The sequence below is a fragment of the Pan paniscus genome, chromosome 10 (genome assembly GCF_029289425.2).
Source record: "Pan paniscus chromosome 10, NHGRI_mPanPan1-v2.0_pri, whole genome shotgun sequence".
NCBI lineage: Eukaryota > Metazoa > Chordata > Mammalia > Primates > Hominidae > Pan > Pan paniscus.
Genome location: NC_073259.2, coordinates 81,166,910 through 81,311,088, shown reverse-complemented (window position 1 = coordinate 81,311,088; position 144,179 = coordinate 81,166,910). Strand labels below are relative to the sequence as shown.

The 144,179-nt window shown below is 35.7% G+C and overlaps 1 long non-coding RNA gene across 1 annotated transcript; it reads right to left on the bottom strand.

Annotated features, from left to right (window-relative positions):
• Positions 1-65,063: 65,063 nt before the first annotated feature.
• Positions 65,064-121,018, bottom strand: LOC130540673 (uncharacterized). Its single transcript, XR_008954664.1, has 4 exons — positions 120,483-121,018; positions 116,413-116,452; positions 67,654-67,744; positions 65,064-66,629 (listed from the first exon to the last, which is right to left on the bottom strand). It is a non-coding gene; the product is annotated as an uncharacterized LOC130540673 (long non-coding RNA).
• Between the last annotated feature and the right edge of the window lie 23,161 nt (positions 121,019-144,179).

Below are 144,179 nucleotides of genomic sequence, written 5' to 3'. Positions count from 1 at the left end.
AGTTCATTAACAGACTAGGAGTTTGGGGCATAAAATCACCATAGATATCAATTAGTCCAAGAAACCTAAATTAGCAACCAAATTGTTAAATTTGAGACTTGTCCTTGTTGCCCATTTATTGATTATTCTAGGATAATATTTTAGCTGCTCTGAACATCATTTTGTTTACAAAAAATGGTATTTTTGTAAGAATAAAAAGGATATGTGTGTGTAAATATATATTATAGTAATTGTCTCATAGTGGACATTTGCTATGGTTTAAATGTTTGTTTCTTCTAAAACTCATGTTAAAATTTAATCCCCAATGTGGGCAGCATTGAGAAGTGGGGTCTTCAAGAGATAATTGGGTCATAAGAGTTCTGCCTTCATGAATAAATTAATTCATTTCTGAATTGCAGGATTAATGGGTTACTTGATTAATGAGTTATCATGGGAGTAGAACTGGTGGCTTTATAAGAAAAGGAAGAAAGACCTGAGCTAGTACAATCACCCCCCTCTTCATGTGAGGCCTTGTGCTGCTTTGAGAATCTGCAGAGAGTCCCCTCCAGCAAGAAGGCACTCACTGAATACAGCCCCTTGACCTTGGACTTCTCAGCCTCCATCACTGTAAGGAATAAATTGTTTTTCCTTATAAATTATCCAGTTTCAGATATTCTGTTTTGAGCAACAGAAAACAGATTAAGACAACCTTCCATTAAACAATGTAATAATAAATGGAATAAAACAAATTAAAATAAAAGACTTTCCCTACCAGTGAGTGGAGAAACTGAGGTTAGAGTTTTGTTTCTCCTCAGCTGTATCAGTGACCCTTCTTTGAAGTCTTAGGAGACTCAAGGATCTAAAAAGTTTATCACCTGAAAGAAGAATGAGGTGTTACACGTAGTGAGGTGCACCCAGATTCCCATTCAAAGGATTTATTGCCTCAGCTGTCAGTTCCTTCAAGGATAACCTCTTCCTCAATGTTACACTTTTCCCTGGGAATCTCACATACAAAGGGTAAAAGATATGGCCAGTTAGGCCCAATGCAGAAAAATATTGAGGGTTCAACTTAGTTTGGAGATCCAGGTGTGGGTAGCTAAAACTACCATTGACCTACCGTAGAACTCCACTTCTCCCTTTGCCCTATTTGCCCTATCCTGTTTCCTTCAATTTCTTTCATTGGCATTGATCCCAAGGGCACTCCCTAGTCATTCTACTCACAAAACTCCATTGTACAGCTGTCTTTTCAAAGGATTCATCCTCCACCACCAAAACAGGAGCCAAAGCAATAGCCTCAATAGGAGCATCAACAGTTTCATAAATTCTGTGTTGATTATCTACCATAGATCATCACCTATGCTAGATTATTTTATCTCACTTTCATCACAAAAATGTGCCAATTACATTACACTCACCTTGCCATTCACAACATGGAGGCCCAAAGGTATTAAGCCCAGTGGCAATATCCCATTAAATGAATTTAAGATGGGAAAAGAATGACAGGAGAGAAGAATAGTTGAGAAAGAATAAAGTATTAACTTAGTGGGCAAAGACTTTTCTTGGAAACCCAATTCTCTGTCTCCAGGATTGTGTTTTCTCTCACTCTATCTCAAAAAGAAAAAAAAAATGTGCTTCTTGATTGATTGATGAGCTTTCTTTTGCGCATGTTGTGTCCTATAACTTTTGCCACTGTAGTAATAGACAATGAAAATATTCTTCATTTTTTAATTTAATGAACTAACATTTATTCAGCATTTATGATATTCTGGTATTATCCTAGTTATCAGGGTTATGGCATAGAGAGAACAATAAACACAAGCTTTCTGCTTTTATGGAGCATGGGTTTTGATGGTGGAAAATTAAAAAAAAGAACAAAAAGTACATAAACAAGCAAATAGATCTTGTGTGATAATTAATAAATGCTGTAATGAAAATATATTAGAGGAGTAACGTGCAGAGTAATATGTGCAAAATCACATTCAGTGACCACTTAACCAGTTACATGGTCAAGATATTTTTTTCATCTCTATTGTCTAATCAATTCTGGCTTCTTTCAGTCTTTTGTGCTGAGCACGTTTTTCTTGCAACAGGAGGAAAAAAAAAAAAACAAGCTGTTTCCCTTGCTTGGGATGACCTCTTTTCCTTCTTACCCTTCAGATCACAGGTCAATCAATACTGCCACAGTAAAGTTTTGTTTACCTTAATGATCAGGTTAAACTCCTCTATTAAAGAAGACTGTGACTGTATAACATTGCTCATAAACACAGATTCCATTTGTTTGAATGTTTATTGTTGCATATTTCTTTGACTAAACTGTAAGCTACAAGAGTGAAGTAGTAATTTTGTTGTTTTTGCTTACTTGCATATTTCTAACACCTAAGAAAGTGCCTGAAACATAATAAGGACTCAATCCTTTATGCACTAAGTATTGTATTCAATACTTGGTATATAAAATAATAAACAAATAAATAAAACTGAGTCCCAGACCTCAATGATCTCACAGTATGATGTGAAAGATCAACATACAAGTTCAGCATAAATTAGATGCTCTGCTAGAGTTAAGTTTTTGTATTGAATACATTTTTGTATTCTGGACAATTAGATATTTGGCAGGCTCTCTATATACAAACATATATGCTCTCCTCTATGCATTATTGCATGATATAGTTAAACCATTAATTTTAAAAACATCTATATAACTATGATGTCAATTGAATAATGTAATTGCTCTGTAAAGTTTATGCTTACCTTCTCTTTAACTCATTTAGTCCATTGAGAAGGGACTATTTTAAATAGCAGTGATTCATGCAAAGATGTGTAAACTTAACCTTCAAATTTTAAGTGTCACTCTTATTGAGAGAAAAGTTAAATTATCCCTCTTTCTCTTCAATTGGACAAGAAAAAGCATCATAACTTCAGACTACAAAACAATAAAATAATTTCTGAAATATTAGTTTTATAATCATATAGAAAGCTTAACATACAGAGGCTACCAAATCCAGACACAAGAAACCAGTCCTACTGTAATCCATCTTGCTTCCTTTAAATTGTATAACAACTAGATCATCGTAGCAACTTAGGGATGATATATTTAAATTATTCAGGATGGTGCTTTTCCAGCCAAAATCAAAGTTGAATTCATTCTATACTCTACACACACAAACATCAAGAGATAAATACTTTTAATATTATTTCTTGAGATTTTCATTTTTTCACTGTGGTCATCAGAATTTCTCTCTAAATCATTATGACAGTAAATTGTCTTTCTGCAAGTGTCCAAAAAAAAATCAAGGAAGCTTACAAAAGACATGATTTACTGGCAGGTAGGCATAAAATAAAACTACAAAGGTTTTTTTTTAATGAAACTCAGATGAATATAATGTATCACAGAGTTATAGAATTTGAGAGCAGTAAGTTTCCTTCAGATAAATCTGGCGAGTGTATTGATTAATTGACTTAGTTAACTAAGTGGATCAGCAATTCGATGGCAGAACTCTATGTAAAAGTAATTTCTCTACACATGTAATACTTTTCAATTTTACTAACATGATGGTACTTCCACAAGTATTTATTTCATTGTACTGCAAAAGTCCTTGAAATATTAGGAAAAAAACATTTTCTATATTTCACATAAAATGAATAATTTGGGGATAAATTAATAGTTCCTTAGAGGCAATGTAAAACACTATTTGCACTTTTTTAAATCAAGAAGAGTTTACTTTCTTTTTCATCTTCTCTAACCTAGTAGCAAATGCACTGAGAATTTTTATGAGACCATCACTTCATCCTCTATGAACAAACATCTAAAATTATGTGATATTATGATGTTTCCTACCAGGCAACAAGACCATTCACAATTGTCACGATAGTTTCATGCAGAAATGCTGAAATCACAAAAACAAAGCAATGGATATATATCCAGTCATATTAATTTATTTTGTGTTCTTTATTTTTGCCAAAATCTTATTGTTTATTATCCTATTAACGCCTACATTAATAGAAAATATAGTTTTTATGATCCTTTACAACAAAATTAATGTACATGTTTGTACAAAGAGTTTTTGACTCTTTTGATTAGTTTTTGGAAATTTATGAGGATTGATGTCTTCATAACAAGGTAGTATAGTGTCCTAAACATTTAACCATTGAGAAGGGATCATTCAAAAACCTGTTATCCTCTCCACTGTTCTGAGAAACCCATTTACAGCACTAAATTACAAAGTGATGATGGATTAATAGATTAGATTTGTTGTTCATTTGGGAATGCAGTTTAAGTCCTATTTTCCAGATATTGAATCAGTTTAAAATAATTGGTGACTTTAGATGTTCACTGAATGATGTAATCAATTAAAAATGTGTCTAGATTCATTGTAAATATCTGATTTAAGATAGATTCAGGCCGGGCACAGTGGCTCACGCCTGTAATCCCAGCACTTTTGGAAGCCGAGGCGGGCAGATTGTCTGAGGTCAGGAGTTCCAGACCAGTCTGGCCAACATGGTGAAACCCCATCTCTACTAAAAATACAAAAAAAAAAAAAAAAAAAAAAAAAAAAAGCTGGGCATGGTGGCATGCGTCTGTAATCCCAGCTACTCGGGATGCTGAGGCAGGGGAATTGCTTGAACCAGGCAGGTGGATGTTGCAGTGAGCCAAGTTCATGCCACTGCAGTCCAGCCTGAGCAACAGAGTGAGACTCCATCTCAAAAAAATAAAAAAATAAAAAGATACATTCACAGCGTAATTTCAGAAAAAGTGGATCTCATCATAACTGCATTAAATCATTCTGTTACCTGAGTTGAGATCATTTTAATAATTGTATATATGTATGAGTTTAAGTTTTAAACTTGATTTTTAATTAAATATAGGATTGTATGTATTTATTGGGTATAGCATGATGTTTTAAAGTATATAGACATTGTTCAGTGGATAAATTGACAAATGCATTACCTCACATAGTCATTTTTATGATGAGAAACTTAACATCTACTCTCTTAGCATTTTTACAAATACAGTATATCATCATTAACTGTTGTAATCAAGTTATACAAGAGATCTCTTGAGTTGGTTCCACCTATCTGACTGTAAATATGTGTCCTTTGACCAACATCTCCCCAAACCTCCTGCCCCTATCCACCCCATCCTCTAGTAACCACCATTCTGCTCTCTACTTCTGTGAGATCAACTTTAAAATAATTGACATATGAGTGAGATCATGCAGCATTTGTCCTTCTGTGCCTGGCTCATTTCACTTAACATAATATCCTCCAGGTTCATGGGTGTTGCAAATGACAGGGTTTTGTTCCTTTTTATTGTTGAATAGTATTGCAGTATCTATAGACCACAGTTTCTTTATTCATTTATTTGTTGATGGGCACTTAGGTTGATTCCATATACTAAATATTGTGAATAGTACTGCAATATACATGGGGTGCAGATATTTCTGGACATACTAATTTTATTTCCTTTGCATATAAGTGAGATTGCTGAGTTATATCGTGGTTCTATTTTTAAATTTTAGAGATACTTTATACCGTTTTTCACAATGACTGTACTAATTTACATTTCAACCAACAGTGTGCAAGGGTTTCCACATTCTCTTCAACACTTAACTTTTGTATTTTTGATAATTATTTTAGCAGGTGTGAGGTGATGTCTCATTGTGATTTTGATGTATGTTTCTCTACTGAATAATAATATTGAGGATTTTCTCATATATCTGCTGGTCTTCTGTATGTCTTTTTTTGAGAAATGATTACTCAGGTCTTTTGTCCACTTTTTAATTGGACTATTTGTGTTTTTGTTATTGAATTCTCTGAGTGCTTTATATATTTTGAATATTAACCCCTTACAGGAGTAGAGTTTGCTAATATTTTCTCCCATTCTTTAGGTTGTCTCCTCACTTTCTTAAATCATTTTCTTTGCTGGGAAGAAACTATTTAAATTGATGTAATCATGTTTGTCCATTTTTGCTTTTATTGCCTGAACTTGTGAAGTAATCTGTGGAAAAATATTGTTTAGATCAATGTCATGGAGACTTTTTCCCTATGTTTTATTTGAGTAGTTTCATAGTTTCAAGTCTTACACTTAAGTCATTAATCCCTTTTGACTTGATTTTTATATATGGTGAGAAATGAGTGCTTCATTCCATTCTTCTGCATATGGATACCCAGTTTTCCTAACACTATTTATTGAAGATATTTTCCTTCTCCATTGTGTATTCTTGACAATTATGCTAAAAATTAGTTGGCTCTAAATGCATGAATTTACTTCTGAAATCTCTATTCTATTCCATTGTTCTGTGTGTCTGTTTTGATGCCAGTATCATTCTGTTTTGGTTACTATAGCTTTGTGATATACTTTGAAGTCAGGAATGATGCCTTCAGCTTTGTTATTTTTGCTCAAGAATGCTTTGGATATTCAGCGTCTTTTGTGGTTATATACAAACTTTGGGACTTTTTTTAAATTTCTGTGAAGAATGACATTGGTATTGTCATATGGATTGCATTGAATCTGTAGATCTCTTTGGGTAGTATCAACATTTTAACAACATTAATTTTTTCAATCCATGTCATCTTCAATTTCTTTCATTAATGTCTCATAGTTTTCGGTGAGAAGATATTTCACCTCTTTGATTACATTCATTTTTAAGTATTTTTATAGCCATTTTAAATGTGTTTGTTTTCTGGATTTCTTTTTCAGATAGTTCACAATTAGTGTATAGAATGCTACTGATTTTGGTATGTTGATGTGTATCCTGCAACTTTACTGTATTCATTTATTAGTTCTAAGAGGTTTTTTATGTGAAGTTTTTAGGGTTTTCTATAGATAAGATCATGTCATATCCAAACAGAGACAATTTAACTTCTTCTTTTCCAATTTGGATGCTCTTTTATTTTTTTCCCTTGCCTAACTGTTTTGGCTAGAATTTCTAGTACTGTGTTGAATAAAAGTCTTGAAGGCGAGCATCCTTATATTTCAACAGATCTTAGAGAAAAGGCTTTCAGCTTTTCCTGTTGACTGTGATGTTAGCTGTGGATTCATCATATGAGGCCTTTATTGTGTTGAAGTAAATTTCTTCTATCTATAATTTGATGAAAGTTTTTAAGGTGAAGGAATGTTGAATTTTGTTCAATGCTTTCTCTCTGCAGGTTAAAGCAATCATATGACATCTTGTTCCTCATTCTGTTAATACCATGTATCATGATTATTGATTTTCATATGTTGCACCATCTTTCCATTCCTAGAATAAATCCCTCTTGATCATAGTGAATTTTTTTTAAAGTGCTGTTGAATTTGGGTTAATAGTATTTTGTTGGGGATTTTTAAAAAAATCTATGTTTATCATGGATACTGGCCTGTAGTTGCCTTTTTTGTTGTTGTGTCTTTGGTTTTTGTGTCATGTGAATGCTGGCACGGAAAATGAGTTCAGAAACATAACTTTTGCTTTAATTTTTTGGAAGCATTTTAAAATAATTGGTGTTAGCTTTTTAAAAAAATGTTTGGTAGAACTCAGCAGTAAAGCAATCAGGTCCTGGACTTTTCTCTAATGGTAGACCTTTCATTACCTATTCAATCTCTTTACCTGTTGTTGGTCTGTTCAAATTTTCTATTTTTTCATAATTCAATTGTCATAGGTTGTACGTGTCCAGGAAGTTTTCCATTTTGTCCAATTTTTTGGTATTCAACTGTTTCTAATAGTTTTTTATAATTTTTTTATTTCTATGGTCACAGTTTTAATGTCTCATGTCTCATTTTTCAACCCTGATTTTATTTATGTGAATATTTTTTCTTATTTAACTAAAGATTTGTTAATTTTGTTTACTTTTACAAAAAACAGTTTATTTTGTTGATATTTTCTATTGCTTTTCTAGTCTCTATTTCATTTATTTCTACTCAGATATTTATTATTTCCATCCTTGTAATAATTTTTGGCTTAGTTTGTTATGGTTTTTCCAGTTCTTTGAAGTGCAGTGTTAGGTTGTTTATTTGAGATCTTTCTTCTTTTTATGATATAGGTATTTATTTGCATAAACTTTCTAGTTAGGATTGCTTCTGTTGTATCCCATAGGTTTAACTATGTTGTGTTTTGATTTTCATTTATCTTAATACATTTCTAAATTACCTTTTTAATTACTTTATTGACCCATTGATTATTCAAAAGCATGTGATTTAATTTTCATGTATTTGTGGATTTTCTAAGTTTCTCCTGTTTTACTTCTTTGTGGTTAGAAAATATATTTGATATAATTTCAATATTCTTAAATTTGTTAAGATTTGTTTTGTGCCTTAACATGTGTATTAGGGTTCTCTAGAGGGACAGAACTAATACGATAGTTATATACTTATATATGTAAAAGGGGGGTCATTAAGGAGTTATTAACTCACATGATCACAAGGTCCCACAATAGGCTGTCTGCAAGCTGAGGAGCAAAGAAGCCAGTCCAAGTCCCAAAACTGAAAAACTTGGAGTCCAGTGTTCGAGGACAGGAAGCATCCAGCACAGGAGAAAGATGTAGGCTGCGAGGATAAGCCAGTCTGCTATTTTCACATTCTTCTGCTTGCTTTTCATTCTGGCCATGCTGGAAGCTGATTAGATTTTGCTCACACAGATTAAGGGTGGGTCTACCTTCCTGAGCCCACGGACTCAACTGTTAATCTCCTTTGGCAACACTCTCACAGACACACCCAGGATGAATACTTTGCATCCTTCAATCCAATCAAGTTGACACTCAGTGCTAATCATCACAAGTCCACCCCTTGTCAACTTGAACCCATGCACATCTCCTGAGAGCATACATAATCTTCAAATAAATACAATGATAAGATCTTAATTATGACTAACATAATACAACTATCCTTTGTACAACTGGAACACAGCAATCCTCAATCCAAATGCTATTACATAGTTAACACTTAAATGCTAATATGAAGTCAATAAGTCTTATGTCACATGATAAGGATAAAGGCAATACAATGAAGGTATTTTCTTAGTACAAGTGTATACATTCACAAACATGTTTATAATAAAAGAAGGAGGAAATACTCATGACAATTATAGTCCTCGTTTGTACAGCTTGCCATGTGATCATAACTGGTATTGATGACTACATTCTTCTATTACCCATTTTGATTCCCTTTGCTTTCAGCAAGCACCTCAGCAAGTCGTGGTTTTTTTTCCTGGTGGAGTGACCCAAACATTCTTTCTTGAAGGGTCTGGGCTATTTGTAGTCCTGCCTGGATTAGGTTATTGTAATTTCCCATTGACCTTAATCACGGAATGGTAATACCAAGAGACTCCCCAAGGGATCTCCTGTATTCCACGCATACTCTTTCTTACCTCCCTTGTGAAGTAGTAGACTGATTTCACCTTGATAGTCCAGGTCAATCACCCCAGCCAATACTGTAACTCCCTTCTTAGCCTGTTGACTTAAAAGTAAGAGGAGCCCAAAGTGTCCAGGTGGCAATATTCACTTCTAGTTTAATGGAATCATTGTTGTGTTTCCTGGTGGCAGCATTCCTCCCTCTGGAACTAAAACCTCTAGGCCAGCAGAACATAATGTTGTGGGAATAAGAAGCAAAAGTTTTGCTAGTGGATCACTAGGGGTGATGGTGAGTGGTGCCACCTCCATTTCCATCCCTTGATTCCTGGACCCGTGAATCCTGGCTATGGGAGAAACAGTACCACATACTGTACATTGATTCAGAGCATATACAGACTTCTGGAGAACTTTCACCCAGACTTGCAAAGTATTGTCACCTAATTGGCATTTTAATTGTGACTTCAAAAGGCTATTCCACCGTTCTATCAATCCAGATGCTTCAGGATGATGGGGAACATGGTAAGACCAGGGAATTCCATGAGGATAAACCCACTGTTGCACTTCTTTAGCCATAAAGTGAGTACCTTGTTCAGAGGCAATGATGTGTGGAATACCCTGATGGTGGATAAGGCATTCCATGAGTCCTGGATTGTAGTCTTGGCAGAAGCATTGTGTGCAGGATAGGTAAACCCATATCCAGGGTAAATGTCTATTCCAGTGAGGATGAACCTCTGTCCTTTCCATGATGGAACAGATCCAAATATAATCAACCTACCACTAAGTGAGTAGCTGGTTGATCACCCCAAGGAATGGTGCCATATCAAGGGCTCAGTGTTGGACTTTGCTGCTGGCAAATTGGGCACTCAGCAGTGACTGTAGCATAGTCAGTCTTGCTGAATGGAAGTCCATGTTCCTGGGCCAATGAGTAACCTCCATTCCTGCCACTATGGCCACTTTGTTCATGGGCTCATTGGGCAATGACAGAGGTGGCTGGGGAAAGAGGCTGAGTGGTGTGCACAGAGTGAGTCCCTATCCACTTGATTATTACAGTCCTTCTCTGCTGAGGTCCCCCTTTGGTGAGCATTCACATGGGATACAAATCTTCACAGTTTTTGAGCACTCAAAGATGTCCATCTCAAACCTCTTCTCCAAATTTCTTTTTTTTAACAATTTTCCAATAATGCTTTTTCCAAGTCTGTGACTAATCAGCCAAACTATTGGCTAGCGCCCATGATTCAGTATATAATCTCACATCTGACCATTTCTCCTTCCATGCAAAGTGCACAACCAGGTGCACTACCTGAAGTTCTGCCCAGTGGGAAGATTTCCTTTCACCTCTGTTCTTCAAGGATGTCCTAGAAACGGGCTGTAGTGCTGCAGCTGTCCATTATCAAGGGCAGTGCCTGCATATTGTGCAGAACCATCTGTGAATCCAGTCCTAGTCGTCTCTTCCTCTGTCAATGGATCATAGAGAACACTCCATGAAGCCATCGTCACAGGGTAGAGGAGAGAAGTCAGAGTGGCAGGAGTGGAGACCATGGGCATTTGAGCCACTTCCTCATGTAACTTATTTGTGCCTTCAGGACCTGCTCAACCCTGGTCTCATATATACCACTTCCATTTGATGATGCAATGTTGCTGTGCACAACTCACTTTATGGCTAGATGGGTCAGAAAGTAATCAGTTCATGATAGACAGTTCAGGTCACATGGTGACTTGATGACCCATTGTCAAATGTTCAGTTTCAACCAAAGCCCAGTAACAGGCCAAGAGCTGTCTCTCAAAAGGAGAGTAGTTATCTGCAGAAGATGGCAGGGCCTTGCTCCAAAATCCTGGAGGCCTCCACTGTGATTCACCTATGGGGACTTGCCAAAGGGTCCAAACAGCTTCCCTATCTGCCACTGCCACCTCAAGCACCACTGGATTTGCTGGGTCACATGGCCCAAGTGGCAGAGCAGCTTGCACAGCAGCCTGGACCTGTTGCAGAACCTTCTTCTGTTCTGGATCCCATAAAAACTGGCAGCCCTGAAAGCGTCACTCAATAAATGGGCCAGAGTAACACACCCAGATGAGGAATGTGTTGCTTCCAAAATTCAAATAGTCCCATTAGGTGTTGTGCCTCTTTCTTGGTTGTAGTAGGGGCCAAATACAGCAACTTATCCTTCACCTTAGAAGAAATACCTCAATAGGCCCCACACCATGAGATAACCTAGAAATTTTACTGAGGTAGAAGGTCCCAGAATTTTAGTCGGATTTATTTCCCATCCTCTGGCATACAAATCTCTCACCAAAAAGTTCAGTGTGTTTCCAGTTTCTTGCTCACTGGATCCAATCAGCATAATGTCATCAATTTAGTGAACCAGTGTGATATCTTGTGGAAGTAAAAACAGATTAAGTTCTCTTCAAAGATTATGAAACAAAGCGGAGTGTTGATATACCCCGAGGTAGGACAGTAAAGGTATTTTGGTGACCTTGCCAGCTGAAGGCAAATTGCTTGTGGTGGGCCTTATGGGCAGGAATGGAGAAAAAGGCATTTCCAAGTCAATGGCTGCATACCAGGTATCAGGAGATGTGTTAATTTGCTCAAGCAATGAAACCACATCTGGTACAACAGCTGCAATTGGAGTCATCACTTGGATAAATGTATGATAATCCACTGTCATTCTCCAAGATCCATCTGTCTTCTTCATAGGCCAAATAGGAGAGTTGAATGGGAAGTTGCGGGAATCACCACCCCTGAATCTTTCAAGCATTTGATGGTGGCACTAATCTCTACAATCCCTTCAGGGATGTGATATTGTTTTTTATTTATTATTTTTCTAGGTAGAGGAAGCTCTAGTAACCTCCATTTGGCCTTTCCCACCATAATAGCCCTTGGCCTGCCAGTTAGAAAGCCAACTTGGGGGTTCTGCCAGTTGCTAAGTATGTCTATGCCAATTATGCTTTCTGGTACTGGGCAAATGACCACAGGATGAGTCTGGGGATGCACTGGACCCACTGTAAGTCGAACCTAAAACTCCATTAATTACCTGACCTCCATAATCCCTTCCTTTAATTGGAGGACCATAATGATGTTTTGGGTCCCTGGGAATCAAGTCAGCTCAGAGCCAGTATACAGTAGTCTCTGAAATGTCTGATCATTTTCCTTTTCCCACTGCATAGTTACCCTGGTAAAAGGCTGGAGGTCTCATTGGGGAAGGATGGGAGAAAGATTAACAGCATAATTTTTCGTATGGTAGTGGGGTCCTTCCTCAAGGGGTCTTGGCCTTCCCTTCAACCAAGAGGTTCTGGGTCTGTAAACTGACTCAAGTCTGGAAATTGATTGAGGGGCTGTGATTCTCTTTTCTTTTAATTCAAATTAGTCTTTCATCCACTCAACCTGGAAGTTTTCTGCTTATATAAATTAAGTAGGAATGCAGTAGGCTTCCATTCAATTTCACTTCTAGGAATACTGTGATTAATTAGCCAATGCCAGAGCCCTACACTATTATGTGATTGCTGCCTTGCCTTTGCTGTCCATTACAGTAGCTACACCCTCCTTGCCTTTGACAGTTGAGTACCACCACTTGGCCTCTGCCACCTTGGGATGCAATTATTCCCACTGCATTTAAATATTTTAGTTGAGTGACTGAAGTTCCTACTGTTAGATCTGACATACAGAGAAGAGCAATTACAGGGCTCTTCAAAGATGCAGGTCCTGCTCTTACAAATCTATTTAGCAAAGCATTGGTTAAGGGTATATCTTCTGGAACCTCCCAGCTGGGATGAGTAGGTCTAAGGGACTAATCCACTCCAGCATCCCAATTTCCCTAAGCTTTTGGATTCCTTCCTCTACATTAAACCAAGAGAGATCAGGCATTTCCAGCTCACTCACAGTGGGCCATCTTTTAATCCATGTTTTAGCTAACCAAGCAAATAAACTATTCGAATGTTTTTTAACTCCCTAAGCTGCAACATTAAATGCAGATTCCCTATTGAGTGGGTCCAAACCAATAAATTCAGCCTCATCCAATCAATGCCCTTACTTTAACAGTAGACACCTGGCAAAGCTGTACATGCACCTTTTGTTGCAGGTCAGCCACTCACATGATAAGTGCTTGTGTCTGCTTTTCCACAATTTCAGCTTTTTTTCTACAGGAGATAAGACTCTCACTCAAGGCGATTTTAGCAGATTTGAGGCTCAGTGTCTGCTTCTGAAGCTTGGAGTTAGTTAGAATCCCTGAGTTCATCATTTTATTTCATCACTTTGTCCAGTGAACTTAAGAGCAACCATCCAACTTCATTATGTTCCTTGGTTCTCTAATATAGTCAAAGATATTATATAGAGAGTCACTAAACTCCTTGCCTCTCTTAAGTGGTGAATCAGGAGTGCCAGATGCATTTATTTTGCATAAGTTTCTAAGCAGTTTACCCCAAGGACTATCGGTGTTCTCCATACTATTAGAGGTAGAGTCCTTAGCATTTTGGGGTCTAATCATATTAACCATCCAACTCCAGAAACTCCAAAACCAATCAAAGAACTTTATCTTTTATATTCTGTTCCTCTAGAACCACTCCTGGTACCAAAATCTGTATTAGTCAGGGTTCTCTAGAAGGATAAAACTAAAAGGAGATTATTATATATTTATATATATAGGGTATATACATATAAGATATATATTTTATATATAGAGAGGATATATATAGGATATATATTTTATATATAGAGAGGATATATATAAGGATATATATTTTATATAGAGAGAGGATATATATAGAGAAAGGATATATATATATATATATAAAATAAAGTGATATCAAGTTTATTAAGGAGTATTAGCTCACAGGGTCACAAGCTACAGCAATAGGCCATCTGCAATTTGAGGAGCAAAGAAGCCAGTCCCAATGTCAAAACTGAAGAACTTGGAGTCCGATATGTGAAGCAGGTAGCATCCAGAATGGGAGAAAGATGTAGGCTGGGAAGATAAGTCAATCTGGTCTTTTCATGTTCTTCTGCCTGCTTTGTACTCTGGCCACAATGGCAGCTGATTAGATTGTGCCCACCCAGATTAAGGATGGGTCTGTGTTTCCCAGCCCACCGGTTTAAATGTTAATCTCCTTTGGCAACACCCTCAGAGACACGGCCAGGATCAATACTTTGCAGCCTTCAAACCAATCAAGTTGACACTCAGTATTAACCATCATAACATGAGATCTATCCTGGAGAATGTTGCATGTGCAATTGAGAAGAATGTGTATTTTGTAGCTGCTAGATGGAATCTTCTGTATATGCCTGTCAGGTCTATTTGTTCTAGAATGTAGCTTATGTCTGGTGTTTTTTTGTCAATTTTCTGTCTGCATAATCCATTTATTGCTAAAACTGGAGTGTTGAAGTACCCTTCTATTATTGTAGTCAATCTCTCCTTTCAGAGCTATTAATATTTACTTTATATATTTAGGTGTTCTGATGTTGGGTGGATATATGATGTTGGGTGTTCTAATGTTGGGTGTTATATCCTCTTCTGTAGTGACCCCTTCATCATTATATAATAACTTTCTTTGTCTCTCTTTGCAGTTTTTGACTGAAAGGCTATTTTGTATGACATGAATATAGCTCCTCCTACACATATCTGGGTTGTTTTATTGCATGAAATATTTTTTTTCCATCCCTTTGCATTCAGTCTATGTGTTTTTACAGCTGTAGTGAATCTTTTGTAGGTAGCATATAGCTGGGTCTTGTTTTTTGTTTGTTTGTTTTAATCTATTTAGCCACTCTATGTCTTTTAATTGAAAAACTTAATTCATCTACATTCAAGGTAATTATTGCTAGGTAATTACTTAATTGCTGCCATTATGTTCATTGTTTTCCAGTTGTTTTGTAGATGCTTTCTTCCTATTTTCCTCTCTCACTGTCTTCCTTGTGGTTAAGTGATTTTTCTGTAGTTGTATGTTTTGACTCCTTGATTTTTTTTTTGTAGGTATCTATTATGGGTTTTTTACTTTGAGGTGCCATAAGGCTTACAAAAAATATCTTATAGTTATAACAGTTTATTTTCAGATCATAATGATGTGTCAATATAGGCTCAATGTACTGGTATTGTAACATATATATCACTCTGGATAGTGATAGTAGAGTGAGGCTGTGCATGTGTGGGAAGGTGAGTATATGGGAACTCTCTGTACCTACCACTCAATTTTACTGTGAATCTAAACCTGCTTTCAAAAATAAAGTAAAAAATAAGTCCATATATACTTTTAATTGACAGTATTTTTGAGAGACAGAGAATATCGACCCATTTTCAATAAATACACATTATGTAATTATCATAATATCAACTAATTTATTTAAATGAATTTCTTTTATTCTTGTACATATATATGCATTGTTGCAATGAACATGTTTATATCTAGGGTAAATTCCTAGAGGTAGAACTATTAAGCCAGAAAATTGCATATTCAAATCTTTTGATACATACTGCTCTATTTTTTCTACAGCATTTATTTATAAGACTCAATTCAAGCTTTATGCTTATCTTATTTTGTACTGTTATGATTATTTGTAAGAATTGTTTGTAAGATTGACAACATTCTAGACATTTTATTCATTTCTTTATTCCTTCAACTAAAATGTCTAGCCCTGGTGTATGACTAGTGGTGTCATGTAATCTATATCCAGCCACAAACAAAAGCAACATAAACCCCTGCCCTCATAGAACTTATACTGTAGTAAAGGAAAAAGCAATTTAAAAAATAAGCAAAATATAAAGTATGTTAATTGATATGGTTTGGCTGTGTCCCCACCCTAATATCATCTTGAATTGTAGCTCCCATAATTCCAAAGTGTTGTGGGAGGGAACTAGTGGGAGATAATTGAATCATGGAGGCAGTTTTCCCCATACTGTTCTCGAAGTAGTGAATAAGTCTCATGAGAGCTGATGGTTTTATAAGGGGAAACCCCTTTCACATGGTTCTCATTTTCCTTTGCCTGCCATGATGTAAGATGTGCCTTTTGCCTTCCGCCACGATTGTAAGGCCTCCCCAGTCACGTGGAACTGTGAGTCATTAAAGCTTTTTTTTTCTTTATAAATTACCCAGTCTTGGGTATGTCTTTATCAGCAGCATGAAAATGGACCAATACAGTAAACTGGTACCAGTAGAGTGGGGAACTGCTGAAAAGATACCTGAAAATGTGGAAGCGACTTTGGAACTCAGGAATAAGCTGAGGTTGGAACAGTTTGGAGGGCTCAGAAGAGGACAGGAAAATGTGGGAAAGTTTGGAACTGCCTAGAGACTTGTTGAATGGCTTTGACCAAAATGCTGATAATGATAGGGACAATGAAATCCAGGCTGAGGTGGTCTCTGATGGAGATGAGGAACTTGAGGAAGAGAGTAAAGGTGACTCTTGCTATATTTAAAAAAAGAGACTGGCAGCATTTTGCCTCTGCCCTGGAAATCTGTGTAACTTTGTACTTGTGGTCTATGATTTAAGGTATCTGGCAGAAGAAATTGCTAAACAGCAAAGCATTCAAGAGGTGGCTTGGGTGCTGTTAAAGGCATTCAGTTTTTAAAGGGAAGCAGAGCATAAACATTTGGAAAATTTGCAGCTTGATGATGGGATAGAAAAGAAAAACCTTTGCTGAGGAGAAATTCAAGTTGGTTGCAGAAATTTGCATAAGTAACAAGCAGCCAAATGTTAATTGCCAAGAAGATTTAAAAAAATGTCTCCAGGGCATGTCAGAGACCTTTGTGGCAGCCCCTCTAATCACAGGCCTGGAGGCCTAGGAGAAAAAAAATGGTTTCATGGGCTGGGTCCAGGGCCCCCCTGCTGTGTGCAACCTAGGTTGGTGTCCTGTGTCCCAGCCACTCTAGTCATGGATAAAATGAACCAAGGTACAGCTTGAGCCATGGCTTCAGAGGGTGCAAGCCAAAAGCCTTGGCAGCTTCCATGTGGTGTAGACCCTGCAGGTGCACAGAAGTCAAGAATTAAAGTTTGGAAACCTCTGCCTAAATTTCAGAGGATGTATGGAAATGCCTGGATATACAGGCAAAAGTTTGCTGCAGGGGCAGCATTCTCATCAAGAATATCTGCTAGAGCAGCATGGAAGGGAAATGTGGGGTTGAAGCCCCCACACAGAGTCACTACTGAGGCACTGCCCACTGGAGCTATGAGAAGAGGGCCACTGTCCTCCAGACCTCATAATGGGAGATCCACTGACATTTTGCATCGTGCACCTAGAAAAGCCACAGACACTCAATGCCAGCTGGTGAAAAAAGCTGGGAGGGAGCCTATACTCTGTAAAGCCACAGGAGTGGAACTGCTCAAGACCATGGGAACCCTCCTCTTGCATCAGCATGACCTGGATGTGAGACATGGAGTCAAAGGAGATAATTCTGGAGGTTTGAGATTTGACTGCCCCACTGGATATTAGACTTGCATGGGGCCTTTAGCCTCTTTCTTGTGGCCAATTTATCCCATTTGGAATGGGTGTATTTATCCAATGCCTGTACCCTCATTGTATCTAGGAATGAACTAACTTGCTTTTGATTTGACAGGCTTATAGGAGGAATGGACTTGCCTTGTCTCAGATGAGACTTTGGACTGTCAACTTTTGACTTAATGCTGAAATGAGTTAAGACTTTGGGGGATGGTTGGTAAGGCATGATTGGTTTTGAAATGTGAGGGCATGAGATTTGGGAGGGTCCAGGGGCAAAATGATATGGTTTGGCTGTGTCCCACCCAAATGTCATTTTGAATTTTAGTTCCCATGATTCCTACATGTTTTGGGAAGGAAACAATGGGAGATAATTAAATAATGGGGGCACTTTTCCCCATACTATTCTCATAGTAGTGAAATAAGTCTCATGAGACTTGATGGTTTTATAAGGGGAAACCCTTTCACTTGGTTCACATTCTCCCTTGTCTGCCGCCATGTAAGATGTGTTCTTCACCTTCTGGCGTGATTGCAAGGCCTCCCTAGCCATGTGGAATTGTGAGTCAGTTAAACCTTTTTTCCTTTATAAATTACCCCGTGTTTGGTATGTCTTTATCAGCAAACACTAGTGATTTTTAAATCAAAAAGATAATATATAGCATGGAAGGGAAATATTCAGATGTGATGATTGTTAAAGTTTTGCATTTGATGGTCAGTGAAGACTCACAGAGAATATGACATTTGAACATATGTTTGAGGCATCCGGTGCCATGATCCAAGAAGATAAAACAGAGTGGTGAGAAGTGTTCAGTTTGTAATATGATTAAAGGCAAAGTCAATGAGGTTTGTAGACAGGTGGATAGGGGTGTGAGGAATGAGAGAGAGAGGGATTAAAGATAACTCCAAAATTCTTTGGTTCAAAAAAGTAGAAGGATAAAGTTACCATTTATTTAATGATGAAAAAGATGCTAAGAGTAGGTATAGGAACAAAAATGTGGATTTAAGAGTGTTACATTCCAACGCCTATTAGACATCAGATAAAAATGGAATAAAATCAGTTAAGTGTATGAATTTAGTGGAAGGTAGTCTGGACTAAAAATATATAATTGGTGATCTCTAGTATATCAATTATAATTAAAAAACATAAAGTTGTAAAAAAGACAAAAACATGGAGGAAATGAGCACAAATAAAGTAAAGAAGAGTGGCAAAGACTGGGTCCTAGAACATCTTTAACATTTAGAGATTGGAGCTATACTAAATGTGATTAAAAAAATAGCAAAGTGAAGTAGGGCATGCAACAGATTGTGACAGTATGGAAGAATAGTGAAGATAGTGTTTTATGGCTGAGAGTGATCAACTTGATCAGATGTTGTCAAGGGGTCTAGAAAAATAAAATTTGAGAATTGACAAACAGATTTAGTGTCATTGTGCCATAGATAAGCAATTTCATTGAAGGAATGAGGGCCAAAACCTAACTAGAAAGGTCAAAGAGACAAAGGCTAAAAATGAATAAGAGAATAGTGGGTATAAAAAACTATTTCAGGAAGATTTTCTATAGAAAGAAACAGAATAATGGAGAAGTATGGTGACCTAAAGATGTAAAATTTAAATAAGTTATTTTTAATGAAAATGGCCATAGTCTATTTGTGTTGTGATGGGCATATTCAGTTGGGGAAGGTAAGTGGAGAACTGATGATATTGGAGATAAAGGGGAGAGCTAATGGAGCTGTTGAGTAAGAAAGCAAGATTAGTACCTAGTGTACAAATGCAGGTGTTCATCTTACATAGCAGTAAAAGCCATGTTTCCATGAAGACAAGAAAGAAGACAGAATATGTACTTATAGTGGCAGGAAGGTTGGTAGATGTGTTGATGAAAACAGATTTTTTTTTTTTTTGCTTATTGCTTTTCAATGAAACATGTGTTAGATTGGTGCAAAAGTAATTGCCGTTTTTACCATTAAAAGTAATGATAGGAGAAGAGGGTTTGAAGGTGTCAGGAGAGAGAAAATACAAAATTGTCTTTTAGGAAAGTAAAATTATGAATCAACAAAGGAATTTATTATAACTGGAAATAAACATGGGGCCCTTTTGTGATCATTAACATAAATTGACAAGCATCAGTATGCCTGTACATGCCTGTGTGTGTGTGTGTGTGTGTGTATTTTCAATCATGTTTATCTGGCTGTGTGTGTTTTAGAAAATGGTAGGGAGAGAAATCTATTAAATCAAAGTTCTTATTTTCACAGAGAAGTTCAGTGAAAGACATATTAGAGTCAAAGAGCTTGAGTGTATGAGCTAAGAAATGACTAAAATGATAAAACAAAGAAAAATAAGCTAGATTAAAAGGGAAGTGATAAAATGACAATGATGGGGACAGTAGAAAGTTGGTAAAATTGATATGTGGTAGTTGCCAGTGGAGTATAAAACGTGGAGTGAACTGAAAATATAGTGGTGGTTGTTCACAGTGGATGGCTAAAACTGAGAATTTGGGAGATAAATTGACTTAACTGTTTTATGACCATGAGAGTAAGTGTTTAACTTGAAGGAATACATAACATTCAGAGAAACAAAAGAGAGATCAAGTAAGTGAAAATGTATTAGAAGGATCATCAATATGGATATCAAAATATTTTAAAATTAGGGCACAAACAAGTAAAATTATCTATGAATATAAGTCTCTACAGACAAATGAAGGTAACATTTAAATAGAAAATGGCAACAAGAAAGGTGATGATTGATATAGTTTAATGGCAACAGTCAAAGCTGCAGTTTCAGAGAAGAGGCAGCAACAATTTGCAGAAAAGAGGTCAGTCACCCATCTCCTACTCTGTGACTAGAGATACAAAGAGAGAGGGTAAAAAAATAGTCACTACTTCAGAGGACAACAGTGTATACCATGTCTCAGTACTAAGGCAATTTTAATCAATGTAAGAATTAGGAAAGAATTTCAACAAAAAAGGAGTGTGAGGTTAAGACATTTGTTAATGGATTGCAGAGTACAGAAAAAAAGCTGTATGTTTTAAGAAGGGACCACAATATAAAATGGAAAAGGAAATGTACAGAGCCTATATAAGTATTAGAATCTGGAGGCTGAAGGATTGCTGGTGAATTCTAGATTTCTTGTGGTGACTATCAAGTTCAATTCAATTCAAAAAATATTTTTTGAGGCTCAACCACATGCTAGGCACTCTTCACATCCATAAGAAAAACCAACACAAATTATTACTTTAAGAATCTACAACCCAGGGCTAAAAGCTAAAATGAGATTAGACTTGATCTCAAGTGAAATGGTGATGAGGCTATGAGTTTAGCGGAAAGGAAGAGAGGAGGATGACTACATGAAAATCTAGATTTTGTATCCAGTGTTTTACTCTTTCTATTGTTGATGTGAATTCCAAGTGAGAGGTTTTCTTTACCAGAGTGCCTAGATATTTGAAGTTCTCTTCTAATTTCCAACTAGAGCTAATTCTGGCATTTCTTCAAAATTCCTTCTAATTGAGCTGTGAAGATATTTTGTTCTCTGGAACCTGAATTCTGGGGACTGTACACATAGTGTCTCAATTTTAAACAATGTTATTTTAGTTATCAAATTGATTTAAAAGAGTCCCTTTTACATTAAGAGAACTAAAATATAAGATATATACATTGCAAGTAACTTTCCCTCTTTATTTGCCATCAAAAGAATTATTTTACACAAAAGAATGCTGCAGAATTTTAAAAAATCTTTGGCTTTTTTTTAATGTTACTAATTTTTTTTAAGCTTTTATTTTAAGTTCAGGGGTACATGTGCAGATTTGTTACATAGGTAAGCTTGTGTCATGGTAGTCTGTTGTACTGATTATTTCATCACTCAGGTATCAGGCCTAATACCCATTAGTTATTTTTCTTGATCCTCTCTCTCCTCCCATCCTCTACCCTCCAATAAGCCCCAGTGTGTATTGTTTTTCTCTGTTTGTTCATGTGTTCTCGTTCTTAATTGATCTTTTACTCCGTGTTTTCTGCTTTGGTATTAAACATAGGATATTTTCTTTTTACTAAAATATATGTAAAACTTTTCTTCATACTTACATGTTTCTGTTTTAAATTTTAACACTGAAAGAGTTTATCTACTGGACTTCATTTTAATATTGGGGAGTGAGTCTCAAATCTCCCTAACAAAGAAACTTGACAGAAGGGCGTTGCATGTTACCTTCTGGGCATCTGAGGGTAAAGCCTGAAGCAGCTGATGACTTAATTAAAATGTCTTTTAAGTCTTATGTTTTATCTTCAAGAGTAAGGCAACATTTTTATCACAGTCTTGTAACACAGAAGTATCTTCAATGTAAAAGTAATTTTAAATAAATCAACATTAAATTTCAGGAAGATGTACCATATTTGTTCTTGACTTCAAGAATCAGATAATATATAAATTATAACCTGCAGTGTATTATCATTTATAAATTAAATTAAAATATCATTAGGTAAGGATATAACTTTACTTATTGTTTAAACTCTATGGAATTATAGTATATATGCAATAAAATCCATAGATCTTATTAGAGGTATATAATTTAATGAATTATTCATAGTGAACACACTATTGTAACCACTACCAAATTAAATATATGATAGTTTATGATAATTGCAAAAGTATCTTCCGTGCAAGTTTCCCGTTGTTATCAACCCTTAAGATAACTACTGTTCTCAATTCTTACACCATAAACTAGCTTTGCCTAAATAGATACTGTACATTAAAAGTTTTTTCACCACGTACTCTTTTGAATACATCTTTTTTCATTGCATTTCATGCCTATGAGAATTATTCATTATGGAGCCTCTTGATTTTCTCCATTACTGTGTAGTATTTCATGACTTCATTGCATAATGTATTGATTCATTTTACTCCTGATAGATAGTTGGATTATTCTAGTTTCAAGCTCTAACAACGAATACTCCTATAATCACTCTTGCATATATCTTTTGTTTCACTCATGTACATATTTCTGTTATACATGAGTGAGGGTAACTGCTGAGTTATAAAGCATGCTTTAGTAAATACTGCCAAAGGTCCAAAGAGGCTGAGTTCATTTATATTCCTACCAATAACATATCATTTAATTTGATGTGATGACTAACTTTATGTGTCAACTTTCCTAGGTAATGGCACCTAGTTCTTCAATCAAAAACTAATCTAAATGTTGCTGTTGAGGTATATTTTAGATGTGATTAATGTTTCCATAAGTAGGTTTTGAGTAAAGCAGATTATCTTCCACAATGTAGGTGTGCATTATCCTTTAAGTTAAAGGCCTTAACCGAAAAGACTGAGGTCCCCTGGACAAGAATACCCGCTCTCCAAATATTAGATTGCCAGGCCACACTGTAACATAAACCAATATCTTAAAATCTCTCTTTCTCTCTCTCCAACACCACACACGCACACACACACACATTCTATTTGTTCTTTTTCTAGAAGTGTATTAACTGATGAATACACTTCCCATTGTCATTTGGTTTTTGACTGTAGACATTTTCTGGGTGCTATGATCTGAATGTTTGTATCTTCCCCATATTCATATGTTGAAATATAAACCCCCCAAATTCATATGTTAATAGTATTAAGAGGAGGGGCCCTTGGTAGGTGAGTAGATTATAAAGCCAGCCCTCATGAAAAGGATTAATGCCCTTATAAAAGAAGCTTGAGAGAACTCCTTCAGCCCTTCCACCAAATGATTACACTAAGAACCAGAAATCTCAGGATACCAAATCTGTTGGTACCTTAATCTTGGACTTAAAAATGTCTATTCTTTATAAGCTACTCAGTTTATGGTATTTTGTTACAGCAGTCTGAAGGGACTAAAACAGTGGATATCCAGTGTTAGCCCATGATTTTATGTTTTTAACTTTCCTGATAATCACTGGTCATTAGAGAAATGCAAATCAAAACCACAGTGAGATACCATCTCACTCAGAATGGCAATCATTAAAAAGTCAGGAAACAACAGATGCTGGAGAGGATGTGGAGACATAGGAATTCTTTTGCACTGTTGGTGGGAGTGTAAATTAGTTCACCCATTTTGGAAAAACAGTGTGGCAATTCCTCAAGGATCTAGAACCAGAAATACCATTTAACCAAGCAATCCCATTACTAAGTATATACCCAAAGAATTATAAATCATTCTACTATAACGACATATGCACACATATGTTTATTGCAGCACTCTTCACAATAGCAAAGACTTGGAATCAATACAAATGCCTGTCAATGACAGACTAAAGTTGAGTACCTTTTTTTTTTTTAGAACACAAATTTTTTTTTTATTATGCTTTAAGTTCTGGGATACATGTGCAGAACCTGTAGGCTTGTTACATAGGTATACACGTGCCATGGTGGTTTGCTGCATGCATCAATCTGTCATCCACATTAGGAATTTCTCCTAATGCTCTCCCTCCCCTGGCTCTGCCACCCTCTGATAGACCCCGGTGTGTGATGTTCCCCTCCGTGTGTCCATGTGTTCTCATTGTTCAATTCCCACTTATGAGTGAGAACATGTGGTGTTTGGTTTTCTGTTCCTGTGTTAGCTTGCTGAGAATAATGGTTTCCAGCTTCATCCATGTCCCTGCAAAGGACATGAACTCATCCTTTTTTATGGCTGCATAGTATTCCATGGTGTATATGTGCCACATTTTCTTTAGCCAGTCTATCATTGATGGGCATCTGGGTTGCTTTCAAGTCTTTGCTGTTATGAATAGTGCTGCAATAAACATATGTGTGCACGTGTCTTTATAGTTGAATGATTTATATTCCTTTGGGTATATACCCAGTAGTGGGATTCCTCAAGGATCTAGAACCAGAAAATTGAGTATTTTAAAAATATATTTAGTGGTCACTTAAATAGCATCCTTTCTGAAGTGACTTTCAAGTCTTTTGACCACCACATGTAAAATTTGGCTGCTTTTGTTATATATCTGTAGAAATTCTTTATAATTTTGGAAACAAATACTTCATCAAACATATTGTGGAAATATATTCTCCTTTGATTTCCTCAATAGAGTCTTGTCATAATAGAAATTCTTAATTTTAATAAAATCCAATATTTCAATCTTTCCCTTAGGGATGGATACAGTTTGCTTCTTATTTAAGAAAAATTTTCTACCACAATTACATGAAGATATTATCTTACATGTTCTTCTAGAAGTTCTATTGTTTTGTCTTACACTTTTTTACCTGTGACCTAACTGGTTTATTTTTGCATCAGGTGTGAAGTAGGAGTCAAAGTTTATTTCAGCAGAAATATGCAGCTGATTCAGCAACATATACTGAAAATATTCTATTTGACCCACAGCATTTCAGTGAAATACTCTATAAATCAGGTAACCATATATTTATGGGTCGATTTCTGTTCTTAGACTTTTTTATTTATTTATATTTCTAATTTATTAGTATCAGCATATTTTTAATTACTTTAATAATAATAAGCATGCTTAATAATAAGCATTAATTTTAGGCAGAGAAAGTTTTCTCACCTTTTTGTTGTTCTCCTGGAGTGCATTAACTATTTCTGGTCCTTTCCATTTTCAGGTAAAATTTTGAAACAGCATTTACTTTCCACAAATAAGCCAAATAGAATTTGAATAGGACTGTAACTGAGTCCCACTTTGGAGGGTGGACACTATTTTTGCAATAATGAGTCTCCCAATGTATGAATATGGTAAATTCCACTACTTATTTTTTTCTTTAATTTCTCTCAATTTGTTTTCTTTGTATAGGTCTTACACATTTTTAATAGGTTTATATTTCAGTGTTTGAGGTTTTTGACATTATTATAAACATTTACTTTCTCTAACATTTTACTTCTGGGTTGCTCATGGCTGATTTATTTAAAAATAAATTAAATATTACATTTATATTTTTATATTTATTATTTTAATATTTATTTTTTATTTGTATAAATTTTAGAGGTACACATGCAGTTTTGTTACACAGATATGTTGTGTAGTGGTGAAGTCTGGGCTTTTAATGGAACTATCACCCAAATAATGTACATTGTACCCATTAAGTAATTTCTCATTCCTTACCTGTTCCACACTCTTACCCTTCCAAGTCTCCAGTGTCTAACATTCCACACTCTACATCCATGTGTACACATTGTTTACCTCCCACTTGTAAGTGAAAAAGTAAAAAAGATACTTAACTTTAATTTCTAATTTGTTTTACTTAAGATAATGTCCTCCAGTTCCATCCATGCTCCTGCAAAAGACATAATTTCATTCTTTTTTATGACGGAATAATATTCTATTGCATATGCACTAGATATAATATGCATATGCATATTGCAAATTATGCACTGATGGATAATTAGGTTGATTCCATATCTTTGCTATTGTGAACAGTGTTGTGATAAATGTACGATGTGGGTATTTTTTTAATCTAATTATTTCTTTTTCTTTGGATAGATACCCAATAGTGGGATAGCTGGATCGAATGGTAGCTCGATTCTTAGTCCTTTGTGAAATTCCATATTGCTTTACTTATATACTTCTAGTACATTTACACTTAACAATCATACTCAATTTAGTTGTTAATTCAAACAGTATGTTTATAGATGTTTTAAATTTTAGATGATAATCTTTGAATAATATCCAGTTTTATCTCTTCTGGCATAAGATCACTAAATAATGTATAACCAACATTTCTTAAGTCTCTCTCGACCCCTTTTCAGCCACTACTTTTCTTTGAGAATAATTTAATATCCTGAGTTTTAAATATACGTATTGCTATGCCTAATTTGAAATTCATATAAAAGGAACAACACAGGACACTGTGTTTTGTGTCCAACATCTTTCACCCAACATTATGGTTATGAGATTTTTAAAAATATTATTGAAGTTGTATTTCATTTATAATCATTACAGTATAATATTCCACTGTGTAAACATACCATAATTTTCTGTTCGGTTGGATTTTCCCCTATTATTTTTAGTTGACATGTAATAATTATACCTATTTATGGGATACAGGGTAATATTTCAATAAATATACACAATGTGCAATTACCATCAGGGCAATTAGCATATCCATCACTTCAAACATTTGTTATTATTTTGTGCTGTGAACATTCAAAATTTTTGCTTCTAGCTTTGTGAAAATATATACTAAATTATTGTTAACCATATTCACCCTACAGTGCTACAGAACACTAGTATTTATACCTCAAATCTAGCTGTAACTTCATATCTGTTAACCAACTTCTCTCCATCCTTTCATTTCCCCTACCTTCTCCAGTCTCTAATAACCACAATTCTACTCTACATCCATGAGCTCATTTTTTTAGCTTCCACATATCAGTGAAACATGTGGTATTTATTTTTCTGTACATGAGTCATTTCACTTAACATAATGTCCTCCAAGCTCATTTATGTTGCCATCAACAACAAGATTGCATTCTTTTTTGTAGCTAAATTATATTGTATTGTGTATATATACCACATTTTCTTTATTCATCTGTTGATTCCATATCTCAACTATTATAGGTAGAGCTGCAATAAACATGGGGCACAGGTATCTATTTCATATACTGATTTCCTTTCCCTTGGACAAATCCCCAGTACTGGGATTTCTGGGTAATATGGTAATTCTATTTTTAGTTTAATGGAAAACCTACATACTGTTTTCCATAATGGCTGTTCTAATTTACATCCGCACCAACAGTGTATAAGAGTTCCCTTTCCCTGAATCTATGCCAGCATTTGTTTTGTATTGTTTTTCTTTTTGATAATAGCCATTCTAACTGTGGTGAGATGGGGTCTCACTGTGGTATCATTTTGTGTTTACCTGATGATTAGTGATATTGAGCAGTGTTTCATGTACTTATTGGCTGTTTGTATGTCTTCTCTTGAGTAATGTCTATTCAGATCATCTGCCCACTTTTTAATCAGATTATTTACTTTCCTGCTCTTTTACATTTTGAGTGACTTGTTTATTTCTTTTTCCTAATTGCTCCAGCTTAGACTTTTAGTACTATGTAAAATAAAAGTGATGAAAGTGGGCATCCTTGTCTTGTTCCAGTTCTGAGAAGAAAGACTTTCAGCTTTTTCCCATTCAGTATGATTTTAGCTATGGGTTTTTCATATACAGCCTCTATTGTGTTGAGATATGTTCCTTCTAAACCTATTTTTTGAGCGTTTTTATCACGTACAGATGCCAAATTTCATCAAATGCTTTTCTATATCTATGAAAATAATCATATAGTATTTGTACTTTATTACTTCTATGTGAAGTACTACATTTATTGATGTGCAGGTGTTGAAAGTCTTTGTATTCCTGTGAAATGTTCCAATTGGTCATCATGTATTATCTTTTTGATGTGTTGCTGGATTTGGTTTTTCAGCGTTTTGCTGAGGATTTTTGCATCCATATTTATCAGGGATATTGGCCTGTAGTTTTCTTTTCTTGTTTTATCCATGTCTTGTTCAGGTATCAGGGAAATGCTAGCCTTGTAGAGTGATTTAGGAAGAATTTTCTCTTCTTCAATTTCTTGGAATACGTTGAGAGGAATTTGTGTTAGTTCTTCTTTAAAAGTTTGATAGAACTCAGCAGTGAAACCATCAAGTTCTGGGCTGTTCTTTGTCAGGAGACTATTACTGATTCAATCTTATTACTGGTTATTGATCTTTTCTAATTTTCTATTTCTTCCTTTTTCAATATTGGTAGATTATATGTGTCTAAAAATTTATCCACTTCCTCTGGGTTTTCCAATTTATTGGCATATAGATGCTCTAATTGTCTCAAATGATCATTTGCATTTCTGTGGTATCAGCTGTAATGTCTTTTTCATTTCTGATTTTATTTTGGTTTTCTATGTTTATTTCTTAGTGTAGCTAACAATTAGTTTATCTTTTCAAAAAGCATTTCTTGGTTTGTTGACCTTTTGTATTTTTTGTCTCCATTTTGTTTAGTTCTGCTTTGATTTTATTATTTCTTTTTTCTACTAATTTGGGATGTCGTTTATTCTTTCTAGTTTCTTGAGGTGTATCACTAGGTTTTTTGTTTGAAATCTTTCTACTTTTTTAAATGTAGACATTTATTGCTCTAAATGTGCATTTCAATACTGTTTATTTTTCTATATCCCATGGATTTTGGTATGTCATTTTTCTGTTTTTCTTTGTTTCAGGATTTTTTTTATTTCCTTCTTAATTTCTTTATTGAGCCAATGGTCATCCAGGTGCATGTTATTTAATTTCCATGTGTTTGTGCTATTTTCAGATTTTTCTCTTGTTATCAATCTTTTATTTTATTGTGGTCTGAGAAGATATTTGGTATTATTTTGATTTTTAATTATTTTTTGAGATGTGTTTTTGTACTAAGCTATAAGATATTCTATATAATGTTTCATGTATGGATAAGAAGAATGTGGATTCTGTATTTGTTGGGTGAAATGTTCTGAAAATGTTTGTTAGGTCCATTTGGTCTACAGTGCAGTTTAAGCCTAATGTTTCTTTGTTCATTTTTTTAATAGATGATCTGCCAATGCTGAAAGCGGGATGGTAAAATATCCAACTATTATTATACTGAAGTCTATCTCACTCTTTATCTCTGATAATATTTATGATGGGAGCAGCCGCCAGGAAGATGCTGGCTGCAGCTGGGGAGGCACGGCTGGGTTTGCAGGTTCCACAGGTCAACAGGAGCTGGGATCAGGCGGGAGCCCCTCCCGCTACTGAGATGGTGAAGTGGGAGCCCCATGCTCCCAGGCACAGCTACAGCCACCCAGCCACAGCTCCCTACCTGGGCATCCTTGTGCTCTCGGGGACCTGGGAAGCCCCTCTACCCACACAGGGTCAGAAGTGCCTGCTTCCTCTCACTGGCCTCTCCTTGCTCCTGGTGACCACTCCAATTTTGGAGCAAAGTTGTTGCCAAGCCCAGGCACTGTCACAACCTGGCCAGGTGTGCACACACTCAGGGCGGCACTGACACGCCAGCACCCTCCCACCCCCACCTCAGCCCCCTCCAGAACTTGGGTGCTGACAAGTGCAGGAGGGAGGCCTGTGGGGTGCTGAGTACAGCTCAGTGTGAGCCTGCAGGTGACCCTTAGCACAAACAGCCTGGGTGCCATGGATGACATGTTAATGGCAGCAAGAGTCAGACAGACTCCTGGACAGAAAGGGGCGGGTCCCCTGTGAAGCCCCACCTTCAAGTCAGTGTTCACCTAAAGCCTGGAGGCTAGGCTGTCACTTCTAGATGGAGTCCACCATCAGGAGTGAGAACTTATGGTGGTTTTTTGGACCCGCCTATGGCTGTCCACGGACCAATCAGCACACACTTCCTCCCTTCTGAGCCCGTGAAAATCCTGGACTCAGCTAGACTCAGACAGACATTGGGATTACCAGATGCAGGAGGGAGCTACGCACTTCAGGTCTCCTCTACTCTTCAGAACGACCTGCCTGTAGAAAGGAGCTGCCCACCACGGGTCTCCTCTCTGCTGAGAGCTGGACACTTGTTGGGATGAACTGATCCATTTGGGTCTCCTGAGAGCTGTTCTGTTGCTCAATGAAGCTCTTCTCCACCTTGCTCACTCTCCAGTTGTTCGCATACCTCATTCTTTCTGGATGGGGGACAAGAACTCAGGACCCGCCAAATGGTGGGACTGAAAGAGCTGTAATGCAAACAGGGCTGAAACACACTCCCCACTTGCCACTTGTGGGGAACAAGAAAGAGAGAAGAGCTACGGCTCTTAGGGAAGCCCAGACCTAGGGGCTTCCTAAGCCAGGACTGTGAAACCCTCTTTGGGGGTTTGTGGTTCCTAGCATCACGAAGCTTCCAGGTACCACCACGTTCCCCAGTGCCCAGAGTGGAAGCTGCTTGTGGTACGCCTGGTTCAACTGCAGCCTTGAATGAAGCCAGCACCTATGCTAGCGCCTGGAGCTACCCATCCTCCTGCAGCCCACGTGCCTAGCACAGTGACTGGACCCCATGGTTGCTCACATACCCCTTGCTGCACCGTGCCTGGCTCGCCCTTGACAAGTGTGGGATCTGAGCCAGTAACATGAGCTGAGCACAAGCTGCCAGGCTGAATGGGCAGAATAAACCCAGGGAATTGAGCAAAATTTGGGCAAAGGTGCCACCAGCCCCAGAGGTTTCTGGCTGGAAAAGCAACACACTACAGATCCTGTGACATTTGTTTGACATATCTGGGTTCTCTAGCTTTCGGTGCATATATATTAATAACGATTATATCTTCTTGCTGGATTAATCCATTGATCATTCTATAATGACCTGTAATAACCTTCTTTGTCTATTTTATGTGTTTTTTTTTACTTAAAGTCATTTTGTATGATTCCTATTCCTGCACACTTTTGCTTTCTGTTTATATGGAATATCTTTTTCATCCCATCACCTTTAGTCTGTGGGTATCTTTGCACTTGAAGTAAATCTCTTGTAGGCAGCATATAGTCTTGCTTTTTTGCTTTTGTTTTGGTTTTGGTTTTGGTTTGTTTGTTTTGATTTTTCCTTCAGGCACTCTATATTTTTTGAATTGGAGAATTTAAATTATTTACATCCAAGATTGCTATTGATAGGTGTGAACTTCTGTTATTTTAACTCATTTCTTATTATTTTGTGTATCCTTTGTTTCCTTCTTTTTCTCTTATTGTCTGTGTGGTTTTGTTGTTTTCTGTAATGTTGAAGTTTGATTTCTTTCTCTTTCTCATTTGTGTATCTGCTCCACCAGTGAGTTTTATACTTCTGTGTGTTTTCATCACGGTATGTATTGTTCTTTTACTTCAAGATGTAGTACCCCCTTAAGCATTTCTTGTAAGGCCAGTTTAGTGGTACTAAAGTATCTTGGTTTGTCCTTGTCTGGGAAAAACATTTTTTCTCCTTTATTTTTGAAGATTATCTTTGCTGGGTATGGTATTCTTGATTGGCATTTTTTTTTCTTCCAGTGCTTCCAATCTATCACTCCATTCTTTCCTAATCTGTAATATTTCCACTGCAAAATCTGCGGTTAGTCTGACAGATTTCCTTATATGTGATTTGACAGTTTGCTCTTGTTGTTTTTGGAATTTGCCCTTTGTCTTTGGCTTTTTCTATTTAACTTTAATAGCCCTCAGAGAAAACCATTTTGGTTGAAGTTATTGTGACATTTTGGAATTTCTTGTATCTGGATATTTATATATTTTCTGTGACTTAGGAAGTTTTCAAGTATTATCTTATTGAATAGTTTGTCTATGTCTTTTCCTATATCTTCTCCTTCTGGAAATCCAAAAATCCAAATATTTGTTCACTTGATGGTGTCCCATATGTCACATAGGTTTTCATTTATTAAAATATTATTTTTTGTCTAACTGAATTATTTCAGAAAACCTGTTTTCATGTTCAGATTTTTTTTCTTCTGCTTGATCTATTGTTGAAATACTTGATCGTATTTATTTTATTCATTGAATTATTCAGTTCCAGTGTTTTTCTCTGTGGCTGAGTGACCCAGGCTGGAGTGAAGTGGTGTGATCTTGGATCATTGCAACCTCTGCCTCCTGAGTTCAAGCAATTCTCATGCCTCAGCCACCTGAGTAGCTGAGACCACAGGTGCACACCACTACACTCAGACAATTTTTGTATTTTTAGTAAAGATGAGGTTTTGCCATGTTGTCTAAGCTGGTCTTGAACTCCAGACCTCAACACCTGCCTCAGCCTCACAAGGTACTGGGATTACAGGCATGTGCCACCATGCCTGGCCACTGTCTGGTTGTTTTTCATAATATATATCTTTTTATTAAATTTCTCATTTAGATCATGAATTCTTTTTCTGATTTCTTTGTATCATCTATCTAGGTTATCTTGAATGTTGCTATGTTTCCTTAATATGATTTTTTCTGAATTCTTTTTTAGGCATTTCATAAGTTTCTTTTTCTTTGGAGTCTGGTACTGGAGAATTGTATTCATTTAGAGGTATGTTTCCTTGTTTTTTCATGTTTCTTGAATCCTTATGCTGATATTTGTGCATCTGTTGTCACAGTTGCTTCTTCCACTTTTAGGAACAGCTTTTGTGGAAAACAACCTTTTCCTATGTATGTATCCATAATGTCATTTGGGTAGGGTATTTTGGCTTTGGTTCTGAGTGGCTACCATAGTGGAATCATCATGTAATTTCTTCAGCTGTAATCAATGCCAGCTGTATCTGCAAGTTTCTCAGGGGCTTAGGTGCCAGTTGTTTGTGGGGTCTATAGTGAGGCTTTGCTGGGTACTAGGGCACTAGGTGGGCCAGCCCTCAGGCCTCTGAGTGGTGTACATGGGCACCCTCAGTGGGGGCCAAGGGTACCAGGCAGACAGGCTCTTAGGCCCCTAAGTGGCTTATATGGGCCCTAGAAGTGATGGTGGTGGGCTAGGTAGGCCAGTCCTTGGGACCTCTGACACCATGCATGAGTGCCTGCAGAAGCAGCTGTAGCCCAATCAGGCAGTATTTTGGGTCCCTGGGTGGTGATCACAGGTGCACTGTGCCCCTGCTGCTAGAGCAGGTAGGACTGCTGGCAGCAGTGATGGCCCTGAGAAAGTTGGTTTCCAGACAATAGGAAGCAAAGGCTTTAGCTCCCTATGTCCTGTAAGCAGTCTCTGTCATGTGCTGGATCATCTGTTCCTTAGAGAATAGAGCACTGCATGAGCCAAGCTTAATGATGCTATTTTTATTTATTTATTTTATTATTTTTGCTGTGTGTTTCTTTTTGGATTGTTTTTATTGCTGTATCTTAAAGTTTACTTATCTTTTCTTCCATAATGTTTATTATATCCTGAATTGTATCTAGTTTATTATTGCAGGTGCATCTATAGGTGAAGATATGGCTGCACTACTAGGTCCAGCTGGTGCCACAACACTGCAGTACCCTGAGTGGATGTTGGGAAATGTCAGGCCCCCAGTGATGCAGGGGTTATTGAGCAAGATGTAGCCTGGTGTTGGCTCCACTCTCAAAATGTCTCCAGGTTGCAACACCCTGGCTCAAAGGGTGCGGGGTGGAGACCCAGTGTGAGTTCTCTCTTTGAGACAATGCAGTTACATGGATTCCATACAGCTAGTTGTTTTAGACTCAGGTACTATCAGAGGGCTGGGAGGCTGTCCAGTTGCTAGAATTTCAGTCTTCTATGGTGAGAATATTTACTATAGGGATCTTTAATTTACCTTTTCTCACAGGAGGGAGCCTTCCTGCCTGCTTCACTTCCTTCTGTATACTGCCATCTTTGGTGTCCATGACTGAGAGGGGCCCTGTCATTTCCCTGCTGAATACCAATGTTCTCCTTTAGACACGGTATTTGATGTGTAGTTATCTACTCACTGCTTTGGTTCTTCTTTGTGGATGAGATAAGCTCTGTGTGACTCTCGTCAGCCACAGTGGTGACATCTTCTATCTGCTTGACTGCTGATGGAGATTTGTTTATATTTCAGTTTGAGGCTATTTTGAAAAGTGGTGTTATGCATATTCTAGTATATATATTTTAAGCTATCTTATTATAATGTGCCTTGGTATAGCTATATTTTAGTTTCTTGTTCTTGAGTTTTCTTAAGTTTCTTGAATCTGTGGGTTCATAATTTTTGTCAAGATTGGAAAATTTCAGGTTATTATTTCTTCAAATAATTTTCTGTATCCTCTTCTTACTCTTCTCCTTAAAGAACTCAAATTATGAGTATATTAAGCAACTTGGATTTGTTCCATAGCTCAAAGATGTTATTTTTATTTTTTTAAACATATTTTTTCTGTGTTTCTTTTTGGATTAATTTTATTGCTATACCTTAAAGTTTACTTATCTTTTCTTCCATAATGTTTATTGTACCCTGAATTCTATCTAGTGTATCTTTTATCTCAGACATTGTGGTTTTCATGTCCATAAAATTGATTTATATATATTTTACATGTCTTGTCTTTCCCTAATATTAATGAACATAGGGAATGGTTATGATAACTATTTTGTTGTTCTTTTCTCTTAATTTTAACTTTTATGTTAATTCTGTTTTATTATTTTTTCACCTTATATTTTGTGTTTTTCTGCTTTTCTGTATGCTTGTTAATCTTATTGGATGCTAGACATTGTAAACTTTACCTTGTTAGGTGCTAGATATTTTTGTTCCTCTATATTTTAAACCTTTGTCCCAAGGTCCAGTTAAGTTATTTGGAAACAGTTTATCCTTTTGGGTCATGTTCTTATGATTTGTTAGGTAAGTCTAAAGTATTGCTCTGTCTAGTAGGTCTAAAGTATTGCTCAGTCTAGGGCTGATTGTTTCTTATTATTAAGATAAGGTCTTTATTTGAATTACAAGTCTGGTAGGTTGGGACCTGGCCCTGTGATAACCCTGGAGACTGTTTTGTTTAGTCTTTTTGGATGGTTTTCTCCACTATCAAGCAGTTTCTTTATCACCCTGTACTTATAAGTACTCAAGAGATAAAGTCCAAAGATCTCTGGAGTGGTCTTTATATGCTTCACTCTTCTCTTTTTAATTTTGATGGATTTAAATGATATTTTAATTGTCATAATGAACTGCATAGGATATCCAATACAATTTTGAATGAAAGCAATGAGAACATTCAAGCATGTTTTACCTTTTTAGGTGGGTAGCTTCTAAAATTTCACTATTAAAAATTACAGGGTTTTCTGCATTTTTTAAAAATTGTACTAAGGATGTTTCTTTATAAACTTAACTTTCCAAGAGCTTCTATAATAAATTGGGAAAGAACTTTGTCAAGTACTTTATTTGAATTTATTGGGACAGCCAAATTTTCTTTTTTGTAGTGTGATAAAAAGCATTGATATATATTAAAATGTTAATCATTTTTATAGTCTAAGACTAAAACCCAATTTGATATTTTTCCTTTTTTATAAATTGCTGAATGCCATATGTGAACATATTATTTGTGATAGCTGCATCTTTTATTTATGATATCTAACTTATTTAATAGATGCCAAATTATTCAGAATTTTTATTTACTTTTTTGTCATTTTTGGTAAACTGATTTACAAAAGATTTTTTTAATTGTATTTCAACTGTCAAATGTATTATTATAACATAGTTTGTACAAACATTATTTTAATGTCAACAATACTTGAAGAGTCATATAATTATTTTTATTGGGAATTTTTGAAATCTTAAATAATTTTGAGGCACTTAATTTTATTCAAAGAATCAATATTTGGTTCTTCCATTTTTTAAAAATGTTTCTTTGCTATTCTCTATCAATCATTCACTTCTGCATTTTTACAAATTAACTTTCTTGTCCTTTTGGGGAATTAATTTGCTATTCTTTTTCTAGATTTTGAGCTAAAAGTTGAGCCTTTTGATTTCCAATGTTACTTATTTTTATACACGAATTTTAAGACTACAAATTTTCCTGTAAGCACTTTTTTTAACTTTTATCCTACAGCTTTTGATAAGACCCATATATGTGACTTGATTAAGAATAGCTATCTGTCTGATATGGTTTGGCTGTGTCCCCACCCAAAATCTCATCTTGAATTTAATCCCCATAATCTCCATTATCCTCATGTGTCATGGGGGAGACAAGGTGGAGGTAATTTGATCATGGGGGCAGTTTCTCCCATGCTGTTCTCATGACAGTGAGTGAGTCTCACAGGATTTGATGTTTTTATAAGCATCTGGGGGGGAGAAGCCAAGATAGCCAAATAGGAACAGCTCCGGTCTACAGCTCCCAGCGTGAGCGACGCAGAAGACGGGTGATTTCTGCATTTCCATCTGAGGTACCGGGTTCATCTCACTAGGGAGTGCCAGACAGTGGGCGCAGGCCAGTGGGTGCACGCACCCTGCGCGAGCCGAAGCAGGGCGAGGCATTGCCTCACCTGGGAAGTGCAAGGGGTCAGGGAGTTCCCTTTCCGAGTCAAAGAAAGGGGTGACGGACGCACCTGGAAAATCGGGTCACTCCCACCCGAATATTGCGCTTTTCAGACCGGCTTAAAAAACGGCGCACCACGAGACTATATCCCACACCTGGCTCGGAGGGTCCTACGCCCAGGGAATCTCGCTGATTGCTAGCACAGCAGTCTGAGATCAAACTGCAAGGCGGCAGCGAGGCTGGGGGAGGGGCGCCCGCCATTGCCCAGGCTTGCTTAGGTAAACAAAGCAGCCTGGAAGCTCCAACTGGGTGGAGCCCACCACAGCTCAAGGAGGCCTGCCTGCCTCTGCAGGCTCCACCTCTGAGGGCAGGGCACAGACAAACAAAAAGACAGCAGTAACCTCTGCAGACTTAAATGTCCCTGTCTGACAGCTTTGAAGAGAGCAGTGGTTCTCCCAGCACGCAGCTGGAGATCTGAGAACGGGCAGACTGCCTCCTCAAGTGGGTCCCTGACCCCTGACCCCCGAGCAGCCTAACTGGGAGGCACCCCCCAGCAGGGGCACACTGACACCTCACACAGCAGGGTATTCCAACAGACCTGCAGCTGAGGGTCCTGTCTGTTAGAAGGAAAACTAACAAACAGAAAGGACATCCACACCGAAAACCCATCTGTACATCACCATCATCAAAGACCAAAAGTAGATACAACCACAAAGATGGGGAAAAAACAGAACAGAAAAACTGGAAACTCTAAAACGCAGAGCGCCTCTCCTCCTCCAAAGGAACGCAGTTCCTCACCAGCAACGGAACAAAGCTGGATGGAGAATGATTTTGATGAGCTGAGAGAAGAAGGCTTCAGACGATCAAATTACTCTGAGTTACGGGAGGATATTCAAACCAAAGGCAAAGAAGTTGAAAACTTTGAAAAAAATTTAGACGAATGTATAGCTAGAATAACCAATACAGAGAAGTGCTTAAAGGAGCTGATGGAGCTGAAAACCAAGGCTCAAGAACTACGTGAAGAATGCAGAAGCCTCAGGAGCCGATGCGATCAACTGGAAGAAAGGGTATCAGCAATGGAAGATGAAATGAATGAAATGAAGCGAGAAGGGAAGTTTAGAGAAAAAAGAATGAAAAGAAAAGAGCAAAGCCTCCAAGAAATATGGGACTATGTGAAAAGACCAAATCTACGTCTGATTGTTGTACCTGAAAGTGATGGGGAGAATGGAACCAAGTTGGAAAACACTCTGCAGGATATTATCCAGGAGAACTTCCCCAATCTAGCAAGGCAGGCCAACGTTCAGATTCAGGAAATACAGAGAACGCCACAAAGATACTCCTCGAGAAGAGCAACTCCAAGACACATAATTGTCAGATTCACCAAAGTTGAAATGAAGGAAAAAATGTTAAGGGCAGCCAGAGAGAAAGGTTGGGTTACCCTCAAAGGGAAGCCCATCAGACTAACAGCGGATCTCTTGGCAGAAAACCTACAAGCCAGAAGAGAGTGGGGGATGATATTCAACATTCTTAAAGAAAAGAATTTTCAACCCAGAATTTCATATCCAGCCAAACTAAGCTTCATAAGTGAAGGAGAAATAAAATACTTTACAGACAAGCAAATGCTGACCGATTTTGTCACCACCAGGCCTGCCCTAAAAGGGCTCCTGAAGGAAGCGCTAAACATGGAAAGGAACAACTGGTACCAGCCGCTGCAAAATCATGACAAAATGTAAAGACCATCGAGACTAGGAAGAAACTGCATCAACTAACGAGCAAAATCACCACCTAACATCATAATGACAGGATCAAATTCACACATAACAATATTAACTTTAAATGTAAATGGACTAAATTCTCCAATTAAAAGACACAGACTGGCAAGTTGGATAAAGAGTCAAGACCCATCAGTGTGCTGTATTCAGGAAACCCATCTCACGTGCAGAGACACACATAGGCTCAAAATAAAAGGATGGAGGAAGATCTACCAAGCAAATGGAAAACAAAAAAAGGCAGGGGTTGCAATCCTAGTCTCTGATAAAACAGACTTTAAACCAACAAAGATCAAAAGAGACAAAGAAGGCCATTACATAATGGTAAAGGGATCAATTCAACAAGAGGAGCTAACTATCCTAAATATATATGCACCCAATACAGGAGCATCCAGATTGATAAAGCAAGTCCTGAGTGACCTACAAAGAGACTTAGACTCCCACACATTAATAATGGGAGACTTTAATACCCCACTGTCAACATTAGACAGATCAATGAGACAGAAAGTCAACAAGGATACCCAGGAATTGAACTCAGCTCTGCACCAAGCGGACCTAATAGACATCTACAGAACTCTCCCCCCCAAATCAACAGAATATACATTTTTTTCAGCACCACACCACACCTATTCCAAAATTGACCACATACTTGGAAGTAAAGCTCTCCTCAGCAAATGTAAAAGAACAGAAATTATAACAAACTATCTCTCAGACCACAGTGCAATTAAACTAGAACTCAGGATTAAGAATCTCACTCAAAGCCGCTCAACTACATGGAAACTGAACAACCTGCTCCTGAATGACTACTGGGTACATAACACAATGAAGGCAGAAATAAAAATGTTCTTTGAAACCAATGAGAACAAAGACACAACATACCAGAATCTCTGGGACGCATTCAAAGCAGTGTGTAGAGGGAAATTTATAGCACTAAATGCCCACAAGAGAAAGCAGGAAAGATCCAAAATTGACACCCTAACATCACAATTAAAAGAACTAGAAAAGCAAGAGCAAACACATTCAAAAGCTAGCAGAAGGCAAGAAATAACTAAAATCAGAGCAGAACTGAAGGAAATAGAGACACAAAAAACCCTTCAAAAAATCAATGAATCCAGGAGCTGGTTTTTTGAAAGGATCAACAAAATTGATAGACCGCTAGCAAGACTAATAAAGAAAAAAAGAGAGAAGAATCAAATAGACACAATAAAAAATGATAAAGGGGATATCACCACCGATCCCACAGAAATACAAACTACCATCAGAGAATACTACAAACACCTCTACGCAAATAAACTAGAAAATCTAGAAGAAATGGATACATTCCTCGACACATACAGCCTCCCAAGACTAAACCAGGAAGAAGTTGAATCTCTGAATAGACCAATAACAGGAGCTGAAATTGTGGCAGTAATCAATAGTTTACCCACCAAAAAGAGTCCAGGACCAGATGGATTCACAGCCGAATTCTACCAGAGGTACAAGGAGGAACTGGTACCATTCCTTCTGAAACTATTCCAATCAATAGAAACAGAGGGAATCCTCCCTAACTCATTTTATGAGGCCAGCATCATTCTGATAGCAAAGCTGGGCAGAGACACAACCAAAAAAGAGAATTTTAGACCAATATCCTTGATGAACATTGATGCAAAAATCCTCAATAAAATACTGGCAAACTGAATCCAGCAGCACATCAAAAAGCTTATCCACCATGATCAAGTGGGCTTCATCCCTGGGATGCAAGGCTGGTTCAATATACGCAAATCAATAAATGTAATCCAGCATATAAACAGAGCCAAAGACAAAAACCACATGATTATCTCAATAGATGCAGAAAAAGCCTTTGACAAAATTCAACAACCCTTCATGCTAAAAACTCTCAATAAATTAGGTATTGATGGGACGTATTTCAAAATAATAAGAGCTATCTATGACAAACCCACAGCCAATATCATACTGAATGGGCAAAAACTGGAAGCATTCCCTTTGAAAACTGGCACAAGACAGGGATGCCCTCTCTCACCCCTCCTATTCAACATAGTGTTGGAAGTTCTGGCCAGGGCAATCAGGCAGGAGAAGGAAATAAAGGGTATTCAATTAGGAAAAGAGGAAGTCAAATTGTCCCTGTTTGCAGACGACATGATTGTTTATCTGGAAAACCCCATCGTCTCAGCCCAAAATCTCCTTAAGCTGATAAGCAACTTCAGCAAAGTCTCAGGATACAAAATCAATGTGCAAAAATCACAAGCATTCCTATACACCAACAACAGACAAACAGAGAGCCAAATCATGAGTGAACTCCCATTCACAATTGCTTCAAAGAGAATAAAATACCTAGGAATCCAACCTACAAGGGATGTGAAGGACCTCTTCAAGGAGAACTACAAAACACTGCTCAAGGAAATAAAAGAGGATACAAACAAATGGAAGAACATTCCATGCTCATGGGTAGGAAGAATCAATATCGTGAAAATGGCCATACTGCCCAAGGTAATTTACAGATTCAATGCCATCCCCATCAAGCTACCAATGACTTTCTTCACAGAATTGGAAAAAACTACTTTAAAGTTCATATGGAACCAAAAAAGAGCCCGCATTGCCAAGTCAATCCTAAGTCAAAAGAACAAAGCTGGAGGCATCACACTACCTGACTTCAAACTATACTACAAGGCTACAGTAACCAAAACAGCATGGTACTGGTACCAAAACAGAGATATAGATCAATGGAACAGAACAGAGCCCTCAGAAATAACGCCACTTACCTACAACTATCTGATCTTTGACAAACCTGAGAAAAACAAGCAATGGGGAAAGGATTCCCTATTTAATAAATGGTGCTGGGAAAACTGGCTAGCCATATGTAGAAAGCTGAAACTGGATCCCTTCCTTACACCTTATACAAAAATCAATTCAAGATGGATTAAAGATTTAAACGTTAGACCTCAAACCATAAAAACCCTAGAAGAAAACCTAGGCATTACCATTCAGGACATAGGCATGGGCAAGGACTTCATGTCCAAAACACCAAAAGCAATGGCAACAAAAGACAAAATTGACAAATGGGATCTAATTAAACTAAAGAGCTTCTGCACAGCAAAAGAAACTACCATCAGAGTGAACAGGCAACCTACAACATGGGAGAAAATTTTCGCAACCTACTCATCTGACAAAGGGCTAATATCCAGAATCTACAATGAACTCAAACAAATTTACAAGAAAAAAACAAACAACCCCATCAAAAAGTGGGCGAGGGACATGAACAGACACTTCTCAAAAGAAGACATTTATGCAGCCAAAAAACACATGAAAAAATGCTCATCATCACTGGCCATCAGAGAAATGCAAATCAAAACCACAATGAGATACCATCTCACACCAGTTAGAATGGCAATCATTAAAAAGTCAGGAAACAACAGGTGCTGGAGAGGATGTGGAGAAATAGGAACACTTTTACACTGTTGGTGGGACTGTAAACTAGTTCAACCATTGTGGAAGTCAGTGTGGCGATTCCTCAGGGATCTAGAACTAGAAATACCATTTGACCCAGCCATCCCATTACTGGTATATACCCAAAGGACTATAAATCATGCTGCTATAAAGACACATGCACACGTATGTTTATTGCAGCATTATTCACAATAGCAAAGACTTGGAACCAACCCAAATGTCCAACAATGATAGAGTGGATTAAGAAAATGTGGCACATATACACCATGGAATACTATGCAGCCATAAAAAATGATGAGTTCATGTCCTTTGTAGGGACATGGATGAAACTGGAAACCATCATTCTCAGTAAGCTATCGCAAGAACAAAAAACCAAACATCGCATATTCTCACTCATAGGTGGGAATTGAACAATGAGATCACATGGACACAGGAAGGGGAATATCACACTCTGGGGACTGTGGTGGGGAGGGGGGAGGGGAGAGGGATAGCATTGGGAGATATACCTAATGCTAGATGACGAGTTAGTGGGTGCAGCGCACCAGCATGGCACATGTATACATATGTAACTAACCTGCACAATGTGCACATGTACCCTAAAACTTAAAGTATAATAATTTAAAAAAAAAAAAAACCAAAAAAAAAAAAAGAAAAAAAAAAAAAAAAGGAAATACAAGGCAAACTCTTTTTTTTTTTTTGAAAAAGGATCAACATTCTATTTCCTAACCTGGGAAGTAGGTTCATGACTATTTTAGTTTTTGTTTGTTTTATATTAAGTATTCCTATGCATTTTAAACACCCTCTTGTATGCATATTTCACAATAAAAAATTTAAAACAGAAAAAAAAAATAATAAGCATCTGGCATTTCCCCTGCTTGCACTCACTCCTCCTGCTTCCCTATGAAGAAGGTGCCTGCTTCTCCTTTGCCTTCTGCCATGATTGTAAGTAAGTTTCCTGAGGCCTCCCCAGGAATGCAGAACTGTGAGTCAATTAAACATCTGTCCTTCATAAATTATCCAGCCATAGGTATTTCTTCATAGTAGTGTGTGAACAGACTAATCAGATTTATAATTGGAAATCTGATCTTTTTAAGAAATGCAAAGCTGAATATAATTCCATTAGCTAACGCCCAAAGAAATGTCTTTTACAGAGCACCTTGATTTTAATAAAGACAGGTGCTCTCATACTACCAAGGATAAATACACATTTAAGAAAAAGTTATAATGTAATAAAAACAAAATAAAACAATAACATATCAACTATGCAAAGTCAAAAAATAATTTAAAGGAGAGAATATGAGAGAAAGGTAATTATTTTCCTCAGAAAAATAAGAAATAATATTGTAATCTTGAAACAAAAATAGAATTAAATGGTTTTAAAAACTTAAAATATAACAGAACTAATTAAGAGTTGGAAAATAAAGGAGATTTTCTTGAAGGTATAGCCAAAGAGAAAGCAATAGAAATTAAGAAATCAAAGACTTAAAAATAAACAACAACCTAGGTACAATCTATTTCAGGAGGTTAAATCCCAGAAAATGAAAATACTAGAAAGTCAAAGAGAGAAGATGGAAGAGCTAATTCAAAGCTAATTCAAAAAAATCCTTGAACTAAATGAAGTTTTCAGACAGAAATGAATTAGTGAGGCCATCTCACCTTGTATGAAAATAGACCTATAACAAGACAGACACATTTTCATATTTCAAAATACCAAACAGGGAGATGTTTCTGCAATTATGCAGAGAGAAAGACAAGAAGAGAGGAAAGTTTTATTCAGAGTAAAAAATCAAAATGGCACTAGTTTTCTTTATAGCAATATTGAAAATTGGAAGACAGTAGAGCTTCACTTTTTAAATTCTGAAGGAAAATTATTTCCAACCTGAAATTTCATCGAGTTTTCACCTAAGCATTTCAGGTAGAATTGACATATTTGCGGACATGCAAGAAGTATAATTTTACCTTCCTTAGAGAATGTGCTTTGTAATAACAAGAGATTAAAATAACAAATAAGTTAATATGTGATTCAAGTAACAGTGAATCTAATCTAAGAAAAAAAGAAGAGAATATTTAGGAAAATTGTGAAGGAATATGTCCACACACCAGGCCTAAAGAATGGCCGGATAAGACTAAACTCAATCAGAATAATCTGGGAGAGGGTTCTTAGATGATTATATTGATGGACAATCTAAAGTTTTCTAGTGTAGTGAGACAATAAATTTTGGGTTAATTTAGTGAACAGAACATAGAAAATAAAACAAAGGAAATATAAGACAATTATTGGTTTAGCTATAAATAGCCATGTCACCATAAATACTGAATTTCTATATAATCAAAATTAGAATATAACTTTTGGGATGGTGGGAGGTGTAAATAAAATAGGAGTCTGGGAGTGTATGAAAGAGGGTTAAATCCTGATCTTCCATAGCAAGAAGTCAATAAACAATATCTCAAACTGAAAAACTAGGAAAAATGATAAAAGAATATTATTTAGAGATATGGAAGTAAACACTTTTGAAAGTAGGTTGAAAATTGTCATTGCCCTGCTGTTTTCCTAGCAGCATGTGTGAATCCAGTTGCTTCTTTAAATCATGGTACCTGTATAAGTTTGATGAAAATAAAAACTAGATGAAAATTTAAAACAATGCACTTATGACTATAGGCAACATTATAAGTAAATGTTATAAAAATCACATTGAGTAAAAGAAGTTCAAAGTAGTAGACTGTATATATATATACATATATATATACACACACAAATATATATATATACCCTTTATATAAAGTACAAAAAGACGCAATTAATGTCTAATGTTAGAAGTCATGACAGGCTAGTGTTTTCTGCTGAAACATAATTCGAGCATTTTTACTACCCATTATAAAATACTTAGGTTCTCTAAGTTCAGTTTTTGTCTCTTCTACTATAACTCACTAAATGTTTAAGTGTCACCTGGCTTTCCTCATGTCATCTTTTAGGAATTTAGGCTTAGAAAACTGTTGCTAAACAATGATGATACTGTGGCTACTGCTGTTGAAATCATTATCTCTGACCCAAAAGTCTGATGTTTTCTGCCAAAATCCATGAAATTATGGCAGGGTAACTTGTTTATTCAGAGGTAAGGTAAAATGTCAAACCCTTTACAGTCCCTAACAATAATACAGTTATAAATATAAGTTAAACAAATATTTGACCCAGGAATTCTAATGCTAGTTATATATACCCCAAACTCTATCTATTCAGGAACACTGGGATAAATGCACATAAATCTTTATAACAAAATTATTTATAATAGCCTCAATCTGCAAAAATATTGTTTGTTTCATAATAGAATAGACAAATAAATTGTGATATATTCAAACAATGAATCATCTCTTATCAAAGAGAAAAAAACTACAGCTACCTATTTTTAAAAAGTATAAGTAAATTTTTAAAACATAATGTTGAATGAAATTAGCCAAATACAAAATAATACATTCCAAATATATGATTAAAATCAAACAAAATTATGTATCTTTAAAGATGATTATTTAAATATTCAAATGTCAAAAGCAAAGAAGTAAAAATCATTAAATTAGTAAATTGTTTAAGTTTGTGAATGAGAGGGTTTGTGATTGACAGGTAGGAATTCCGAGGTGCTGGCATGTTGTTTTTCTAACATGGTATGATGGTAAATTGTAGACGTCAACTTGATTGGATTAAAAATTACCTAGAGAACTGGTAAAGCATCGTTTCTGGTGCATCTGTAAGGGTGTTTCCAGAGGACATTGGCATGTGAGTCAGAGGACTGAGTGAGGAAGATTCATCCTCAGTGTGGGCAGGTATTATCTAATCTTTTTATTCTAATTGGGTTGTAATAGAACAAAAAAGGCAAGGAAAAGGCAATCTTCCCCCCCAACACTCCCCCCACACATAGACACCCCCTGACCCCTGTGTCCTGGCCTCCTGGAGCTGGGACATTCTTCTTCCTTTGCACATCAGAACTCCAGGTTTGCCTGCCTTTGGACTCCAGGACTTACACCAACATCACCCACTACCTGGGATTCTCAGGCCTTTGGCCTCAGACTGAGAATTACACCATCAGCTTCCCCAGTCCTGAGGCTTTTGGCCTTGGACTAAGCCGTGATACAGCATATCCCAGGGCCTCTAGCTTACAGATGGCCTGTCATGGGACCTCTCAGCCTCTATAATTGTATGACCCAATTTCCGTAATAAATCACCTCCTATCTATCTATCTATCTATCTCCTCTTAGTTCTGCCTCTTAGAAGAACCTAATACATGTGGGTTTAATTACACATGTCTATGCTTTATGCAATATTATTAAGTTGTTTACTTTTCATTTTGTGTGTTTTGCTTTTTGTGTTTTATACTTTATAATTGAGATGGTTAAATTTAATAACTATAATTAGTATCTTAATGAAGGGACTATGCATCAGATATGCTAGGCATAATTCATTTTCAATAAACCAGAAAATGAATCTGATATGAAATTACCTAGAATGCCAAATAGACTCCACAACCAATAAAAAATATTTAAAATAATTTAATTTAAAAATCATGGAGAGTAAGTAATAAGTTCTAACATATATCTAATTTGTTTACCTGTGGTAAGAAACAGAACGAAATGATGAACAAAGAAAATAGTAAACTTTAGCACATTTAAACCAATATTGTGTTTTTAAAATAAAAATAATGATGATAATGGTGTGTGGTTCATGACTAAAAAGAATGAGAAACTAAATAGTGAACATCAATAGGACAGATTCTAAATAGTGAACATCAATAGGACAGATTCAAATATGGGGTAATACAAGTTTGAACATTAGTATAGTCACCGTATCTACAATAAGGACATATTGATGAAATGTATGGTTTTTGAAGTTATATAAACATTTAAAAATCTCTAGGTAACCACTAAGTGAATAGAGTGTAATTAAAATTTAAATAGAATGAGATGGGAAAAACAGATGTAAAAAAACAAAAGGGAAGCATATAACAAGCTGGAAGAAATGATTCTAAATAATACAATAGGCACAATTATGTAAATGAACTAAATTTCTAGTTAAAATACATTTGTCAAACAGGATAAAAAACACAATTTAGCTATTTACAAGATATGTGCTTGAACAATAAAGACATAGAAAACTTGAAAGTAAATATTTGCAAAACTATATATCTTATATTGTTAACCCAAAGTAAAATCTAACAAAAGAAAATTTAAGGGAAAATGTGCTTTATTAGCATTGAAAAGCTACTAAATATTGGCAAAATGGTTAGATAACCAGGAAAATATAACAATTCTAAGCCTGTGTGTACCTAAAAATGTAACTTCAATAGATGTAAAGTAAAAATTAATAAAACTATAAGCAGAATGACAAGCTTATTTTAGAAAATGTCTACCATCTTTTTTAGAAATGTTATATCAATAATTTTTTTAAAAAAGAATATAGAATATGTGAACAACATAATTAATAAGCCTGAACTTAATATACATAAATAGAATACTGCACCTAAAAATTAAAGTCTCTTCGAGTATGTTTGAATTATTAATGGAAAAAAATTCCCAAGTTTCAAATAAACATTGCTATACATAACACATGTTCTGACCTCAGTACAAATAAGGTAAAAGGTAATAACAAAAAACATTAAAACTCACAACATTTGTATATATTTAAAACTACTTCTAAATAAACTGTGATGACAGTTGCACAATTATAAATTTCATATACATCATAATTAGTTCATCCTATCTCTCGTGTGAAATGCATGTCTTTTATCATATGTAAATTATATCTCAGTAAAGCTATTAACAAAGTAGTTCCCATCATATTATCAAGAAATGATCAATCCAATGCAAAAATAACCCAAAGATATAATGATTTTACAGAATAGAAATCGCCAATAAATATGTGAAAAGTGGCGCACCCTCATTAGAAATCAGAGAAAGGCAAAATATAAACAAACTAGGAAATCATTTTATGTCCGAAACTTCACAAAATGTGAGAAGTCTGGCAATACTCTTTAAAGAATAGGACAGAAGGTAACAGGAACCATCATACACTGCTGCTAGGAATCTAAATAGACAAAATTATCCCAGGCAAAATGGTATTATCTAGTGAATTATAAATTTTTCCTTTCACCCAGTAATTTCAAGTGAGTGTTTGTATATGTGTGCATGTGTGTGGTGCATAAATATTAGCAGGAACAACAAAAAGAAACCTAGAAACATTTAAAATTTCCAACAACAGAAGTAAGGATGAATAAACTATGATGTGTTTATACAATGAAACACGTAAAGGAGTGAAAACTGAACAAATTACTGCCACACATATCAACATAAGCAAATTTCAAGATCACAAGATTGAGTAAAGAAATGTCATTGAAATATATAGAGAGTATAATTTCATTTATATCAATATAAAAAAGAAAATGAAATCATAGATGGTTCTCAATATATATGTGTGTGTGTGTGTGTGTGTGTGTGTATACATACATATGGTAAAATAGTTTAAAGGGATGGAGAAACTTTCACAATATTTAGAATAATGATAACCTCTGGCAAGGAGGCAGATACAGCCAGGGAAGGATTAATGAGCACTCTTGAAGTCTCTGATTATTTTGTATTTATTTTCCATGTGGGAACATATGCATGCCCCATTTATTCTTCTTCAAATTGGACCAAAAATTATTGTATAATCTTCTCTATTTTATTTCTTAAAATGTTTGTTATAAATATATGTCTATTCTATGAAAATCTTCTTTTTCCCTTTACATAAAGACTCTTTATAGAGCCATGTCATTTGATAACATGGTCAGAGTTTTTTTTGTTTTTGTTTTTTTTTTAGTTTACCTTAACTCAGGAAGTTGCTTTTGGCTTTATCTCATCTTTTAAAAGCTTATCCACCATGATCAAGTGTGCTTCATCCCTGGGATGCAAGGCTGGTTCGATATACGCAAATCAATAAATGTAATCCAGCATATAAACAGAGCCAAAGACAAAAACCACATGATTATCTCAATAGATGCAGGAAAAGCCTTTGACAAAATTCAACAACCCTTCATGCTAAAAACTCTCAATAAATTAGGTATTGATGGGACGTATTTCAAAATAATAAGAGCTATCTATGACAAACCCACAGCCAATATCATACTGAATGGGCAAAAACTGGAAGCATTCCCTTTGAAAACTGGCACAAGACAGGGATGCCCTCTCTCACCACTCCTATTCAACATAGTGTTGGAAGTTCTGGCCAGGGCAATTAGGCAGGAGAAGGAAATAAAATGTATTCAATTAGGAAAAGAGGAAGTCAAATTGTCCCTGTTTGCAGATGACATGATTGTATATCGGGAAAACCCCATTGTCTCAGCCCAAAATCTCCTTAAGCTCATAAGCAACTTCAGCAAAGTCTCAGGATACAAAATCAATGTGCAAAAATCACAAGCATTCCTATACACCAACAACAGACAAACAGAGAGCCAAATCGTGAGTGAACTCCCATTCACAATTGCTTCAAAGAGAATAAAATACCTAGGAATCCAACTTACAAGGGATGTGAAGGACCTCTTCAAGGAGAACTACAAACCACTGCTCAATGAAATAAAAAAGGATACAAACAAATGGAAGAACATTCCATGCTCATGGGTAGGAAGAATCAATATCGTGAAAATGGCCATACTGCCCAAGGTAATTTACAGATTCAATGCCATCCCCATCAAGCTACCAATGACTTTCTTCACAGAATTGGAAAAAACTACTTTAAAGTTCATATGGAACCAAAAAAGAGCCCACATCGCCAAGTCAATCCTAAGCCAAAAGAACAAAGCTGGAGGCATCACGCTACCTGACTTCAAACTATACTACAAGGCTACAGTAACCAAAACAGCATGGTACTGGTACCAAAACAGCAATATAGATCAATGGAACAGAACAGAGCCCTCAGAAATAACGCTGCATATCTACAACTATCTGATCTTTGACAAACCTGAGAAAAACAAGCAATGGGGAAAGGATTCCCTATTTAATAAATGGTGCTGGGAAAACTGGCTAGCCATATGTAGAAAGCTGAAACTGGATCCCTTCCTTACACCTTATACAAAAATCAATTCAAGATGGATTAAAGATTTAAACGTTAGACCTCAAACCATAAAAACCCTAGAAGAAAACCTAGGCATTACCATTCAGGACATAGGCACGGGCAAGGACTTCATGTCCAAAACACCAAAAGCAATGGCAACAAAAGACAAAATTGACAAATGGGATCTAATTAAACTAAAGAGCTTCTGCACAGCAAAAGAAACTACCATCAGAGTGAACAGGCAACCTACAGAATGGGAGAAAATTTTCACAACCTACTCATCTGACAAAGGGCTAATATCCAGAATCTACAATGAACTCAAACAAATTTACAAGAAAAAAACAAACAACTCCATCAAAAAGTGGGCGAAGATCATGAACAGACACTTCTCAAAAGAAGACATTTATGCAGCCAAAAAACACATGAAAAAATGCTCATGATCACTGGCCATCAGAGAAATGCAAATCAAAACCACAATGAGATACCATCTCACACCAGTTAGAATGGCAATCATTAAAAAGTCAGGAAACAACAGGTGCTGGAGAGGATGTGGAGAAATAGGAACACTTTTACACTGTTGGTGGGACTGTAAACTAGTTCAACCATTGTGGAAGTCAGTGTGGCGATTCCTCAGGGATCTAGAACTAGAAATACCATTTGACCCAGCCATCCCATTACTGGTATATACCCAAAGGACTATAAATCATGCTGCTAGAAAGACACATGCACACATATGTTTATTGCAGCATTATTCACCATAGCAAAGACTTGGAACCAACCCAAATGTCCAACAATGATAGACTGGATTAAGAAAATGTGGCACATATACACCATGGAATACTATGCAGCCATAAAAAATGATGAGTTCATGTCCTTTGTAGGGACATGGATGAAATTGGAAATCATCATTCTCAGTAAACTATCACAAGAACAAAAAACCAAACGCCGCATATTCTCACTCATAGGTGGGAATTGAACAATGAGATCACATGGACACAGGAAGGGGAATATCACACTCTGGGGACTGTGGTGGGGTGGGGGGAGGGATAGCATTGGGAGATATACCTAATGCTAGATGACGAGTTAGTGGGTGCAGCGCACCAGCATGGCACATGTATACATATGTAACTAACCTGCACAATGTGCACATGTACCCTAAAACTTAAAGTAGAATAAAAAAAAAAAAAAACAAATACTATGGGACTATTTGATTAAACGTAGGTTAAATGCATGTTAGGTGCAATTATAGGTGATTTTAAGTTGCTTCTTTATACCTCTTTATATTTTTCATATTTCTTACAAAAGAATTACTTTTTATATCAAAAAATAAAATATTTTAAAAAATTATTACTTTTCTAATTTCTTTGAAAACATTAAATAGATGATATTTAAAATAGCTTCAGTTTTCAAAAGAAAAATGTTAAGTATGCATTCTTCCCAAATTGCTTTGTTTACTAAGTTTTTCCACTTTGGAGATTATTTTTGGTATTCTGTGTTTTGTGTTGATTGGTTACTGCTGCTATTGTCTTTATTTACTGTAGATTGAAAAGGCATAGACCCTGGTCTAAAGTCATGCTAACTTATTATAAATGAATAACGATTATTTCTCTTTATTACTCACTAATTAGAATTTCTCTCTATTCTCTCAGAGCTCTAAAATCAATTATAAATTCATAATTAAATTCTCATTATAATGAAAAAATAAGCAATACACATACAGCAAAATTCTTCCGAGGCCACCTACTTCTCCGATAGTTGCTTTCTCCCTAGATGCTGTTAATATGTTTTCTCAAAATTATTCTATTAATATATTATAAATCTAATCAATTTAAACATGAAATTATTTTTTAAATTTGATGACTGAATTTTAAAAACTAATACATAGAAATGTGGACTTTTATATATTTACTTTAGATACAGCTACTTTATTAAACTATCTCTTTCCTTTTGATTAGTTATTTCTAGGTATATAATTCTATTCTCCATTAATAATGATACTTTTTGTTCTCTTTGTAATGACTAACATTTTTATTTTTGTCTCATGCTTCAAGTTCTGGGAATGACAATGCAGATAGAACCCATTATTGGTCTAGCTACAGTTATAGTAATTTGTCATTAAATGATGATGTTGGTGTTTGAAATCTAAAATGATTAATTTTATTCATTTTAATACTTTATGTTATAATACAGTCATGATGATGATCACAGCTAACAGTTATTGAGAAGCCCAAGCAATGTGTCATATATCAGTGTAACTACCTTACATTCATTATCTCACTTCCTCTAAGAACCCATGACATAATGCAAAAACTCAGTTTTGAGGACTGATCAGCTAGTTAGCAGTAGAAGTAGAACTCAAACTTAGTCTATAGTAATGCAAACTATTCATTATTTTAGTTACTATTCTATTTATTTAATAATATTTTTAAACAGTCTAAAGCCTATTAAAAAATCAATTCCTAAAGCAGGTAAATTTAAGTATACTAAAATGTTAATGATTCAAATGACAGGTAATAAAAGGTAAATTCATTATTCCTTTAAAACAAAAGCAAGATTTGTGGAACTTTTCTTCCCTTCTTCACTATTTCTTTTTTTTTCCCCTGTGTTTCTCTGTTTCATCTCTGTTCTTAAATTACACTTCAAAAAAATAGAATTGTAAACCTCTGGGCACATGAAGTATGTACCCTTTGAGCTGAGTTCATTCCCTTGCCTCTGGGCCATTGCTCATTTGACCATCACGTGTATTTTCACTACACTACATGGTCATTTAAAGTTCTGGGCTTGTTTTAATTTGTTTAAAAGTTGTTCTAGGGTTTAATTTTGCAAATATTCAAGCCTGAACCTTCTCTTTTACCCTACTTATTTAACATATTTTTGTCAGACCAAAATTATATTGATTTTTCCCAGTATTTTCTGATTAAAAAGCAAAGTGAAGAGTAAAACCCAAACATTTTTCCTAGAAATCTAGGGGGCAATTAAAAGAAATCACTAGGGCATTGTATAACATCACGAACACATACTCCTTTGGATGCCCGTTGCTTACTTTTTGAACAAGTTTTTTCCTGAATACTGGCATGCGGGAGGCAAATAATATCATCCATAATAGATTGAGCAGTAGATCCAAGCAAGGCTGGCAAAAAACCAAAGCAAACACAGCATTCATCTTTAGTTGTAGTACAAAAAGACCAGTAATGCCAATTTGCTTCCCAAACAAAATAAAAATAAATGAGGAAATATAGCCTGTGGTGGAGAAGGAGGGATGACCTGTCCTGAATTTAGAAGTCTGACAAAAGTGGAGTGCAAATACAACTACACAGATATCAGTTACGTGATTTTTCCGCAAATTACTTAAATTCTGAGTCAAGCTTCTTCATGTTCAAAATGAGGATAATTCCATTTTGCTAATAGTATTTAGGTTAGGTAGAAACAAAAAAGCTACCAAGTATCTGGCACAAAGTGCATAGTAAGCCATGATTAAGTTGTATATTTTATTACATGAGGTATTTCTGTAAGGTATTAACAATGTAATGGGATTATGAGACAAAGAAAGTGAATATAAGAAAGGTTGAGTTTGCAGTGGCAGCAGTACTTGCTGAAATGGCAAAGATCCAGCTGGCTAACAGCTCCATAAGATGTTACTTTGTCTCTGTAGTACCATATTGGCTGTACCTTGCCTGTCTATGATATTGCCCAAGCTTGGTTCTCTAGTTTTCCTACTGATTTTATCCATGGCTCAGCTGAGACCTTTTCAATGAAGTCCTTTTCTGCTTAATTTGTTTCTGTTATTTATAACTGAAAACGATATTATATTATACTAGTTAGTCATTTTATACTAGTCAGTATAGAAATTTGAATGAATGGTTTCCAAGAATAAACCTTCAGGGGCATAGGGAATTCTAGGCTTTGTTCACTGGCATATTTGAGACTGAAGATTATGAATATCTAAATTAACATTGAGAGTTACAACAATCCAGTCACACTGTTTTTTATTTTAAAATATACAATTATTATTGACTATAGTCACCCTGTTGTGCTATCAAATAGCAAGTCTCATTCATTCTTTCTATTTTTTTGTACCCATTAGCCATCCCCACCTCCTACAGCTCCCCACTCAAAGGATAAGTGCTTAAGGGGATGGATATACCATTCTCCATGATGGGCTTACTTCACATTTCATGCCTGTATCAAAACATCTGATATACTCTATAAATATATATGCTTAACATGTATTCACAAAAATTAAAAATAATTTAAAAAATTTAAAACCCCACCAGGCACGGTGGCTCACACCTGTAATCTCAGCACTTTGGGAGGCCAAAGCGGGTGGATCACCTGAGGTTGGAGGTTTGAGACTAGCCTGACAGACATGGGAAAACCCCGTCTCTGCTAAAAATACAAAATTATCCAGGTGTGGCAGTGCATGCCTGTAATCCCAGCTATTCAGGAGGCTGAGACAAGAGAATCGCTTGAACCCAGGAGGTGGCGGTTGTGGTGAGCCGAGATGGCACCATTGCACTCCAGCCTGGGCAACAAGAGTGAAACTCCATCTCAAAAAAATTAAATAAATAAAATAAAACACAAATTAACATTAAGAAATAGAAATTTGTCATTCCATGGTAAACTGTGGGTAATGGGTTATCCAATCCATTTCTACAGTCATCTGAAATAAAGTGCCTATTGATAAAAATATCTTTGGGGTCTGAGTGGCAACTGCCATAAATTAGTATGATGGGCAAGTGAAAATAAAATGTTTATTTCTACCACACTAAACATAATAAGAAAGAGAACAACAAGATCAGATTTCAAAATTCTCAGCTAAAGGCAAAGATTGAAACTCAAGCCCTTTCTGGGTTCCTTTTATTGTGTATTTATTTTTATTATACTTTAAGTTCTGGGATACATGCAGGTTTGTTACATAGAAACATGGTGCCATGTTGGTTTGCTGCACCCATCAACCCATCATCTTCATTAGGTATTTCTCCTAAAGCTATCCCTCCCCTAACCCCTAACCCCCTGACAGCCTCCAGTGTGTGATGTTCCCCTCCCTGTATCCATGTGTTCTCATTGTTCAACTCTCACTTATGAGTGGGAACATTCAGTGTTTGGTTTTCTGTTCCTCTGTTACCATTCAGGACATAGGCATGGGCAAGGACTTCATGACTAAAACACAAAAAGCTATGGCAACAAAAGCCAAAATTGACAAATGGGATCTAATTAAGCTAAAGAGCTTCAGCACAGCAAAAGAAACTATCATTAGAATGAACAGGCAACCTACAGAATGGGAGAAAATTTTTGCAATCTAAACATCTGACAAAGGGCTAGTATCCAGAATCTACAAAAAACCTGAACAAATTTACAAGAAAAAAAACAAACATCCCCATTGAATAGTGAGCAAAGGATCTGAACAGACACTTCTCAAAAGAGGACATTTATATGGCCAACAAACATATGAAAAAAAGCTCATCATCACTGGTCATTAGAGAAATGCAAATCAAAACCACAATGAGATACAGTCTCACTCCTGTTAGAATGGCGATCATTAAAATGTCAGGAAACAACAGACACTGGAGAAGATGTGAAGAAATAGGAACGCTTTTACGCTGTTGGTGGGAATGTAAGTTAGTTCAACCACTGTGGAAGACAGCATGGCGATTCCTCAAGGATCTAGATGCAGAAATACCATTTGACCCAGCAATCCCATTACTGGGTATATACTCAAAGGATTATAAATCATTCTACTATAAAGACACATGTACATCTATGTTTATTGCAGCACTATTCACAATAGTAAAGACTTAGAACCAACCCAAATGCCCATCACTGATAGACTGGATAAAGAAAATGTGGCAAAGGTACACCATGGAATACTATGCAGCCATAAAAAAGGATGAGTTCATATCCTCTGCAGGGATATGGATGAAACTGGAAACCATCTGGGTTCCTTTTAAAATCACCCAAGGAGTCTCAGTAAAAGAAGCTAAAATTTGCACCAGGAGGCTATCAAATTAAAAAAGAAAATAATTTCCTAGCTTCATAGATCTCTTATGCAAAATTTAGAGTATTTGTGAAGAAGGAGTTGAACCATGATAATTGGAAAGGGAGATTAAAGAGAATAAGAATATCCTAAAACCCAAATCAACTGATTGATAGAAATATTTTACCTGAAGAATTACTGTGCTATCATGAAGATTTTGTAACAACCTTGACTGATGGAGTTACCTTGAAAAGAGAAGAAAATTTCCTAATGCTTTCCACTCTCCATTCCTCTTTATCTCTAGCTGGTAACTCCAGATATCATCACTCATTTGGAGGAATGATAAAAATACAAACAAATAAAAAAATCTAGCAGAGGAAGTTTTGTAATGCTGAAATAATTATCATTCTTCAGTAACATGACAAAAATCCCATGTGATACACTCAGGATGGATTCAGTGGGTGCTTGGTCAATGAAAAACTTAAGAAAAATCTTAGAAATAGCCAAATTTATCAGCTTTTTTTTTACATAATGAAAACTCCAGTAGAAGAAAATAAAACGCTAGAGCAAGTAAGACCAGGAGCAGCAACACCAGCACCAGCAGCAACAAGCATTGCTATTCTGAACATGGTGCACCTGCAGTGCTCTCTTGTCTTTGTTTGGCTGTTCTGGTTCCTTTTCAAATCCAGGTTCAATTGGTTCTGTGACCTACTGAATAAACTTCTAATATATATCTTTTTTGGCATAAATTAACCAGTGTTAATTTCTGATTAGTACAACAGGTACCAGTTTTAATCTGTTACTAATTCTTGGAATACTTTGTAACATAAATGGTTACGTTACTATGAATAATAATAAAATTTCTAATGTGAAATCAAGATGCATTTGATGTTCTATAGTAATAACTATAGTTATTACTCTCTCACCTCTCTATGGTTATTATGGAATTAAATCTAGGATTTATTTGCACAACTATAATTTTGATTATAATTAGTTTTATATATATATGTTTTTTACAATAATAGTCAAAGTTTTCAGAATCATTCCTCTATAATATGAATAGAAAACAATGCCTAACACTAGAAAAGACATTTTAAGCTCATATGATACCTTTAAAAATGTGGTTAGTAGTTTGTGCAATACTTAATTTTCTCATTGTCCATTCAAGCATTCTGCAACTACCTATAAATTACCAGAACTGCAATTTCAATCATCGGCCGTCAATCAAAATGTCAATATAAGGAAATAAAGCTTCCATCTTTGGCACAGATTAAAATAGTGTTTATTTGACTATGCTACATTAAGAAGTTTGAATTCATTTGTTTTATAAAATTCATTACCCTATAGAGCAATACATATATTGGAATGCATTTAAGTAAAATATTTTTGTTAATATTATTAATAACTCTAATAATATTTTCAAAACAAATATTTTAATATCATAAGCATATTTTTATGATTTTTAACATTTTTTCAAGCTCCAAAAATCTACCTCAGATAATCTTGCCTACTCTACTCAAAAGTTATTGTATTACATTATATTATTTTTCTTTACATTTATCAGTATCTAAAATTATCATACATCATCTTTATATCGTTAATTGCTGTTTTTAGCCTAAAAATATAATACCTGACAAAGTTGTCATTCAGATACTAAAAAGACAGAGACATTTTTAGGCAAACAAAAGCCGAGGGAGTTCATTACCACTAGGCAAGCATTACAAAAAAACGCGAAAGGGATTTGTTCAAGCTGAAATGAAAGGAAGTTATTTAATAACGTGAAAACATATGAAAGTATAAAACTTGCTGATAAAGGCAAGCATATAGTCAAATTCAGAATAATACACACCAATGATGGTGTGTATCTTGCTTGATGCCATTACAAAAGGGTGAAAGATAAAAATAGCTATAGCTACAATAATTTGTTAACATATGCACACATAAAACTATGAAAATTGTGACTTAAATAACATAAAATGTTGGAAGCAGGAGTAAAAATGTGGAGTTTCTGTATGTGATTGAACCTAAGTTGTTATCACTTTATAATTGACTGTTATAACAATAATATGTTTTATGTGATCTTAAAATAATCACAAGAGAAAAATCTCCAATAGATATGGAACAGTAAAAAACAAAAGAATCCAAGCATACCACTGTGAAAACAATCAAATCATAAAGAAAGAAAGAGTGAAAGAAAGAATGAAAAGAACTACAAAGCAGTCTGAAAACCATTAACAAAGTGGCAGGATTACTTCATTACCTATCAATAATTACTTTAAAAGTAAACAGACTAAATTCTCCAATCAAAATACATAAAGTGGCTGAATGGATAAAACCAAGATCCATCTCTATGCTACCTACAAGAGAACACACAGGATGGAGTAAATGGATGGAAAAAGATATTCAAGGCAAATAGTAACCAAAAGAGAGCAGACAAAATAGATTTAATTCAAATCTTTCACAAAACACAAAAAGTTTATTATATATAATGATCAAAGCGTTAGCTCAAGAAGAAAATATAACAATTACAAATATACATGTACCCAACATCAAAACACTTGAATATATACCAGCATAGATGCAAAATATAAAGTATAAAGCAAAAAACAAGCAAAATATAAAATATAAAGCAAACATTGGTAAATCCCAAAGGAGAAATAAAAAATAATACAGTCACAGTAGAAGACTGAAATACCCCAGATACAATAAGGGTACAGCCAAACTGAGCAATACTATAGACCAAAAGGACCTAACAAATATATAAAGAACTTTCTACCCCCAAACAGAAGAATACATATTCTCAAGCACACATGGAGCATTTTCCAGGATAGACCACATGTTAAATTACAAAGTGAAGTCTCAGTAAATTAAAGCAGACCAAATTCATTCTAAGTATCTTTTCCATCATAATGAAATAAAACTAGAAATCAATAATAGTAAGGAAAAATGAACATTTACTAATACATGGAAACTGAACAAGACACTCTTAAGCAATCCTTGGGTTAAAGAGAAAATCAACAGGGAATTTAAAAGATATCTTAAGATGAATGAAAAACAAAAAAAAATTACAAAGCAAAGCTTATAGGATACAACAAAAGCAGTATTAACAGGAAAATTTATAACAATAAATGGTTACATTAAAAAAGACTCAAATAAATGATAAACAAAATAGGAGAATAAACTAAGCCCAAATATAGCAGAAGAAAAGAAAAATAAAGATTAGAGCCAAAATAAATCAAAGAGTTTAGAAAAATAATTTTAAAAATAAACAAAACTAAGATTTTTTTAAGTAGACAAAACTGACAAAATCTTTAGCTAGACCAAGGAGAAGGAAACATTGAATCAAATTAAATCAGATATGAGAGAGAAGCTATTATAATAAATACCTCAGATTTTAAAAAAAAATTTAAGAAACTATTATCATAATTATACACCAAGAAATTGGATAATCTAGAAGAAATTGATAATTTCCTAGAAATATACAACCTACCAATGCTAAACCAAGAAATAATGAAAACCCGTACTGACCAATAACACACAAGGAGTTTGAATTAGTAATTAAAAGCTTCCCAACAAAGAAAGACCCACCACCATACATCTTCAAGGGTGACTTCTAACAAACATTCAAAAAAGAATTAAACTTTTCCAAAAATTAGAGGAGGGGACACTTTCAGACTCATTTTGTGAGTATACCTTTAACCTGATACCAAAGTCAGACAAAGATGCCACACATAAAGAAAACTATAGGCCAATATCTCTGATGAACATAGATTCAAAATTTCTCAATATAATATTAGAAAACCAAATTTAACAGCACATTAAAATGATTACACATCATAACCAAGTGGTATTTATTCTTGGGAAGCAAGGATTGTTCAACATTCACAAACTACTCAATGCGATATGCCACATTTTTTAAAAAATAGAAAAAAAAGATCATCTCAATAAATGGAGTAAATGCATTTGAGAAAGTTCAACATATGTTCATAATTAAAACTCTCAACAAAATAGGTATATAAGGAAATTACACTAACATAATAAAGGCCACAGATGAAAACTCTACAGCTGACTTTATAATAAATGGGGAAAACCTCAAAACTTTTCTCCCAACATACAGTAGATTTTCAACACTTCTATTCAACATACTATTAGAAATTCTAGTTAAACAATTAGACAATTAAACAAAAGGTATCCAAATAAGAAAGGAAGAAGTTAAATTATATCTGTTTGCAGAAGACATGATCATATATGTAGAAAACCGTAAAGACTCAACTGAAAAAATAAAACCTTTTAGAACTAATAAACACATTCAGTAAATTTGTAGGATAAAAAATCAACACAAAAAATCAGATCCATTTATATAAACAAACGATGAACCATTGGAAAAGAAAACTAAGAAATATTTTCATTCACAATAACAACAAAATTAAAATACTAAAAACTAAACCCAATCAAAAAGTAAAAGACTTTTAAAACTTATAAAACATCAATGAAAATTAACGAATATACAGACAAATGGAAAGCCATCCTATACTCTTGGGTTGAAAGATTTAATATTATTAAAATGTCTATACTACCCAAAGTGATCTGAAGAATCGATGCAATCCCTATCAAAAATCTCAGTAAAATTCTTTACAAAAATAGAAAAAAAATCTTAAAATTCATATGGAATCACAGAAGACCACAAATAGCTAAGCAATTTTGAGCAACAAGACCAAAAACGGAGGCATCACAAAGCTGGAGCCATTAAAAAAGTATGGTAATGGAACAAAAAGAGAGATTGATGAATGAAACCAAACAGCCCAGAAATACAACCGTGTTTCTTGTCGACTGATCTTCAACAAAGATGCCAAGAAGACACAATGGAGAAAGGACAGTCTTGTCAATAAATAGTGCCGAGAAAACTGAATATCCTCATGCAAAAGTTTAAAATTGGAACATAGTCTTATAAAACATTCTAAAATCAACTCAACATGGATTAAAGATTAAACTTAAGACCTGAAACCATAGAACTAGTAGAAGCACATATAGTTTCTATATGTTTATTGATATTTGTCTGGGCAATAATTTTTTAGATATAACCTCTAAAGAAAGAACAAATACCCATAGCATATATAGACAAGCCAAACTGTATCAAATAATAAAGCTTCTGCCCAGCACATAAAATCATCAGCAGAGTGAAAATTCAGCTTATGGAATGGGAGAAAATACTTGTAAACCATGTGTCTGATAAGGGGTTAATATGCAAAGCATATCAAAAATGTATACAACTCAATAGCAAAATAGTAAATAACCTGATTAATATATGGGCTAGGGATTTGTATAGATGTTTCCCAAAAGAATATATAGAAATGGACAACAGGTAAATCAAAAAGTGCTCAAATCACCCATCATCAGGGAAATGTTAATGAAAATCACAATGAGATATTACTTCACACCTGCTAGAAAAGCTATTATCAAAAAGATAAAAGAGAAGCATTGGTTAGGATGTTGAAACAAGGTAATCCTTTTACAATGTTGGTGGGACTATAAATTGGTGTTGCCATTGTGAAAAACAGTACGGAAATGCCTCAAAAATTTTTAAAAAATAGAACTACCACATAATCCAGCCATTTCACTTATAGACGTATATGCAAAAGAAATAAAATCAGTATCCTAAAGAGATATCTGTATCCTCATATTCTCTATAGCATCATTCACAAATAACCAAAATGTGGAACCAATCTAAGTGTTCCTGGTAGGAGGAAGGGATTAAAAACATGTTACACACACACACACACACACACACACACACACACACACACACACAGAATGGAATATTCAGCATTCAAAAGAAGGAAATACTGCCATTTTCAACAACATGGATGAACCTAGAAGACATTATATTAAGTAGAATAAGCCAGACACACAAAAACTAATACTGCATGATTTCTCTTACATGTGAAGTTTTAAAAAGTCAAACTCATAATTGCAGAGAGTAGAACAGTGGTTTCCAAAGCCCAGAGGCTGAGAGAAGTGGGGAAATGTTAATCAAAGGGTATAAAGTTTTAGTTACACAGAACAATAATTTCTGTAGATCTAACATATAGCACTGTGACTCTAGTTAACAACAATGTATTGTATACTTGAAGTGTGCTAAGAGAGTTGATCTTAAGTGTTATCAGTCCAATAAAAAGGTATTTGAGGTGATTGATATATCAGTTTGATCGTGAGCAGTTTATAGTGCATACATATATCATGAGATCAGGTTGTACAGCTTAAATACATACATGTTTTATTTGTCAAATATACCTCAATAAATTTAGAAAGAAATAGTATGTGAAATTGATTGCCGGTGGTAGCCATGCACTAACACGTCCTCAACAAATTTTATTTTATTCTAATAGACTCATGGGTTGAATTTAAGCAGTTGTTTAATTAATTATGATTTTTATAATTTTCTCCATTATCATATACTCTGGTAAGAAATAAAAATTTAGATTTTCCTTTTATTCTAAAATGTAAAGTTTCAACAGAACATTGATGCTGTGGTTTGAATGCGTCCCCCAGAATCCATGCATTGGAAACTTAATCGCCAGTGTAATAGTGTTGAGAGGTGAGACCTTTAAGAGGTGATTAGGTTACCAGAGCTCTGTTATTATGAATAGAGTAATGTCATTATTGCAGGGCAAGGTTTCTTATCATGACAGTGCATTTGTTATCATTTCAAATTTGGCCTTCCCTTCCTCCGTCTCATGTGTTCTCTTACGTGTTCTCTTCTGCTTTTCCATCTTCTGCCATGGGATGACAGAGCAAGAGGGCCCTTATCAGATGTAGACCCTCAGTCTTGGACTTCTCAGCCTCCAGAATTATGAGCCAAATAAATTTATTTTCATTATAAATTACTCAGTCTGTGGTATTCTTTTATAGCAGTACACAATGGATTAAGACAATGGAATACTGTATATGCCCCGAAAGTTGTTTTTCCTATTTTCTCTTTCAGGAAATGTAAATAATTGCATATGCTCTATTAAATGTCAAATGACTATGTCCCATATTTGTTTACAGAAAATATTTTTAACCCATCACTCTGAGCAAAACTTACAAAGTGCTGAAATATTTTGAAGTGAAATGGAAACTTACTTTCATATTATGGCATCTTGACAATTTGTTAGTTCCAAATTCTAGCAAACATTTTTTTCCTTCTAAGATTGAGATGTTCTATTAGCAACACTTCAGGAAGGGAGAACCTGTGACTTTCCTCTATTTTGTTGGTAATTATAAGCAGGAGGCAGTCACAGCTCAACTACGTGTTGTAGGTGTGTGCTTGGTTTGGGAAGGAGGTTTACTTTGAGGAGAAAAACTAACCTATTATCTATGGAGTAAGAAAATGCCAGCCAGTGCAAATCTAAAAGTTTTTCAATTAAGCCAAGTAATTAGATTTTGGAATGTAGCCAGTGAACTTCCACTAAACAATCTAAATTGTGAAACTCAATGCCACTTCCAAAAAGGTTGTGTAAGAATTATAAATAAAAGTGAAACAGAATAGAAAATGTCCAATGCATGCACTTATGACAAATGTGCTCCAGGACTGAAAACAGAAAAATATGCTTTCCAAGTTTCTCACAGCATAATGTGTCCTAATGAATTTTACATGGGAATTATATGTATGAAAGCAGTACACTGAATGAGCATAGTTTTCATAAACATAACCAAGCCTCTCTAAAATGGAATTCTCTTTACCCACTATAATATTGCATACCACTGTATGACAGAATGTAGACTCCACAAAATGAATGCCATTGTCTTTTTGAATAGTATGTTTGCAGTCATAAAAATAAAATCAGTCTTTTTATTAGGCTAGGTTACAAATCAATATTGAAAAATTATCAGTAAGAAATAGTATTTTTAATAGGGGTTAAATACAAACTTTGATGTGCTTTTCAGATAGTCTAATTTAACTCTCATTACATCTCTAAGAAGTAAAATACTGAACATGTTATATTTAAATCATGAATTAAAATAAGAGCTATTTTTTAAAAAATCTTTTTTAAAACTTAACTTTGGAATCATCTCACGCTGCTTGTTCTTTCATTTTTACCTGCACTCTTTTATATCTTTTTGCATTTACTTTTTGTCTTGTTTTAGAAGAGAACATAAGAATGTCAAAGTGGTGTGTATATATTTAATCGACCTCCTGCTGCAAATATCTAACATTGTGGAGCTTTATGCTATGAAATAGAATTAATATTGACAATGATGAAAACTATTAGACAAAATAAAACCATATGTATTTTTACAGCCCAGAAATCTCTGTCATGATGGAATATAAGTGCTGCCTACGCATTTATGAGGACATATGAGACCATTAAAATGAAAACATCTCTTAATCATGAAAGACAGCTCTTCAAATACTCCATGCTTATGAATAATGGATTGTTAGAGGTTACAAACAATGTCTAGTGTTCCCTAACCCGCTTCCCACAGACATATAATCATCTGGAAGATGCCCTATTATTTTTCTGAGTATCTCTCAGGAACAGGAAAGATGGTTCAGAGCCAGAAGTACATAGAGTGACAATGTAAGATGGTACCTTATGCTTACACAGAGTTTTAGTCAAGATATGGGAAGTTAGAGGAATTAGATGATATGTATTTTTTTTTACAATGCTGTAAAACATGCCTTTGCACTCTGAAGTGCAAAAATGAAAAAAATAGAATAGAAAAAGTATAAAAGCTTGAAACATAGCTATTGTAAATATAATAGCAAAATGTTTTATTTTTCTTGATAAAAAGACAATGAGAATCTGCCACGGAGCTCTGAAACAAAGTTGACTTTGCATGATGTATATACGCAAGATTGACAACTCAGAGTTCTATAAGCTAAAGAAATAGAGGGGGAAAAAAAGGCTATTCATTCCTTGCAAGTTACTCTGCCTACCCTTTTTATCTGATCTCCATCTGAAGACAGATAGTTATAAGATTATGAAACTTCTCTATAGAGAACTCTCAAGTGAACTCACTATGTCCTGAAAATAGCTGAATGTTCTAGTATCTCATCACTAACCCTGGATTCTTTGGTTCCCAAATGTCCATCGATTATTATTACTGAGAACTAATGTATTATTATTGAGAATCAGGATGCCTTCTCCCACAATAATACTACAAATCTCTGGCCTTTGTTACTTATGAACTGCAAGGTCTGGAAGCCAAGAAGTTCATGGCAGGTCCCAGGTCAGGACCATAGACTGTGGACCACATCTATCAGTAAGAAGAGTCTTAATACAGAATTACCTCCTTTGTTCAGCAGGAAAGGATGGCAAATTGGAGGAATTCACATTCAGCAGCCGAGTTTGTTCTGACACTGTGAGCCTCTACTTTTTCTAAAAAGTCGAAAAAATTTTGACACCACTTGGAGTCAAAATACCTATGCTTACATATCAACAATAGGACTCACTGCTTGTGTAACTTGGGGATCTCAATGGTAAGTACTGCTCCTAAAATGAGGAAGTTAGTTCAGTGAGATCTAATTCAGGTATTAGATTATTGGTGAGAATTTATTTTATTTTATTTTATTTTTGAAACGGAGTTTCGCTCTTGTCGCCCAGGCTGGAGTGCAATGGCAGAATCTCAGCTCACTGCAACCTCCACCTCCCTGTTCAAGTGATTCTCCTGCCTTAGCCTTCTGAGTAGCTGGGGATTATAGGCATGTGCCACCACACCTGGCTATTTTTTGTATTGTTAGTAGAGACAAGATTTTGCCATGTTGGCCAGGATGGTCTCTCTCAAACTCCAGATTGCAACAATTTTCTCCCATTCTGTAGGTTGCCTGTTCACTATGATGGTAGTTTCTTTCGCTGTGTAGAAGCTCTTTAGTTTAATTAGATCCCATTTGTCAATTTTGGCTTTTGTTGCCATTGCTTTTGGTGTTTTAGTCATGAAGTCCTTGCTCATGCCTATGTCCTGAATGGTATTGCCTAGGTTTTCTTCTAGGGTTTTTATGGTTTTAGGTCTAATATTTAAGTCTTTAATCCATCTTGAATTAATTTTTGTATAAGGTGTAGGGAAGTGATCCAGTTTCAGCTTTCTACATAATGGCTAGCCAGTTTTCCCAGCACCATTTATTAAATAAGGAATCCTTTCCCCATTTCTTGTTTTTGTCAGGTTTGTCAAAGATCGGATGGTTGTAGATGTGTGGTATTATTTCTGAGGGCTCTGTTCTGTTCCATTGGTCACTGCCCAAGGTAATTTATAGATTCAATGCCAACCCCATGAAGCTACCAATGACTTTCTTCACAGAATTGGAAAAAACTACTTTAAAGTTCACATGGAATCAAAAAAGAGCCCGCATTGCCAAGTCAATCCTAAGCCAAAAGAACAAAGCTGGAGGCATCACGCTACCTGACTTCAAACTATACTACAAGGCTACAGTAACCAAAACAGCATGGTACTGGTATCAAAACAGTGGTTAGCTTTTGAGCAACATTTGATACCATGCTTAAATATTTTAAACAATAAGGAATCATTAAGCAGCATAAAGCATTGAGAATCATGTGTTTCAGATGCTTGTTTCAGAATGTTTCCTGATGGTAAGGTGATGAGAGATAAGAGTTGAGAGCCTGGGTATCAGAAGACTGGTTACGAGAGTGCTGCAATCATCAGGCCGCCAATGAAGCAGAGAACACACTTCAGCATTGAGTGGATCCGGCCTATTCAGAGCAGACAGTTTTCTTTGTGGTGTGAGTTCTCTAGAACTCACAGATAGGTTCCCAGAGAAGGACAAAATCATTAAGGAAACTTCTATTCCATGAGATTGGTGCTCTGTAGAATGGATAGTAATTTTGTGTGGGTTTTCTAGGAACTCTATGCATCGTAAGAGCTTAAGGGAAGGGAAAGAAAGAGCAATTATTCAACTGTGATTTATAAATGGTTTCATAGAACAAATCTAGCACTGGTGGAGCATGCATCTAAATGTAGTGCCACCTAGGGGAAGGGAGAGATCCAGATAAAGTCAACTATCCTAAATATCTCAGGGGGCAAAACAAACTGACCCAGTGTGAACACTGTCTATGCTTATGAGTTGGAGGTTATTAAAAATCATACCCACCCACCACTATTCCTGCCATGGACATATCCAGAAACTGAGATTTAATAATTTCCTTATATAAAAGCCTACTGTTAAAGTGTTAATATGTTATTTGAGTGATGTCTGGTATTAATCCATTACCGCCTATTTGTAAGTAGCAAAATAGATACCATCAAGAAAGGAAAACACCTACAAGAAAAAGAGAAACAGGCCAAACCAGTTGGGATGGGGCTATCTTGAAAAACACTACCAAGAAAACTGAGCTGAACCTAACTAGGACTCCAGAAAAGAAGAACTTTCTCAGTCATGTCATGTATGGTATCAGCATCCTATAGGTACTTGGCATTCCTGTGGTGTGTGCTGTTCCCTCCAAAGATAAGCCTATGTTTCCATATACTGGAAATTAACTCTAGAAATGAAACTGTTCTTCTCATTTTTTCTTTTTATTTTTCTTGGTGATTAATTATTGTTCTTTCATGGTTTTTCTCTTAAAATCATCCAGTTGATCTATAAAAAATTATTCAACTTATTGTGTGGAAACACCCTGAGAAGAACAAAGAGAAGTTTAAATAATGAGGACCAGGATATCTGCAAGTAAGCCAATAGTCATTCTTTCCTTCCTTACTAAGAAAACCCAGTTTTATTCAGGGTGAAAATGGACCGACTAAGAATTTATCATTTTCTAGCTCTCCCTGGAAGCTAGAAACGTTTATGTAACATAGTTTTGTCCAATCATATATAATAGAGAGAAAATATTTGATTTTTTGAGAAAAAAGTCTCTAAAGAGAACTAATCTGGCCAGGACATACACTTTTACCTCCTGCTGCTCTTGTGCTTCTTGCCCAGAATATAACTGTGATGCTGGAAGTAGGACAGCCATTTTGTAGTTTCAAGGTGATATGTCTGAACTAAAAAAAAGCGAACTAAAAAAAAGCAAACTAAAAATATAAAAATCAGGGTATCTGATGGCATTGTGGTTCACCTTATTAGTCTCATTAAGTGAGACAAATAAAACTCCATAGCAGAAAGAATTAATTAGTTTAGGAGACTCATGTCAATGTCTAGGTAAGAAGTAATGAGAACAAGACATCTAAGCTTATAGATAGACACTCATGTCTTCAAGAATTGCAAGTCTTATTGAAGTCATCAGAGATAAGTAGATAATTCTACTTTTATAAGAGAAATTCTGCAATATTTATGAAACCACTGACTTGGCTTGAGTAAATGTTTTTCAAAGGAGGTAACACTTACAGTTATTTGGAGAATGAGAAGTTTTCCAACCAGTCTCAGGGAGATATGAAACGAATAGCTGGGGGAGGAAATTCAGAGAGACGAATCTGTGTAAGAGCACAAAGTCTTACATAAAAGATGGAGGGAGGTGGTTACAACTATTTCGAGGCAACTGGAGTCTTATTTGCACATCAAAGTGGTGGTAAGATGAGCCAAGTCAGAGGGCAGCAGCCAGATGTTGAAGGACAGTATAGGCCATGCTTAGAAGTTTGGGCTTCATCCCATAACCAGGATTTGCAAACTGGCAGGCAGCAGAGAATCCCTTCTTGGTTTGGCAAGTAGAAAATTTTATAAGTTTTAAATTAGAATTTTCTAGGTGAGGAGGGATCGGTATCCTTGAAAAGTACACATATATAGAAATAAGTGGAAGATAGATACTTTACATGAGAAAAGGCTTGATTTCAGACAAGCAAAATATATATATATGCCAGGAGAAGTGAGGAGTTAAACATCTAATAAACTCCAGTAAATATGGGAGGATGTGAGAAATGGTCCTGTTCAAGTGTGCAGAAAGGACAGCAGAGTAGCCAGGGAAAATATTTCTTTTCAATTAGTATTTAATAAATTGAATCTTACAGATAAAATTTTCAGGATTAAAAAATACAGCTCTCTAATCCCTTAAAGTCACTAATATATTGGCATCCCAGTCAAAACAATAAATAATTGATAAGTAATTTAATCAACAATAAATATTTAGGAAGTATTTGCCAAATACAGATATAACTCTCTAAACTTTTGGGAAGTCTAATATTGTATTTCTGCTTAATAGACATAACTTATAAAAACTAAGATGTGGAAACACTATAGATATTCATTATTATAGTAAGAAATAAGGTAGATAGTAAAAAGGAAAATTAACTATTAAAGAATAACAGATTTAAAATGGTCAATTTACAACATAATATTAATTAATAAATTATCAAGTTATGCCAAAATATGTTATTTAGCCCAAGTAGTTTTAGCATCTTCAATAATGAATACACCATATAAAATGCACAAATAGAAATAGAAAGCCAGAATATATCCTGTGAGCATTTTTACCAGTGCGTTAATGACCTGCTTGAGTTAGTACCTTGGGCTTTGCCTCCAGCCTTAAAATACAGTCAGTTATTACCTGCTCAAATCTATGCCAGCATGTTTTAACTAGACTAAATATACTCTAAAGAGAGGTAAATATTATACTATTTCATTTTCATTCTCAGCTTCTAAAATCACAGCTATTATTCATAATTCAATTGTAGTTTTCAGTATGCTATAATGTACCTGTAAGTGAAAATCATGTACTTGTGAGAGTAAGTTTTTTGACTCATAAAATTAGAAATAACAGAATGTGAAGAGGATTTAAAATATGTTCTTATACATACTTAAACAATGTAGTATCATTTTTTCTTTTTTACCAAATATAGTTTAGTTATGCCTTCCTTAGATCATAGCTTTTGAGATGATGTTAAAATACAGTTTGCCAAATAAACTAAACATAACCGAGATTTTAAAACCATTGTCAAAGCATAATAGAAACATATGGCATTCAGGGCAAGTTTCATTCATTTAAGTAATTATTGTTAATTTGCTCATTATTTGAACTAACTCCTCCTCCTTCCTCTTGTTCCACAGCCAAAAAGCAATTTGTGCTTTGTTAATTGTTCACAGAAATAAAGTATGTGGGGAGGGGGACAATATTTGAAGATTTAAATGGTCACTGCTACTGCTGCATTTCTTGTTCATCCAAAGTAAAACTAGATAATATTTGTGTAAGCAGCACCTTGTTGGTTGGATAACTGAGAAATTACCATAATTTAAGTTTTGGTTTGCTTGAAGTTTCAATAAGCTTAGGGTTATTCTGAAGCATTACCTTGTCATGAATTTTAAAGATAAAATTCATATTGATGATGATGATAATAACATCCACTTATATTAGTTTTAATTAAGCAAATAGAATGTGCAAGTACTATATTAAATTCTTATTCACAGATTACCTCCTTCACCTTCAAAACAATCCTATACAAAGTAAATGCTATTATTTTGGTTTTGTAGATACTAATAGCCTGTATTTGTTGAGTTTTAATTATGTGTTCAATTATCAACATCACAATGAGATAGTTACCATTTTCTAGAAAAGAAAATCCAAACTTAGAGTAAGAAAGTGATTTACCTACATTTCCATATGTAGTGATATTGGAGCCATGACTCATTTGTAATTTAAAACCTCATGTTCTTAACCACAGTGCTGTGGTTATCATATATATTAATCAGTGTAAGTAAATGTAAATGCTTTAACAGAGAAACTTTGAATTTCATCAGATTGACAAAATAAAGTTTACATTGTTTACTCATGTTATGATCCAAGATTCAATGCAGTTGAAATGTTGTCTATCAGTAATGGAATCTGAGGAACAGACTTAATCGGAGTGCCCAAAGACAAAAATGTAATAGATTTGATATAAATAAAACATTTTATCTGCCACACCTTATAAGTAAATCTTGACTTTTCTATGTGAAATTAGAGAACTGTTGGATGATTTTAAGCACAGAATATAAATAAATTTATATTTTAGAATTATGACTATGGTTATATTACAGAGACTAGACTGTACAGGGTTGAATGAGATAAGAAAATATGAGGCTATTTAGGGAAACCAATTTAGACGAGAAATGATGGGAGCAGGAATAATACAGTGGTTACGGGAATTAAGAGAAGAGGTAGGAAAAGCCTCCATGAGCAATTTGGAGGATAGATTCAAAAAGACTTATTCAATATTGGGTGTAACCAATTAAGCAGAATGGTCAACAATACTCCTGAGGTCTTAAGTAGGGAGAACATCATGGATGGTGGTAGGTATTATAATGTAGAAGTGATTTATCTACATGTATGGAACAGTGTCAAGTAGGAGTCCTTTGTCTACTTGGGACACATACTGATTGTGCTGCATATGAGTTTGTTTGCATTTTTATAAGAACTTTCTAACAGCAAAATCAAGAAAAATCAGAAGAGAAAAATCAAGTAAATTAATCTGGTTTCATTCATTCAATCATTTATTCAACAAATAAATTTGGACTGTGCACTATTTGTCAAGCACTGTGCTAGAAATTGTGAGAAGTAAAATAAAAGACACAATCTCTAGGTTGAGGATATTTAGGTTTAGCAGAAGACAGTTGTTGATACGGTTTGGCTGAGTCCCCACCCAAATCTCACTTTGAATTGTAATAATCCCTACATGTCAAGGGTGGGGCCAGGTGGAGATAATTGACTCAGTTTCCCCCATACTCTTTTCGTGGTAGTGAATAAGTCTCACAAGATCTGATGATTTTATAAATAGGAGTTCCGCTACATAAGCTCTCTCTTGTCTGCTGCAATGTAAGACATGACTTTGCTTCTTTTTTCCCTTCCACCATGATTGTGAGGCCTCCCCAGCCATGTGGAACTGTGAGTCAATTAAACCTATTTCCTTTATAATTTACCCAATCTTGGGTATTTCTTTATTAGCAGCTTGAGAACAGACAAATACAGTTGTGATTTATCTTAATAAGTGTCAAATCAAAGCAAATTTGAGATTTTACAACAACTTATAAAATAGAAACCCAAAAGGGTAGCAAGAGAGTGTCAAAACTGCATGTTCTCACTTATAAGTGGGCGCTAAACCTTGGGTACTCATGAACATAAAGATGGCAATAATAGACACTAGGGACTACTAGAGTGGGGTTGGGGATAAGTGTTGAAAAACTAACTGTTGTTGGATAGTATGCCTATTACCTAGGTAACTGGATCATTAGTATCTGAAGCCTCAGTAATGCACAATATATTCATGTAACAAACCTACACATGTACCCTCTGAATCTAAAATAAAAGTTGAAATTATTTTTTAAAGTCTTCATAAATGTTGAAAAAGACATAAAATTTAGCTAAGCAAAACAAAAAGAGAAGATATGTTTAGGCTTACAGAAGTACGTGCACATAGGTTCAGGAAAAAAATAGAAATGTCTTGATTGAGGATTACAAGAAAGTAAGTATGACCTGAGTAAGGAACTGGAGAAGGATTGGCAAGAAATAGGGCTTATGAGGTAAGAGTTGCTAGAATATGAAAGATTCTTACAGTGTGTCATAAGCCTCTTAAAGACTTATTAGAAGTAGAAAGTTAAAGTCACAGAAGAATTCTTGGCAGAGAAATGATATAGTCACATTTGTGATTTATAAAGGTAATTCTTACAATGGTGCAATGGTGTGAAAAATAGATTGGATAAAAACAGGACCAGAGGCATGGGATCCTGTCAAGGCACTTTTAGAGAAGTCTAGCAGAGAAGCCATAGTGGTCTGAAGCAAAGTAGTTGCAGTGAGAATGGAAAGGAAGGGAGGAATTCAAGAAGTGTTAAGAGGCAAAATGGATAGAGTCTTATCTCCAATGAAATTAAAGGCTAAACAAGAGGGAGAAATTGAGGCTAATTTCCAGGGTTATGTTTTAACTAGGTATTTAATGGTGGCAAGAGAGGTATTTAATGGCAAGACAGGAAAAAAATGAAAAGATAGGGAGATCTGAGGAGCAAAGAAGAAAGTAAACCTAGTATTTATTATGTGTGTCAACATCTCTGAAGCATTCAAGTAGAGATGTCCAGTAGAAAGTTGGATATAATTCTCTAAGTGAAATAAAATATGACTCTAAGTTTCATGCATTGTCTATACCTATCCCTACATGGGTCAGTGCTTTCATGATGCTAAGTTGAGCCTCAGTCTTTTTTTTTTTTTCCATTTGACTTAGTTGGAACGCTCTTACAAGTGACAAGTGAGAATAGGAGGAGAAAATAGGTTAAATGCAAACACATCACCCACCATTACTACTTATTGTCAGTAGTATCATCATTGTTTAAAAGATAATTATTAATTGGAGGAAGCTAACACTTACCTTTTTTATATCTTATGCCTGCTTTGAAAGAAAGGTAACTTGAAAAGAAAAATTTAAGCCAAAAATATGATGACACTTAAGAAAATCCCATGAGGTGCTAATTAATAGTTTACACTGATGACCATATATTTACAATGAGAAACTATCATAATTTGAGTTCAAATGTTGTACCTTTTCCGAAAGGAAAAGTCAAATAATGAATATAAAAAGTCAATGAATATCAAGTCACAAGGACTGTTATGTAAGACATATTACAAAACCACAATGTAGTTATACAAAATTATGATCTTCATAAAATAAGCTGAATATGAATTCAACCAAAGAAACTACATAATTGCAAAGCAGGGTCTGAAGCAACTAGATTAAATAATGGGGCTTCTTAAGTAATAAAATCTTTTTAGAAAACGAAGCTTTCTGAAAACTTTTCCAGAATGTTTTAGAACAGGCTAATATACCCATTTATTTAAAAATCCAAATTAAGCAAGGTTGACAAAGGACCTTACAAATGAAACTCTCTAGAGAAGAATCTAGAAGTTTGTTGGTAGGCTTCAGACATATGGATTGGTAGGGTTTCCCCTCATGTGAAGCAGTTTAAATAGTTCTTATTATTTTATGTTACTAATTCAAAGCCTAGTAGCCATTGCTGGCCATAGCGGGTATGTGTTCCAGGATCTCACAACCTATGATAACCTCTCAGCTTTCTCCCAAGACCCTCCTTGCAAGAACATTGGGAAACTTATCTGACCACCACAAAGCTCTAAAAAATCACTAGAGATAAAATTTTCTTAATAAAAGTCCAGAAATTTTTGGTAACATGCTTTAGAACATTGCTTTCTTTACCTCTTGGTATGTATAGACATGGTATCAATAGCTTCAATGTGTTTCTTTGCTCTTTTATATAAATTGCTTGTCTGAGAAGACTTTTCTTTAGAAATTATGACTTTTTCAGTTCATTGTTTGAAATCATATAATCTCTAAGTGAGCTCTTGCATTCGTGATTTAATCAGAAAATGTCTCTACTGAAAAAAGTTTTTTATTAATAAGCAAATGAATGCCGTAAGGCAGATGATACTTTTGCCCAAACCACATTCAATTAACTTACAAATAACTTTAGGTGTTCCTAGTGTAATCAGAATTAGTGTTTTACATGACAGATTTTTTAACACTTCTTAGATTCTAAGATAAATAATTAGATGCTATTATTTATTACCATGATGCAAACGCAAAACATAGGCTGAAGAGAATAGAAGAAAAAAGAAAATAGCCGAGGAGCCAAGATGGCCGAATAGGAACAGCTCCTGTCTACAGCTCCCAGTGTGAGCGACGCAGAAGACAGGTGATTTCTCAATTTCCATCTGAGGTACCGGGTTCATCTCACTAGGGAGTGCCAGACAGTGGGCGCAGGTCAGTGGGTGCAGCGCACCATGCGTGAGCCAAAGCAGGGAGAGGCATTGCCTCACTCGGGAAGTGCAAGGGGTCAGGGAGTTGCCTTTCCTAGTCAAAGAAAGGGGTGACAGATGGCACCTGGAAAATCGGGTCACTCCCACCCGAATACTGCGCTTTTCTGACGGGCTTAAAAAACGGCGCACCAGGAGATTATATCCTGCACATGACTCGGAGGGTCCTACGCCCATGGAGTCTTGCTGATTGCTAGCACAGCAGTCTGAGATCAAACTGCAAGGCAGCAGCGAGGCTGGGGGAGGGGTGCCCGCCATTGCCCAGGCTTCCTTAGGTAAACAAAGCAGCCCAGAAGCTCCAACTAGGTGGAGCCCACCACAGCTCAAGGAGGCCTGCCTGTCTCTGTAGGCTCCACCTCTGGGGGCAGGACACAGCCAAACAAAAAGACAGCAGTAACCTCTGCAGACTTAAATGTCCCTGTCTGACAGTTTTGAAGAGAGCAGTGGTTCTCCCAGCATGCAGCTGGAGATCTGAGAACGGGCAGACTGCCTCCTCAAGTGGGTCCCTGACCCCTGAGCAGCCTAACTGGGAGGCACCCCCCAGTAGGGTCAGACTGACACCTCACACGGCCGGGTACTCCTCTGAGACAAAACTTTCAGAGGAATGATCAGACAGCAGCATTCGCAGTTCACAAAAAACCTCTGTTCTGCAGACACTGCTGCTGATACCCAAGCAAACAGGGTCGGGAGTGGACCTCTAGCAAACTCCAACAGACCTGCAGCTGAGGGTCCTGTCTGTTAGAAGGAAAACTAACAAGCAGAAAGGACATCCACACCAAAAACCCATCTGTACATCACCATCATCAAAGACCAAAAGTAGATAAAACCACAAAGATGGGGAAAAAACAGAGCAGAAAAACTGGAAACTCTAAAAAGCAGAGCACCTCTTCTCCTTCAAAGGATCGCAGTTCCTCACCAGCAACGGAACAAAGCTGGACGGAGAATGACTTTGACGAGTTGAGAGAAGAAGGCTTCAGATGATCAAACTACGAGCTATAGGAGGAAATTCAAACCAAAGGCAAAGAAGTTAAAAACTTTGAAAAAAATTTAGATGAATGTATAACTAGAATAACCAATACAGAGAAGTGCTTAAAGGAGCTGATGGAGCTGAAAGCCAAGGCTCGAGAACTATGTGAAGAATGCAGAAGCCTCAGGAGCCAATGCGATCAACTGGAAGAAAGGGTATCAGCGATGGAAGATGAAATGAATGAAATGAAGCGAGAAGGGAAGTTTAGAGAAAAAAGAATAAAAAGAAATGAACAAAGCCTCCAAAAAATATGGGACTATGTGTAAAGACCAAATCTACGTCTGATTGGTGTACCTGAAAGTGACGGGGAGAATGGAACCAAGTTGGAAAACACTCTGCAGGATATTATCCAGGAGAACTTCCCCAATCTAGCAAGGCAGGCCAACATTCAGATTCAGGAAATACAGAGAACGCCACAAAGATACTCCTCGAGAAGAGCAACTCCAAGACACATAATTGTCAGATTCACCAAAGTTGAAATGAAGGAAAAAATGTTAAGGGCAGCCAGAGAGAAAGGTCGGGTTACCCTCAAAGGGAAGCCCATCAGACTAACAGCGGATCTCTCGGCAGAAACTCTACAAGCCAGAAGAGGGGGGGGCCAATATTCAACAATCTTAAAAAAAAGAATTTTCAACCCAGAATTTCATATCCAGCCAAACTAAGCTTCATAAGTGAAGGAGAAATAAAATACTTTACAGACAAGCAAATGCTGAGACATTTTGTCACCACTAGGCCTGCCCTAAAAGAGCTCCTGAAGGAAGCACTAAACATGGAAAGGAACAACCGGTACCAGAGGCTGCAAAATCATGCCAAAATGTAAAGACCATCGAGACTAGGAAGAAACTGCATCAACTAACAAGCAAAATAACCAGCTAACATCATAATGACAGGTTCAAATTCACACATAACAATATTAACTTTAAATGTAAATGGACTAAATGCTCCAATTAAAAGACACAGACTGGCAAACCGGATAAAGAGTCAAGACCCATCACTGTGCTATATTCAGGAAACCCATCTCACGTGCAGAGACACACATAGGCTCAAAATAAAAGGATGGAGGAAGATCTACCAAGCAAATGGAAAACAAAAAAAAGGCAGGGGTTGCAATCCTAGTCTCGGATAAAACAGACTTTAAACCAACAAAGATCAAAAGAGACAAAGAAGGCCATTACATAATGGTAAAGGGATCAATTCAACAAGAAGAGCTAACTATCCTAAATATATATGCACCCAATACAGGAGCACCTAGATTCATAAAGCAAGTCCTGAGTGACCTACAAAGAGACTTAGACTCCCACACATTAATAATGGGAGACTTTAACACCCCACTGTCAACATTAGACAGATCAACAAGACAGAAAGTCAACAAGGATACCCAGGAATTGAACTCAGCTCTGCACCAAGCGGACCTAATAGACATCTACAGAACTCTCCACCCCAAATCAACAGAATATACATTTTTTTCAGCATCACACCACACCTATTCCAAAATTGACCACATACTTGGAAGTAAAGCTCTCCTCAGCAAATGTAAAAGAACGGAAATTATAACAAACTATCTCTGAGACCACAGTGCAATCAAACTAGAACTCAGGAATAAGAAACTCACTCAAAACTGCTCAACTACATGGTAACTGAACAACCTCCTCCTGAATGACTACTGGGTACATAACACAATGAAGGCAGAAATAAAGATGTTCTTTGAAACCAACGAGAACAAAGACACAACATATCAAAATCTCTGGGACACATTCAAAGCAGTGTGTAGAGGGAAATTTATAGCACTAAATGCCCACAAGAGAAAGCAGGAAAGATCCAAAATTGACACCCTAACATCACAATTAAAAGAACTAGAAAGGCAAGGGCAAACACATTCAAAAGCTAGCAGAAGGCAAGAAATAACTAAAATCAGAGCAGAACTGAAGGAAATAGAGACACAAAAAAACCCTTCAAAAAATTAATGAATCCAGGAGCTGGTGTTTTGAAAGGATCAACAAAATTGATATACCACTAGCAAGACTAATAAAGAAAAAAAGAGAGAAGAATCAAATAGACGCAATAAAAAATGATAAAGGGGATATCACCACCGATCCCACAGAAATACAAACTACCATCAGAGAATACTACAAACACCTCTATGCAAATAAACTAGAAAATCTAGAAGAAATGGATACATTCCTCGACACATACACTCTCCCAAGACTAAACCAGGAAGAAGTTGAATCTCTGAATAGACCAATAACAGGAGCTGAAATTGTGGCAATAATCAACAGCTTACCAACCAAAAAGAGTCCAGGACCAGATGGATTCACAGCCGAATTCTACCAGAGGTACAAGGAGGAACTGGTACCATTCCTTCTGAAACTATTCCAGTCAATAGAAAAAGAGGGAATCCTCCCTAACTCATTTTATGAGGCCAGCATCATCCTGATACCAAAGCCGGGCAGAGACACAACCAAAAAAGAGAATTTTAGACCAATATCCTTGATGAACATTGATGCAAAATTCCTCAATAAAATACTGGCAAACTGAATCCAGCAGCACATCAAAAATCTTATCCACCATGATCAAGTGGGCTTCATCCCTGGGATGCAAGACTGGTTCAATATATGCAAATCAATAAATGTAATGCAGCATATAAACAGAACCAAAGACAAAAACCACATGATTATCTCAATAGATGCAGAAAAGGCCTTTGACGAAATTCAACAACACTGCATGCTAAAAACTCTCAATAAATTAGGTATTGATGGGACGTATCTCAAAATAATAAGAGCTATCTATGACAAACCCACAGCCAATATCATACTGAACGGGCAAAAACTGGAAGCACTCCCTTTGAAAACTGGCACAAGACAGGGATGCTCTCTCTCACCACTCCTATGCAACATAGTGTTGGAAGTTCTGGCCAGGGCAATTAGGCAGGAGAAGGAAATAAAGGGTATTCAATTAGGAAAAGAGGAAGTCAAATTGTCCCTGTTTGCAGACAACATGATTGTATATCTAGAAAACCCCACTGTCTCAGCCCAAAATCTCCTTAAGCTGATAAGCAACTTCAGCAAACTCACAGGATACAAAATCAATGTACAAAAATCACAAGCATTCTTAGACACCAATAACAGACAAACAGAGAGCCAAATCATGAGTGAATTCCCATTGCCAATTGCTTCAAAGAGAATAAAATACCTAGGAATCCACCTTACAAGGGATATGAAGGACCTCTTCAAGGAGAACTACAAACCACTGCTCAATGAAATAAAAGAGGATACAAACACATGGAAGAACATTCCATGCTCATGGGTAGGAAGAATCAATATCGTGAAAATGGCCATACTGCCCAAGGTAATTTACAGATTCAATGCCATCCCCATCAAGCTACCAATGCCTTTCTTCACAGAATTGGAAAAAACTACTTTAAAGTTCATATGGAACCAAAAAAGAGCCCGCATCGCCAAGTCAATCCTAAGCCAAAAGAACAAAGCTGGAGGCATCACGCTACCTGACTTCAAACTATACTACAAGGCTACAGTAACCAAAACAGCATGGTACTGGTACCAAAACAGAGATATAGACCAATGGAACAGAACAGAGCCCTCAGAAATAACGCCGCATATCTACAACTATCTGATCTTTGACAAACCTGACAAAAACAAGCAATGGGGAAAGGATTCCCTATTTAATAAATGGTGCTGGGAAAACTGGCTAGCCACATGTAGAAAGCTGAAACTGGATCCCTTCCTTACACCTTATACAAAAATCAATTCAAGATGGATTAAAGACTTAAACGTTAGACCTCAAACCATAAAAACCCTAGAAGAAAACCTAGGCATTACCATTCAGGACATAGGCACGGGCAAGGACTTCATGTTTAAACCACCAAAAGCAATGGCAACAAAAGCTAAAATTGACAAATGGGATCTAATTAAACTAAAGAGCTTCTGCACAGCAAAAGAAACTACCATCAGAGTGAACAGGCAACCCACAAAATGGGAGAAAATTTTTGCAACCTACTCATCTGACAAAGGGCTAATATCCAGAATCTACAATGAACTCAAACAAATTTACAAGAAAAAAACAACCCCATCAAAAAGTGGGCAAAGGACATGAACAGACACTTCTCAAAAGAAGACATTTATGCAGCCAAAAAACACATGAAAAAATGCTCATCATCACTGGCCATCAGAGAAATGCAAATCAAAACCACAGTGAGATATCATCTCACACCAGTTAGAATGGCAATCATTAAAAAGTCAGGAAACAACAGGTGCTGGAGAGGATGTGGAGAAATAGGAACATTTTTACACTGTTGGTGGGACTGTAAACTAGTTCAACCATTGTGGAAGTCAGTGTGGCGATTCCTCAGGGATCTAGAACTAGAAATACCATTTGACACAGCCATCCCATTACTGGGTATATACCCAAAGGACTATAAATCATGCTGCTATAAAGACACATGCACACGTATGTTTATTGCAGCATTATTCACAATAGCAAAGACTTGGAACCAACCCAAATGTCCAACAATGATAGACTGGATTAAGAAAATGTGGCTCATATACACCATGGAATACTATGCAGCCATAAAAAGGATGAGTTCATGTCCTTTTTAGGGACATGGATGAAATTGGAAATCATCATTGTCAGTAAACTATCGCAAGAACAAAAAACCAAACACTGCATATTCTCACTCATAGGTGGGAATTGAACAATGAGAACACATGGACACAGGAAGGGGAACATCACACTCTGGGGACTATTGTTGGGTGGGGGTAGGGGGGAGGGATAGCATTGGGAGGTACACCTAATGCTAGATGATGAGTTAGTGGGTGCAGCGCACCAGCATGTCACATGTATACATATGTAACTAACCTGCACATTGTGCACATGTACCCTAAAACTTAAAGTATAATAATTAAAAAAAAAGAAAATAGCCAAAGATGACATAAATATAACTATGTTATAAATGCTCTTATTCAGGCTCCTGAATTGATTACTAAACTAAGGAACCACATAATTACCCTAGATAGGGTATTTAGTATTAAATTTAATAATAGTGACCATCTGTTACGTTATAATTATGCAATCAAGTTCTCTTTTACCCTACAAGTGAAGATGAAACAATAAAAAAAAAATTAAAGCGCAACAGATGAGAAGGTAAACTGCTCAAACTTCTATGTATCACCTAAAGCAAACTCACATAGTTGAGGCATTTTAAGAGAATAAGTTTCAAAATTGAGAATTAACCTCAAGACATTGTCTACATTCTTCTATGATAAGTGGGAAATGAGTTATTCAGTCTCAGCAGATTACCAATTGATGTTTCTGCTTTAAGTATTATTTACCTACCATCAGGCAGGTCAGAATCAATATGGAACGAAAACACTGAAGTCTTTTGTTTTACCTTCTGTGTGTTGGAAAATATTTTTATAAAAATCAATTTCTTCAGCAACCACTTATTTTTCACCGATTATATTGTGGCCACTATTATACACTCTAGGACCATAGTGTGAAAAATGTTCTTTTAGTAATCAAATGTAGCTTTTTACGTATTGGATATTATGTTAAGAAATATAATTTATAATGTATAATGCACAATGCTATTATAATGGATGTAAAAATGAACTGTGTTTTTTAAACTACCATCTCTGAATCACTTTACAGGTTTCATCACATAAATTTTTTGACTATTCGAATATATCGGTTTCTAGTAGAATGGTAAAGACTTGTGTATGTCAGCATGTTTGTCAGGGTATTTACTATGTTCTGAGTAGTACTGACTTCGATGATGGTTTCTCCTGCGAAAAAGGCTCGCACCCATTTTCTGGTTCTAGTATTCGATATGACTAAGTTATGCAAAAACCTAAGAAGTACTCTATGGAATGTTTCCAAAACTTCGAGTCATCACTGATGCCATTAGTATTAAATGAATCAGGGTAGCTTCACTGTAATCAAAACAAAGATTTTACATTCATTTAAATTTAAGCTTTTTTTTTTTTACTTTGAACATTAGTTTCGAGCATTCTATTCCTGACATAATACAAAGTAAAATCATTTAAAAGAGGAAGTTGATTTCTTAATTAAATTTAGCACCCCTCATCCTCAGTACACTAAGAATTTAAAATTTAATATTTAAAAAATATTACACTTCAGTCTAATGCTTTACATATAACTATTGTATTATATTAGGGGATTATTTTTGCCATTCATATGGCTGACATCCAATATGCTGTTCTCCAACCACAGATCAACAATATAACTTTCAACAGCTCCTGTTGGCATGATACTATTTGCTGTAATTGCTCTTGGAGAAGTAGCACATTCCCTTAAGACAATATTGTGCCCTTTTTACATGCACATGTTATTTTTAGCTCTAGCAAGAGTTTGAAGGGTGTTTAGTTTTATATAAAGAAGAAATAATAGGGGAAAGAAGGACAAAATACCAGAGATATATTTATAGTTCTATAGTAACATATTTTTTTCTGGTGTGGGAAGGAGAATTGGTGATTTACCCAATAAAATGAAATGAAATATAAAAGCAAAAGCGAACCAACATACCCTCGCTGGAATACTCCTTCTCTAACAGCTATCACCTGTATCTCAATTTTAAGCCTAATCACGTTTTTAAAAATATTATTTTATGTAAGCAAAACAGCAAATTGAATGGAAGCTTTTGTTTTTCATTTTATTTGACTTCAAAGCAGCATTTGACTCTTGCTTATTTATTTCTTTTTTAAAGCACACTCTTCACTCGGCTGCATGACACAACAATTTTCTGGCTTTCCCTCTACCATTCTACCAACTTCTGACTCTTTTGATGACTGTTCTTCCTCTACCTGGGCTTTTAATAAAAACTTAGCTCTTCAGTATTTCCCAATATTCTTTTTTGGTACGTAAGGAGAAATAACAGAGGAGAACTTTTATTATCAACAGCTTCCTCTAGGATTGAAACCTTAAAATCTAATTCTCTAATTAATATTTCTTTTGGGATATCTCAAATTTACCTGGAATTGAATATTTCCAAAGCGGAATGTTTTGTCATAATTCAATTATTTAAACTGGTTCACTTTCTGCTGCTTTGTTCCTAAGGAACGGCATCAAGTTTTCAGTTTATCAAGAAAGAAACTATATATATCTTTATAATTTCCTCTCAGTCTACCCTTAAAATCACGGCATCACCAAGTTTTTTTGATTTTATGTCCTAAATTCATCTACTTTTTTTTTCACGACCTTCACTCAACCAAGTCCAAAAAACTATCATTTCTTTGGGACACTACAGAGGTCTTGATAGAAAAACAGACAGACCAATTGACCAATAGATAGATACATCCAATCCATTCTCCATATTGAACCAATAATTTTACAAGGTAATGTAGTTATTTTATGTTTTCTCTCTCTCTCTAGTTCATCTCTCCCTCCATCTCTCTCTCTCTGTGTCTCTCTCATTCACACACACAAACAAACATACACACACATACTTAAGAATTTCTTTATTGTGGTAGGTTAGATTAAAACTCAGAAGTCTTCATTATTTCTCCTTCCCCAATAGAGTAGTGAAGTACATTTCCACACCCCTTGACTTTAGTAGTAGAGTGTATTTCCCCAGCCATGAGATTTGCCTGGCTGTTAGTTGAAGCTGGAAAACAAAGTGATCCATTTCCAAGCCCAGACCATCAGATGCCTCAGGATTTTTCACCTGCCTTGCAAGTAAGTGCTTTTCCACCCCTTTGGAGAGAACTTGTCCAGCTAAAAGGAGAATAAGAGCCATAAGGAACGAAGATGAACTGCCTCTCTCAATCTACTGCTAAGATTTTTGTGCTTGACTGTTATACAGAATAATTGAGAGTATTGGTAAGTGTTATTTATGGTTTCTTATTTTTCTAAATATAAAGTAAAATAACTTGCATATATTCAAAAAATCCTGTATAATGTGTCCCTCTACTTCATGTCAAGCCTCATTTGACACCAAGCTCCCTATGTCTTCCAGTGCCAAATCAGGATGGCTTTATTCTAGTTCTGCCAATTCACCAATGATTTCTCCAAGCTCAGAAACTTGCACATTTTTATATCTCTTTTTTTCTTCTTGCTCCTTTCTAGTTAGCTCCATCTCATTCTTCAGAATCTGGACTCGAGTACTACTTTCTCAAGATTAGCTTGATGCAATTACTATTCTACATTAGTGTGTCTTTATAAAATTGGTTTCCACCATTAAATTAAGTCTTCTAATAATGGAATTATTAAATTATTGAATAAAGTAATTAATGAGTAAGGTGATCCCAGCTAGATGTGAGTCATTTTCAAAGGTCCTAGTAATTGCACACCATTGACACTTGCTAGCCCAATAGCCGCTATGAAGTATTTTTTTGCAAATAGTTGTATGTGTATTAACATAAGTTATAAGTGATGTAAAACAAATTTAATAAATGTACTCATGGTGTCTCTTTCTCTTTATAACCCCAAACTAGGAAAAATTTTAAATTTCTTCATCAGCTTCTTTTAAATAGAATAAATCAGTCAAGTTGAGAATCCATTAGCCCTCTTGCTCTGTGTTTCCTTGATGTCTTCCCATGAAATGCGTTCACTTTCTATCAAGAAAAATATTAACTTAACCTTGAGCATTATTTAATACATTTGTTTAAATAATAACAGATGTGAGTTATAAATTCATAGCTTTTCTTTTCAGCTACCAGCCTTGAGAATCGGATCATTTCCTATGCCGCTAAATTGGATTTAAAATGTGTTTTCTATACCATGATAGCAATTTGAATTTGGAATTCTGTGCAAAATCGTTCTATATTTGGGATACAATAAATATTATAAGTACCTTTGGTTCAGTCTCTTGTTCATTCATTATGATGGGTGCAGAACTGTCTCCCAGATGCGATTGTAAGCACATTTTAAAGGTAAGAAATTCATTTTATTCACATGTATATCCTTCCTTTACTTCTAAAATACAGCTTAGTTTTAAACATGCAATGGTTAATCTATATTTATTGAAATGTTAAAACTTATTAGAAAGAAAGTATTACCTCTTCCACAAACATCAATTGGCACCAAGGCAAAAAGCTGGAATAATTTTCACTGTCCTCTTTATTACAGAAAGTCATTCTGTAATGACTTTCATTCAACAATTTCTCCTTATTTAAAGTCCATATCATAAGATTCTATACCCTCTCTCTCATTTTTATCGAAGTCAATCTCCAAATTTCCACACAGTCCCTACTTATCTCAAGAATATATTAATACCTTTTCCATTATTTTTCAGTTTATCCAAACTCGTGTTAATATCCTGAGGAATCTCAATCGTAACATGAAAATTTCAACAGTGTTATCTTAGAGATGCTGTACTTTCTCAAAGAAAACTATCTTTATTTTCACCACAGGAAGAAACTACCAATTTAGGCTTCCAAAAATTATTAATATCTCTCTCTGGCATTTTTACTTATCTATATCCATTGAGTTTGCATCACTTTTTCATCTGTCCTCTGTTCCCTCTGTTTGTTCCAATCATGGCAGCCTATCACACCCTCCTAGTTTTATAGTCCTTTCTATTAATTCTAATCACTTTGATTCACTGTTCCAAATCTTCACTGTCCAGCTTACTGGATACCTTAACTTCTTTAATTTGTTTGTTTGTTTCCATCTTGCTGGTTTAAATCCCTGGATAACTTCAATTATCTCTTTGGTCAGTTCTTACTCCTGGGATGTTATTATTGACAAAAATAATGAAACTGCTATTCTTGCCATTCTACCATAATAGGCAAACGTATAGTTGTCTGGAGTGCTTGGCTTGATAATGGATTGCTGAAGATATGGTACACAAATAAATGTTCAAAGACAGACTGGAGAGAGATTTGACCAAAAGACGCTGCGTCCCAAATTTGACAAAAAGAGACTGCGTCTTAATCTGTAGATAATAGGTAATACCGAAAGTTACTAGGAAAAGGAAATCATATTTCTTGACCTGTCCTAGAGATTAAAATGTGTATATTATGATAATGCAAAAACAAGTTATTACAGTTTGAATGTATATTAATATAAAATCAATACTGTAGAGAAAATGAAGATGATAAAAATAGACTTCCTCATAGGTGAAAGCTAAATTTTTAAAGGAACTGCTATGAAAATATTTCTTAACTGTAATTCCCAAACCTGACTATTTATACTAATCATGTGTGGGATTTTTTTCGAATGCTGAGGCCAAGGCTCCACCCTATAGTTTAAGATTCTCTATGTCTGCAGTAGGGATGAGGAATCTCCATTCTTCGGAAGCACCACTAATCACTGTGATATATGTGCAGGTCTGAGAATCACTACAAGAAGCAAAATTCCTTTACCCCTCAATATATGAAGTTTTACTTCCTTTTTTCCCATAATCAGTCATTTTAGAAGAAATCTCTAAGCTAGTAGCAGTTTTCTATTTATTGCTGTGGAAACCATTTTTCATGGGTTGAAAACACAGTCCTCTATGGGCCACATTTCCCTCAGTCAGAGATGTTTTGCATTGTCTTGCTGTCAATCATTCTTTCAGTAGTAATTGCCTATCAATTTTACCTCTCCTGTCAAGTGATTTTTATGGCATCTATGATTTATGTGGCAGGAACTGCTTTCCAGAGCAAGGCATCAGTTTTGAACATTGTTTACAGGACAAAGATCCATCTCAATGCCATGCTAGCAATGATTATCCTGAATGCTATTGAGAAGGAATTTGAACAGCTTGAGATTCAGTGGCAATTCTCCCCACACAATCATCAGACAAACTCAGAGTGTTGGATTTCTTTGCCAAAGGGGTGAAAAAATAAATATCTCAAAGTTGAAGAAAATTTGGTTTATAATTCAAAAGCTATTAAATGTTTTTCCAGCTTTGTTGAGGTACAGCTGACAAATTAATAGATTGTATATATTTAAGGTATATAATATGGTGTTTTGATATAAAATATATGTGAAAATCCTTATAAACTTATGGAATAATTTCCACAATCAAACTAATTAACATATCCATCACCTCACATAGTTACCTTTTTGTGTGTTTGTGCTGAGAACACTTAAGGTTGCAAATTTCAATCATCAATATATTATTATTAAACACAGTTACCAGGCTATATTTTAAGATTTCAGGAATTTATACATCTTATAGCTAAAAGTTTATATACTTTGACAAGATCCCCATTTCTACATTCCCCTGGTCCCTAGCAACCACCATTCTACTTTGTTTCTCCAAATTTAACATTTTTAGATTTCACATGTCAATAGCATCATGCAAAATCTATAAAACTTTATCCTATCAATCACAAAATGGATTTAGAAGATTGCAATTCATAGAACTTCAGCAATGGTATGAAGTGATTTTCTTCAATAATTAAAATCTAACCTTATTAGCAAACCTTAAGTAAAAATGAGCAAACACCTTTGGATGCAATTTCAAACCTGAACTCTTAAATAAATTAAAGATTTATTTTGACTGACTCAAAATTTTGTTTGGTCATTAATAATTTGGAAAAACCTGTTTACTTAGATCCAAAAAACAAGTTTCTGAGAAGAAATTCACTTTGTGACATACAAAATTTTGACACATTTTTTGACTAATTCCCTCTTGGGCATACTCCCATAATCTCATCTTGAGGGTATGGAGTGAATCCCCAGAAAACTGAAACAACCTTGTGGAAGAGTGGTCTGACTGTTAAAAGAAAACAAACAGAAAACAACAACAAACTCAACAAAAGAGACCCCACAAAAAACCCATTCAAAGGTAATCAACCTCAAAGATCAAAGATAGATAAGCCCACAAAGATGAGAAAGAATCAATGAATCTATTTTAATAGAGCCAGTAAATGCTAAAACATAAATAGTGCCAATTAGTTAAAATTCCATATTTTTAGAGCTATCATCTTTTCCTTTTGCAAAGAATTAATGTAATCTAGTTTTTAATGTACAATTAGAAAATATATTGCCATCTCTTAACAAGGCCTATTTTCTTGTCATGGAGAGGGCTGAGTTGGCTGGCAATCTAGCCATACTTCTTTGATTGAAACATGTCACTTTAGGCCAGACTCAGTGGCTCACACTTGTAATCCCAGCACTTTGGGAGACCTCACCTGAGGTCAGGAGTTTGAGACCAGCCTGGCCAACATGGTGAAACCTCATATCTACTAAAAATAGAAAATTAGCTGGACATGGTGATACATGCCGGTAATCCCAGCTACTCGGGATACTGAGGCAGGAGAATCACTTGAACCCTGGAGGTGGAGGTTACAGTGAGCCAAGATCACGCCATTGCACTCCAGCCTGGGTGACAAGAGTGAAACTCCATCTCAAAAGAAAATAGATAGATAGATGATAGATAGATAAATAGATGATAGATAGATGATAGATAGATAGACAGATATCACTTTATCAAATCCATTGTCATGTATTTCAGGCTTAGAACTGATGAAATATCAAATCATTATACTCATTTTTCAATAACATTAGAAGAAATCCAAGTATATTGTTCATAGTCACTCATTAAAAATATCTGTTCTTCTCCGTTCTTTATACTTTGAAAATTGCTGAGAGAATCTCACCTTGCTTCCCCAGTTGAGCTCACTTTCCCACATCATTTCCCAATTCTTCCCTCTAACTTATTGCTATGCCCACTGCTATGCTGGAAAAGAAAGCAGTTTATCCTTCACTATGACCATTTTCCTGTGATAATCTGATGAAGTTGCCTTTGTCCTTTCTATTTTTTTGTCTTTCCACACTCCTCATAATGGAAGTCCAGAGAACAGATGAAGTCAGAATCCTAGTGGACAGAAAGAAGAAAGACTAAGAAACACATAAATTATTTTTGACACTTTCTTCAAAAATGTACATGATAGAAATAGTGCTTTCAGTTAAATATTGAACTTGAAATGCTGGAAATCATAAAAGAATGGAAGAATCCAGGGAGCTAAGCAGCATCATCCTTTATGCCATACTTTCAAAACACCTCACAAGTTAATACCCACTGGTTTGGAATTCCAGCCAGCCAATGCCAAAGGCTGGAGTCTGCCTGAGATGAGACCAAATTCCTGGGGTGAGGGGTGGCTGCCATCTCTGTGGTTCAGTAGACTCAGCCATTCCAGCCTGCTGGCTTTGGAAAATCCAAATGATCCAGATGAAGGGTCCCTCACAACACAGCACAGCTGCCTTGCCAGATCACAGCCAGATTGCTTCTTTAAGCAGGACCCAGATCCATTTCTCTTCACTGGGTAGGACCTGCCTATGGGGGCTTCAGTCACTCCAGCCAGGCTTCTACAGACCAAGCTCTGATCTCTCCCTGGGATGGAGCTCCCAGCAGGTGGTGTGGCCAATATCTCTGCAGTTTGGCTAACTCAGCCATTCTAGCCTGCTAACTTTGGTGAATCCAAATGGTCTGGACAAGGAAGTGTCCCCCACAATACAGCACACCTGCTCTACCAGAAAGCTGCCAGACTGCTTCTTTAAGTGTGTTGCTGATCCAATTCCTCCTGACTGGCTGAGACCTCCTAAAGGGGCCTCCAGCCACCTCCTACAGGTGCATTTAAGCCAGCAACAGGTCAGTAACCCCTGGGATGAAGCCTCTAGAGGAAGGAAAAGGCTAACACCTTTGCTGTTTCACAGCCTTCACTGGTGATATGTCCAGGTACAGGTAAAAACGAGGCAACAAGGGTATGGAGTGAATCCCCAGAAAACTGCAGCAGCCTTGTGAAAGAGTGGCCTGACTGTTAAAAGAAAACAGAAAACAACAACAAATTCAACAAAAGAGACCTCACAAAAAACCCATTCAAAGGTAATCAACCTCAAAGATCAAAGATAGATAAGCCCACAAAGATGAGAAAGAATCAATGTAAAAATGCTGAAAACTCGAAAGCCGGAGCACCTCTTCTCCAAATGACAATACCTCTCCAGCAAAACTACAGAACTGGGCTGAGACTGAGATGGCTGAATTGACAGAAATAGGAGTCAGGTGTGTAACATAATATTAGGTGGGTAATAATGAACTTCACTGAGCTAAAAAACCATGTTATAACCCAGTGCAAAGAAGCTAAGAATCATGATAAAACAATGCAGGAGCTGATAGCCAGAATATCTAGTTTAGAGAGGAACATAGCTGACCTAATAGAGCTGAAAAACAGAACACAAGAAACTCACAATGCAACCACAAGTATTAATAGCAAAAGAGATCAAGCAGAGAAATGAAACTCCGAGCTTGGAGACTATCTTTCTGAAATAAGACAGGCAGACAAAAATAGAGAAAAAAGAATGAAAAGAAATGAACAAAACCTCTCAGAAATATGTAATTATGTAAAAAGACCTAACCTGTAACTAATTGGGGTACCTGAAAGGGAGAACAGAAACAAATTAGAAAACGTACTTCAGGATATTATCCAGGAGAACATCCCCAACCTAGTAAGACAGGCAAGCATTCAAATTTAGAAACTGCAGACAACCCCAATAAGACACTGCAGAAAAAAAAAAATCAACTCCAAGACACATAATTGACAGATTCACCAAAGCGAAAATGAAAGAAAAAATGTTAAGGGCAGCCAGAGAAAAAGGCCAGGTCACCTACATAGGGAAGCCCATAAGACTACCAGTGGACATCTCAGTGGAAACCCTGCAAGCCAGAACAGATTGGGGGGTCAATATTCAACTTTCTTAAAGAAAAGAATTTCCAACCCAGTCTTTCATATCCAGCCAAATTAAACTTCATAAGTGAAGAAGAAATAAGATCCTTTACAAACAAGCAAATGCTGAGGGAATTTGTCACCACCAGACCTGCCTTGCATAATCTCCTTAAGGAAGCACTAAATATGGAAAGGAAAAACCATTACCAGACACTACAAAAACACACAGACCAGTGACACAATAAAGTAACCACATAAACAAGTCTGCAAAATAACCAGCTAGCATCATACTGACAGGATCAAATTAACACATAACAATACTAACCTTAAATGTAAATGGGCTAAATACTTCAATTAAAAGACACAGAATGACAAGCTAGATACAGAGCCAAGGCCCATTGATATGCTGTCTACAAGAGACCCAGCTCATGTGAAAAGAAACATATAGGCTCAAATGAAGGGATGGAGGAAATTTTACCAAACAAATGGAAAACAGAAAAAAGCAAGGGTTGTAATACTAGTTACTGACAAAACAGACTTTAAACCAACAAAGATCAAAAACGGCAAAGAAGGGCATTACATAATGGTAAAGGATTCAATTCAAGAAGAAGAGCTAACTATTCTAAATATATATTCACCCAATACAGAAGCACCCAAATTTATAAAGCAAGTTCTTAGAGATCTTCAAAGAAACTTAAAGTTTCACACAGTAATAGCGGGAGACTTTAACAATGAGGCAGAACATTAACAAATATATTCAGGACATGAACTCAACTCTGGATCAAGTGAACCTGGTTCATATCTACAGAACTCTCCACCCAAAAATAACAGAATATACATTCTTCTCATCACCACATGACACCCACTCTAAAACTGATCACATAATCAGCAGCAAAACACTCATCAGCAAATGCAAAAGAACTGAAATTATAACAAACAACCTCTAGGACTACAGCACAATCAAATTAGTGCTCAAGATTAGAAATTTACTCAATACTACATGAAACTACATGAAAATTGAACAGTCTGCTCTGGAATGACTCTTGGGTAAGTAATGAAATTAAGACAGAAATTGAGAAGTTATTCAAAACTTATGGGAACAAAGAGACAACATACCAGAAACTCCACGATGCAGCTAAAACAGTGTAAAGAGGAAAATTTATAGCACTAAATGCCCATATATAAAAGCTAGGAAGACTCAAGTTAAAAACCCACATTGCAACTAAAATAACTAGAGGACTAAGAGCAAACAAACCCAAAGCTACCAGAAAGATCAGAGCTGAACTGAAGGAGATGGAGACATTAAAAAACCCTTAAAATATCAATGAGTACATATAAAATATATAACAATAGATATATAACATAGATATACCACTAGCTAGACTAATAAAAAAGAAAAAAAGAGAAGTATCAAATAGACACAATCAGAAATGATAAGGGGGCTATCATCACTGACCCCACAGAAATACAAACATCAGAGATTGATTACTAAACAATTCTATGCATATAAACTAGAAAATCTAGAAAAAAATGGATAAATTCCTGGACACATACAACCTCCCAAGACTGAACCAGGAATAAATCGAATCCCTGACTACACTAATAATGAGATCTGAAATTGAGACAGTAATAAAGAGCCTACCCACTGAAAAAAAGCCCAGGTTCAGACAGACTTATAGCTGAATTCTTACAGGGTTATGAAGAAGAGCTGGTACCATTTCTACTAAAACTATTCCAAAAAAAACTGAAACAGAGGGCCTGCTTTGTGACTATGAGGCCAGCATAATAAAGTTACCAAAACCTGGAAGATTATATATATATATATATATATATATATATATATATATATATATATATATATATAAACAAAATAACTTTAGGCCAATATCCTTGATGAACATTGATGCAAAACTCCTCAGGGAAATATTGGCAAACCAAACCAAGCAGCACATCAAAAAGCTTATCCACCATGATCAAGTTGGCTTCATCCCTGAGATGCAAGATTGGTTCAACACATGTAAATCAATAAATGTGATTTATTTGATAAAATTCAATATCCCTTCCTGTTAAAAACTCTCAATAGACTAGATATTGAAGGAAAATACCTCAAAATAATATGAGCCATATATGACAAACCCACAGCCTACATCATACTGAATAGGCAAAAGCTGGAAGCATTTCCCTTAAAACCCAGCACAAGACAAGGATGCCCTCTCTCACCACTCCTATTCAACATAGTATTGGAAGTTCTGGACAGGGCAATTACTCAAGATAAAGAAATAAAGGGCATTCAAATAGGAACAGAAGAAGTCAAATTGTCTTTGCAGATTACGTGATCCTATATCTCAAAAACCTCATCATCCCAGCCTAAAAGCTTCTTAAGCTGATTAGCAACTTCAGCAATCTCAGGATACAGAATCAATGTGAAAAAAGTCACTAGCACACCTATATACCAACAGCAGGTAAGTAGAGAGCTACATAAAGAAAATGTGGTACATAAAGAAATGTAGTACGTAAACACCATGGAATACTATGCAGCCATAAAAAGGAATGAGTCTATGTCCTTTGTGTGGACATAGATGAAGTTGGAAGCCATTATCCTCAACAAAGTTACACAAAAACAGAAAAATAAATTCCACATATTCTCACTTACATGTGGTATCTGAATGATGAGAACCTATGGACGCATGAGGGGGAACAACACCCACTGGGGCCTGTTGTGAGGGGGTGGGGTCGGGGAGGTCAGGGGAGGGAAAGCATGAGGAAAAATAGCTAATGGATGCTGGACTTAAAACCTACAAGATAGGATAATCTGTGCAGCAAATCACCATGGCACATGTTTACCTATGTAACCATGTACCCCTGAATTTAAAATAAAAGTTGAAAAAAAACAATAAATTATTGAAAAAAATCATATATAATATATAATTTTATGTATATACTATATATACATATCTGTTCTCTCTCTCTCTCTCTCTCTCTCTATATATATATATATATATATACAATTAGCTATTCTTCCTTGAAGTGATCCATAGAGACTTGAAGAATCAGCAATGCAGCCTAAGTCATTTCTACTAACCCATTCTATAGGTGTCACTTCTTTTATTTTGTACAAAGCTTTTCAAGGCACATGCCCTGGGAAAGACTAGTTAAAATAGCTGAAGGAAATATGTTCAGCCATATAAGGCGCTCTCTCTCTCTCGCTCTCTCTCTCTATAGAGAGAGACTTATATGGCTGAACATATATATATATATATATATAGAGAGAGAGAGAGAGAGAGAGAGAGAGAGAAAGAGAGAAAGAGAGAGAGATCTCCCAAGAAAATCTGCTGAGTATGACGAATATATTAATCCTAAAGATGACTGCTACTTTTAAAAAGCCATTATTTTTAAGAGTTTTTTTCAAAACTTGAAACTTAAAAGCTAGAGTTAGAAATGAAAATGTTAAGATTGTTATAGCTTTCCTAATATTTCATATTACCTTTGTACTTCGTTCAATAAGTGAACAAATTAATCAGGATGAAACAGATTCAATTGCCTTGCTCTCTTGCTAGAAATTTGTAGATTAAGGATTAAATCTTTAAATTACATGGGAGAAGGGAATATAAATATATAGGATTATAGACAACCATGATAGTCTAAGCAATGGTTAACAATTCCTATTCATATTTTTAATCCTTTAGAGATAGTCTTCATCATACATCTAAATAGCTTTGAGCCAAAGACACCAAGATTATTTAAGTATGAGAAAATGTCCCATCTAGAATTTTAAATCATGTGATTATATTCTTATTCATTGATTTAGCCCTCAGGCACACAATCTGTCACTCCATTAGCTGACTACTGGTATGGTTAGTTAGCTATTCTCCCTCGAAGTGATCCATAGAGACTTGAAGAATCAGCAGTGCAGCCTAAGTCATTTCTACTAACCTATTCTATAGGTGTCACTTCTTTTATTTTGTACAAAGCTTTTCATAGCCACATGCCCTGGGAAAGACTAATTAAAATTTCTGAAGGAAATATGATCAGCCATATGAGGCAGAAAATAAATTTATGGGAAAAATCATTTAATAGTTGCTGCATATTTGTTATCAAATGCTTTTCTGTGATGCCAAAAGAATATATTTTACTAGAAGTTATTAGGCAGAGATAGTGTAATTTTCACTTTATTTTCAGGTATGATAACATATTTAAAAGCTCTATAAATATTTTAAGAATCATATATATTAAGAATGAAACAATTTAACTTAAACCTTTATTCTAGATAGTAGAGTACACAGAAAGCGTAAGATGTGGTGAGGGGCAGAGCAAGATGGCCAAATAGAAGACTCCACTGATGATCTCCCCAGCTGGAACACCAAATTTCGCAACTATCTACACAAAAAATTACTTCACAAAAAACAAAAATCAAATAAGCATTCAGAGTACCTGATTTTAACTTTATATCACTGAAAGGGGCACTGAAGAGGGTAGGAAAGACAGCCTTAAATCACTGACGCCACCTCTACCCCATCCCCCACCAGTAGCCACATGGTGCGAAGAGATAATCTGTGAGCTTGGAAGAGAGCGAGCACAGCAGCTGTGAGACACTGCATTGAAATCAGTGCTGCCCTGTCACAGCAGAAAACAAAACCTAGCTGGCCGGGTGCAGTGGTGCACATCTGTCATCCCAGCACTTTGGAAGGGCAAGGCAGGTGGATCACGAGGTCAGGAGTTCAAGATAAGCCTGGCCAACATGATGAAACCCCATCTCTACTAAAAATACAAAAATTAACCAGATGTGGTGCCACTCACCTGTAGTCCCAGCTACTCGGGAGGCTGAGGCAGGAGAATTGCTTGAACCCAGGAGGCAGAGGTTGCAGTGAGCCGAGATCACACCACTACACTCCAGCCTGGGCGACAGAGCAAGAATCAGTCTCAAAAAAAAAAAAAAAAAAAAAAGAGAGACAGCAAAACCTGGCTGAACTCAGCTGACACCCTCAGAGGGAGCGTTTAAAGGAGCCCTAGCCAGAGGGGAATTGCCCAGCCTAGCAGCCAAACACCACACGCTAAAGTGTTCTGGGGCCATAAATAAACTCAAAAGGCAGTCTAGACCACAAGAACTGCAACTAGGTGAATCCCAGTGCTGAACTGGGCTCGTAGACAGTGGACTTGGAGGGCATGAAACCTGCAGAGATATCAGACAGGGTGGCTAAGAGAGACTTGCACCACCACTCCCTCAGCCACAGGGAGCACAGCTCATGGCTCCAAAAAAGACCCCTTCTTTCACTTCAGGAGAGGAGTGGGGGGAGCAGAAAGAGTAAAGAAGACTTTGTTTTGTGTCTTGGATTCCAGCTCAGACACAGTAGAATAGGGCAACAGTGAGGGTCATGAGGCCCCTTTTCCAGGCCCTAGCTCCAGGGTGACTATTCTTAACATACCCAAGGCCAGAAGGGAACCTGCTGTCTTGAAGTGAAGAATTGAGTCCTGTTAGGACCTATCTTCTGCTTACTGAGCCCTTGAGCCCTGAATAACCATCAGCAATACTCATATAGAATGCTGTGGGCCTTGGGTGAGCCCCTGAAACTTGCTGGCTTCATGTGAAACTCAGCACATTCCCAGCTGTGGTGGCTATGGAAAGAGACTCATTTTGCTTGAAAAAAGCAGAGGACAAAGTAAAATGAACTTTGTCTTGCATCTTAGGTACCAGCTCAAACATAGGGGAATAGGGGACCCAAGTGAGATCTCAGGGCCCCCCATTACAGGTCTTGGCTCTTGAACCACATTTCTGGACCTGTCTTGGGCCAGAGAGCACTACAAGCTGAGTAAGGAGCCCTTGGGCCTTAAGTGAACATCAGAAGTAGCCTGGAAGTACTTCATGTGGGTCTATGGTGTTGGTGGCCATGAGATGAGGCTCCTCAGCCTGGGGAAAGGTGAGGGGAAAGTGGGAAGGACTACATCATGTAGTTTGAGAGCCAGCTAAGCTACAGTAAAATAGAACATCAGGTAGACTTCTAAGGTCTTTTTATTCCAGTCCCTAGCTCTCAGATGGCACTTCTGGACCCATCCAGGGCCTGGGGAACCTTGCCACCATGAAAGGAAGGACACAAACAACTGACTTTGCCACCTACTGATTTGAGAGCCCCAGGACCTTTAGTGAATACAGGTGGAGCCAGGTAGTGGTTACAGCAGGCATTAGTACATAAGTCCCAGTGCTGTACTGGCTTCAGTTCTGACCCAGAACAGTAGCAGTGGTGGTAGCCACAGGGGTACTTGCAGCTCAGAGAAGAGAAAGAGACTCTATTTGGAAAAAAAAAGTAAGGGAAGTGAACAAGAGTCTCTGATTGGTAATCCAGAGAATTCTGGATCTTCTCCAAGGCTATTAAGATGATACTTCTATAAGTCTGCAAGGATCACAGCATTACTAGGCTTGCGGCATCCCCTAATAAGATATGGTTTAGATCACAACACCCAAGTCCTTCCAAATACCTGGAAAGCATTTCCAAGAAGGACGGGTGCTCCTGGGACCCACCAACACTGGGAGGCTACAGTATATACCTCTCTTTAATGCCCAGACACAGTTGAAAATCCACAAGCATTGAGACGATCCAGGAAAACATGACCTGCAGGATTTTTATTGGTTAGGGTTTTACATGTAAGTCTTTAACTCATCTTGAGTTAGTTTTTGTGTATGGTGTGAGGAAGAGGCCAGTTTCAATCTTTTGCATATGGCTAGCCAGCTATCCCTGCACCATTAATTGAATAGGGAATCCTTTCCCCATTGCTTGCTTGTGTCAGGTTTGTCAAAGATCAGATGGCTGTATGTTCTCTATTCTGTTCCATTGGTGTATATATCTGTTTTTGTACCAGTGTCATGCTGTTTGGTTACTGTAGCTCTGTAGTACAATTTGAAGTCAGGTAGCATGATGTCTTCAATGTTGTTCTTTTTGCTTAGGATGGCCTTGGCTATCTGGGCTCATTTTTTGGTTCCATATGAATTTTAAAATAATTTTCTCTAGTTCCATGAAGAATGTCAATGATATTTTAATAGGTATTAACCTTAGTATTAACCATCACACCCAGCAAAGAAAAGCTTGGGTCCCAATGGCTTCACTTCTGAATTTTATCAAATAGCTAAAGAAAAATTAATACCAATCCTTCTCAAACTATTCCAAAAAAATAGAGAAGGAAGGAATACTTCCAAACTTATGCTGACAGGCCAGTATTACCTTGATACCTAAACTAGAAAAAGAAACATAAGAAAAAGAAAACTATATATCAATATTACTGATAAATGTTGGTGCAAACATCCTAAATAAAATACTAGCAAATCAAATTCAACAGTACATTAAAAAGATCATTCATCATGACCAAATGGGATTCATTTCAGGGATTCAAGAAAGGTTCAGCATATAAAAGTCAATTAATGTGATACCTCATATCAACAGAATGTGGGATAAAAACCACATAATCATTCCAACTGATGCCGGAAAAGCATTTGATAAGATTCAACATATCTTCATGATAAAATCCCTACCCTTTAAAAACTTGGTGTAGAAGGAACATACCTCAAAATAATAAAAGCAATATGCAGCAGACCCACAGCTAATATCCTACTGAATGGGGAAATACTGAAAGCCTTTCTTCTAAGATCAGGAACAAAACAAGGATGCCCACTTTCACCACTGCTATTTAACATAGTACTAGAAGTTCTAACCAAAGTAAACAGACAAGAGGAAGAATAAAGGGCATTGAAATTAGAAAGAAATAAGTCAAATTATCCTTGTTTGCAGATAATTTATCTTATATCTGCAAAAACCTAAAGTTTTCACCAAAAAACTATTAGAACTAATGAACAAATTCAGTAAAGTTGAAGAATACAAAATCAACATACAAAAATCAGTAACATTCCTATATACCAATAGTAAAGAATCTGAAAATAAATCAAGAAAGTGACGCTATTTACAACAGCCACAAATAATATTAAATGCGTAGGAATTAACTTAACTAAAGAAGGAAAAGGTCTCTACAGAAAACTATAAAACACTGATGCAAGAAATTGAAGAGGACACACACACAAAACGGGAAACTATTTCACGTTCATGGACTGGAAGAAAGAATATTGTTAAAATGTCCATACTACCCAAGGCAATCTACAGATTCAATGCAATCCCTGTCAAAATACCAATGACTTTTTTTCAAATAAATAGAAAAAAACCCCTAAAATTTATGTGAAACTGCAAAAGACCCAGAATAGTCAAACTTTCTTAAGAAAAAGAAGAAAATTGGAGAAATTTGACCTGACTTCAAATTATACTACAGTGCTATAATAAGCACAACTGCTTGAGATTGGCATAAAAACATACACAAAAATCAGTGGAACCGAATAGAGATTCCAGAGATAAAGCCATACATCTACAATGAAATCATTTTTGACAAAAGTATCAGTAACATATATTGGGAAAGGGACAGTCTCTTCAATAAATGATGCTGGGAAAACTGGATATCCATATGCAGAAGAATAGACCCCTATGTATCACCATATACAAAAGTTAAATCAAAATCAATTAATGACTTAAATCTAAGACCTCAAACTATAAAACTACTAAAAAAAACTCTGGAAAAATCTCTAACACATTTGACTGAACAAAGATTTCTTGAGTCATACCCCGCAAACGCAGGCAACCCAAGCAAAAATGGGATCACATCAAGTTAAAGAGCTTTTGCAAAGCAAACAATCAACAAAGTGGTGAGACAACGCAGAGTGGGAGAAGATATTTGCAAACTATGCATCTGTATTATTCGGTTCTCACACTGCTATAAAGAACTACTGAGACTGGATAATTTATGAAGAAAAGAGGTTTAATTGGCTCACAGCTCCAGAGGTTTAGCAAGCAGCATGAGTGGAAGTCCTCAGGAAACTTACAATCATGGTGGAAGGCAAAGGGGAAGCGAGCATTTTCTTCACATGGTGGCAGGAGAGAGAAAGTAGAAGGAACATACCTCAAAATAATAAAAGCAATATACAACATACCCACAGCTAATATTGTACTGAATGGGAAAATACGAAAAGCCTTTCCTCTAAGATCAGGAACACAAGGATGCCCACTTTCACTACTGATGAGGAAAGAAAGTGAAGGGAGAAGTGCTACATGCTTTCAAACAGCCAGATCTCATGAGAACTCCATCACAAGAACAGTATGGGAGAAGTCGGCCCCCATAATTCAATCACCTCCCACCATGCCTGCCCTTCAACACCTGAGGATTACAATATGACATGAGATTTGGGTGGGGACACAGAGCCAACCCATATCACCATCTGATATGAGGTTGAATAGCCTGAATATACAAGAAGCTCAAACAACACTATAGGGGAAAAAAAATCTAATAATATGATTAAAAACTGGGCAAAAGATATCTAAATATACCTTTCTCAAAAGAAGACATACAAATGGCAAACAGATATATGAGAATGTACTCAACATCACTGATGACCATAGAAATGCAAATAAAAGCTACAATGAAATATTATCTTATCCTAATGAAAAAAGCTTTTATCCAAAAGACAAGCAATAACAAATGCTGGCAAGGATGTGGAGAAAAGGGAACTCTTAAACATTGTTGGTAGGAATGTAAATTAATACAACCACTATGGAGAACAGTTTGAAGATTCCTCAAAAAATTAAATGTAGAGCTACCATACAGTCCAGAAATACCACCACTATATATAGACCCAAAAGAAGGAAAATCAGTATATCAAATAGATATCTGCATTCCCATGTTTATTTCAGCACTATTCACAATAGTCAAGATTTGAAAGCAACCTTAGTGTCCATCAACTGTTGAACGAATAGTGAAAATGTGGTACTTATACACAATGGAGTACTATTTACCCACAAAAAAGAATGAGATCCTGCCATTTGCAACAACATGAATGGAGTTGGAGGTCATTATGTTTAGTGAAATAAGCCAGGCACAGGAAGATAAACTTCACATGTTCGCACTTATTTGTGGGAGCTAAAAATTAAAACAATTAAACTCATGGAAATAGAGAATGGAAGGATGGTTTCCAGAGGATTGGAAGGGTAGTGGGTGGGTGAGGGGGGCAGTAGGGATGGTTAATGAGTACAAAAAATAGTCAGAAGAATGATTAAGACCTAGTATTTGCTAGCACAACAGAGTGACTGTAGTAAAAAAAAAATTCATTTGTATATTTTCAAATAAAGAAGTATAATTGGATTATCTGTAATACAAAGCATAAGTTCTTGAGGTGATGAATACCCAATTTATTGTGATGTGATTATTAGGCATTGCATACCTGTATCAAAATATCTCATGTACCCATAAGTATATACACCTATTATGTACCCACAAAAATTCAAAATAAAACACGAAACAAGAAAATACTTAAAAAAAAAGAACAGGATATTTGGTATCCAAATCAAAAGATAGAAAAAAGAGTACAGATGCTCTATAAATTGAATAAAGGTCAGGAAAGAATGACTGGAGAGACATAAAACATGGAGAGATGAAAGAGGAGCCAGGACAGGGAAATGTCCTCCAATGAGAAGTAACACTACATTTCAAAAGACCAGTGGATTAGATCTATCAAAATGAATTTGTGTTGTAGGAGCATTGTCACAAATTGGTTTCCCCGGCAAGCCAGTTCTGAAATGAACTTCAAAGTACAGTTTTATTAGGGCTTCCTTGTCACCCACGCCTGAGGAAAGATGGGAAAGGAAGCAGAAATGGCTGAAAAGAGAAATAGAGCTGCAATGCAAGTCCACAGAGAGCCCCAGAGCTAAAATAATCCTTCAGTTTTCCAAAGTTGTGCTGAGGTGACCTGACCTTTGTACTCCCTCATGGATCAGTCATTGGATGAGAACTGCCTGGAAATGAGCATGACCTTGGACAAGGGAGCTTTCTACAACTCAGGAAATCCCTGAACAGTCTGACCAATGAACACTATCTGTTGACAGCAGTTCCACAAGCTGGGACAAGTCCTTCCTTGAAGAAAGATTTGGTACATCATAGTGTCCACCATATTACCACAATGTGGCTACAATAGCCATTGCGCGAAGGAACCCATTTGTCCCCTGGTCAGCAACATCTTCAGACCCTCTCCAAACTGTGCTGCTTGAATTTTCTTGGAAAGAGAAATGGGTGAAGTTTTATGCCATAATAATAAAATACACATACAAATTACCACCCCCCAAATCTTTCTAACTCAAGAACTCTTCAGGTACCCCTTGCTAGTTAAAGTAAGTCAAATAATTATGAAGTGTAACCTGTAACTCTTTATCTCTTTACAATTTAAAATGTTCAGTTTGTAAATAAAAATTATCATTACCATGTCTGATACCTTTATTAAAAAAAATCCTTTGCTTGTAAATACACAGTGCCTATTATTATGTAATACCTGTCTCTAGACAGGCAAAGGATTCCAAAATAAAAGAGAAAAGAGAAAGAAATAAGATGTATATTTGCTAAGCTAAGTAGCTTGCTATAAGTCACCTCAAGGTGATTATCAGATTTAATTTCAGGCTATGAAAATCCATAGGAGAGAAGAGTGTGGCCACGCGGCGCCTTGATACCTATCTACAGGCCTAAGGTAGGAAAGCTTGTATTTCACGAATGAAACCAGCATAACTATTTCTTCCAAATAGTTAATCATAGTTTAGCAAGCTTCCTCAAAAAGCATCTCGATGAAAAGCAAAATAAAAATATAAAAAGCTAGAAATTAAAATGCATGATTTTCTTTAGTAATGATATAAATTTTATAGTCTTCATTTATGTCTTGCATGGTTAATGGAATCTAAAATTATATTTTTCCTGGTTTTTAGGAAGGGGATGACAATCAGTGATTTTTTAAAAAGTGATAGCTGTTATTTGACTAAACTACATTAGTAAAGGTATATATTTTTCTCATGTACGCACACACACACACACCCCTACATATATGGAATCCCGGAGCTTTTGTACCAGTTATTGCTGGGAAGAAATCTCAAAATTATCATCATGATCCAATTATTTTTGTTGTACATAATTTTATTTTATTTTATTTTTTTAAAATTTTTAGATGGAGTCTCACTCTGTCGCCAGGCTATAGTGCAGTGGCATGATCTCAGCTCACTGCAACCTCTGCCTCCCAGGTTCAAGTGATTCTTCTGCCTTAGCCTCCCAAGTAGCTGGAACTACAGGCGCGCACCACCACACCCAGCTAATTTTTGTATTTTTAGTAGAGACGGGGTTTCACCGTGTTGGCCAGGATGGTCTCAATCTCTTCACCTCATGATCCGCCCACGTTGGCCTCCAAAAGTGCTGGGATTACAGGCATGAGCCACTGTGCCCTGCCATAATTTGATTTTAAATCCTGTAAATTCAATTTCTAAAATCTACATTGTTGTTTTTTTCAAAGTAGCCATTTTCAAACTCCCCTTTACCTGGGTTATGAATTTAGTTATTTTTATCTTTGACTAATTCAAACATATATTTAAGGTCCTCTTGCTAATTGTATTGTTAGCACGAGCCTGTTACGCTCATGGCAATAATGTCATCTTGTGATTTGTATTTCCTGTGAATCCAACCTTAGAAGACCTCCATGTTGAACACTTCAACGTACTCTCTCCCTGTGACACTGTTTTGTGGCTGTCTCTACCATGTCTTTATGAAGTTCACTGATTCAAGATCAGCTTTCTGTTAGTATCAAGGCTAGGGGTTATAGCATCACATGAGTCCTACAAATTCAACTTTTTGCTTATGCAAAACTCATGTTTTCATTGCTAAATTTTCACTGGGACTCTTTCCATTGTTCTAGGTAGAACACCGCTGTGCTCTGGCACTGGTGGTTTTATTAACTTCCTGTTTTAAACCCAAGGGTGTCACAGATTGAACAATAAATTGTATGGTCCCTAACACTAACAAGAACTATGGGCTCAACTCTCTGTACTGTGTTGTTCCAACTTCACCTTCTAAAGAAGGGGTTTTGAAGCATTAGCATGCATTTTATTAAAACCACATTGCTGGGCTCTACCACCAGAATTCTGGTCCAGAAGACCTGGGTGGGGTTCAGGAATTCTGAGTTCACAAATTCCCAGATAATGTTGATGCTTGCAGTCTGGGACTACACCTAGAAAGCAACTGACTTAAGGTGTGTGTGTGTGTGTGTGTGTGTGTGTGTGTGTGTGTGCGTGCGCGCGCGCACGCGTGTGATTCAGATATACATTAAAGCTTTTACTTCTTTTCAACATTTCTTTGTCTACAGAGATCAGAGATCCCTCCTCCTACTTTGTAATCTCTGTCTACTTTTCCTCCTCCTTTTGATACTTCAGCCGCTAATTAGTTTTTTTTTTCTTTAAATATTTTAAATTCTAACTGGAGCCAAGGTGCAGAGAAATGAGTTCAACATAGACCTCATTTTACAGAGTACTGCTATGACTGGTTATTCAGGGTCTTCCTTTGTTTTATCCCCCTTACCTCCATTTCCTCCACAACATGATAACCTACAAATGTGTTGGACCTACAAACTCAAATTCCTGTTCTCTTGAATTTCTGTAATACACCTTATTTTATGATATATTATTTGTAAAACTCTATTGGATTTATTTAGATGCAACTGTGTTTGACGCTTTCATCACTGTATTTATAACTGGAAATAGGTTAGTTGTTTTAGCTTAGTTTTGTCTTTGCTATTTTAATTAAACTTTGACCTGGCTTTAAATTAATATATTAGCTTCTCACTCCTCCACTCACCAACCCCGTATGCTATGATGTTTTACCTGTCTGTATATTTTCTCACATAGGATTTATTATATGGAATTATCAAAGCCTGGAAATTATGGCAAAAATCATCTGTAAAGTAAGGGTGAGGAATGTGATTATTACTTTTAGTTATTTTGATTTTTAAAGATTTTATGATTCTGATACCAATATTCAAAAGTATATTATTTATTTGTCTATGTCACTTGGCAAATACTATATTCATGTTTACACAGATCAATTTACATATGCATCTTTATATTTTTATCCCATCATTATTACTAATATAATTGTGCCAGTTGTGCCTACAGTTATTTTCTTGTATGCGTTTTGAATTTCTAAATTTTTTGTCCTTTCTCCTTGATCCTGTTTTCCAAAATTGTATTTATTTTATTGGTATTATTTCATTGTTTCATTGTTAACACTCTGTACTGCTTTGTTTTTGTTGTTGTTCTCTATTTCCTTAACATCTAATTTTTAAAAATCTTTCTACTTGTTACTTTGTACTTGCTTTCTTTGTCTTTCTACTTTCTTGTGTTGGCTTATTTTTTTCATTTCTTGCTATGTGATCAGCATAATTAAAATTATACACCATTCTAAAAGAAAATGTTTTGGTAATGTCCACAAACCTTGATATATAGGATTTTCATTATTTTAAAGTTTCCATATGAATGCATCTTTAATCCGAGAGATATTTAAGAATATGTTATTAATATTGCAAACATAGAAGTTGTAACTTGTTTCCAATTTCATTCAGCCTTTCTTTCTAATTAATAGAGACTATTTTTAGAGTAGTTTTAAATTTACGTGAAGATTAAAAGGAAAGTAGAATTTCCTTATACCCCTCACCACATCCCAACAGACACACATTTTCAGTTTTTCCTATTATTAATATTCTCCATTAGTGGGGTATGTTTACCATAATTGAGCTAATGTTTATACATTATCATTAACTAAGTCCATAGTTTACATTAGAGTTCACTCGCATTGCACATGGTTTACATCTATTTTGACAAATGTATAATGACATATACCTCTCATTATAATATCATACAGAATAGTTTCACTGCCCTAAAAATTGACTGTGTTTCATCTATTCATCCCTCCCTCCCTCCATTGACTTTTGTATGGAAAATCTAGTCCATATAAGATTATTACCATGTATACCTATGTAAAGAAACTGCACGTTCTGCACATGTATCCCAGAACGTAAAGTAAAATATAAAACAAATTAGTGAGTATGAGATAGACAGCTATTACTTGAATCATTTCAACTTCTCTGTAACTTTGGCATTTTTAAAAGAAAAAAATTTGGAATTAAATATGTAAAAATGCAAAAAAATCATTGTAAACCAGGATTTAATCAATTTTGTATCCTCAGTAAAGTATGATTTGAAGATGTATGGTGTGTGTGCCTATTGTGTTATTTGAATCTTCTACATATTTGTTTATGTAGTATTTGTTTGATCAATAAAATGTCTAGGATGAGTCTTTTAAAACTTTGAGCGGTGGGGTTTGGCTTTATCCATAGTTCTGCTAATTACTGTTTGTTCTGCTAAATTATTTTTTCTGCATACATATTTGTAATTATTCAGTCAATTTATTCCTCTTTGTGGAGCCCTTACTTTGTGTCAGTCACTGCTTTAGGCACTAGACACACAGCAATGAACAAAACCTACGCAGTGTCTACCACTGGGGAGATTATATCATTGTGGATGGTAGGGAGCAAGGTAGAAAATAAACAACTGAGCATAACATACAGAATATGAGATACCAATAAGTGCTATAAAAATTATAGCAGGTAGTAAAAAGAAAGTTACAGGGAGCGGGAATAAGATCTCTCTAAACAGTTCTGCTTTGACTAAAAATCTGAAAGAAATGAGACGGTAGGAGGCCATGTAGATATTTGAGGAAAGAGCATACTAGATCAATGGGCCAACCTAGGCAAGAGTCTTGAAGCAGCAGTTTCTTTCTTAATCTACATGAATAAATTCCTAATTATTATTTTCTATCAGTTATAAAAACTCATTATTCTTCATGATGTTATTTACTTTGAATTCTCTTTTTTCTTATACTGGAATTCTTGTCCATATTAGGCAGTTTCTAACTAGTTACCCGATATTTCTTTTCTTCCCTTTTCTTACTAGCAGTTATCAGGACCAAGGGAAAATTTCTTCTTAGCCCTTTTAATGTTCACTAAAAAATCAACTCAAAAAAGGCAGATTAATTGAAGATAAGCCATATAAAATTTTATTTCATGTGTACACAAGAGTCTTTAGAATAAAGACACAGAGAAACAGCGTAAACAGTCCATTTTTATTCTTAAGTTCAACAAAGTATGTACAGCCATGCAAGAATATAATTGTAATGATATATAGTTTCTCACAATAAGAAACAAATACACTTATTTTCCTAGACATCCTTGGAGTTACAGGTACTTGGGTGAAACAGTCATAGACCCTGAGTCCTAAGCAGAAATCATCCAGTGGTTTCGGGGGAAAGTATTATTTTCCTAACATAGATGGCATCCTTTCATCTTCCTTCCTGTAACATGTATGTGGTTGAATGTGAAACAACATATCACCTTTCTAAGCACTCTTTTTCTTGAATGATTTATCTCCCTTAACTGATTTTACCTCATTTTTAGAGTGTCAGTGGAAGAAAGAGTAAGAGATGCTCTGGTCCTGGTAATCAGCTTGTGCTTGTTTTTATACTCTCTTTCTCCAGCCAGTCTTGGCATGACTTTGATGTTACCCCTACTGACTACAGTTCTCAACTGCAGCTGTTGTTTGTCTACCCTAGTTGTGTGGGAGCAAGAAATAAAAGGAAAAAAATGAGCAGAAATAAAAAGTTCTCTCCAGACTTCCTGACCATATTCCAAATTATGAAAGTTCACTCTGTCTACCCCGAGCTAGTGTGTTGCTTTCCACACCAGGTCACATTTGCCCTTTTATCCTCAGGAGTTTCTCACACTTAACTGTAATTACTCAATTCCACATATTTTCATTTCCTCGCTGGCACCTTCAGTCTTAAGCTGGGAGAGAGACCCAGCACACTGGGTTGGTTTTTCATCTTGTTATGAGCCAAAAATCTCAGATACTTATTTAAGCTTTTTATTTCCAGCTGCTGTTTTTTTGTGTGTGTGTTTGTAAGCAAAAATAAGATTTACCACCTTGGTTCAGTCCACCTTTTGATTGAAGGTGCATTCTGTAACTTTAGGTTTGTGAACTTAATTCTCATAAAATCCATTGTTTTCTATATTATTTGCCCTGTTTTTTAATAGGTGAGATTCAAAAAGGGTTATTTTCTAAGGTTGGTATAAGTAGAAGTTGAGTAATCCAGGTTTGAAGCTATATCTGAAAGTTCTTTTCATATCTGAAAGTTCTGCAGGCACTAGATTAGTATAATATGTTTAAACTTTCCTTCTTTTACTCAAAACATTGCACAGAGTCAGCTTACGCATAGGACTCATATTCACAATGGGAAATAGAAAAAAAATACATGGCTAGATAAGTGACAGCATTGGTCAAGAGAAACTTGAAAGGTGTGGAAGATAAGGTATAGCTTTTTCTACATGCAATCCACTTAAAAGTCACTTAATTGCCTTTAATTAAATTTTATCTCCTGTGTAGACATAAAACTGATTTAATCATTTGGTTCCTTAATGTCTGTGTTATCTAAAATGTCTGCTTCTCAGCAGCTGCACCTGTGCTTGAAAAGTCTAGTTTGCAGAATGAGAATCTTGGACTGAATATACAACATTGCGTGTATGTTTGTGTGTAGTTTGTTCTCAGATTGTCAGCAGCTCTGTCAGAGGGAAGTAATTCTTAATTTTATACTGAAGGCTGCTTAGAGCATAAGTTTATATTTTTAGATATATAAAATAAAGACTTCCAAGTTGAACAGAGGAAACACAGAGGATAATGATGCAAAGACTCACCTTGAGATTGAAATTGATGTGGTTAGTCTAAAGCACTTGTGGAGAAAGGTGTGATTAATTCTTATATTCTATAGGAGCATTTCCTTGTATGTGTAGGGGTCAGGCAGGAGTTCACAGTAGGACTAAGTTTAATGATCTTAGTGGTTTGACTAAAATATCTTGTAGGTACTACATCCTCCCATCATCTACATTACTGAAATTGTAAATGTGGGTTCCAAAAAATGCATTTTTGTCAATATACCAAAAGAAAAATGGGGGAATCTTCTCCCAAAAGTCACATAAATAAAAATGGAGAACAATTTGAATTGATATATTGTTGACCTTCACTGTACCTACAACAATGGGCTATGGAGTCAGAGACCTGGACTTGAATCTTCTTTGTCACCTATGAGCTGTGGGACCTTGGGCAGGTTACTAAAATTATTAAAAATCAGTACTATCATGTGTAAAGTGGGAATGATTATAGCTTTCTCATTAGCCAGTTGCAAGATTTCTTTGTGTTAATCAGAGTCCTCCAGAGAAAAAGAACTGACAGTACATATATCTTGTAGATATAGATGTATCTAATTATATAAATCTATCATCTGTCCATCTATCTGTCTATTTTCTGTTGTAAACCCTGAACATCTGAGACAGGTCTCAGTTAATTCAGAAAGTTTATTTTGCCAAGATTGAGGACATGCACTCATGACACAGCCTCAGGAGATCCTGATGACATGTACCCAACGTGGTAGGGGCACAGCTTAGTTTTGTACATTTTAGGAAGACATGAGACATCAATCAATATGTGCAAGATGTACATTGGTTGGGTCTGTAAAGTTGGGACGACTTGAGGCAAAGGCAGGACAACCTGAAGTGGGGAGGGGGCTTCCAGGTCATAGGTAGATAAGAGACAATTGGTTTTATTCTTTTGAGTTTCTGATTAGCCTTTCCAAATGAGGCAATCAGATATGCATTTATCTCAGTGATGAGAGGGGTGACTTTGAATAGAATAGAAGGCAGGTTTGCCCAAAGCAGTTTCTAGCTTGACTTTTCCCTTTGTCTTAGTGATTTTGGGGACCCAGGATTTAGTTTCCTTTCACATTTCACCCCTTTACTTTTTAAAAATCTTTTGGAGAAAGAATTTTTAGAGGAGAATGAGTCTCCAGTCTCAGGTTTTGTCTGATCTCTCATGGAACTTTATTCCATAGAAGGAATCTCAGATAAGACTTTTTGAAGCCAAGCCCAGCTGTGGATTTGTACCATAAAATATCTATCAGTTGGGTGAATTCCTCTTCTCATAAGGTTCAAAGATAACCTTGGGGTTCCTAGGCCTGTCAGACAGTGACATTCTTTTTTTTTTTTTTTTTTTTTTGACAGAGTCTTTCTCTGTTGCCCAGCCTGCCTGGAGTACAGTGGCACAATCTCAGCTCACTGCAGCCTCCATCTCCTGGGTTCCAGAGATTCTCCTGCCTCTGCCTCCTGGGTAGCTTCGATTACAGGTGCACATTACCACACCTGGCTAATTTTTGTATTTTTAGTAGAGATGGGGTTTCACCATGTTGGCCAGGCTGGTCTTGAACTCCTGACCTCAGGTGATCCACCCACCTCAGCCTCCCAAATTGCTGAGAATTCAGGCATGAGCCACTGTGCCTGGCCCAGAAAGTGACATTCTTTACTTACCACAGGTCAGCAACCCTGTAAGGCACTGTGTAGACAAGGTATGAGGCCAGTTTTCCTGAGGGGCCTTTATTGGCTCCATAAGTCAAGTTTGGTTCCTTAAAGGAAAGCATACTATTCCAGTCAAGGCTTTGGTAAAATAACCAGTTTCTCCAATTGTTTTCTGTTATAAATGAAAACAGATTCTTATTGCACTTATGCAAATAACTATATTTTGCTGTAAGTTAAGAATACTTACAAATAGTTTCCAAATTCTGGAGAAATCAGGTAAAGAGAAAGAAATATGTTCTAAATTCTGTTCATAGGAGTATACTAAATTGTAAAAAGCTGTCAATAGCTGAAAAGAAAAGTTTCCTTGACTCTGAGAAAAAAAAAAAGGATCAGCAACATTAGTTCAGTCCATATAGTTAATTCTGATTCTGCTTGCTATGAAGATTTCAGTTATCTGTGAGTCTTAAAAGTTTTTCTTCTATTCTGATGTCGCAATCTCCAAAGTTATCAGAAACTTGTATCAAGAGCACCTTTTAGAGTTTTATAGCTGCTTATAAAACCACCTTCTCTTTTTTAAATTTATTTTATTTATTTTATTTTTTTTAATCATACTTTAAGTTTTAGGGTACATGTGCACAATGTGCAGGTTTTTTACATATGTATACATGTGACATGTTGGTGTGCTGCACCCATTAACTCTTCATTTAACATTAGGTATATATCCTAATGCTATCCTTCCCCGCTCTCCCCACCCCACAACAGGCCCCGGTGTGTGATGTTCCCCTACCTGTGTCCATGTGTTCTCATTGTTCAATTCCCACCTATGAGTGAGAACATGCGGTGATTGGTTTTTTGTCCTTGCAAGAGTTTGCTGAGAACGATGGTTTCCAGCTTCATCCATGTCCCTACAAAGGACATGAACTCATCATTTTTTATGGCTGCATAGCATTCCATGGTGTATATGTGCCACATTTTCTTAATCCAGTCTATCACTGTTGGACATTTGGGTTGGTTCCAAGTCTTTGCTATTGTGAATAGTGCCGCAATAAACATACGTGTGCATGTGTCTTTATAGCAGCATGTTTTATAATCCTTTGGGTATATACCCAGTAATGGGATTGCTGGGTCAAATGGGATTTCTAGTTCTAGATCCCTGAGGAATCACCACACTGACTACCACAATGGTTGAACTAGTTTACAGTCCCACCAACAGTGTAAAAGTGTTCCTATTTCTCCACATCCTCTCCAGCACCACAAAAGAGGATACAAACAAATGCTCATGGGTTGGAAGAATCAATATCATGAAAATAGCCATACTGCCCAAGGTAATTTACAGATTCAATGCCATCCCCATCGAGCTACCAATGACTTTCTTCACAGAATTGGAAAAAACTACTTTAAAGTTCATATGGAACCAAAAAAGAGCCCACATTGCCAAGTCAATCCTAAGCCAAAAGAACAAAGCTGGAGGCATCACGCTACCTGACTTCAGACTATACTACAAGGCTACAGTAACCAAAACAGCATGGTACTGGTACCAAAACAGAGATATAGACCAATGGCACAGAACATAGCCCTCAGAAATAATGCCACATATCTACAACTATCTGATCTTTGACAAACCTTAGAAAAACAAGCAATGGGGAAAGGATTCCCTATTTAATAAATGGTGCTGGGAAAACTGGCTAGCCATATGCAGAAAGCTGAAACTGGATCCCTTCCTTACACTTTATACAAAAATTAATTCAAGGTGGATCAAAGAGTTAAATGTTAGACCTAAAACCATAAAAACCCTAGAAGAAAACCTAGGCAATACCATTCAGGACATAGGCATGGGCAAGGACTTCATGTCTAAAACACCAAAAGCAATGGCAACAAAAGCCAAAATTGACAAATGGGATCGAATTAAACTAAAGAGCTTCTGCACAGCAAAAGAAACTACCATCAGAGTGAACAGGCAACCTACAGAATGGGAGAAAATTGTTGCAATCTACTCATCTGACAAAGGGCTAATATCCAGAATCTACAATGAACTCAAACAAATTTACAAGAAAAAAACAAACAACCCCATCAAAAAGTGGGCGAAAGATATGATCAGACACTTCTCAAAAGAAGACATTTATGCAGCCAAAAGACACATGAAAAAATGCTCATCATCACTGGCCATCAGAGAAATGCAAATTAAAACCACAATGAGATACCATCTCACACCAGTTAGAATGGCGATCATTAAAAAGTCATAAAACTGCCTTCTAAAGAGGAGCAAAACAAGACAACAATTGTCCATGGATGACAAAATATTTTAGGGCAGCCATAGTCAAGGACACAAGTGACAAATTTGTTTCCTCTGTGACACACAATAATTTAAGATAACAATTATAATTACTACTGATAATGTATACTAAGTGATATCAGAATTATAGGAGTTTTTCATAATTTTGGAGCAAATACCAATAACATATTTACACAAATACAGCCCAAAGAAAAGCAAACACTATTTCATATTTAACAATGTTTTCTATATGATTTTCATATTAAATAAGCCAAATTATGTCATTTTTGGGCTTTAGGGAAACCAATATCTTAAAGAATTAATTAGGCCAGGAGAAGATATAATTTATAATTTGATTTTGGAAAATTATCAAACATTTAAAACAGTTGATATTACAGGTCATTGTAAAATAAGTCATTCATTTGACCAAAGTGATAACACAAGGATTTTTTTAAAAAGCTGATAACTTTTATTCTTTGAGAGAAGAGATTTAATTTTCTAAACAATAAACCCTAATAAAAACAACATAAAGCCAAATAAATTTGTTTCTCAAAATTTTATAAACAATCTACAAAATTTTAATCTTGACCATAAGATATAACTTCCATAAACCTTTACTAACTTTTATAACCTTTATTAAGGAGTCAGTTAATGCTTCAAGGAAAACTTAAGGTTTTCTTAACATAAGGGCCCATATGCTGGTCTTGCATCAGTGTGCCTTTGAAATTAATAATTAATTTATAGAGAAACTGCATTTATTTTCTCTCTCAAAGTCTGCCCTCACAATCTCACACACCCATCTCTTCTGCGATATTTCCTGGGACTTGAGGAGTTGAATACCTTTAAATTCTGGCCCTATGTCTCAGGAACACAGTTTATTTGGTTTGGGATTTCTACCCGGCCTGAAGATGAGGTTTTAATTGCTGTCAATGTTTAAGATTTAGCAGGACTTGGTGTCCTTTTTAGACCTAGGAGTCAAAGCCCTGTATCTCAATGTCACAAGTACTTTGAAAGCAAATACTGAAAGACACATGGATGTAATAACCTTAATTAAAAAATATCAATCACAGTTTTTTTCCTAAGCAAACCAAAATTTAGTAATAATGACAGAGAAAATATTTCTATAAAACGTAAAATCTGCTAGGCCAGGTACCAAAAGACAAAAGAAATGACCTTCTGCTCTGCACAAAATATTATGTTGAAAGTAAACATTTCCTTTAGAACTTTAAGAAAACATTGTTAGCACTAGGACACATTAAACAGGACTCAAGGAAAAAAATCTTAATAAGTTGAAAATGAGTTGAAGGACAGTGTTACTATTTTGTGCCCTTTAAAATGGGTGAGAAAACAGAAAATGGTGAGATGCAATAAAAGTTAAACTTTGGGTTAAAAAAATTAAAACCTCTCATATTTTATTAGGAGTAAATCATTCCCTTAAGAAAACTTCATTGTTTTAACCAATTATTTATTCTATATGGTTTTTTCCTACGTCAAGCCCAATCTCTAGGAAGACCATTATAATTTTCCTTTAATTAATAGCTTGATCATATAAAAGTTTTTGTGCTTTTTCTTTTTTAATCCTCTTACTTTACTATGACTTTCACAGATTGTTCATGATCTGCTTGGATTTTCTAATTTTTTCTGACCATCCCTCTTTCTTAAATAACCAGTCATTTTATTCTAGGACTAAATCTACCATAGCAGATTCTATCACATATAAAATTATTTCCCTTTAAGTTTTCTTACAAAAAAACTTTATTTTTATAACTTTCTTTACAACCCTGTTATATCCTCATTCCTTTTACCTTGTTTTATACATAACCTTTAAATAAGCTTTGAATTAGACAATAATTATTCACCTCTTTTAAAAGGACACACTTTTTTTAAGAAAGTATGTTTTCCTACAAATACATTTTTATTGGAAAGTGCCCAAATAATGAGATATCTATTATCTAGCTTAATATAACTTTAGATTATAGATTCTGACAAGTTTTTCTACATGTATTTATCCCATTACATTTGCCTAATTTTTTTTTAGTCATTTACCTAGATTATTTATGAAAACTGCAATAGTCATTGTTTAAAGTTATGGAACGGCCATTGCAAAATTGTAACAGACAGTAAAGAAGATATGACATAACTGATTCCATCTTGCTTCTAACCTCCAAGCTGTCCTCGTTCATTCCTGGGCACAGGAAAAATTAACTTTGGGAGGAACTTAATTTATTGTTTAGCTTTGGGACAGAGACAATAACAATCCCTTTCCAAAACAAACCTTGCTGCTTATGGACTAAACCACCCACAAGATTAGAAGTTATGGTGATCTTAACTAAATTCAAGAGGTAGCTATTTTCATTAAACTAATATTAATGTTTATTTATTAAAGATTACACAAGCAAAGATTATTCTGTGTTTTTAACCCCTATGCCAAATTTTGATACTTTATAGTATTTGGCAGGATAAGTATAAAATTGCTTGATTAATAAGTGCAAACAAAAATGTATGTTTTCAATTCTTAAGACATTTCTAATATTACTTTACCAATAATGTTAATGCTGGCTTATTTATTACAGATTTTACTTAAGTTACATAAACTTAAGTAAAAGTTAAGCATTTACTTAAGTTTACATAATTGAATTAAAATGAAAGCATGAAAAAACATTTGACCAGTTTTTTTTTCTGATAAAGTATTTAATTCAAGTGCTTTTATTTTCTTAAGCCAATTAATGAAAGCTTTTTTATATATATCAGTAGTGAAACACTGTGTACACAACACATAAATACATAGATGTATTAGGCATGTGGATAGAAGTACATCTTATAGATTCATAAAACTCCTGTTGTTTCCTACCTTAAACTTTCAAATTCTTGACAACCTGTTTTATTACCCTAGGTAGTTGTTAGCTAAATAGCCTTAAATTTGCATATTAAAGGAAACAACTCAGGTGAAAATCAAATAGCAAAATTTACATCATAGGATATGGAGAGAAAAAGTCCTGTGTGCTAAAGAAAAATTAAAATGGATTTGTCAATTAAACATAAAATTATAGAAACTATATAAGTCTTTTAAATATATACACACACACATATACACACACACGAAGATCCTATAGCTTTTACTTCAGAACTTTAGCCATGAGATAAATATAAAATTCAGCAGCTTGCAAAAATAACCTGTTGAATCCCAACAGTGGTTTTTATATTAATAGAAAAATAACAGCAGATTTAAAGCAGGCAGAAGAGAAAATAGAGAAAAGGAGAACTCAGGAACTCTATAGTTTGCTGGCTGACCTTAGGGCTCTTTTTCCTTAAAATAAATGTGCACAAAGACTATATTACTTCTATTTTACATAAACTCTGGCAAGTAGAAGTGCCATAAAACCTACGGAGTGCTCAAAAGGTTGTCATTATCCTTGTTTTCTCCTCATTCTTAGATTATTTGTTTCCCACTTTTTTAAAAAAAGGAGGAACTGAGTTGTGGCCTAGGGTTTTTGTGTGGTGGGTGGATGTGTGCTCTTTGTGGGCAGGACTCCACATTGCGTCACCACTGAGTTGTTTCCACCCTCTTGTGAGTCTCAATTTCTCTCTCCAGAGGTCTATAATCTCTGAGAGGACTCAAAATGCCAGGTGATCAGCCTTTATATGCATTTCCTGGATAAGCCTTTTTTTAACTAATTTTTTTTTGGGGATTTCACTGTAGGACAGCTGCATGTCACAGGGGTCAACCCCCCAGACACTCCCACGAGGCCCCTGGTCACCCAGGGGCACCTTTCAGCTGGGAGAAAGATATGCCTATTTCTTTTGAGCTGAGAAAACTCAGTCTCTCATTGACCTATGCAAACAACAGTTCAGTTGCTCATAGAAATGTGCACAGACAAGTCAAATGGAGATTAATTTTGGGAGAAAAAAGCGATAGAGGTGACTCTTTAGAATGCATCTCAGAACTAGAATTAGGATCCTTAAACAACAACTTCCTAGGAGAGAAAAAAAAAAAAAACAGCTAAGAACAATTTCTGTAAACTATGCACAACCACCCCTACTTTGTAGCTCTCATCTGCCATTACAAGTGCCAAGGTCAAATCCTCTCACAGTATTAAGTAATCTCTGGTACCCCCAAAGTCAAAGAGCCCAGATTATTCAATGTAGGAAAACAGAGGTTTAGACCTAAGAAGAATCTCCCCATGACTCTTGAAACTCCACAGAGGAAACAGAACACCCCAATGGGTGAATGGCACCTTTGTTCTGAATTCTTTAAAGGGGTTCAAGTCATTAGAAGTCGTCTCTAGATTTTTTGGTACAGCAGATGGCAAAAGGGAAAGGAGATATGGGGTGGAAAAAAAGTAAATGAAAGAAAAATTTTTTTTAAAGACAGGAAGCAAACAGAGAAACCAAGGACATGGTTTTGTTTTTGTTGTTGCTGTGTTTTCTTGCTCTTTTGCAGCTGCAAGGAATTTTAGCCAAATTAGAAAGGTTTTGTTACCCATAATTTGGAATTCTCAGATTTGACCAAGTCAGGTAGAGTTGGTCAAATCTGATGGGGAAAAGACTGGAACAAACAACAAAAACAATAACAAAAACCCAGCCATATGATCACTGAGTGCTCTAATGGTAAGGAGAAATTAAGACCAGTTGATTGTTATACTTTAACCAAGAAAAAAAACCCAATTCAGCTACTTACCTAGGAATGGGTCTCAGGCTGAAGATTGCTTTCTACCATCCTAGAAGAAGGAAAAAAAAAAAAAACTTGAACTCATCTTTCCTGCTGTGAGCAAGCTCAAACTCCATAAAGGAATTACCTGCCTTCCATCATTATGGAAACAGGAAATCTTGCCTTTCTTGTTGAAAGCAAGTAAACTCCAAAAAAAAAAAAAAAAAAAGTTAGAGGGGAGGGGGGTGAGTTGTACAGCAAAATAAACTTTAGATCTTGACCAAATTTCGGGAGATCAGGGATTCTCTGGAGGGGGTGCTCCCAGACCTCAGCAAATTGTCCTATTGGTTTGAGCCATTAAATCAGCTCATGCTGGTACCAAGCACCAATAGGAGATTTGTCAAAGGTCAGGGGCATCTCCACTCAGAATCCCTTCATTGTAACCAAAATGTGAACCCTCAAAATCTGAGACAGGTCTCAGTTAATTTCAAAAGTTTATTTTGCCGGCTGGGCACAGTACACCTGTAATTCCAGCACTTTGGGAGGCCGAGGCAGGCAGATCAACTGAGGTCAGGAGTTTGAGACCAGCCTGCCCAACATGGTGAAATCCCGTGTCTACTAAACATACAAAAAATTAGCTGGGCATGGTGGCAGGCACCTGTAGTCCCAGCTGCTTGGGAGGCTGAGACAGGAGAATCGCTTGAACCTGGGAGGCGGAGATTGCAGTGAGCCGAGATCGCGCCACTGCACTCCAGCCTGGGCAACAAGAGTGAAACTCTGTCTCAAAAAAAAAAAAAAAAAAAAGTTTATTTTGCCAAGGTTGAGGGCATATGCTGTGACACAGCCTCAGGAGGTTCTGCCTATGTGCCCAAGGTTGTCGGGACAAAGCTTGGTTTTACACATTTTAGGGAGACATGAGACATCAATCAATATGTGTAAGATGTATATTGGTTCAGTCGGGAAAGGTGGGACAACTCAAGGTGAAGGCAGAACAACTTGAAATAGAGAGAGGGATTCCAGGTCATAGGTAGATAAGAAACAAATGGTTGCATTCTTTTGAGTTTCTGATTAGCCTCTCCACATGAGGCAATCAGATATGCATCTATCACAGCTATCAGAGGGATGACTTTGTATAGAACGGGAGGCAGGTTTGCCCTAAGCAGTTCCCAGCTTGACTTTTCCCTTCAGCTTAGTGATTTTGGGGCCCCAAGATTTATTTTTCTTTCACACTGTCTAGAGAAGATATTTATTTTAAGAAATTGAATATTTATTTTAAGGAATTGGCAGTGGAGCTGGCAAGTTCAAAATCTACACAGTAGGTCACCAGGCTGGATATTGAGGTAAGAGATGATATTGTAATCTTACCACGCTAAAACTCAAGCATAGTTTTTATGTTGCAATCTTGAAGAGACTTCCTTCTGAGTATCGACTGCATTCCTCTTCCCTAGTTTCCATTGATTTACTGGAGATCTTTGGTGATCTTTGGTTTGTAGATCTCTGCCTTCATCTTTATGTGATATTCTCACCATGTCCATGCCTCTATCCAAATTTTCCCTCCTTATAAGGACACCAGTCATGTTATATTACATCTCATCCTAGTGAACTCATCTTAACTGATTACATCTGCAACAACCCTATTTCCAAAAAAGGTGGCATTCTTTGGTCCAGAGGTTTAGGAGTTCAACATATGAATTTTGTGGATCCACAATTCAACCCAAAACATCCTTGTACTAGAAAGAGTTCAATAAATGAACAATATTATTTTCAGATATGAGCAGATACTTGAAGACTGAAATTAGAACTCTTTAAGAAAAGAACATGCTTGGGAGGCCGAGGCGGGCGGATCACGAGGTCAGGAGATCGAGACCATCCTGGCTAACACGGTGAAACCCCGTCTCTACTAAAAATACAAAAAATTAGCCGGGCGTGGTAGCGGGCGCCTGTAGTCCCAGCTACTCGGGAGGCTGAGGCAGGAGAATGGCGTGAACCCGGGAGGCGGAGCTTGCAGTGAGCCGAGATCGCGCCACTGCACTCCAGCCTGGGCGACAGAGCGAGACTCCGTCTCAAAAAAAAAAAAAAAAAAAAAAAAAAAAGAAAAGAACATGCAAATGATGTAAGAACATAAGGTAATTTGAGGAAAGGATACTTATTTGCCCTCTTAATTCTATGACATAAATAATGAAATAGACAAGATACAGTGTTTGCTAAGGGAACACAGACTTATAAATAAGTTGTATCGGCTCTGGAAGCAGTTATTGATAAATTGAAGGAAGCAGAAATTCTAAGAAGGGAAAATACGTATAGATTTGGAAAATATTTTTGCCCTTTCTCAGTCCATGAGTTCAAAGTTATACAAATTCACTCCAGACGATAATTCAATTTTGAGAGTTCTCAGGAGCATATAATGAAGAATATTGATCTGATTGAAAAGCTCATGAATAGAAGGAATGGATTTTCTCATGCAAAGAAAAAGCACCTAAGAGGAGGAGATGGGAGCAACATAAAGTTTTTGAAAGGATTGTACGTCTTGTAAAAGAATTACAGTCTTATGTTACTAACTAATTATGGTAATTTCCAGCAGGAATTACACCTTTTCCATGAGCTAAATAAATAAATAAAATGCCAAATGATCATATTCAGTCATATGAAATTTTATTCAAAATTATATCCTTTCTTTTTCAATTTCATATTTGGATTTTGGCAGTAGTCTGTATCCAGTTCTAAAGTGTGAGAACTTAGAAGAACAATGGTTTTATTCTTCTCTTCTCATTTGGAAGTCTCATGCTTTGGTCAATTCTACATTTACAAATCAGCTTTTCCATTCCTTTACATTTGAACTGAATTCAAGTCCTTATTACCATTTAAATATATAGAAAGATACAATCATTACTGTTCTCACCTTCAGTTTATTATTCCCACTTCCGATCCATTTTTTATTGCCCACAGGTTAATCTCATAGTTTAATTGTGTGTCCTTCTGCATACAGAAAGATGAAACAACTTTTCATTACTCATTCATTCCCCAAATCATAATCTGTCATTTCTTCTCTGTGATAGATTACTAAAGGGTGACAAGGCTTCATCCTCCTTATCTTCATACCTTTTGTAATGTGATTTTTTTAGCTCTTTTTCTCAAGAGGTAAATACTGTTTCTCCACCTAGGGATTTGCTTTGTTAGGTAGAAAGCTCTAAAAGTAACAGTTTGTCAATTCCAAATCCAGGCCTCAAGAGAGACTTTGCACGCTTTTGATCTTTCTGTATCCTGACATCATCATATGAATAAACTTATTAGATGATGAGTCATTTCCATTGACCCAGTTGAAAGCTGACCTCACATTAAACATATGAGTGAGGCTATCCTAGACCAGGGAGTCCCTACCAACTTAACAGCTGACCACACTTGCATATGTGAGCCCAGCCAAGGTCAGGCAAGCTCAGCCCAGATGAGCAAAACCACCTAGAACAGCAGGACCATCTAGATTAGACAAAGACTCATATACAGTAATAGAATCTTGTGGTTTAAACCACTAAGTTTTAGGGTGATTTTTTTATGCATCAGTAAGTAAATGATACACAGCCCTTCAGAATCTGGACACAGTATAAGACCTTAATATACCCTAACATTTGGAATGTTTTTTGCATCTCAGTTACACCTGTTGAAATGGATTCTTCAAGGACAACTGGCAAATCTACTTAGTTACCGGAGCTGCTATCTAACTACTGGAATTCCTATTAGATTCTAATTGATACTGGATGCTGTTTTTCATTAAGTTTTGCAAGATAGTTTTCATACCTCTTTTATAATCCAGTGTTTCTTTACTTTGAATCTTTTTTACCTGAGGTAACCTAAATATAGCTATTTCAAAGAAACTAATATAATAATAGTGTAGATTTATTAAGATGATTGAATAGCACCGGTCCTAAAGGACTGACCAGTAACCATGTGGAATGTGTAAGGAATGGTTATAGGTAAAAGAAAGGAGCCTTTTACTCTTTTATGCATGTACCTAAAAAAATGCTAGACTTTTTAGGAAAATAAAGATTGCACCCGAATCAGATGATTCAAGAAATAGGATTTAGTAAAATCAAAAGTATATTCACCAAGAGGTTTTTCTTCTAATATGACTTATGTTCACACATGTTGAAAACAGAAGGACTCGCCAGGCGCAGGGGCTCACGCCTGTAATCCCAGCACTTTAGGAGGCCCAGGCGGGTGGATCACGAGGTCAGGAAATCGAGACCATCCTGGCAAACACGGTGAAACCCAGTCTCTACTAAAAAAAATACAAAAAATTAGCCCGGCGTGGTGGCAGGCACCTATAGTCCCAGCTACTTGGGAGGCTGAGGCAGAAGAATGGCGTGAACCCAGGAGGCGGAGCTTGCAGTCAGCCAAGATGGCGCCACGGCACTCCAGCCTGGGCGACAGAGAGAGACTCCGACTCCGTCTCAAAAAAAAAAAAAAAAAAAAAAAAGAAAATAGAAGGACTCAATGCTGCACAATGTATCAATTATTTGTCAATATATAACTGTGTATCTAAAATTTTGATTTTGCCATTATAAACTATTGATTTAAGATTGGCAGATTATATTAGGTCTAAAATAATTTGATTCTCAAACATATACTTATAATAAAGATGCACTCTACAACACAATTTAAAGATTTGAGGAAAAAACAAAATTATATTGAACATGGAACAACATCTGGAAATATATCTGGTATTAAGAACTGGAAATATTTAAAGTATAATGGCATTTTTAAATAAAGTGGTTATATTGCATTTTTAAAGCATTTTTAATGCTATCACTAAAGTTATATTTTGAGAAGTGGTGTTTATTTTTGATAGACTAGAAATAATCCTTATAGAGTTCAATGTCTTCATCATAAGTTGATAAGAAAAATAAAGAGCAACTGGTACATGTCTGAGAATCTGAAAGAGTAGTTATCATATAGACTTTTGGAACCCATGCAAAATATGTTCTTAGGTGTAAATGTTTTGAATGCCTTTATGTGTTTATTGCTTCATAAGCATTTTATTATTTACCCTAGAATGATATGAGCTATATCACAATTATTATTGCTTGTTAAGCTCTGCTTCACCCTGCAGAATTTTTGCACTAATGTTTTTTGGCTTGTATTGTATACTAACATGTCATGTGACATATATTGATTCATGCATTCGACAAATAATTATTGAGCCAAAAATCTAAGCAGAATGCTCCACTAGCTCTAGGATTTATAGCCCTCAGAGAGCTTATATTCTAGCATGAAAAAAAAATAAACCAGCAAACAAAACGATTGAATGTGCAAAAGGGTGAGGAATGTATAAATAAATGGTGAGAAACAAGATAAGGGGAATACAGAATGGTACTTGTCAGGCAAGGAACTGTTAACACCTGATGAAAGTGCTGAAAAGAGCCTATAGAGATGTTAAGGAAGGATGTTCCATGAAGAACAGACTCATTATAGATAAGAAATCAAAAGAAGGTTGAAATAAGAAATCAGTAGAATATGTCATTAGAGAAGTGAGGAAATTTCACTGGACCCTTTAGATCACTGTATGGAATTTGACTTCTATTGCAAGTGCCATGGGAAGCCATTTGATTGTTTGGTTAAGGGGAAACATAGAACCTTACTTATGGTCAGTCATCAGTGCTGTGAGGACAAGGGTGAAAGAATGAAAACATTAAGAAGCTATTGTCATAATACAGGTAAGAGTTAATTTCAGCTCAGATGTGTGATATAGTAGCAGCTGATATGGTGGGAAGTGGTTGGTTCTGGATATCTTCTGAAGATAGAAGTAAGATTTGTTAATGGATTAGATGGAGTTTGTGAACTATAGTCTAGTCAAGAAAAATGAAGAGGAGAAAGGAACAAAAGTAGCAAAGGAAAGAAGGGCATCGATTGTTAACTGAGTATATGAATTGCAGTTCATTTTAAGTGCAACTTTCTCTTATAATTGAACTAATACAAAGGCCACAATTTTGTAGTAAACTCTATTTTAAATTCAAGTATAATATCTTGAGTACTTTTTTCAGGAAACCATTTTAATGATACTTAAATTTCCATGATAAGATGCTGCTAATATTATTTCATGATTTCACTATTTCTGTACCATTATTTTATATTTAACTCTTTTGCTATTATAAACATCCATACTTTTGGTACTTTATGGGTAGTTTTTAATCCACATTTATGATTATTTCATTAAGATAGATTCCCATGAGTCTTTTTCAAAACCTAAAATGGAACTCTTGAGTTAAAGAGTATAAACATACCTGAAACTAGTAATAAGCATTGCCAGATTGTCTTACAGAAAGTCTCACCCATTCACATCTTATCATTGTTGTACAGCTTATAAATTACATTGCCCTTGCCAGAATCTATCTATCTATCTATCTATCTATCTATCTATCTATCTATCTATCTATAAAGGACACTGATACCTGAGAAATATTTCCTTTTTATGTATTTAAATATCTGATTTGAAGTAAGGTTAATTGTTTTTCTATGAGTAATTATAAGACATTTTTAATTTCTGCTTGTGTGTATGTAATTTGCCTTTGCTTGTTTGCTGCTCATTATTTCTACTGGAGTTTTATTTTGTAAATATATTATTTTATGAATTCTTTATATTTTAATATCATTACTTACATATCATACATACTGCAAAATATTCACTAATCTGTTGTTTAGTGTTTCTACTGTTTTGCATATTCTATTGTACTGTCTTCATCTGTTTTTAATTTAAATTTGCTTATATAGTCAACCTTGTCTTCTTTCTATAGCTAATAAAATTTTCCGCATTTTATGATTAATATTTTCTGTTTCATAATCAACCACTTGAAATTTATTCTGTTGCATGGTGTGACATGAAAACAATCCTATTTTTTAACATAAACTTCATTTCAAAATTATTTATTGAAAAATCTTGGATATACCACTTATTTTAGTATATACGTAAACATGAAATACAGACCAGAGTTTGTATTTCAGTTGTGGTCTTGCTAACTGCCTATCTATTCTTAAGCCAACAGCAGAACTAGTTTTAACCAGTATAGTGTTAAAACATAGTTCATATATTACAGAATTAGCTCTCCCATGTAACTCATTTTCCAATATCCTGGAGTTTAAAATTACCTGGAATTCTTCCAGATGAATTTTCACAGAGTTTTATTTTTCTAGCTAATTTTTTTTCAGATGTCAATATGATTGAGATTGTTATTAAAATTACCTTAAATTTGGCAAAAATTATAGAAATATTAGTGCTATCTTAAATTATTCAAGTTATTTTTATATTCTGCAGTAAAGCATTGTGATTTTTATTTCCATAGCCCACTGATTTCCTCAGATGGCTATTTGCTGGCTGTTTTTTTGGGAGTACCTGATGCAATTTGGCTTTTAAAAAATACATTATACAATCCCAGTTATTGCTGAATATAATATCACTTATTTTACTTTATTTTTAAATTTTATTTTGTTTTACTAGAAAGGGATTGTTGTGAGATTAATCTAAATAGGTCTGAATACATTTATAATGGATGGTGTCTGAGGCAAAATGCGATTTTCAGGTTGCCTGAATTTTCTTCCTCCTGTGGACTTAAAGGTAGAGGAAGCTTTTGGTTTTCAGTAATATTCTCCCTTCTTTAGAGGAACCAATATGAGCAATCCTTTTAATTTATGCAAATCTAAGGGAAGCCCTGTATCTGGGATGGTGGGATGCTTCTGATTGAGAAATTAAGCATTCCATTTAATCATGAACTAGATATTCATTCCAGGCACAGAGACATCTCTGTGATATTATGAACTATATATTTTTTTCTTTCAGTGGAGGGGGCTATTCTGCTGGAAGTTGAGTTCTTAGAATCTAGAGTCTAGAGAGGGAGATTTTTAAAAAGGAGACTACTGTTCAGGCTAGATCCAAGGAGAAGGGTTACTCCCAGGGCGGAAATTAACCAGTGGACTCTAGGAGGAGTAAGACCTAATTATCTGGTTTTAGGGTTTCATTTTATGCATTGTAATTCCTTTATGTTATCCTCAGCATTTGATAAAGTTTGTTAAACAATCAGCCTAGTTTTAGCTCTAATTTGGGAAATTAAGAGAATAATTTGAAGCATAATGGAGCAGGAAGAATTGTGGCAGCTTGGGGAACTATTTATGAAAAGGTCAGAAGTGTTAAGTGGAGACTCATATGAAAGACAGTTTTACAGGATATATAAAGGCACTCATCCTGGGGAATGTTCAGGATTATATGAATGCTGGAGTGAGCTTTTTTCAAAATAGATGATGGTTTCTCACACTATATTATCTATATATTAACGAAAATGCTTATCCACACAGACCGACTACCACCTCCCATAGATATGCACCCTCAATTCAAAAAGAAATATTACATTTATCATAGATCCAGTTTTTTTTAAAGCTGTCTTTGTAAATCTAGTAATTCTCAGTTGACTCTTTAGAAATTCTAGATATATAACTGTGATGTTAGACAATTATAATTTAACACTTTGCTTGTTAAAAGTTTCATTTCTCATATCTGTTTCATTTATTCATGTGTTAGCCAGAACATTTAGAGTCATATAAAATAACAACAGCAATTACAGACATCTTCACTTTCTTCCTGGTTTTCATGAGTATATCTTTAGTGAATTACCACGTTTCGTGTTGGCTTTTGGCTTGAGGTACATATTTTATATAATTTTATGAAAATACCCCTACATTCCCGCTTTCTTAAATTAGTTAATTTTATTAAAGGATTCCACTGCAGATTATAAAATGAACTTCAGGAACTCCTTAGGTGATATTTTCTAATTTTTTTATTGACACATATTAATAGATTTTTAATTAACAAAGTATCACTGAATTTCCAAGGTAAATCCTACTTAATTTTAGTGAATTGTAATTGTCATATATATTTTTTTGTTTCTGGTTTCAAGTAATAGAGACTCAGTTGCAAGATGCTATCAAGAAAAAGCAGGTGGGGAGTGAATGCCACATAGTAAATTCTAAGGGTAGACACGCTTGTACCTCATAACTGAATTCAGGAGCTTAGATTCATGCAGGCATTATCACAATTTCCATTAATGAGTTATAATGCTCTGTGTGTATTGACTTAATTATTTTGCAGTGTTCTTTCATAAGAGGAGAAAGATGGCTTCTAACAACTTGAAGTCTACAAAGCTTTTTAAATCTTGCAATTCACAAAGAAACAGTGTATCTCTTTTTTATTGTATTAAATATGAGAAAATATTATGCTTAACACTACTTGGGTGAAATATTTCACCTTCATTTAATCAACATATCCAAGAAAAATGCAGTAGTCTGATAGAACATATTTGGTCATTTGTCCATTCTTATGACAAAACAGTAGGGGATGCTGACTGGATAGCTTCAAAGATAACATAACAACAAAGATTTTTTTAATAAAACAAAGCAAGATACTGTAACCAGAAGTGACGGTAATGGATACAGTGCAGGTATAATTCAGTTCTTCTTGTGGCAAGATTCACATATATATATATATTATATATATACACACACACATATATATAAAATATATAAGTATATATTATAATTTATATAAATAGTAATGCTGATTGTTTTTTGGTTCTATGTAAACTCTGTATAAAGATTAACATAACTAAAAAAATTTCTGTATCTTTTTTCACATTTTATTCATTTTCTGTGACACATTATAGCAATAATAATAATTATTATGCTCTCAAGAGTGAAAGAACTCACCTGAAGAATCCTCTTCCTTCATGGTCTTCTGTAGAAGTAATTCCTTCCAAGATTATTAGCTTCTTATTTTTAGAGTCTATTCTAGTTATTTCTATTTTCCAGAAAAGCATTCATTGCATTTAAAAGTTCAATCACACACAAGGATTATAATGAAAGTTTAAAAAGATAGTTTGGGGGAGGAGCCAAGATGGCCGAATAGGAACAGCTCCGGTCTACAGCTCCCAGCGTGAGCGATGCAGAAGACGGGTGATTTCTGCATTTCCATCTGAGGTACCGGGTTCATCTCACTAGGGAGTGCCAGACAGTGGGTGCAGGTCAGTGGGTGCGCGCACCGTGCACGAGCCGAAGCAGGGCGAGGCATTGCCTCACTTGGGAATCGCAAGGGATCAGGGAGTTCCCTTTCTGAGTCAAAGAAAGGGGTGACGGACGCACCTGGAAAATCGGGTCACTCCCACCCGAATACTGCGCTTTTCCAACGGGCTTAAAAAACGGCGCACCACAAGATAATATCCCACACATGGCTCGGACCGTCCTACACCCACGGAGTCTCGCTGATTGCTAGCACAGCAGTCTGAGATCAAACTGCTAGGCGGCAGCCAGGCTGGGGGAGGGGCGCCCACCATTGCCCAGGCTTGATTAGGTAAACAAAGCAGCTGGGAAGCTCGGACTGGATGGAGCCCACCACAGCTCAAGGAGGCCTGCCTGCCTGTGTAGGCTCCACCTCTGGGGGCAGGGCACAGACAAACAAAAAGACAGCAGTAACTTCTGCAGACTTAAATGTCCCTGTCTGACAGCTTTGAAGAGAGCAGTGGTTCTCCCAGCATGCAGCTGGAGATCTGAGAATGGGCAGACTGCCTCCTCAAGTGGGTCCCTGACCCCTGACCCCCAAGCAGCCTAACTGGGAGGCACCCCCAGCAGGGGCACACTGACACCTCACACGGCAGGGTATTCCAACAGACCTGCAGCTGAGGGTCCTGCCTGTTAGAAGGAAAACTAACAAACAGCAAGGACATCCACACCAAAAACCCATCTGTACATCACCATCATCAAAGACCAAAAGTAGATAAAACCACAAAGATGGGGAAAAAACAGAAAAGAAAAACTGGAAACTCTAAAAAGCAGAGGGCCTCTCCTCCTCCAAAGGAACACAGTTCCTCACCAGCAATGGAACAAAGCTGGGCGGAGAATGACTTTGACGAGCTGAGAGAAGAAGGCTTCAGACGATCAAATTACTCTGAGCTACGGGAGGACATTCAAACCAAAGGCAAAGAAGTTGAAAACTTTGAAAAAAATTTAGAATAATGTATAACTAGAATAACCAATACAGAGAAGTGCTTAAAGGAGCTAATGGAGCTGAAAACCAAGGCTCGAGAACTACGTGAAGAATGCAGAAGCCTCAGGAGCCAATGCGATCAACTGGAAGACAGGGTATCACAGCAATGGAAGATGAAATGAATGAAGTTAAGTGAGAAGGGAAGTTTAGAGAAAAAAGAATAAAAAGAAATGAGCAAAGCCTCCAAGAAATATGGGACTATGTGAAAAGACCAAATCTACGTCTGATTGTTGTACCTGAAAGTGATGGGGAGAATGGAACCAAGTTGGAAAACACGCTGCAGGATATTATCCAGAAGAATTTCCCCAAACTAGCAAGGCAGGCCAACGTTCAGATTCAGGAAATACAGAGAACGCCACAAAGATACTCCTCGAGAAGAGCAACTCCAAGACACATAATTGTCAGATTCACCAAAGTTGAAATGAAGGAAAAAATGTTAAGGGCAGCCAGGGAGAAAGGGCGGGTTACCCTCAAAGGGAAGCCCATCAGACTAACAGCGGACCTCTCGGCAGAAACCCTACAAGCCAGAAGAGAGTGGGGGCCAATATTCAACATTCTTAAAGAAAAGAATTTTCAACCCAGAATTTCATATCCAGCCAAACTAAGCTTCATAAGCGAAGGAGAAATAAAATACTTTACAGACAAGCAAATGCTGAGAGATTTTGTCACCACCAGGCCTGCCCTAAAAGAGCTCCTGAAGGAAGCGCTAAATATGGAAAGGAACAACCGGTACCAGCCACTGCAAAATCATGCCAAAATGTAAAGACCATCGAGACTAGGAAGAAACTGCATCAACTAATGAGCAAAATAACCAGCTAACATCATAATGACAGGATCGAATTCACACATAACAATATTAACTTTACATGTAAATGGACTAAATGCTCCAATTAAAAGACACAGACTGGCAAATTGGATAAAGAGTCAAGACCCATCAGTGTGCTGTATTCAGGAAACCCATCTCACGTGCAGAGACACACATAGGCTCAAAATAAAAGGATGGAAGAAGATCTACCAAGCAAATGGAAAACAAAAAAAGGCAGGGGTTGCAATCCTAGTCTCGGATAAAACAGACTCTAAACCAACAAAGATCAAAAGAGACAAAGAAGGCCATTACAGAATGGTAAAGGGGTCAATTCAACAAGAAGAGCTAACTATCCTAAATATATATGCACCCAATACAGGAGCACCAACATTCATAAACCAAGTCCTGAGTGACCTACAAAGAGACTTAGACTCCCACACATTAATAATGGGAGACTTTAAGACCCCACTGTCAACATTAGACAGATCAACAAGACAGAAAGTCAACAAGGATACCCAGGAATTGAACTCAGCTCTGCACCAAGCAGACCTAATAGACATCTACAGAACTCTCCACCCCAAATCAACAGAATATACATATTTTTTTAGCACCACACCACACCTATTCCAAACTTGACCAAATACTTGGAAGTAAAGCTCTCCTCAGCAAATGTAAAAGAACAGAAATTATAACAAACTATCTCTCAGACCACAATGCAATCAAACTAGAACTCAGGATTAAGAATCTCACTCAAAACCGCTCAACTACATGGAAACTGAACAACCTGCTCCTGAATGACTACTGGGTACATAACGAAATGAAGGCAGAAATAAAGATGTTCTTTGAAACCAATGAGAACAAAGACACAAAATACCAGAATCTCTGGGACGCATTCAAAGCAGTGTGTAGAGGGAAAATTATAGCACTAAATGCCCACAAGAGAAAGCAGGAAAGATCCAAAATTGACACCCTAACATCACAATTAAGAGAACTAGAAAAGCAAGAGCAAACACATTCAAAAGCTAGCAGAAGGCAAGAAATAACTAAAATCAGAGCAGAACTGAAGGAAATAGAGACACAAAAAACCCTTCAAAAAATTAATGAATCCAGGAGCTGGTTTTTTGAAAGGATCAACAAAATTGATACACCGCTAGCAAGACTAATAAAGAAAAAAGAGAGAAGAATCAAATAGATGCAATAAAAAATGATAAAGGGGATATCACCACTGATCCCACAGAAATAAAAGCTACCATCAGAGAATACTACAAACACCTCTACGCAAATAAACTAGAAAATCTAGAAGAAATGGATAAATTCCTCGACACATACATTCTCCCAAGACTAAACCAGGAAGAAGCTGAATCTCTGAATAGACCAATAACAGGATCTTAAATTGTGGCAATAATCAATAGCTTACCAACCAAAAAGAGTCCAGGACCAGATGGATTCACAGCCGAATTCTACCAGAGGTACAAGGAGGAACTGGTACCATTCCTTCTGAAACTATTCCAATCAATAGAAAAAGAGGGAATCCTCCCTAACTCATTTTATGAGGCCAGCATCATTCTGATACCAAAGCCAGGCAGAGAAACAACAAAAAAAGAGAATTTTAGACCAATATCCTTGATGAACATTGATGCCAAAATCCTCAATAAAATACTGGCAAAACGAATCCAGCAGCACATCAAAAAGCTTATCCACCATGATCAAGTGGGCTTCATCCCTGGGATGCAAGGCTGGTTCAATATGCACAAATCAATAAATGTAATCCAGCATATAACAGAGCCAAAGACAAAAACCACATGATTATCTCAATAGATGCAGAAAAAGCCTTTGACAAAATTCAACAACCCTTCATGCTAAAAACTCTCAATAAATTAGGTATTGATGGGATGTATTTCAAAATAATAAGAGCTATCTATGACAAACCCACAGCCAATATCATACTGAATGGGCAAAAACTGGAAGCATTCCCTTTGAAAACTGGTACAAGACAGGGATGCTGTCTCTCACCACTCCTATTCAACATAGTGTTGGAAGTTCTGGCCAGGGCAATTAGGCAGGAGAAGGAAATAAAGGGTATTCAATTAGGAAAAGAGGAAGTCAAATTGTCCCTGTTTGCAGATGACATGATTGTATATCTAGAAAACCCCATTGTCTCAGCCCAAAATCTCCTTAAGCTGATAAGCAACTTCAGCAAAGTCTCAGGATACAAAATCAATGTACAAAAATCACAAGCATTCTTAGACACCAACAACAGACAAACAGAGAGCCAAATCATGAGTGAACTCCCATTCACAATTGCTTCAAAAAGAATAAAATACCTAGAAATCCAACTTACAAGGGATGTGAAGGACCTCTTCAAGGAAAACTACAAACCACTGCTCAAGGAAATAAAAGAGGATACAAACAAATGGAAGAACATTCCATGCTCATGGGTAGGAAGAATCAATATCGTGAAAATGGCCATACTGCCCAAGGTAATTTATAGATTCAATGCCATCCCCATCAAGCTACCAATGCCTTTCTTCACAGAATTGGAAAAAACTACTTTAAAGTTCATATGGAACCAAAAAAGAGCCCGCATCGCCAAGTCAATCCTAAGCCAAAAGAACAAAGCCGGAGGCATCACATTACCTGACTTCAAACTATACTACAAGGCTACAGTAACCAAAACAGCATGGTACTGGTACCAAAACAGAGATATAGATCAATGGAACAGAACAGAGCCCTCAGAAATAACGCCGCATATCTACAACTATCTGATCTTTGACAAACCTTAGAAAAACAAGCAATGGGGAAAGGATTCCCTATTTAATAAATGGTGCTGGGAAAACTGGCTAGCCATATGTAGAAAGCTGAAACTGGATCCCTTCCTTACACCTTATACAAAAATCAATTCAAGATGGATTAAAGACTTAAACGTTAGACCTCAAACCATAAAAACCCTAGAAGAAAACCTAGGCATTACCATTCAGGACATAGGCACGGGCAAGGACTTCATGTCCAAAACACCAAAAGCAATGGCAACAAAAGACAAAATTGACAAATGGGATCTAATTAAACTAAAGAGCTTCTGCACAGCAAAAGAAACTGCCATCAGAGTGAACAGGCAACCTACAAAATGGGAGAAAATTTTCGCAACCTACTCATCTGACAAAGGGCTAATATCCAGAATCTACAATGAACTCAAACAAATTTACAAGAAACAAACAAACAACCCCATCAAAAAGTGGGCAAAGGACATGAACAGACACTTCTCAAAAGAAGACATTTATGCAGCCAAAAAACACGTGAAAAAATGCTCATGATCACTGGCCATCAGAGAAATGCAAATCAAAACCACAATGAGATACCATCTCACACCAGTTAGAATGGCAATCATTAAAAAGTCAGGAAACAACAGGTGCTGGAGAGGATGTGGAGAAATAGGAACACTTTTACACTGTTGGTGGGACTGTAAACTAGTTCAACCCTTGTGGAAGTCAGTGTGGTGATTCCTCAGGGATCTAGAACTAGAAATACCATTTGACCCAGCCATCCCATTACTGGGTATATACCCAAAGGACTATAAATCATGCTGCTATAAAGACACATGCACACGTATGTTTATTGCGGCATTATTCACAATAGCAGACTTGGAACCAACCCAAATGTCGAACAATGATAGACTGGATTAAGAAAATGTGGCACATATACACCATGGAATACTATGCAGCCATAAAAAATGATGAGTTCATGTCCTTTGTAGGGACATGGATGAAATTGGAAATCATCATTCTCAGTAAACTATCGCAAGAACAAAAAACCAAACACCGCATATTCTCACTTATAGGTGGGAATTGAACAATGAGATCACATGGACACAGGAAGGGGAATATCACACTCTGGGGACTATTGTGGGGTGGGGGGAGGGGGGAGGGATAGCATTAGGAGATATACCTAATGCTAGATGACGAGTTAGTGGGTGCAGCGCACCAGCATGTCACATGTATACATTTGTAACTAACCTGCACAATGTGCACATGTACCCTAAAACTGAAAAGTATAATAATAAAAATAAAAATTAAAAAAAAGATGCAAACCTATTCAATAAAAAAAAAATAAAAAAAATAAAAAGATAGTTTGAATTTACTCAGAATCAACTCAGGTGGAAAAATAAAAACACAGAATTTAAATAATTACAATCTTTTTAAAATCTACTTTATCTGTGTTTCTTGTTCCTTCAAAGGATACTTCTAGAGATTATTAGTTAATTTTACTTTGAATCTTTTTTCTATTTATTTTCCATATTTTTATTGTTAATTTTTTTGAAGTTACACTTATTTTTTCTTAAATTTATTGGCTAGATTGTGTCATTTTTTCTTTATGATTAATAAAGTCTTTAATTTTAAGACATGAATTCATTTCTGAATTCATCTTTGGCTTAACCTTTTAAACGTATTTGATTTTACCCTTTGACCTACTTTTGTAAATCTTCTGGAGTCAGGTTTTACATTTTAAAATTTGTTACTAATTTCTTACTCTATGTAACATAGTGTCAATACCAGTGTCTGCTACTTGAACTGAGTCTGCAACATGCTAGCATTTTATACTCATTGCTTTTTTGTGACCTAATATAACTCCATGTTTTTAAAATGTTCAGTAAATTCTGAAAAGAAAGTAAAATTATTTCATTTGTAATGAAATGGTTTTACTACATATCCGCTATTTTGTATTAAGTGTGTTTTCTCTATTTGGATCTCTGTTTGGATCACCTTATGTGTCATAGACTGCGGGGTGTTTGCTAAAAATCTCTCAATGAACGTATATTTCTTTAGATTTTTCTTTTTAAGGCAAAATCTTTTTTTAGATTTATGTTGCAACTACATTATTGGACACCAAAATATCACATTATTATAGGTTAGAGTTAATATAAATTTACTTTCATCATTTAAGATTATATCTCACATCAATTCTACTTTTAGGATGTTATGGGTTGAATTGTGCTCCCCCGAAATGCATATGATGAAGTCCAACCCCTAGTACCTCAGAATGTTACTGTATCTGGGTATAGGGTCATTGCTATGTAATTAGTTAATAAGATCATACTGGAATAGGGTGGGCCCAAATCCAATGTGACTAGTGTCTTTATAATGGAATATTTGGACACAGATACCCGTGCTTGGGGAGAATGTCATGGAAAGGGACACAGGAGACTAGAGCCATCCACAAGCCAAACAGTGTCTGAAGCTACCAGAAGCTAGGAGCAATGCCTAGAAGACACTCTTTCCTAATGCCTTCCAGTGGAATATAACCCTGCTGATATTTTGATTTTGGACTTCTGGCCTCCAACATAATGAATTTCTATTGTTCTAAATTACCTAGTTTGTGGTACTTTGTTATAGCAGCCCTAGAAAGCTAATACATAGGATGATAGTTTTGGTGTTATTGAATTATTTCTCTTCTGTTGTATTTTTCACTTCTTCCATCAATTATATTGTAGATTCTCATTTGCAACCTTAGTATATGGTACGGACTTTAGTTTTTCTTTCAAAAGTATCATATAACTGGAGTTTTCCTCTGCTATAAACTAAAGAAATTTAAAGCATTTATGCTTATTCTTTTCAAATTAGATGTTTGTATATAAACCTTGTATCTTTATGCTGTGATGCTATTTGCTTATTTTTGTCTCATTGTCCAGTTAATGTACAGTTTACATGTATCTTTTAAATGGATTTGATATGTATATAAAATGTTTCCCTTAAGCTTACAAAATATGTACTTCAACAAAACTTCTCTAATTATGAAAAGTAAAAGCAAAGAATAAGTTTGATCTTCTGTATTTATCAGAAGAAATTGTTTACATTGTTTTTCCTAATATACATTCTTAATAACATTTCCTTTCTTCCTAGCATGTGTTGACATATTCAAAAAATATAGCCTGACTATTATTATACTCATACTGTTTTACTTTAGTTATATTTTATTTTTAAATTGCTTTTCTATTTGCCTTCAACTATAACTACCAATTACATCAATTATTCCTAACTTAGTATAAAATATGTATTCTTACAAACATTTCCTAACCTTTCTGTAATAAGAATTTGTCCTATTAGACAAATTCTTATTACATTAGACTAGTAATCTCTAAATTAGACTTCTCTCATTAGACTAGTAATCTCTAAATAATATTTTAAGGAAATATGTTTTTTGAGCTCTTGCATAGTTCAGAATGTAATTATGTTAGAATTGTACAAAAACAATACTTTTACTAAGTCTTGGCTGTGGTTATGATGGTTCCCAATGAATTTCTCTTTCAAAAGTAAATGACTTTATATCATTAGGTTGGTGGAAAAGTTATTGTGATTTTGCCATTAAAATAATAATAGAATAGAAAAGTAAGAATAGAATAACAGAATTTGCCAACCTAATCATAGAATCCTGGCTTAATGAGAAGGGAATAGACATGTTAGATGATTCACTTTTCTTGTAAATATTAATTGAGTTCTGACTATGTGCTAGGATGAAGGTACAGCAGTTAAAAAGAAAAAAAAAGAAGTGACCTTTTGATAATAAGTGATAGAGAAAAAAAAACATGAAATAGGATAGCTGTGGAAGAGGTTGTACTTTTAAATAGGCAGGCCAGGAAAGAAAAAAAAAATCTATCAAAGATTTTTGCTACTTGTTTATAGCCTTTATTGCTGTTCTGATTTAACTTGTTGTATGCTTAGTTTCTCCATAATGTTTTTCCAGTAAACCCTCTATAATTGCAGTTAGTATAACTGCCTCTCACTTACTTGCCCACTTATTCTTTGGACGATGTAATTGCTTCCTCTGAATCTTATTTGGAATGCCTCAACTGGTTTGTTTCTTAATATCACAAATCATGGCTCTTTCACTAATTTATAGGAGAAATAAAGAGGAAATGCCTATAACAGTCAGATATTATATTATCTACTTGGTATGGACTATAATATATTACTTCTACAATATTTGGAATATAGTAGGCATTTTCCTTTGTGAGTTTATTTTCTTTCTTCTTTTGACTTAGAATATTTTTCTTTTTTCTCACACATATACAATATGGTACAGCGTATCTTGAAATAGCCTTCCATGATATTTTTTCATAATATATTACCTTTATACACTACCTTCATTGTTAGAATATTTATTTGCATATTTTAACTCTTCACATGAAAACTTAGGAATATGATTTCAGTATTTCCCATTGAATTGCAGTTTCAGCCTGACTCAGGAGCAAGCAAGAATGTCCCCAACCAGACAGGTATACAATTGTGGAAAAAAAAAAAAAAGTCTAACTCCCAACATTGCAGAGCCTGTGAGACTTCTAGGTTATTATTGGCTTTAATTATCACTCCTATAAGCTGCAATATTCTTTACTACTGGTGAAGCAGCACTCCACAGAGTGTGAAATCCTTCCCTGCTTTTGAAAATACCCAAGAAATGAACTGAATCATTTCCAATCTACTGTGACAACTGAACACCCACTGATAAGTATAAGCAAGGGGAAAATTTATCATCACCAATAGAAAATAGGCTTTTCTGAAAGTGGGATTTGAGACATCTAGCCAGCTGCTTACTACCAGCAGTGATCAGCAAAACCAAATCCACTTTCATTTTAAACTCACAGGCATTTTATTTTCCCTGATTGGTACTCAAGTCAATAAAAAAGCAGAGTCTTTTTTTATGTTCCTACTCTATTTACTGCTATAAAATTTAAACACTAAAATATCAAGATAAATAGTTCTTGGGGTTATAACCATTAGTTTCCAGTCCTACTTCCCGCCACAATGTCTATTTTTTTTTTCTTTTATACCATCAGATGCTTCAAGTACAAACAAGAGCTGAGGATTTTGAATAGACTCCATTTAGTTTCTCTTCTGGAGGCCCAACCCACACAATCCTAATTTCTCTGCCTCTTAAGGTAAGGCTTATATAAACATGCAGCAAAGAAACATATGCTATTCAGAATGAAATCAGTTCACAGTGATTCACTTCTCAATATTACCTCAGGTTTTAGTGTGTGCCCGTACTAAGAACACAGTGAATTCCCTACTAGCTCCATCCTCTGATTTTCAGATCTAGCAGGGGGAAAAGCAATAAAAGAAAAACTGTAGAAGGAAGGGAAGCGACTATATGCAAGAGTTTTGATATATTTACTGGATCTCCTCATTCTTTTAGTTATCTAAATAACATGACAATATTTTATTATAAACTAAAAGGAAGAAAAATGTAAGAGTTTTTAAGTGTAGTAAATTCATTTTCAAAATGCGTTATATATAAACCTCTTCTATTTCTTAAAACCATAATTCTATTTAGCCTAATAATTATCAGTGACATAAGACATTAGATTTTCTCACTTATATTAATTTTTATGGAAAGTTTAGAAATCTTTCCCTTACATGTTGCTTTCATTTCTAAGTCCAAGAGGTATGATTCACATATTACTATATTAAAAATTCTGCAATTGTCTGCAATATAGCAAGTACCCAGTGATATGGCAAAAATGTATGAACACAAAACTGCCATTTACTGATGTTCAATGTTACATTTTTTGTGTGTGCCTTCGATTTTTAAATATTGTAGTTCTTGAAATTACAGGTATGAAAACCACAAGGTAAATCAAATCAGAGAAAAACAATACCTGTGTAATCAGTTTCTTTGGGTTTGGCTGTCTTGCTTCTACTGATGTTGGAAATGGAAAAACCTGTAGCGGTTTTGTAAATGGTAGAGGAGTCTTGATCTTTGGAAATAGGAAATTGTAGAGCTTTATTCTTTCCAAAAAAGATAGATAGATGATAGATAGTCAGATACATAGATAGATAAATAGATAGGTAATAGATAGATAGATGATAGATAGGTAAAGATAGATAGATAATAGATAGATGATAGATAGATAGATAATAGACAGATGATAGATGATAGATAGATAGATAGATAATAGATGATTGATAGATAATAGATAGATGATAGATAGATGATAGATAGATAGATATAGATAGATAGATAGATAGATAGATAGGTAATAGATAGATGATAGGTAAAAGACAGATAATAGACAGATGATAGATAGATAATAGATGATAGATAGATAGATACATAGATAGATAATAGATGATAGATAGATAGATACATAGATAGATAGATAGATAGATAGATTTCCCTCTTCTGAAGTTCATTCATGGCCTTTACCATAGGGAATATCAGAAATCAGAATACTTACAGCAAACCTTACTCATTTGAATTACATGGTTATTCATAAAGATCATAATTTTAATCATCATGATTTTGATGTTCCATACAATTCTCCATTTCCTGTTCCCATTTCTATAATTTTAGGAACTATTGTTCTAGCATAGCATTTAGTTTGGCACAGCACTGCATGTGAATACAGAAAGTACATGCATTTCTGGGGGAAAATAGAAGCATGAGGAAAAGGGAAATAAAACCATAGTTAAATGACATCAAAAGGAACAATTTTGCTCAAGATAAGGACACTAAGTGAGCATATAGAGTATTTTCATAATTTAAACTGAACTTCTTCCATTTCCTAAAATGATAATGTGACCATATATTAGGTCAAGATTTGCAATTCAATATCACAAACACTTCAGAATCAGTAATCCTTTTACCAGCATTCTGAGTTGTGTTCAAACAATGGTAGATACTGTTGCATATCATGTAAAACAAAACATGCATATATTCTCTGTGTTATGGCATTTTTAGTTAACCTGGAGACTTGACATTTGTGCTTTTATTTTCAGAACCAGAGCCAATTTCTTTCAAACCATATTTTTTAAGCTGGAAAGTATTAGCCAGGAGTAGTCAAAATGACAAGGTACTAAGAATATGAAGAGAATGAACATCTGGCAAAGAAGTTTAAAGGAATATGACTGCAGTAAAAACTGGTAAAAACTGCCCAGTGATTTAGATGGTGAACTATCTTTAAGTTTTAAATACTTTGAGAGAGAGTGTGTGAATTGCTATTCCAATTCTGTGGTATTTTTTGAAAGAAAAAGGAAGATAACTAGATTGCATTTGCTCTTAAAATACTTTCAAATTTGGTCTGGGTGAAATAGAAATGGCATGAAAATGTCATCTGAGCCTTAGAAGAATTAGGGTATGCTACTTTCAGATTTAGTTGATGGCAGGTATCAGTAGCCTAAGAAGTTCATTCCACTCTCTGATTTCATCTTCAAGGATAACTTTTTTAGACATGACTTATAGGAAGAAGAATTAAGAACCCTTCTTCTCCCAATAACCATGCTCTTAAATACCTATTTAAATAGGAATGCGTAAAGTGGGATCTTTAGCAGAAGAAATTTTTAGGGAATCAGTTCAAAAGTACAACTCAAATCCAAATCCAAAATGCATGATTTTCTATAGTTCATTTATTCAGTAGACCTTTGCTGTCATTGTTTGCTTCAGTAAAACAACTGGCACATTCAAATAAAGATACTGTTTTGATATTGTAACCATATTTGCAGGTATAACAAGAAAAACTCTCTACTTATGATTACTGATTTACAGCAAAGAAGATAATTAGAAAACACTAATAACACTGCATGGGATGTTTGACAAAAAATTGTTATTACTTATGCGTCTCATAATTTTTGGGTCCCTCAAGAGCAAATAGAAACAAGATTAAGAAAATAATGAGTATTGAAGGAGAGTAGTCCATGGATATAAATACTATGCTCATATCCTGTCACCTAGGTTTGTGTGGACATGGAAAGTAGATAGAACAAAATGCATTTGTGTTTCAAAATAGCATCTGCAGAGCACAAATTTAAAGATTCCAAGCTGTTAGAAGTATTATGTGGAGCTGACATTGAAAAATTGCAGTTTGACATTTGGGATAAGAAAAAAAAGTGTTGAAACTAAAACAAGTGATGATGAGCTTATTTTCATATGTTTTTTGGCCTCATAAATGTCTTCTTTTGAGAAGAGTCTGTTCATATCCTTCACCCACTTTTAATGTTTTTTTTTTTTTTATTGTAAACTTGTTTAAGTTCCTTCTAGATTCTGGATATTAGCCCCTTGTCAGATGGATAGATTGCAAAATTTTTCTCCCATCCTATGGGTTGCCTGTTCACTCTGACAATAGTTTCTTTTGCTGTGCAGAAGCGCTTTAGTTTAATTAGACCCCATTTGTCAATTTTGGCTTCTGTTGCCATTGCTTTTGGTGTTTTAGTCGTGAAGTTTTTGCCCATGCCTATGTCCTGAATGGTATTGCCTAGGTTTTCTTCTAGGGTTTGTATGGTTTTAGGTCTTACATTTAAATCTTTAATCCACCTTGAGTTAATTTTTGTATAACATGTAAGGAAGGGGTCCAGTTTCAGTTTTCTGCATATGGCTAGCCAGTTTTCCCAACACCATTTATTAAATAGGGAATGCTTTCTCCATTGCTTGTTTTTGTCAGGTTTGTCAAAGATCAGATTACGCAGATGTGTGGTGTTAAAGCTCATCATCACTGGTCATTAGAGAAATGCAAATCCAAACCACAATGAGATACCATCTTACGCCAGTTAGAATAGCAATCATTAAAACTCAGGAAACAACAGATGCTGGAGAGGATGTGGAGAAATAGGAATGCTTTTATACTGTTGATGGGAGTTTAAATTAATTCAACCATTGTGGAAGACAGTGGGGTGATTCCTTAAGGACCTAGAACCAGAAATACCATTTGACTCAGCAATTTCATTACTGGGTACATACCCAAAGGATTATAAATCATTCTACTATAAAGACACATGCAGACATATGTTTATTGCAGCATTATTCACAATAGCAAAGACTTGGAACCAACCCTAATGCCTATCAATGATAGACTGGATAAAGAAAATGTGGCACATATATAGCATGGAATACTATGCAGACATGAAAAAGGATGAGTTCATGTCCTTTGCAGGGACATGGATGAAGCTGGAAACCATCATTCTCAGCAAAGTAACATAGGAACAGAAAACCAAACACCACATGGTCTCACTCATAAGTGGGAGTTGAACAATGAGAACACATGGACACAGGGAACACATCACACACTGGGGCCTGTCGGAGGGTGGGTGCTAGGGGAGGGATAGCATTAGGAGAAATACCTAATGTAGATGATGGGTTGATGGGTGCAGCAAACCACCATGACATGTGTATACCTATGTATACCTGCACATGTATCCCAGAACTTAAAGTATAATTTTTTAAAAAAGTAATTAAATTAAATTAAAAGTATAATTTAAAAAAGTATAATTAAAAAAAGAAACTAGAACAGGTTAGAATTCTAGTCACTCTATTTCTAGTGACTAGACACCTTTCTCTGTCTGTGAAGTCCTCATCATCAAAGGTCTGCATGAATGACTTATTTCATGAACCCCGTGCAGATCCCCATTGTCTAGAACTGTACTTCCTTAAGTTCCCATGGTCCTCTATTTGTACATCTTCCATAAAACTCTTATAATCGACATAGTGCTGAAGCTATTCACACCTGCCTATGAGTTCCCGGAGAGCAGAGATCATATCTTGACTTTATTTTTATCACAAATATCCCCATAATAGCATTTGCACACATATCAAATTCTCAATAATTTTTCAATGAATTAATATCTTTCCTATTGTTCTTTTTATATGAAAGTGAGTATATTTGGAAAACAGAATTTATTCCATACCTCAATAAATAAATGTCTTCTAATAATATTTAAAAATGAAAATAAACCATAAGACTTAATCATCTAAGGAGATAACTGTTTCAGCTCTGAAAATTAAGCATTAAAAATTAAAATAAGAAATATTTAATTTTTGAAGAAATTTTGAAAGTATATTTTAATATATTTTCTGCTCATCTTTTCTTCTATTATTATTTTAAAGGTGCAGATATTAATTTTACCTTTTGCATAGTAACATAACATACACATTTCCCATGTCATTAGATAGCCTTCATAACTATTTAGATATCCTTCATAGCTATTCTAATAGTGACAATATAGTCTACCAAAGTACCAAAAGTAATTTAATAGTTTTGTTTCTTTTTGATCTTGAGTTTTATTTTTCCAATAGTAGATATTTCTGAAAAGCATTTCAGTAAATATTGTATTAAAAGTGAGAAATATTATTTTATTTCTTAAATTATTAGAAATAATACTCATTATTTGTATAAGAAACAGTTGGTGGGGTAACATTGAGGGCCTAAAAAGACAGAAATCATGGCCAATACAGCAGAGTAGTTATATATATTTTTATCTGGATGTTTGCATTGCTGGAATTTTACCTGTATTAAAAGGGGTGTGGAATAATGTCCAGAAAAGAAACACGCCTTCAGCTAACATGGTAGCTGTGTATGCAATAAAGCTAAAAAATCTACCTGCATACCTCTTTCACACTCCAGTATTTAAAGTAAGGTAGCAAGCTAGAAAACAATTCGTGAATGACAAGACCATTCCCAGTTAAAATTCATGTTAAGTTCTCCCTTATAAGTGGGAGCTAAATGATGAGAACACATGGACACATTGAGGAGAACCATACACACTGAGGCTTATCAGAGGGTGAAGATTGGGAGGAGGGAGAGAGGACCAGGCAAAATAACTAATGGGTAGTAGGCTTAAAACCTGGGTGATGAAATAATCTGTACAACAAACCCCCATGATAAAAGTTTATCTATGTAACAAACCTGCACATGTACCCCTGAACTTAAAATATGTTAAAAAAAAAAGAGTACTAAGAAAAAAAATCATGTTAAAAAATTACTCATTCATTTAACACATTTTTGTAGGAAACAATATTATATTTCATTGTGGAATAGAGTCAAATTTCCAGAGTTCCAATCACATTTCTTCCACTGATTAGCTGGGATTTCTTCCCAAATTAATGGGATTTGGGGCAAGTTATTTAAATGCTCTGAACCTATTATTTCTATTCCAAAATGTGGAATAATAAATAAAAAATAAACAATCATAGGATTGTTGTATATGTAAAATATGCTAATAATTTGTACAACTCTTGTTTTGTGTACAATAATGTACATAGCTATATACATACATGTAAGTATTTTATATGTAATATAAAATTTAGAAAGACAGTGTTCAAAAGTGTGGACTGTGGAGTCAGACTAGCTAGGTTTGAATTTAGTACTGTGACTTAGCTGAATGGCTTTGGACATGTTATTTAACTCTTCTGTGACTTTATCTGTAAAAGAGATAATAATACTGATGATTCATGTGTTGTTATACAGATTAAATAAGTTAATCTTTTTAGTGTCTAGAATGTCCATTACATAAAATCTTTATCTCTATTTGTTAAATTAAATTAATGTTTGCTATTACTACTTAACTAACAGCAGAATGCTGTCATAAGGAAGATAAGAGGAAATATACTGAAATGATGAATCTCTGTATCAGCAACCCCCCTTTTTTCAGGAACTCCAGAATCTTCATAATTAGAAAAATGGTAATTGTATATGTAATACATAAGCATTGGCTTTTCTTTTCTTTAAATGTGTGACTTGAAATGTTGTCATAGCTAAAGATTACATACTTCAATCATGTAAGAAAATTACCCAACATTTTAGAACAGAAACTACAAGGTAAGTTCTGAAGGATCAAACGTAATTACTAAGTTGAATTTGGACAGCAATTTTGGGGAAAGCAAGATATCACTATCACTATGAGAGGTAGAATAGGAAAATTCCTAATTCAGTGGTAGAAATGGAACGTAAACAAAGTTACTAAATAGGAAAGCCAGGAAATAAAAGGAACACATCACAAGTAAGGTACAAAGGAGGAAAACGTACAAAGTGAAACTTAAAAATTGAATACAAATTAATTTTTCTTAGAAAACTTAAAAAACATAAAACATGCTGTTACAAAAACAAGTTGAGGGTGTATCCTTTTGTTTTTTAACCACTACAGACATTTCTCAGGCTTAATCAATTCATAAACATGAAAAAGGTTATACTTTACTGCATGCAAACAGTTTTCTGTTAATTTAGCCCAGAATTTTTCTACCTTGGCATTATTGACATTTTGGGCTGAATAATTTTTTGTCTTGGAGAGCTATCCTGTGCATTACAGCAGGGGGTCCCCAACCCCTGGTAAAGGTTAGGAGGCAGACCACACAGAAGGAAGTGAGCGGCATGGTGAGCCAATGAAGCTTTATCTGTATTTCTGCGAGTTTGCTTACCATGACTTGCATTACTGCCGGAGCTCTGCTTCCTGTCACATAAGCAGTGGCATTAGATTCTCATAGGAGTGGGAACCCTATTGTGAAGCGTGCATGCAAGGGATATAGGTTGGACGCTTCTTATGAGAACCTAATGCCTAATGATAAGTCACTGTCTACCATCACCCCCAGAAAGACTGCCTAGTTGCAGGAAAACAAGCTCAGGGTTCCCACTGATTCTATATTATGGTGAGTTGTATAATTATTTCCTTATAATTATATAATAGTAATAGAAAGAAAGTGCACAATAAATGTAATGCATTTGAATGATCCTGAGACCATCCTCCCATCCCTAGTCCATGGAAAAGTTGTTTTTCATGAAATCGGCCTCTGGTGCCAAAAAGGTTGGGTACCACTGCATTATAGGATGTTTAACAGCACCCCTGGTCTCTATTCTCAAAGTGCCCGTAGAGCCTCCCCATTCATAACAAACAAAAATGTATGTTGACATTGCCAAATGTCCTCAGGAGAGTAGACAGATTACCCCCGATGGAGAACCACTGCTTTAGACAAAATAAAGTGAAAGAATCTCAGCTTTGAATGACAGCCAAGCAATTATATAGTTCAGCTCTCCAAGTAACATTAATTTTCTCCTTTATACCTTCAACTGGTGTTCATATAGTCCCCTCTTTGAATTCTATCTGGCTACAAGCTCACTTTCTCACAATCAAATTGTATGCTACACATTATGTAGTAGTTCTTTTTTGC